At 45.8% G+C, this 144179-nt stretch overlaps 1 protein-coding gene across 1 annotated transcript; it reads right to left on the reverse strand.

The window, feature by feature from the left end:
• Window positions 1–27371: 27371 nt before the first annotated feature.
• LOC138249358 (olfactory receptor 56A4-like) lies at window positions 27372–95221 on the reverse strand. Its single transcript, XM_069203316.1, has 2 exons — window positions 95122–95221; window positions 27372–28348 (listed from the first exon to the last, which is right to left on the reverse strand). Exons 1-2 carry the CDS (start codon window positions 95219–95221, stop codon window positions 27372–27374), a joined length of 1077 nt encoding a protein of 358 aa, XP_069059417.1.
• Window positions 95222–144179: the final 48958 nt, after the last annotated feature.

The raw sequence follows: 144179 nt of genomic DNA on the forward strand, positions 1-144179 counted from the left end.
ACCCAGTTTATACACCCAGAAATGCCCTTGAAGTGAGGGAGACTTCAAAGAGTGGTTTTGAAGTGCACAAGGTCCCCTTTCAATACAGGTCTGTGAGCCAGGGTCCCAGTACGGTGTTTGGCAGTCCATTGTGTGAGGGCAGGCCACTAGCCTTTGAAATATAAGTGTCAGGCCCTCCACTCTCCCAGCCCAGAAAGACTAATTTAGTATGCAGATGAGTGCAGGTGGTGTGACTGAGTATCCTGTGTTTGCGGTTGTCTGGGTGAAATGCACAATGGAGATGTCAACCAGCCCTGCCCAGACATGGATTGGAGGCAGGCTGTAAGGCACAGATGGATTTTAAGTGCAGAGAAATGCTCACGTTCTAAAAGTGGCCTTTTCTAAAATAGTAATATAACATCCAACATCACCAATAAGCAGGATTTTCTATTACCATTCTGGCCATACTAAATATGACCTGGTTACCCCTTTCTGATCAGAATCTACCACTCAAACAGTATATGAGGGTAGCCCTAATGCTATCTTGTGAAAGGAGCAGGCCTCACAGTAGTGGAAAATGAATTTAAGAGCTTTCCACTACCAGGGCATATATAACACACATGTACATGTCCTGCCTTTTACCTACATAGCATCCTGCCATATGGGTTACATAGGAACTCCCTTAGGGGTGACTTCAATGTAGAAAAAGGGGAGTTTAAGGCTAGGCAAGTACTTTTAAATGCCAAGTAGAAGTGGCAATGAAATTGCAAACACAGGCCTTTCAATGGTAGGCCTGGGACATGGTTAAGGTGCTACCTCTGTGAGTGGCACAACCAGTGCTACAGACCACGTAGTGAAATTGAATTTACAGGCCCTGGGCACATGTAGCACACTTTACTAGGGACTTACATGTAAATCAAATATGCCAATTGGGAATTAACCAATGTTACCATGTTTAAGGGAGAGAACAAATGCACTTTAACTCTGCTTAGTAGTGGTAAAGTGCACAGAGTCCTAATACCATCAAAAACAGTGTCATAAGAGTGGAGGGAGGCAGGCAAAAACTAGGGGGCTGACCACCCTAAGGCTGTCAGGTCTAACAGTCAGTATTGCTTTGGTGTTGCTCATGATTACGGGCAGCTATGGTCACAAAGAGGGTTCATGACATCTTCATGAGCTACCATTAGAAATAATGTGTATGTATTAGAACCACTAAAGGTCATACAGAAGCCAAAAGCGGTGGCTGTTGTGACATGCACAGCTCTATCGCTGGAAAAAAATGAATTACTCCTGCAAATATATATGCTGATCAGATGGCAAAATATTGTGCATTACAACAGGAGTCAGTTGTACAGGAAAATGAAACCACAGAACTGGGAATTGATTCATTGCAAAGAATGTGAATTGTTCCTTTATGGATTCAATGCAAATTTCTTTGAGTGAGATGAGGGATTTGTAGAAAGACGCTCCATGAAATAAGAAAAGAAAGTGGGAGAATTTAGGCTACAAAAATAATTATTAGGATTTTAATGTCAATGAAGAACAAAAGTATATAATTTCTAATTCGATGTTAAGTCCTATGTGTATGTATCTGCGCAATCAAATGCATGCAGATAGAGATAGTTTGGTTAGGATTTTGAAAAAGTATTCACAGAATACAGGATTTTGAAATATTGCTGGGGATGTTTGCAGTCAATGTTTGCCGTGCCATTTATTCAATCAGGGCAAAAGAACAGCTACAGTCATGAATCATTTTGGCATTTGAGATAGCCTATTTATAAGACTCCCAGCAGATTTTATTGAGATGCTAAATCATTATGGCTTGAGGCATGTTGGGTGGAGACAGTTCCCACTGTTACACTGAGCCACTTTTTTCTAGACCACCATTGAAGGGAGGATTACCCTCCCTATGCCTTCCAGCACAATTCCCAGCAGAAGGTATGGTTCTAAGTGCTGGCAGCTGCCCCTAAAGGGACAGGTAGGGAGGCATTTTAGGAGAGAGAGAGTGGGAGATAAAGGTGTCTCCGTTTTCTCCTTTCTGGTTTGAGAGTTCTCACTGGAATACATCTTACACCTGACTATCAAGTCGTGAGTATTGTTTGCTTCTTACTAAGTTGCTGTATGCAAAATGTAAACACAAGTAGTATGATTCACAAACTCATATACATATACTTCAAACACAATTGTCAGCAACAGGGTTTACAGTGATAACTTAACAACACATCAAATTGTTCAACTTATGCATCTTTCCCAAGTCAAGGGAAATAATGTGTTTCTGCTCCTTTGGTTGCTTGGCTCCACAAACATTCTAATTGTCAGCATTCCTTTAATAAGGTTATTTGAACCTTTCGATGCAGGGGATTTTCTTTGGGGTTCATTGAGTTTGTACTTGACAAATTATACTCGATTGGTTCACAGTCTGGGTTTTTGTTCTGAAGAAAAATCATGTTAGTGCACTAACCTGTTTGTAATCATGGAAACTCAAGTTCTACTTCATCTTATTTTTAATCATTTTGTGTTCTAGGTTTGGCAAGGCTTGACCGGAAGAAGACACTGTGGAATCTCCTGATGGTCAGTGAAGCAAGGAGGGAATCTCTTGCAAGTAAGTTGACATTCAGCTGCAGTGTGATAAGGGAAGACCTTCTCAGACCTCAACAAACAAAGTCAAGCATTGGCTTCATGGCTTGGGCTTGGTTTATACCCGCTCTAGCCAAAATGTCCGAACGTCAAGTGATGAGGCTGAAGTCTTGCAATGTCTTGTGATGTCTCACAAAAGTTCAATCTTTTAGGCAAAGCTCCATCTAGGAAGTCTGACTCTCTGAGAAGATCTAGAATGACTAGAAAGGAAGGGTAATAAAGGCATCAGGAAAACATGAATAGAGGCCTTTCAGTAAGGTTATGGAAGCCAGGAGTGATAATTATTACCACATAATGGATTACCCTTTAAACATGGTTCAATACCTTTGAGTGCTGAAGGGTACAAAAACACACATGATTACACCCTCAGGGAGAGTAAATAGCCTTACAGTTGCCAAATTGTTCTTGAAATTGTTCATAGTGTGATTCAGCCTTCTACCTTCTATTGAGACTGATTGTGGCGCCCCCTTTTTCAAAAATCGATTTTGGAGATTATGTACATAGCATTCAATATCAATCAGAGATACCATTGTAGTCATGGGGCTGTGCACATGGCCTGCTTTAGGGAGTCAAATGCTTTTTTGGCATGCCTAGGTCCAAATCACATTCCTGGGCTGCTTCTTTAAAGTCGGCTTTGTCAAGGGGGTGGAAATGGCGCCATAACCCTTAGCAAGCCCCCTGTAGTACCCAGTGAGGCATAAGAAGACTCTGACCTCAGTCTGGGCTTTGGGGGGGCTCCCATGCCATGATAGTTTCTATCTTGGTTTGGAGAAGCTATACCTTACCCCTGCCCACCAGGTGTCCCAAGCATACCACAGACCCCTGCCCTATCTGGCACTTTCTGGCCTTGATAGTCGGCCTGCCTGTTGCAAAGCCTGAAGCACTTGATGGAGGTGAAAAAGGTGGTCCTTCCAATTGCTACTGAAGACTGTAATGTCATCGATGTAGGCAGCACTGAAGACATCCATTCTGGCCAGAGCCTGCTATACCAACTCTGGAAGGTGGCAGGGGCATCCTTGTGTCTGGAAGGCATCACTCTGAAGTGATAGTGGCCCTTTGGAGTGAAGAAGGCTTACTTTTTCTTTGCTCCCTCAGATATGGCAATCTGCCGGTACCCTGTTGTAAGATCAAAGGTACTGGTACAGGGCAGCCCCTAACCTATGTATCAGCTAATCAGCCTGGGGGATAGGATGAGCATCAATCTTGGTGACTGAAGTGAGATCCCTGTAATCCACACAGAACCTGAGTTCAAGTGTGGTACCTGGTGGGGCAGGGTTTGGTACCACAGGACTGGATCGCGGGCTACTGAAGGTTAGAAACCTCATCTTTAATGCTGGCCTTCACCTTATCAGATAGCCGATAAGAGGTACTTTTGACAAAGGGCCTGTCCCCTGTGTCCACATCATGGGTGTTTAGGTAGGTAGTCCCAGGAATGATGTAAAACAGAGAGAAGTACTGCTGCAGCAACTGGTGGCAATCCTTCTGCTATTCAGGAGTCAGACTGGGGTAAATGTACACACCTTCCACTGATCCCTCGTTCTTTCTCCTTGGAGGCTAAGAGGTCAGGAAGAGGTTCCCTCTCCTCTGCCTGCCTTGCATCTGTCACCAACAGCATGGTGAGTTTGGACCGCTCAAAGTGTAGTTTGAGATAGTTGTTATGGGCACTCTGTGGGGGTGACTTGAGGCCTTGAGGTCCACCAGGAAGGTGATATCACCTTTTTTCTCAACAATCTCAAATAGTCCAGTTCAGCGGGTGGTCTTGGAGGGTCCTGGGCTCAACAAGTTCCATGACCCACACCTTCTGCCCAGGTTGCAATTCCATAGGGGTAGAATTTTGGTCATATTACTACTTCATCACTTCCTGTCTGGCTTCTAAGTTTCCAGATGTTTTCTTTCACAATTTAGCCATTTGGCTTCTGAAAGCCAGTATGTTGCTAACTACATCCTGGGAAATCTTCCTGGGAGCTTGTTCCCACCCTTCTTTCACCAATCTCAGAGGTCCTCTTACCCAGTTTCCAAAAAGAAGCTTAAAAGGGATGAAGCCCACTTTCTTCTGTGGCACTCTGTAAGCAAAGAGAAGGAATGGCTAGAGGACGTCTCAGGTGAACATAAGGGCCTCAGGTAAGCTTTTGATCATGCCTTTCAGGGTCTTGTTGAACTTTTCAACAAGCCCATTGGTTTGTGGGTGGTAGGGGTTGTAGAACTTGTAAGTCACTCCATCCACATTGACTGCATGTAAGCCGAGATGAAGTTGGTGCCCCTGTCAGACACTGCTTCCTTGAGGAAAGCCACTCAAGTAAAAATCTGCATTAGGGTCTTAGTCATTGTTGGTGCAATTGCATTCCTCAGAGATATTGCCTGTGGGTATCTTGTGGCATGATCCACCAGAACCAGGATAAACCTGCAGCCAGAGTCTGTCTTGGATCAATAGGCTCACCAATGTTGATGCCCACCCTTTCAAGGGGGGTGCAAATGATAGGTAAGCTATTCACAGGAACCTTCAGCTTCTGCCCTGTCTTCCCAATAGCCTGGCAGTTCAAGGAGGTCCTACAGAAGGCATCTGAGGAAACCTTAATCTGGGGCAAGTAAAAGTGGGGAACACGCTGGCAAAAGGTCCTGTCTTGGCTCAGATGTCTTGCCAGGGGTATGTCATAAGCCAACTCCAGTAGGAAGGCCCTGCAGCTTTAGGGGAACACCAGGGCCTTTGATGTCACATGCACAGGACCCTTAGGCTCACTTCAGAGGAGGTTCTTCTCTCAGTAAATATGAGAACTTCCAGAGGTATCACATGCTGCCTGGGTTTCAGCTTGTTGCCTTGTGCCCTCCAGGGTTGGACACTCTCCCCTACAGAGCTCCTCTTTGGTGGGCTGTCCTACCTGCCATCCAGCACGTTCTAGCTGGTCACTAAGGGGAGCAATGCTCTCCTCAGTGGGCTCTGGGGTAGCCACTGCAGGTGCCCCATCCACCTCAACTGGGTGACATTCAGGTGGTGGTTTCCCATTCCCTCTACCCTTCCCTTTCTTAGCAGCTTTGCTAGGCCAATCTTCTAGGCCCCAGCCCAACTTGACTCCCATTCTGGGTGTCCATGGACCTGGTGGTAGCACATATCTACTCATGCAACCTTAACATTTCCAGGTATGCCTTATGATCCACTTGCTTCCAGGTAGTGTGCTCAAGGTCATTACCTAACAAACAGTCCACAGGCATGACAGGGCTCACTGCAACTTTCAGAAGACCTGTGATTCTTCACTTAAATGGAACAGGGGCACTAGGTAGTGATAATCCCTGCTGTCATCCACTAGAACCTGGTGGGATGCATTGGGTATCAACTTCTCTGGGGACACTAGCTGACTTGTTACCATAGTCATACTGGCACCCGTGTCCTCAGAGCCTCAGCACCTTGCCAGTTGATGGTAACCCATTGGCTATACTTTGCAGTATTTGATAGCACATGGATTTTAGGAACCATCTCACTATTACTCAGGGACACTAGGGTCACCTCACTAAATTCCCCCCTCCCACTTGTTTGGAACCCGTCCCAGCACTACACTCAACACCGCTGGGAATTTTCATCCAGTGGTAGGTTGTGCTCTTTTTGGGCATTTGGGATCATCCTTGTAGTGCACATATTCAGAACACTCATAGCACTCTTGTTAGGGAAGCTCTTCTTCTGGTGGCCATATTGGAAATTAAACCCTTTCCCCTGAGAGTTATTTCAGGAGATGTGACAGAACTCTTTCTCTTCCCCACTTCTTCTGGTGTGAATCCTGACCCAGATGTCCACGTCCTCAGAAATCTTCCTTGGAGTCAGTCAGTTTGCTATCAACCAGGTGTTGGTATAGCTCTGGAAAACAAATATCAAGGATATGATCCTTCAAAATTAAGTTGAGAGACCTGAGTGATCATGAACCTTGCTGCCCTTCACCCAGCCCTGCAGTGTCTTGCTGGCATAGTCACGGAAACCATCCATGACTGTGATGATGTTTTGTGGTTGCCTCTGAATCTCTGTGTATATTTCTCAGGGGTCAGATAAAACTACTGACCAGAATAGCTTTCATTGAATCATTGAAGGTAGTATGTCTATTCCTCTACCTCCAGTGTTACGAGTGTGTCCCTCCCCGCTGTAGGCATGTACCTCCACAAACTATCCCATCCCCCCCCCCAGGACCTTGTGCACCCTTAGAGCCACTTCATAGGCTGTAAACCATTCTTCTATATCATACCCCACCACATAACTGGACACCAAGTATGTTGATATGTGGACCCTTACTTCAACAGTGGCCCCTGTAGGCACACTGTCACCATTACTGCTGGAATCTACCTGAATTGCTCTTATGCCCACCTCTCTGAGGCACAGCTCATGAGCCATCTTCCTCTCCTTCATGGCTAGTCTCCATTCTGCTAGAGCTTGATCCTTTTCCAACTTGGCAGGGTTTTGCTCATGCTCTATGTTGGCAAGCTCCTCAGCTTTCTCTTCTCCTTCCTGTCCTTCAGCTTCTCTGGAGACAGGTTCCTGGATGAGATGCTGCTCCCTGCCCCGGTAGGACTCACTGCTCCTGACAGGACTCCAGCTTCCTTCCCCAGGCATTCCCAGGTTCTCCACTGAAACAATGAGTAATCTGGAACTTATATTATTCTTTTTAAGCCATAATTGGCACTTAACACTTGTATATTAAGAATAATTTGTGTGTGCCGCTATTTTTTCTTTCTGTCTATGTTACTGGTCTTCTGTTATGGAATTCCGGGACGCACATTATGGCAACGATGTGCATTAGTGTGTGAGCACCTAACTACTATTGTATATAGAGAACTATGGGAATGTGCATTGATTGTCCTTCTAGTGTTGCCAATTCTGTGGTTTCACCCTCCCAGACGACCACTGAGACAGGTAAGGTGATCGTCTGACATGGGATGGGGGTGGTAGGGTGTTATGTAGTGTGTGCGTGAATGGGGGTGTGACTGTGTGTGTATAAAGGGGGTGTATGAATGCAGGGGTGTGGTGTGTGGTGTGTGTCGTGGTGGTGTATTGTGTATGTTTGTCTGCATGTGTGTGTATGTGTGTGTGGTGTTTGCATGTGTGAGTGGGGGGGTGGGGGGTATGTATGGGGGGCCCATGGAGTTTGGCGGGGGAGGGAAGGGGGACCTATCAGCTTTGGGGGGTAGTAGGGGGGCGGTGTCTTTTGGGGGAGGACTGGGGGGAGGAGGAGGGGGGCAGGGGAGATCCCTATCAGTACCAGGGAAGGAATTCCTGGCACTGATATGGCCTACCGCCATGGTTTTCATGGCAATACAGCCGCCACGAAAACCATGGCGGTATGCGGGGTCATTATCCCGCAGGCAGCTACTGCCGGCTGCCGGGCTGGAGACTGATATCTCCAGCCTGGAGGTCGTTACTGCCGTGGCGGACGGTGTGGTACATTGGAGGTTTGGCATGAGCCAAACCGCCAATGTCATAATTTGGCGTTAGTTACCGCCAGCCTGTTGGCGGTGCTACCGCCAAGTTAACAACGTTTGCCAGGGTTGTAATGAGGGCCATAATTGTTACATTCTGATGTTGCTATGTAAGTCATGATGTCAATGAGTTCTGGGGTTGCTAGGGAATTGGAATGCGATCGGCAGTTGCGATGTGATCTGTTAGGGGTTTGGCTGTCAAACGTCCTGTCATAAACTTATTGTACTTCATGAGAAATTAAAGATATTCTTCAGAAAGAGGCGTCTTTGCAAACATAATAATAAATCATAATAATAATAAATCATAATAATAAAGAGTACTCCCTGCCATACATTATAAGGGTATTGCAAGTCCCAGAGGAGTTCCATAACCATATGGAGGGATAAGGCTAAAGGCTAGTACCTTAATTAAGTTTTTATAACTCTGAGGTGACTTGAATTATCCTTATTATGTGTGGCAGGGGCTACTTTATCCCATATAATAAATGGTCACACCATCAACTTTCCCACAAACCATTTAATACATAGCTGTGCAGCTCTTTCAGAAAGAGAGCATGTTTGGAAATATGAAGAATAAAAATAGAACCTCTAGTGCAAAACCAAACACATGGAAAACCTATTAGAGAATAGTTGCAAAACGATATTAGTAACAGCTCAGTATAAATCATTTAAAAAAACCTACAGTAACCCAGAATGTGTAGAAACATGCAGACAGATTCTAATGTTTCTATAATTATCTAAGGACGGTCAAAATAATCATGTTCTTTCTGCTGTATAGTGAAAGGTACAAAAATATAAGAAACAGAGCAGAAGAAAGAAAAGCAACATTTTAATTGTGCGTTGCTTTAAACAGCTGTTCCATGACCTGACCTACCTTTCACCTCAGCTATTTGCTCTGGCAACAGGCATTGTGAAGTCCGAACTCGACTGACGTATTTTATTTATAATTGGCAACTAGAGTTGTGCATTTATATAGGTATTGCAGGATCCCATGAATGATAATAATAATAGTAATGATAATAATAATAATAATAATAATAATAATAATAATAAGAAGAAGAATAAGAATAAGAATAAGAATACTAATAATAATATAAATAAATAATGCATGTAATACATAAATATTGATGAAGATGATGCTAATATCATTATCATTATTGTTGTTGTTATTATTATTATTATTACTATTATTAATAGTAGTATTATTATTATAATCATTGTTATTCTTGTTATTATTATTAATAACAGTATTACCATAATTATTCATATTACAATTGCAATATTACTACTAATAATAATAATGACAAAATAGTAATAATTTTTGTGTACTCCCCAGCATGGGAGCATACAAATGACCACACCACACACAGCACTCTATAACAGACATCTTTATTCTTCAGCATACAATCACATCCTCCATTCTGATTATGTCATAACCATTAGTAACTGCACCCTAACACCTCCTAGCAAGTAATGTAATAATAATAATAATAATAATAATAATAATAATAATAATAATAATAATAATAATACAAATAATAATAAAACCCCACCAAGATGAAGACCAACTTCCACAAATGCATGAAGGATGTTTCCGCCTGGATGAAGGACACTGCTTGAAGCTCAACACGGACAAAACAAAGGTTCTGATCTTTGTTGGACACTCAACTCTCTGGAATGACTCCTGGTCATTGAAAGATCACACCCGCAACCTCAACATCATTCTCAACAGCAAACTTTCCATGAAACGCCCAGGCAACGCTGTTTCCAAAATCTGCTTCTACGTGCTCCTTAGGAATTTTAGGTGGCTCCTCATGAGCACGAGGAAGACAGTGACGCAGGCCCACATCATGAGTCGACTGGACAACGGTAACACACTCTTTGCATGCACCACCACCAAAGTCATGCAAAGACTCTAGATGATCCAGAATGCAGTTGCCGGACTGATTCTTAAACTCCCCAAGAGAACACGCATCACCCAGCAACTGAAAGACCTCCATTGGCTTCTGATCCAGAAAAGATGCCACTTCAAACTCCTGACCCATGTCATCAAAGCCCTCCATAACCAAGGACCCTCCTACATGAACCACTGCCTCCACCAACCAGTCAGGAACCTCTGCTCGGCACACATCGCCCTCACAAAGAAACCACGCATTTGCTGCACCAGAGGATGCTCCTTCTCCCATCCCACCACTAAGTCCTGGAACACCCTCCCCCTCCACATCCGCACCACACCCTTGCTGACCCACTTCACAAAGGGACTGAAAAGCTGGCTTTTCGAATAAACACCTGCAGCAAACACCTGGATATCCACTCTGGTGACAAGCTGTGCTACACACACAACACATTGAATAATAATAATAATAATAATAATCAATAACAACAAAAATAATTCCATCTCTCAAGGGTGTTTCCCCAGATATTTTTGCTGTTTATACTTTTGCAAATGTGTACCTCTTGGATGGCCTGGCGCCTTAAACCTGGCCTCATCCACACGGCTTTATATAAACTGGGCTTTATATAAACTTTCTGACTTGCAGTGCATCCCCTGTTCCCTAAGAATGGCTTATCGTTTAATAGGCTGACACTGACACATCTCAAACTTCAATTACTAAACATTGTAAACTCACTGTAATAGTGCATAGCACATATCAGGTTTGAAATATGTTTGGTAAGTTAATTTTACTAATAAAGAGTCCCATATGACATTTATGTAACATTTCTCCCAATAGGAAAACAAGTAACCTGTGCTATGAAAAATTGTGTCAGGATTGATGTAGATACTAGGCTCATATTTACGGTGTTCAAGTAAGTTTGCCTCAAAACAATAAAATCCAAAGATGATATTCAATTATTGTTAGCGGTTTTTGAGACATGTTTTCAATCCATGTATCAGCTAATTACATATTTTGGGCTGAAAGGAAATCAAATTACTTAGTCCAAATATCAGTCACAGACCGTCTGCCTCTGAATATGCTTGAAAGAGGTTTACACAAGGACAGGAGACGGATGGGAGAAGCTGGCCTGGGCTGGCCTGGTCAGGCAGTAGGTGTGACTAGTCCTCTGTTTCCCTCTTCCCACACTTCGCTTCAGAATCAATAGATCTCTTCCCTGTGGAGTATCCTGAGGGAGTGCTACTGAATGATGTTGAATTACTCTGCAGAGGGGAAGGGTTGTTTTGTTTGTGAAGGGTCAAGGTAAAGCTGTCACAACACTAATCTCCTAGTAAGCAGTCTTACACTGATAAAAAGCCTCTGGTAGAATTTTATACCATTCCACAATCTCCCAGAACAGGAAGCACATCACACAATTTAGCAGTGTGAGTGGAGCCTTTTAGTGACATTTGTGAATGGTTGAGGGGTAACAAACTGTACCAAACAATGCACACATCATGTAAAAATCACAACAAAGCCAACATGACTATAGGACAAATAAAGATCAGCACAAAAAGAGAGGGCCTGCCTGGTGATGCTGAGAAGAAATCCTGATTTGTTCCTTTTAATAGCCTGAATGCCTTCTCCAAATAATAGCTTCAAGAAGAACTGTGGGAGACAATTTGCTCAACCGGCTCAAAAGAAATGTATTTTTAATAAAATATGTAATAAAACATGTCAGGTAGAATCACTTATCCACTTTAAAGTGTGTGCATCACTTTATGTCTTTCCATCTCGGACTCCCATTTCATCTCCACAAAGTAACAGCAGCCTGGGCATAAGGACACATTAAGACTCATGTTGTACCTGACAAACACCTTTGTCTAATGTATGACATTAACAAAGTCAATATTTTGTTTATGCCATGTGTAGTTTAAAGCTTTATAAAACTGTTTTACCAATTATAGGGACTACAGCATGTATATTATATGACCTTGACCCAAAATGACTGCTAAATGTAGTGGTGATACCAACCAGAATCAGTAACACTGAGCTGTTATTACCACCTTGTTTTACATGAGATCTCAGAATGAGGGCTGTAGGTCTTTCATCTTGACTCATCTCCAAACCCCCTTCAATGCACAGCTCTACATTGTTTCCCAGCTATAGCAGCAGGGCCAACTTTGTCTATCATCATTCTGTCATTGTTGAACTCTGCAGTTGAATTAGGTAATAATAATACATATTGAAAGAACTTAATGATAACATACATAACATTAACCATGCATACCTATGTATCAAAATATTTAAAAGCATACGTACATACACTCATGCTTACATACATTTACACACACATATAGGCATAATGATAGAATCTGGAAACACCGGTACAACTTCTAGGCCATCTCTGCATTCCAATTCCCCTCAGGACCTCCAAGTAATGACCCTGCATTTCTGCTATGACAATAAAATTATAATTCTGCACTTGGAAGCAGAGTGATAGGGCCAGGCTGTGGCTCCTGTGACACAGCCACACCTGAGTTCATGTACTCACTGAGGGTCCAGTGAAGATCTCATAGGCAGCAGCTTCCTCTAGATTCAGTATTTCCTGAGAGGTATCTGTCCTCAGGCTTTTTATTTCCTTCTGCTTACCCAGAGCAACAAAACCTTATCCAGATGGGATTACAACTCTTCTGCATCTCTGCAGAATTATCTTTCTTTATGCATGTTAATTGAGATCACATCCCCCCAGGGCAAGATCAATCTGTATAGTTTGTCCATTTTAGTTCACACACAAACATGACACGCATTGTTTTTGCACCTGGATTTCCACAGCCCTTTACAATTGTTTTAAACATCACAATTAAGGGTCAGATTCACAAAAGTAAGGTTTGACCAAAAGCTTAAGTTAGACCAAAAGTCTAACATTAATACTTTTCAGCATTCAAAAAGGTACGTTTTACTAGTAAAATTCTAATCGTAAGGTCTAAAGTTAGACTTCAGGGGCCTCACATCACATTTAACCTCATTAAAATATTTTGCTTTGATAATCAAATCATCGAACAACGAAGAGAACATTGCCCTTATGCCAAAAGATTTGCATGGACAGGAGCCACACCACTATTTTCATAATGGAACTTGCCACATGGTAAATGTATATCAAGCAACTATCAAGGCATGCCATTAAATGTTGGAGGAACTGGAAACTAAAGGAGTGATTGAGTATGAAGTATGAACTTATTAATGAAGTTATTAATATCAATATTGTCAACTATCTTCATAAGATCTGCAGGGATAGCACTGGATCACATGGAAGACTGGTTGCTTCCTTTAAGGCAGCTTGATTGAATCAACGTCTGAAGACATGTGCTGTTTAGCATCTTATCTGGCTTCACTATCATCATATGCCATAATATCACAAGGACAGTGAAGACTTCCTTGATTTTCTTAAAGCCTCTGCACAGTATCTTAGATCAGGATTACTCTATAATGCATGGATTTTTCAAGAGAACCTATTAATAATAGCTTCATTTGAAATTCACTTGAGGATTAGGCTTGATTTCCATAATTTACCGACATGGCCCTCAAATAAGGGTACACCTCAGACTTCACACTTTAAAAAACAAATGGCTGGACACAACCTTCTTCACACTTCTCATCACCTTCTTAAACTCTAGAAATTAGTAGACTGTCCTGTTTTCTGTGTTTATTTTTTGTTGATCTGGATGAAGTTCATGGAGTCTGACTCTGATGAATTCCGAGGAGTTGAAAAAAAAAGTCTGTGGAATTCTGTGGAGGGCCATGACCTGGGCGCATTCAGGAGAGGGTAGTGCACACAGGGCAGGCAGGTGCACAAGAGGCCTGAAACTGCAACTTTCACTGCCCATGGCCCTGAATTTAGGCCAACGCTGTAGGCAGCAAAAACTGCTGTTTCAGTTGTTGTTTGTGCACCAGTGTGCACAAACAACAACAACAAAAGAAAGACATGATGATTTATTTGGGCCTTCCAGGGGGTCCTCCTCTCCTCGTTGTCCGACAGCGACAAGTCTGCTGAGGCTGCCTTCCTCTGTCCTTTGCTGTAGTGAACGCTGTAACCCATATATGGGCTGCACAGTGCAAGCGTGCACCTGGTGAGCTCCGCTCCGCTGGAAGGCTAGGGGAGTTTTTGGATGAGTGCAGAGCTCCAAAAACTCCTCTAGCCCCCCAAGTGAAGCACAGCTCCCCGTACACCCTTAATTTTGTTGTACTTCAGCGTTGTTTCTTAGTGTTTTCCTAACCCTTTTAAATCAGATTTTATTCAGCTGCCTAACCTCCCCAAATGGACAAAGCTTGTGTTTTTTCACCATTTAGAAGACATAATATGATAAAGCACATTTTTAATTTAAGGGAGAAATAATGTAGGGGATGCAGTGTCTTCCCTTCAGCAGTGGGCCCAATGGACTTATGTTAGACAGATTGAAGCATAGAATGACTGTATTTCACTGTCACTCACATCTTATTAGTCTTGCTCACATCTCATCACCTCTCATACTTAGGCCCAGATTTAACAGTGCATAGCACAATTCTAACAACACGTTAGCATCATTTTTTTACGCTAATGTGGTGATAGATGGGAAAAACGCTGCACCATATTTATAAAGTGGCACAATGCATGCATTGCGCTACTTTGTAACCCTTTGCGCTACATTATGCCTGCACCAGGGGGTCCGAAAAAATGGTGCAAAGAAATCTTAGAGATTTCTTTTCAACATTATTTTCAGAACTTTTAATGCCTGCTCTGAGCAGGGGTTAAAAGGAGGCTCCCATTGGTTACAATGGACCTCTGGGTGCTGTGCAGGATTAAAAATATTTGACGCTAATCCTGCAAAGTGATGAACTAGCATCAACAATTCTGACACCAGTTCCATCACTACCACCCTGGTGCGCTGTATATTAAATATGGTGCACATGGTGGTGGTTGGGGGCGCTAAGGGGTGAAAGAAAAGTGCCGCTGCACTGTGTGCAGTGCCACTTTTCATAAATATGCACCTAAATTTGTCAGAACTCTATCTGGTTTACAGGACTATCAATTAATAAAAAAATTAAGAGTGCTGCATTCAGATATTTTAATAGACACATTCCTGGACACAGTTGGGGGTCATTCACATATTTCCTACTGAATATTGTGACTTTGTATTAGGGGTCTACCCCTGCCAACAGCATAACACCTTATGAAACATTTAACATGTTGAATTACATCAGATTAATTTGTAACCCTGCATTCTAAGGCACCTGAAACTTGATGCTATATGCATGCTCATTACTGCTTTTCTGCACTCTTTGCATGACTGTATTCAGTTGGTGTTGCTGTCATGTGAACTGTCATAGCTGCCAAGTGGCTCAATGGAGCATCTCATTTTAAGTTTAAGTTTAAGTCAGTCCTGACTTTTTAATAGACATCATATTTGAAAGTTTGCTTTTAGCATTGTGCCTATGCTCTCAAAGTCCCCAGAAGTAAAAGGCAGTTGGGAAAAAAGCCAGCGTTAGATGAAGGTATCACACATAACAATTAGACACCTTACAGCTTTGAATTGTGTTGTAATGTGGAATGTCATGAAAATGGCGAATTCTCTCTCACTTTCCTTTCTTTGAATGACACTTTGGTTTGTGGTTGTGCAGGCATGTGTTTATCAGTTTATATATGTTTATACTGGTGAAGTCAGTTTCCCTTTTGGTGAGGTATTTAACAGTTATTATAGGTTTAAACCAAAAACAGGTATAACTTGAATATGGATAAAGCATATGAAAAGGAGTGAGAACATCCTTCAGTATTTCTCTGTAAGAGGATACCCAAGCTATGTCCTATGTAGAGCCCATGTAAAGCCAGCATAGCACCTCTAAGGGGGTTCTACATGAACTCTTCTCTTCTCATCCTTACATCCAGCTGTTCTCTGTCAGTGTTATGGTCGCATGCATGTCCTCATCCTGATGTTTCATTTCACTTCCAGGGAGTCATCAGGGCTGGTTCTCCTCATGCTGCTAAAAGTGTAAGATGCAACTGATGAGTTTTAAATTGCATATTATTTGAGGTCCGTAGTAGGGTGCACCACTATATGGATCTAGCCATCTGAATCTTAATTTCAAAGTGCTTTTGCTTCTGTCCATTTTTCTGTAACAAGCATTGAATACTATTTCAGTCAGTCATCCGATGAATGTATGATGTCATTACACATCATATGACATATTTAATGATTTCATGTGGTAATTCGTGACTAGTAGCCGTTTTACATATCACATTCAAACTATTAATTGTGCTGTGTCAGAACATGTAAGAACTCAAAAACTACTGGACAATCTCAATGCCCATTCACATCCAAGGTACTGGAAAAGATTATCAACAAGCAACTCACAACACACATGGAACAGAGCCATCTACTCAACGCCTCCCAATCTGACTTCCGCAGCAATCACAGCACCCAGACTCTCCTGATTTCAGCCACCTATGACATTTGAACCCTCCTTTACCAAGGAGAAACAGCAGCTCTTATTCTCCTGGACCTCTCTGTAGCCTTTGACACCGTATCTCACCACATTCTGATCAAAGATTCCACCAAATCAGCATCCAAGTGGACATGCTCTGATGGATCAACTTCTTTATCACCAGTAGAATATGGAGGATGCGCCTCCCACCTTCAAATCTAAGGAAATCACCTGCGGTGTTCCTCAAGGATCATCCCTCAGCCTTATGCTCCTTAATGCATATATGACCGCGCTGGCCAACATCGTCAGATCCCAAGGCCTCAATATAATTTCCTATACTGACGACATCCAACTCATCCTCTTTCTCACCGCCGACTCACCACCCTCAGGACCAACATCCACAGTTGCATGACTAGTGTCGCCAACTGGATGAAAAACTACTGCTTTCAGCTGAACATGGACAAGATGGTAGTACTGATCTTCGTCAACAAGAGAAACCCATGGAATGGTTCCTGGTGGCTGTCAAACCTAGGACCCGCACGCATACCCTCCAACCATGCCAGAATCCTTGGACTCACCATCAACAACAAACTCCTAATGAAATCACAGATCAATGCACTTGCTACAGAAGAGCTTCAATTTGCTACCCCCTTGCCACAAGATGCACCGTAACACAGGCCCTCATCACCAGCTGACTGGACTACGGCAACTTGCTCTATGTAGGAATTGCCGCATACCTCCTTTAGAGACTTCAAACTATTCAGAATGCCCCAGCCAGACTCATCCTCAACCTTCCCCGATAAACCCACATCACACTTCACCTCAGGCAACTCCACTGGCTCCCTGTACAGAAGAGATGCCAATTCCAGCTGTTGACACACGTTCACAAGACTTTACACAACCAAGGACCTGCCTACATTAACCACCACCTTACCTTTCACCAACCACCAAGAAAACTATGATCCGCCTCCCTGTCTCTTGCCCACACTCCCAGCATCTACTGAAGAAGAAGTGGAGGACACACCTTCTCTCAGATTACAGAAAAGACCTAGAACAGCCTCCACATGTACTTATGGACCATCTCCTCATTTCCAGAGTTACAAAGGGCCCTTAAGACCTGGCTTCTAGATTAACCTACAGGAACCTTCAAGCGCCTGGATATCCTGTCGGATGATTAGCTGTTCTCTATAAATCCTGATTGATTGATTAAATCCTGTGTACTCTTTGTCACCTTGGCTAGCACTTCTCATCATTTATTACCTGCTCATTAATGATGATTTATGGCTCGGGCAAAATTGTGCACTATTTGCACATGCTGTAAGCTGCACTATGAGCCTCATATACAAGGCCCTTGTGCCACCGAAGCATCACTTTTAGCGACACTCCAGTGGCGCAAAGCCTTGTGCCATATTAGAGGGCAGCACTAAATCACTTTTTTGTGGCTTACCACCGCCTTGTAAATACTGCCCCTTCACATGCATCACTTAGCATAAAAGGAGTGTGTAAAGGGTGTTGCTATGGGCGTTCCACTACAACACTCAGTGCATTTTGATGCCGTTCCAGATTTAAGAGGAATCATAAACCTGAGGCAGTGCCAAAAACTAATGCCACCCCAGGGATGGCGTTAGCATGGTGCAATGAGGAGAAATACTTTTATTTCTCCTCAGTTTTGCTTTTTCTATGTGTGCTGCACTCAGGTGTCCCTTCTTCCACATAAACAATCATTAAATAATGAAAATTTGCTACTTCTAGCACTACCATATTACCATTATTTATTGTTTATATGCAGGACACCTTCTTGCACATAAGCAATCATTCCCTTCAACGCAGGCACCCTTGCACTATAGTGCAAGGGTGCCTGCATTGGCGCTAGGCAGCTAAATTTGGCTCCAGCGCTAGTGAAAACACAGGGGTGCACCGTATTTTTGTAAATACAGTGCATACCTGCGTTTCTGAAGTGATGCAGTGCAGTGCCACACTGTGCCACGTCCTCGTAAATTAGGCCTTTTTTTTCATGAGATTGGGAAATTCACTGTTGTCTTGAAATTTCTGCCAGTTTGCATTGCTTCAAACCTGTTAGGTCCACTTAGCATACAATAATTGGATTTTGGTGCAGTTAAATTCAATGCCATCTCATGCCACATTAAACTTCGGTGCAGATGTACTTTTGCCTCTAGTAGTTGATTCTCAATAATGCGTGTACTTTATTGCTCTGTTTCTCTTCCTTTTATTGAAGCAATGTGAGGTTTTTTAATTTATTTTTTAAAATGTAGGCAGCCATTGTTGCCTGTTCCATAAAATATTCAACAATATGGAATTAGAGACTGATTTGTTCTGAAGGTAGACTGTTCTCTAACTGCAATTAAGGAATATGTGTATGAACATGTAGCTTAGCCATCCTTATGATGCACGTAGAATACAGATCTGTCCACTTGTGGTGACAAGGCTTCCAGGCAGTGGTTCTATGTGAAGATGGTTTGTAGTACATACAAGCTTTATTCGGTCATTGAACCATCAAGAAGCACACATAATTACAATAATAAATACAATGAATAAAAGTAAAGATAAAACACGAAGAAGGGAAATAAAACCCTATCAGACCCCAAGTCCACGGCCTAAGCATACATAGTTCCATACTTAATAACATTATTCATTAAAATTAAAAACAAAACTAGCATGGGTGCACCATGCATAAGAGATTTGCACAATCTGTTAACAAAATTCATATACAGTCTTTTAAAAAATGGGTGCGTATCTGCCATGCAGCCACAAGGAAATTGCCAACTGCCAGCACCATAACAGAAGAAGTATCACTTTTTAGGATCCTAAAAGCAGTAGCATATTGTCGAGTGCCCAGGTTCCGGCAGATGGGTATTGTCCATTTGCGTCGAAGGAGAACATAAGCTGTGCAAAAGAGCAAAAAATGTTCAACTGTATCAGGGTCTACACCACAAGCCGGGCATGTCTTCGATACAGGTGTTGCCTTCCAACTACTTGTCAAGGACATTAGTGGCAAACACCTGTAGCGAAAACGAATGTATAAGTTTTTGGCAAGGGGATCGAGGATAATATCTAGGAAAGTCTTGTATCGAGGATACCACTTAAGGTCGAGAAATTGATTGGTCAGTCACCCATGAATTGTAATGAAAAGATGTTTGCGCCTAGCATAAGTTCAATAAACTGATTTCAAAGATACTATTTCGGCTTTCCCTAATCCCTGAGGATTCTTCCAAAAGCTCCAAAGACTCAAGATACAGAACCAATCTGACACATGCTTAGACCATGGAATAGAAGCTACATTAGGTCCATTTAAAAAAGCAGCACGTGAATTTCTATAGGTACTAAGTTTTGTTATTGTCCATATCCTTATCCAGTATAACAAGGGTTTTAAAACGAATATATCTAAAATCCGATTAAGACTAAGATCAAGGTAAATAGGAACTAAAGGAGTGTTGCGTGGGCATGGAAGTAATCCTCTGACAAAATTGTTTTTGTACACACACACAATCTATGAGCTTCACAATAACCCCACACCTCTGCACCATAGGTAGCAGCATTTTGTGCTTTATCTGTATAAATCTTCAAGGTTGGGGATACAGCTCTTGCACCGGTGCTCTTATACAACCGCAGAATAGCACCTGATCTATGTTGCAGGATAAGAGCGCTCTTACTTATTTGATTCTCCCATTTAAAATAATAAGTATTCTGTGCAACCAACCCTGTTCAAAGGGACACCATTTATAGAAATCATGCATCTCTTAGGTGGCCCAGGACTAAGCACCATTAGTTTAGTTTTGATAACATTTAGTTAAAGTCCATGATCTGTACAAAAAACTGTAAACCTTTCCATAGGAATCTGCAGCCCTTTCAGAGTTTTAAAAATGAGGAGGGAGTCATCTGCAAAGAGTAATATAGGAATTTTTTGAGCATTTAAAGTGGAGTTCTGGCAAGAAGACAGGGCTTGCACCACGCCATTTATGTTCAAGGTGAATAGCAAGGGTGCCAGAACGAAATCTTGTTGCGCCCCCACTGAATGGGGATGTGTTTAGTTAATTCCCCCCATTTGCCCCATCTCAGCTGGGCATATGTATCTTCATGGAGCCGCACTAGGAGGTGAATTAAATTCCTAGGTACATCTACTTTGTCTAAAACCTTCCATAGTTTCCGTCAGGGAATCAAATCAAAAGCAGACCAAAGGTCCACGAAAGAAACATACATACTTTGTTTGGCAAGTGTTACATATTTCCAATATAAAAGAGCCAGCCTGAAGACTTGGTCTACAGTACTTGTTTTGGGTCTAAAACCCACCTGAAGATGGGACAGCCCATGATTATCGTCTACCCACTCTAGAAGCCTATCCAAAACCTGTTTTGCAAAGGTTTTTTGTAGATTGTCTATAGGTAGCAGGGGAGCTCACTTCACCCTTTTTGTAAATAGGTATAATTTCAGCACCCTTCTAGGTAGCAGGGATAGGACCCCCTGCTGCTATAGCATTGGATAACATATTTATGTAACTACACAACATTTGTGGCTCAGATTGATATAATTCATCAGATATTTTTCAGGAGAGGGGCTTTAGAGGATTTCAGGGAAGCAATTGCAGTGCTAGTTTCTCCAAAGGAGAAAACAATGTGGTCATCAGGAAGATGGTTTGAAATGGATAGAGCAGCTTGCATGCTTGTAATTGAGCCTTCGGGGTGGAGCGATCCACATATTACAAGCATCTTTATCACAAAATGGGAAAATGCTATATACATCAACTTCAATTCAACATTTCTGCAGAAACACATCTTCACATTAACCCCGGTATTAATGGATGATAAATTGGTGGTCCTCCACAATGCACTCCTGCACTCCAACAAACATATATTAACAGAGTGCACAGTTCACTAAAATATTTTATTTTGGGTAGATAACAACAAGTAAGCAAAACAAAGCGATAATGAAATAGATCAAATTAGAAGTTGGCAATGAAACAAAGAATACACACCCTAAAGTGTGAAAACTGCAATAACGCTATTTAGTGATGCACAAGGAACAGGATCTTATTGTGGGCTATATGTGAACCAAGAAGGCATTCCACAAATTAATGGCAGATGGCAAGCTAAGTTGCTGATGTAACGTTAATTTTGCAAGGGTCTGGTGCCCATGCTCATTAACATGGATGAAGAATAAAGGTAAGTTAAGAATGTATATATTTAAATATATATTTTGCAGATTCTTTATTGCAATAAGAAGTAACAGAACCAGCAGGGCAGCACAAGGAGCTGCAACTGTCTCCCTTCAAAGTTATACATTCCACCCAGCAACCTTCCACATTCCAGCCCACATCACAATCAACCCTAAGCTGCCTACCCCACATTCTATTCTGGACACAAGCCAAACCCAACACGTCTTCCCCTTATTAACAAAGAACAAACTACTATATATAAGGAATTAATTCCTGCCATGCGCAATATAAGATTTTTCTATCCCTAAATTTTTAAAAACGTAAAATGAACATAGTTCATCAGTACCCCACATTATTTGTAACTTTGTACAATGTTTTTGTGCAACTTTTTCACAATATATTCATGTAACCACTCTGGTCTCCTCTTTTCTCTTGAAGATCTCCTGAACCATAGATCTTGACCATTCAATCCACAAGGTTTTTCCAATTAATTTGCCTTCTCCATTTTTGATGTTGCCTCTAGTCTTTTTTGTATAGCCAATCTTTCTTTGTTCCACCATTTTCCATTATCCCTGGTAATTTGATTCAAACCCAATCTCCTTCTTTAACTTCCATGCATCTTCCCTTTTTCGCTACCACATATTGATTTTATTCATTCACTCGCCTCTTTTCCACATTATTTTTTTTTCCCTATGATACCTCTAACTTATTTATCCAAGGACAAACTAATTTGTTCGCCACCTTCCTTCCCTTGAGCGAAGCGAAGGGTGACATTCCTGCAACGGCATTTGGGGTAGTCAATAATGCCCATATCAACTCCTCCAATTCTTTTTTCCATTCTAAACCATTCACTAATGATAATTGTACATTATCCTTAATCACTCAGTTGTACCTTTCCACCAGTCCATTACTCCTTGACTGGTATAGAGTAGGTACATGCTTCAATCCCCAACTGTTCATAAATCCATTAAAATCCTTCGACTTGAATTGCACTCCATTATCTGTCACTATTTCGGGTGGAGCACCTTCCCACACAAACATTACATAACTTCTTTAGTATTTACAGTCCTAAAACATTTTGGTTCAGGCCATGTGAATAATAATCCATCTGTACAATATCAAATTTGTGACTTTCGTTCAGCATATTCATGGATCCAATAATGTCCATACCTAACTCATACCATGTTTCTCTGGCACTGCTACAGCTTCCACTGGACTAGGCACTGTTACTTGGGACTTGGGACTCAAAGCACATGATATACATTCTCTCCCCAATGTTCTGTCTCTCTATCCACACCTAAATTTGCTTGTCTCACAATGCCTCCAGTCCAATTCAATTCCTCAACAATGTCCTTATACGCCTTCACCTCTTCATCCACCTTACCCTTAGGCCATCCTCTACTTAACCACCCAATCAATTCTTGCAACACTTTGTCCCATTTCACAGCTTCCTTCCATTCCTCTTCCTTTACCCAGTCTATTTCATCTAACATTGTACAGGCTACCACATTGAAATCATCACTCATTTCATCCTCTGTATCTGCATTCATCGGAAAACACGACAAACAGTCTGCAAATTTTTTTTCCACTCCAGGAATATACTCCAACCTGATTTGAAATTCTTTCAACCTTTAATACCATTTGGCAATCCTCAGAGTTGATTTAAAAGCACTCTACGTTGACAACAGATTGATCAAATGTTTATGGTTCATCTGCAAAATAAATTCTGTACCTTACAAGTACTTCCTGAAGTAATTCACTCCCCACTAGCATGCCAAAGCTTCCCGCACCATGACTGAAATTGTAGCTTCAGCTCCTCACAGTGCTTGTCAAGCAAATGCCACCACCTCATCTTTGCCACACCTGGATTGCATCAAAACAGCTCCTAATCCACACTGACTTGCATCCGCCACTACAATACTCTGATCCTGCGTGTTAAATGGTTTCAAGGGAATAGCCTTCGATACTTCACACTTTATCACATTGTTTTCATCGTCCTTCTCTTTCGTCCACTCAAACTTGGCATTATTCTTTAACAACATCTGCATCTCTCTCGTTCGTTCTGCACACCTCTGTATAAAACGTGCATATAATTCTAACATCCCAAAAAATTATCTCAGTTGATGCTTATTTTGGGGTGTCAGAAATTCCTTTATGGCCTTTACTAGACTCCCCTTTGGTTCCACTCTGTTCTCAGACAACTTATACCCTAAGTAATCCACACTTTTCACCCTGAAATTACATTTCCTTGCTTCCAATGTGACTCATTTTTCCTTCAAAATCGTCAAAACCACTGCTAAAGTGTTATCATGTTCCTTTTGATTCATTCCCCAAACCAATATAGCATCTTGGAAACATCTAACACCTTTAAACATAGATTCCATCACTCTTTGGAACACAAATGAGGCTGAGGCCAAGCCAGATGATTTGCGTTTAAATACACATGCTCCATTTGGTGTTACAAAGAATGTTAAGTGACACAAATCTTTATGCAATACTATTTGACAATAAGGCAATGATAAATCCAGTGTTGTAAACACCTTTGCTCCTTTTAACGTGGTCAACATTTCTGTCATGTTAGGTAAAGGATGCCTATCAACCCATATCCTTCCACTCAGATCTCTCAGGTCAATATATATCCTTAACATCCCATTGGAATTCCTTGATGAGACCCTTGGAGATAGCCATTCAGAACCTTCTATTGGTTCTATTATGTTTTGATCACATAACCTTTGCCGTTCCTTTATTAATTCATCTTCCATAGCAATTGGTACATGTCTGCAGGTTAAACTCCTGATTTCAATTGTATACGATGACTGAAACCTTTTATTCTCACCTAAAGTGTTGTTAAATACCTCTGGAAAATCTTCTGTGCAAATACAACTCTTTGTCGACACTGAGACCACTATATCTTTATGTAACATCATTTGTTCATGACTGTTCGGCTCTAGAACAATTTTCAGTTTTCTCTGGTCCATCCATCCCAATACATTTCTTACCATACTTACCACATACATCGCACCTCCCGTTTGGTGGCCTTTGAAACTTAAGTTTGCATCAAATTCCCCTACAACCTCAATGGGCTTGCCACCATATGCTACTGGCTTCACTTTAGAATTCCTTAGTTGGACATTCTGTATCTTGCTCCATTAATCCACATACGTCAATGGAAGCAGGGAACCAGAGTCTGACATCATTTTGTAATTGTTCCCATTGATCCCAGTTGAATACAAAGGTTTCTTAACAGAGAATTCAGTCAAGATTGCTACCTCTTCCTCCTTTAATGCGGATACATTATTCTCCTTTTCTTCAACACGAATACTACACTGTCTTCATACGAGTCACTTAGACTTTTTTTCTGTGCAACTTTCCACATTAACTAATCGTATACTTTTTGTTTTTTTTACCCAATTTCCTTCACACACCTTCATAAAATGACCTTTTTCTTGCATTTACTACACCATTTATCAACTGCTGGACACATTTGAGTGTTTCCCAAATATCTTTTAGTACCACAACAATAGCATTCAATAGGTTTCCTCTAATATTTCCTGGATGTTATTATCCTTCTTTCCTTTTACTTGGTATTATATTGTGATTGCAAACTCTGTACTTCACCTTTCACACTCATTTCCTCCTTAAATGTTGTTGTTGATTCAATACTGCTAGCAATTTCTGTAGCTTTTTCTAGTGTGAGATTCTCTATTATTAATACTTTTTCTTGAATTTTTGTATTAATGATTTTATTACTACTTGGTCACGAATTACCTCATCTTCGAATGTTTTAAAATGACAGTAGAAGCTAACATTCTAACATCACTTACAACGTTTTCTATAGTATTACCAGGCATTTGCTGTCTCTTGTAAAAATTATGTCATTCCACTATGACATTCCTTTTCTTATTGAAACATACATCTAGTGCATTCATGGATGACTCATATTCATCTATTTCATCTCCCTCATCTGCAAATGGTAAATGCTTTAACATTTTTCTACCCTCTATTTCTCTCTTGATGGCATCTAAATATGCTTCAAATCCTTCTTTCTATTGTTTCCACTTCCACTTCCACTGTGACCGCGGCGATGCTAAAAATTGGACTGGTGGTATAAGTGATTGCTGCATTTTTGTATTAAATCTTATTCTTTTATTACTATAACTTTGATGAATATGAATGCTCTAACATCCAGATTAAAATGGTGCCCCTAATGAATTCTTGTCAAATCACTGTAATTTGCACTAATGACAAATAAATTCCTGAGGCCTGTGACAAATTTTAGAGGTGTGCCTGTGGCACTGCGATGAATTTAACTGGTGTGCGAATTGCCGTAATCCGCACTGAACAAGGTTATGAAAGTGTGCGAACTTAGCAATAAATCAATGTAATTTAAACACTTTGCAGATTTTTTGCTGGTGTACAAATCACCATAGTTTGCAATGAAATATAGTATCCAGGTGTGCAAAGCACAGTTTAATAGGCTCTTTAATTTGCTCTTTCAAGAAGGTGATTCGCAGATGCGCGTAACATTGTAAATGCATAGCTTTTTGTAAATTGGTGTGCGCATCACCGAAATGCGCATTTATCACTTATTATGCTTAATATTTCTCAATATTATATGCAGCACGATTGGTGTCGCTTCTAATGAGCGTATTTACAATATGGTGCACCATGGCAGTCATTAGCACAATAGCATCAAAATATTTCATGCTATTGTGGCGCTTTACTACACTAGTGTCAAAAATGTTGACACTAGTGCAGTGAAGTACAGGGAGGCCCATTGAATGTAATGGGTGCATCATTTTAACGTCTGCTCTGAGCAGGCATTACTAATGACGGAAAAATGGTGCCGTGAAATTTTGGAAATTTCACTGCTCCATTTTTTCGGGCCTCCATGTGCTGGAACACCCTCTTGCATACATTATGCCTGATGAAGGCATAATGGGGGTCATTCTGACCCTGGCGGTAATTACCGCCATGGCGGAGGTCGGCGGTAGCACCGCCAACAGGCTGGCGGTGCACCGCTGGGCATTCTGACCGCGGCGGTTCAGCCGCGGCCAGAAACGGAAAGTCGGCGGTGTACCGCCGACTTCCCGCTGCACTTGAGAATCCTCCATGGCGGCGGAGCGCGCTCCGCCGCCATGGGGATTCTGACACCCCCTACCGCCATCCTGTTCCTGGCGGGTCTCCCGCCAGGAACAGGATGGCGGTAGGGGGTGCCACGGGGCCCCTGGGGGCCCCTGCAGTGCCCATGCCAATGGCATGGGCCCTGCAGGGGCCCCCATAAGAGGGCCCCACGAAGAATTTCAGTGTCTGCTTTCCAGACACTGAAATTCGCGATGGGTGCAACTGCACCCGTCGCACCTTCCCACTCCGCCGGCTCCATTCTGAGCCGGCGTCCTCGTGGGAAGGGTGTTTCCCGCTGGGCTGGCGGGTGGACTTTCGGTGGTCGCCCGCCAGCCCAGTGGGAAACCCAGAATGACCGCCGCGGTCTTTTGACCGCGGTACGGTCTTCTGGCGGTTCCCGCTTGGCGGGCGGCGCTTAGAATCACCCCCAATGTGGCACAAGGGGTTGCAAAGTGGCACAGTGCACGCATTGCACCACTTTGCAAATATGACGTGGCAGAAAAGCCACATTAGTGCCACTTTAGCGTAAAAAGAATGGCTGCACTAATGTGGCGAAAGGGGCTTGTAAATATGCCCCTAAAAGTTTGAGTGTAGTAAGATATGATCAGGTGTATTTTCCGTCCACGTGAACAGTGGCTGTTGCTCTTCATGTTAGATAAAGTGTTCCTTAGCCTTTCTTACATGAGCCTCTTGGTTAATTTTTCCCTTGGATCCCTTTGCCCTTTACTTAACACTTTCATGATGCTATGTTTAATCTCTTTGGTCCTCATCCCATAAATGATTGGGTTCAGAGCAGGCGGGATCAATAGATGAAGGACATTGAGTATTATAGGTACATCAGGAGCCATTTCCTTCTCCATCTTATTTGTGAAAATCCAAACCAGCAATATAGTGTAAAGAAAAGAGATCAAAATTAGGTGATGGGTACATGTGCTGAAGGCTTTTGCTCCAGCTCCTTTCGCTTGAAGGTGCAGCACCACCCAAAGAATTCTAAAATAAGAGAAGCAGATGATGCAAAAGTCACTTCCTAGCAGGCCAAAGCCAACAACCAACTGATAGACTTTGTTTATGGTGATGTCCTTGCAGGCAAGCCTGGTTATTGCAACATTGCTGCAAAAACAATTTTCAATAACTGTCCTGGAGCAGTATTGAAGTTTGACTGCAAGCACTGGGAGAGGTAGAAACAAGAGACCATTCCTGAGAAGGATGAACACAAGGGCTTTTGCTACAAATCTGCCATTGATGACTGATGGGTATCTCAAAGGGTTGCAAATGGCTGTGTAGCGATCATAGGCCATCAACAGAAATGTAGCTGATTCCATTCCGGCAAAGCTGTTTGTGATGTACATCTGAAACACGCATCCTGATAGGTTGATACTCTTCATGTTGAAACAGAGGATACCCAGAATCGTTGGGGTGCTGCTCATGCACAAAACTAGATCTAAAAGTGCCAGGAAGGCAAGGAAATAGTACATAGGTTCATGAAGGGCCTGCTCTCTCTGTATGACCGCCAGGATTGAGATGTTAGCACCAACAGCAAGAAGCAAAAGAAGAGCCAGAGGGATGGACAACCAGTGCTGCCAGCTCTGGATGCTCGGGAAGCAGATCAGCACAAAGCTTGAAATCTGAGAGGTGGTATTGTCAATAAACATACCTAGGATGTCAGTACTTCAGCATCTATAGAAATAATGTGGAATATAAGGAAGTTATTAGATTATTTCTGTTAACCACATGGAAATTCACAGAATACATGCCCTTGTTAAATCACACTGCCAACAATATCCACAAGCATTTCCTCCAGCAATGTGAGAAAGAACTGGGTGTATGGTGTAGTATTTGACCGTTCTTTAGAACCAGTCAACTAGACATGGCCTTTGTCCACAGACTGCAGCTATTCCCAGTGCCTGGGATGGTCCTCAAACAACAGTTATTGGCTCTTGTAGGCAGTGTTCTGCACCCAGCACACTTCCCCAGTATTTGCTGGGCCAAATAGATCCTGAAATAAGAGAATGGCACTTCACCACACCTTCACCCAGTCTCCCGACTCAAGATTCTTCTGGGCATGACCTTTGGCTTCGTTTGGCCATAACTTGTGGGCCACTGTTACCATGATTTATTACATTTTACTCCTTTTTTCTAAATTACGGTCAAATTTTTATTGTGTTGTGTTTCCATTTCATTACTGTTTGTGTGCTACATAAGTACTTTGCACATTGCTTTTAGGTTAAGCCTGGCTGCTTTTGTACCAAGCCACCAGAGGATTAAGCACAGGTTACTTTGGGATTTGCTTGTGTTTTATCCTGACAAGATTTGTGGTTGATGTTTGAGTAGGGTTCCAGACCCCTCAACCAGTAATCCAATTTCCTACATTATAAAAACACCTACTTTCAAAAAGAGACTGTAAGAAAATGTGTGTTCTATATGATCGGGTTGGGGACTTAACGTGCACTACACTCATATTTGTCTTATTGGGTCCAGTCAGTGTTATTTACTCAACCTTCAGCTCAACCGTTTTGTAGCTATCGCAAAGAGCAGCAAGTCTTAGCAAAGGAATAATGTGTAAAGCATTTAACAGCACCAAAGAACGAAATAGGAAAGTCACCAAACCAGAAAGGCACACAACAACAATTTGAAACAAGCATTTGCAATAAAATGGGTCTCGCATTTGCTCGAGTTATAGCTATTAGCGTTGTAAACTCCTACCCGGACTTTTCTTGCCACATAAATTGAAAACTAAAAGTAAAACAGTTTCACATAAGCAAGACGATTCACAGTGCCACAGCTGCCATGAGCATCAGCATTAATAGACACACAAAAGAAGAAAAGAAGTTCGCTCACAGTCAAACTTACCGGCAAAAGTGCAAGTAGCCATGTAACAGGGGCGATGGCCAAGGCGGTAACAAAACCTCACAAAGGAGGGACAAACATAAGCCATTTACCAATGTCATCAAAGGATTTTTTGGAAAGCAAGCCCACGAACGAGTGATAGTGATGGGCGTGATGTGGGCGTTGTTAAAGTCCAGATTTATATCAACGCGACGGAAAAGCAGCGCTTGCGCACTGCTATGCTCAACCTAAAAATAGAGCATATTCTCATGACTAACATGCACAGAAGGGTTCCAGAGCTATGCATTTATAAAACATTCAAAATCTTTAACATCAAGCCCAAACAAGCAGTGGCAAGTCAAAACTTTGCAAACTTTTGAAAAGTTTGAAACACTGAGTTTGGAGTCTTCGACCCAGTTTGGGCAACCAAATCCAACAAGCTAATGTTTAGGAGTCTCAAACGTAATCATTGGACTGTTACCTGACCACCAGAGAGTTTTTAAAGTGAGTTCCAGACTTTACATGCCAACCATCAGTGACTTCTATGGAGTGGTCCTGATGGTGAGCGATGCAGGCCTAAGGATGCTCAATGGATGCTGCAGGTGCTGTGCGGTCAACTGGGGTGAATTTTGGTTGAGTCCTCTGTCCACAGGTGAGTGTGGGTGACTCCAGTCATTGATCTCAGGGCCGCACAAAGTCCTCTATGCAGGGATCAAAGGGCTGCTGATGCAGACCTTTTGTACTTGAATCACAACAGTCCTGGTGCAAACCTTTAGGGGTGCAGGTGTCCTTTGGGTTGGACAAATCCAGTCACAACCAACACCCACAGGTCCAGCACACTCAGGTGCAACTTCTGACTATTCCCAAGTTGTCAGTTGAAGTGCTCACCATCTGGTAGTGGCAATGACAACCAAAAATGCGGTTTGGGCTTTTCCAGCTTTAATGTCCCCAGTGCCATTCTGTTGGGCCAGCCAACTGACCCTTGGAGTCTCTACTTCGGATTCAACTTTTCCCTGAGCCAGGCATGCAGAACAGGGTCCAAACTCTGCTAGCCCAATGTCAGCAGGTACAGTCGCTCCAATGTCAAAGCCTCTCTTTGTGTGCTTCCAATGAGTGCAAACTGATCTTCTTCCTGTCCTTGGTCCAAATCCAAAGCACTGAAGTATTGGGTGCCAGGGGTACCCATTATATCCCCATTAAGTGCCCTCAGGGGACAATGCGGTTATTAGCCAATGGGCTAGTAGGTGCTGTGGGACATCTGGCTATCCCAGAGTGCATCTTGCATACCACAACCAACATGGCAGAGTTCTTCCTCAAGTATGAGGACCTTGGTAGTCTACTCCTGGGGATGTGGCTATCATGGGCTGCACACCCACAGAAAACCTTTTCTCTTCCTTGACTCTGGCTCTACTCAGTCTAGGGTAAACAAAAGATTTCCTGTGCTGTAGTGTTGTCACAGTAGCCCTTCAAAGGCAGCATCACCCTTTGATGCCTGCCTTTTGGGCTAAGACCCTTTGCAGCCCATCCTGTGGGATGGGTTCACACCTACAGTGTGGCAACAGCTTTTATTCATGGCATGGAAGTCATTCAAATGTCTCCTCAGGCGGGCAGAAACCTGTCTCAGTCCCTGTACCTCTACAAAGTCACTGGACTGACTGGGTCAAAAAGTGGCATCTTTTGCAAAAGTGGCCAGTATTAAATTGAAAATAAATGTTGACTATACCATTGAGTCACATTTGATGTCCCCTTTAATTTGATACTGTACATGGCATAGTTAGGTAGCCTCTGTCAGAAGTTAGACACCATGATTAACTTTGCATTTACCTTATAAGGCTACTTAACTGTCCTTAACAAAAACCAACACTTTAAGGTTTTGCTGTATAGACACATCAATAATATGTCTATTTTAACAATATACAGCTCCCTGTCATAGGGCTACCCAGGCCTGCCTTAGAGGAGACATATATATAGTATAGTTGGGGGACTAGTGGACTTTGACAACAGTGGTAAAGGCAAAGTCGAGGTTGCAGTGCATGCACAGCCTCTTCAGTCTGCAATTTCATCTGAAAGCTGTGCTTTCTTTTTTGTCAAACACAGAGTGACACAACCAGTGCTGCAGCTCTTGTGTGGACAGCCAGCCATATCTACCTTTGGTACCTGGGTACCACATACTAGGGACTTATACGTAAGCACATGACAATTGGGGATACCGAGTGAAACATACCACTCAGGAAAAGGAAAGAACACTGACACTGAGGTCTGGACAGCAGGCCTCAGTGCACTCTCAAAATTGTAAAACAGCAGCTGATGGTCCTAAAAGGGGCAAAATGTTGAGGGAAACCTGCAAAATGCCTTTTTTCATAATGTGGCATTTTCAAAATTGTGATATAAAATCTGACTTTACCTTTAAAGACAATTTTTACTTACAATACTTTAGACACCAAACTCGAAATTCCTTCTTGCTCCAAATTAAAGGGTATCAGTAATTAAACAACAAGGTAACCCTATATCCTATAGGAAAGGTAAGTCTTGCAGTAGTAAACATAAAAATTAAGATGTTTCCACTATCAGGACTTCTAATACATAAAAGTACATGTCTGACATTTTAAATACACTTCACCCTGCACTATGAACTGTATAAGGCCTACCCTAGGGTTGATTTATATGTATTAAAAAGGAACTTTGGGCTTGGCAAAAGGTTTTTTTTGTGAGGTCAAAATGGCAGGTCAAAAGTATACACACAGGCTGCAGTGGCAGGCCAAAAACATGTTTGGCAGGCTACTTTAGTGAGTGCCACAATTAGTGCAGCATTCAATTTAAAGGCCCTAGGCCCAGGTAGTACAACCTTACTAGATATTTATGAGTAAAGTAAATAAATAAAATGTGCTAATTGGGTGTAAGACAAAGTTACTGTGTTTTAGGGAGTAAGCACACTTGCTCTAGCACTGGTTGGCAGTGGTAAAGTGCTCAGAGCCCTAAAGCCAACAGCTGTGAGATCAGCAAAAAAAATTTAAGAGGAAGGCACATCATTTGGGGGAAGACCACCCTATGGCTGACAGGTCTAATACCAGTACAACTCCAGTAATCGAGGCCCTGCATTCTTCAAAGAAATGTATTGTCCAGACGAATGCCAGAGGGGGTGTGCTTGCACAGCTAAATTAAGAGTACCTAGGACAACCTGTTGCCTTCATTAGAAGGAGGCTACTTACCAGGGAACAGATGTAGAGGGCCTGTCAACATAACCTTTTTACCAAGTTTAATCACCAAGAGCTGCTGGATGGAGTTGTAGTGAAGATGTTTACCTTTGGACTTTGCCACTTCACAGAGGGTTAGGCAGGACCAGCACGTCTAACAGTACTTCCTAAGGTCCAGGACCAGGGGGGCTCTGCTATGGGGTTGAGAATCATTCCATCAGAGGCCAAGTGTAGGTTTATAGGTATCTAGACCAGGTGTCTCCAACGAGTAGCTTGTGATCTACTAGTAGATCTCCAGCTACCTTTGAGTAACACTCCTGTGTGCAGTCCAGTCTACGACTTTCAAAGCATTGCCTAGTGTACTTATAGCACAATTAAAAAGCATGTATTCAAAACAGAAATATGTATATTTTCAGAACTCAGAAGCTGATATCTATAGATGGATTTTGAAAATGTGTTTAAAGTTATTATTTGAGTTGGAGAGATTTATTGCTCATACTTACACCTTGCTGCCAGGGGGACTGTATCAACAGTTTGTATGTACTACCATTATAATATTTAATTTCAAATTGTCAAAGCCGTTTATAGATTCCTGCTGGAAACCCTGCCTAAATGGGGTGTTCTCTTTTACATCACTAGTATTAGTACCTCAGGATGATTTTCATTGATCATAAGTAGCTCTTGTTACAGATAAGGCTGCAGACCCCTGCTCTAGGCCTCACTATATCCCTGTAGTTCACACAGGAGGCCAGCCAGCTAGCCCTTGGAGTCACTTTTGGTAGTCCTGGGTTCAGGGAGCTGGTCTAGTTCCCCTTCAGGCAGCAAGGCAGGCCTTCAATCAGCATGGCAGTCCTCTGGTGGCAGCAGGGCAATCCTTCGGGGTCCAGGCAGTCCTTCTGAAGTCTTTCACAAGAGTGTACTGAAGCAGTTTTCTAATGGTCCAATATTTAAACCTAGTGCCACCCCTTTGAAAGAAGGGATATCCTGGGTTACCTTTACATCTGATTCTGGAAAGTTCTTCACTTCCACTGTCCAGGCCCCTAGAGGTCTGGGGTGACAGAAAAATGGTGTCAGGTCTCTTTGTGTGTACTGATGGCAGGCCCTTTAAAGAGTAAGTGGGGCAGGGAACAGCTCCACCTCAACTCATTTAGACAGGATGGCCAATCCTGCCTATAACCAATCTTCTTTGTCTCACTGGCTAGCAGGAATACACACACCACAACAACAGAGACATTCATACTCCTGTGACCCAGAAAACTGGTAGAGAAATAAAAATGGTTACAGTAGAAAAAAAAAAACTTTCTAAAAGTGTCATTTTCAGAAATAAGACCCAAAATCCAATGTAAACATTAAAGAGGAGCTTAAATTATAACTAATTTGAGCCTAAATATAACATGTTTGCCTGCTCCTAATCAAAGGTCAGTAAATATAATAGGGTAACCAAATGTTTTCAAATGGGGTGCTAGCCCTTAAAGTAGTGAAAAAAGTGTTAGGAATATTTCACTACCACATGTAAATCTTAATCCATGTGTCCTGATTTTTAAAGACAATCCACTCTACCTTACAGGCCATTAGGGTTTAGTTTAAGGGTGATTAAACTAGGCTGTTTTGGAAGTATTTTGGAATCATGACTCACTTGCCCTCATGTGAATTAAAAAGGATTTACCCTGTGATTGAAAGCGTGGAGGTGAGCAAGGGATTACGAGAGGGGAATTCTCTTTTCGACTTTTTCAGGCTGCTAGCACTCTGAGACATTATATTTTCAGCATCGCACACAAACAGATTAAGACACTGTTTTAAACAGACTGCTTACTAATTGAATCACAATATGTGCCCCTTTATATTGGTGCACTGAACTGAATGAACCTATTACATCATGCAGTGTTTTGGAACGCTATCATGCTTTATTTGAGATTCACCCTGCATACTAAAGGAAAATTGAATCATGTTTTTCAGTGCACTATGGGAGATGTATGCTCTGATACTAGAACCATGTGGCTGTTTGGCTATAAGCACGCAATCACTTTATATAAATAGACTTACCTGTGAACAAGGCTCTATAGAGTCGAAACGCGTCAGGAAAAAGGAAAGGATATGAGGCGTACTGCTTGAATAATGAAAGGTTACAAAGCGTGCTGTTTGAATATTATGGAATAAAATGCTATGCAGCACTGGAACTGGGCTTCAACACTTTTGTTCTTCCGCTTGTTGATTTATGGGTTGCTCCGTACCCATATGCTGAAGCCGTCCTGTAGAGTTGGGGGCTCCCTTATCTCGGCGGCTGTTTTGGACATATATATATATATATATATCCATAGATAGATAGATAGATAGATTATCTGAAGAAACAGGTACGTTACAGTTAGGAAATAACATTTTAAAATATAGAAATATACTTAAAAAAACAAACGTTACAGGGACAAAATACTTAGGTTCTGATTTTACTCACAAAAAACATAGAAATTCTGCATTTATGGTTTGAGTTATTTTAAGTAACTATAAACGGCCCCCTAAGGTAGCTATATATCGTGCCCTTGCCATACACTGCTAATTACCTCAGATATTACAGCACTAATGACAACTTCTATGATGTCATTTATTTAAAATATAAATTAAACATTAGTAGCTAAAATATTGAAGAAAATAACTGTGTATGGAAGGAGCGTGGCCGCCAGTAGGTAGTTATAGTTAGGACCTGGTTTCCATAGGAAAAGCATATTTTGTTTACCAATAACTTTGGCACCAGTTGACAAATCTTCACAAAATTTTCAAATTAATTCAACAGTCAAGTCAGCAGCTGTCTTGAAAATTTGGAGGTGATCCATGAAGCAAGGGCTGAGAAAAAGTGAGGGGGGTCTAGAAACACGTTTTCCTCTTGCAATTTCCCTTAGGGATTTTGAACACAACTCCAGCCCCAATCATTGGATGGATTTACACCATATTTGGCATAAAGTTAACTCTTGCTCCAGAAAGTGGGTTTTTGTGATTTGGTGTAACTCCATTCAGTAGTTTCAGAGATATTAAAAGAAAAAGAAATGTAGATATCTAGGGACGTGGACTCTCTGTGGATCCAACAGTCCCTGTGCTGATATCTAATTACCTGCCAACACTTCAACCAGGAAGAGTTTGCAGCCATTTTGGGACTCCAACTCGAATTACAAAAAAAAAGCATTAAAAAAATGGAAAGGGGTCAGGGTAGAAATATCCTGACCCTCTGGCCCTTTTGCTGAGGTGCCCCAGGGATGATGACAGGGAGTAAAAAAAATGTTTTTTTTTCAATTTTGCCATGAAATCAAGGAGGATCCACAAATCAGTGGCAACATTTAAAAAAAATAGTGCGGTCTCCAGTGCTTTTTTTCTATATGCCCCAGGTGGGTCAGGTCCAGGGGGGTGTTTGGGGGCCATTAATATTAGAAAGGGGGAGGGGGCATGAGTTCTCCCCTCCCCAGGCTGATTTTGGTCCCCAAACCCCCAACCAAAATACACATCCTCCAGAACTGCAACAGTTGGAGGTGACACCTAAGTGGAGAAATGGGGAAGATATCTCCAGGATGGGCTTGGTTCGAGTGGGAGGCACCCGCAAGAGATGCCTCTGATCTTTGTATCCACAGTGGCCAGGGGTGATTGTGGAGGAGCATGCATCTAGTGCTCAAATGCCTGAGGCCCTGTGCTGAACACCCTGGACACTGACTGTCCGCCTAGGGATACCAACAGTTGCAGCTCTCACTGCCAGTGACATGACCCCCCCATCAGGGACAGAGCACCCTTGAGCCCTGCAGTCACCTGCAGCTAGCCCTATGCGAAACGATTGGGAACGGGTTGTGCTCCAGAAGGCGATGGAGGGTTTTCCAGGTCCTGCTGCTACTTTCTGCAGTGATGGGTGGCATCTACGAGGCCATGGTCTATGACGACTTCTGAAACCAGGTGAAGAAGGTGGAGACAGTGGCTGCCGAGTACCAGCAGCACCAGAAGACCCTTCCTGCACAGTTGTAAGGTTGGTACAATAGCAGTTTCTAGGCACCCGCAGTGGCATTGAGTGCAATTTTGCGGAGTACTTTTCATGAGGGTGAAGTCTTCCTTATGGGCTTCATTTTAAACATGTATATTATTTGTATATTTATCTGATATTAAATCTGAATGTTTACCAACTGTCTGCAGCCATGTAGCATGCAGGAGGGTACATGGAGGCCCCAGCTACTTGCCGATGTGGAAAGTGTTCCTTGTGTGAGCAAGTTTGAAGCTCAAATCCGAAGTTGCAATCCCAGACGTAGATGTTTGTTTAAATCATTTCTTCTCAACAAACATAGTCCATTTCTGGCCCTGCTCGGTTTACTCGTTAGAGCTGTCAGTGGCATACGGCTTCTACGCACTTTGCAAAATGGCCCAATAGTAAATATGTTTATAAGGAGTGCCTTTAATCTGACCCCAGATTGCAGTGACACAAGTGTTTAATTATTCTTTTAAACAAAGTGCAGTTTTGAATTTCTGTAGAATGTATCCAAAAGTAAATTTGACATTAACACTGGATAAGCATATCAAAACTACATTTAGAGAACACTAGGCATTACTTTAATCATTTTTGCCACTCCACGTGCCAATTAGAGTGCGCAGTTTCCTTGTTCAAGCTCGCCGGCATTAACTTGATGACTGTGAGTGAGGAAAATCATACTCCAGACCACCTCCCAGCGAGATTTCTCAACGCGGCAGTCACAGATGGTTGCTACCGCTTGCGTTGGGAAACCTTCTGTCCCTGCTGAGGAAGCTGCTGCTTGAATAGAAAATCTACACGAGCGGCAGAAGAGAAGCAGTGCCCTCTTGCGCTGCATGTGGTGCTGTTTGTGCGAATTTTACAGTATCAGACAAACACCCGGTACAAAAAATCAGAGCAAGAGGTGCGACCAAACGCACTCTCCCACTTGCTGAACTCCATGTAGCGGGCAGAGTGTTTTGGTCACTTTGCGGAGTTCCGCTATGCAGAACTCTGCAAACTCCACCCAGGCCTAATTTAAATACACATATGCTCCTGTATGTGCATACATATAGTTACATCGGTGCGGGTGAGAACAGGTACACTTAATTCAAATGTACATATGCTCAAGTACTTATGTGCATAAATACAAGTGTATAGCTGCGTGGGTGACAATGACCATGTACACTTACACGTGATTTAAATGCACATATGTCCAGGTGCCTATATGCATAGATGCAACTACATAGGTGGGGATCACAGTGTCCACGCACAGCTATATTTGCACAGGTTCAGATGTATACAAGTAAATGTACACATGCACTTAGATAAAGACCTACATGGGTAAAGGTGCGTATGCACAGGTTCATGGGAACAGTAGCTGGGTGACATAGGCACAGGTACATATGTACATAAGCACATGTAAATACTTACTGACAGAGATGGTCTTTGCCAGACTAGAGCGCTGTGGGTGAAAAGTAATGTGACACCCTAGTTGCTGCTGGTAAATAAAGCAGTGAAATTTGGGTATGACTTTTATGTAGTGAGCGATGTGAGTGAGCTTCATGGACAAACAAGGGGTCCAAGGCGGGTCCTCACCCTGAGAAAAAATTGAAAAAAGATTAGCAAATGGTGCATTTGAAAGCAGATGAATTTAGTGATACAGTATGGCTTATAAATCTGTGGGAGCGTATAGTCTTTAAATATTAAACAGATTAAAAACTGCCCAAAATCTTGCTGCATTAATATCTTCAACAGTTACTTTAATGAGCAAATTGTACAAAGCGATAACTTCAGCCCTTTTAAAGTGTTTGCTTGGGAGGCGTTTCCAATGTATCACGCAAGTAAGACGTGCTCTCATGGAGCTCCGCCTCCTTGATCCTTAGCAGAGGCAGTCCTGGCTCCCCAAAGGGCTCACTATCCCCCCCACACACCTAGGGTCATCCCCTCACACAGAGGGAAGCAGAGGGAACCAAGCAGATGGACGCGGCTGCTGTGAATTCCCTCTGTGAGAAGCAATGTGCAGCCGCCAGCAAGATGACAACTTTTACTGGGCCTTGATGGGGCCTAAGACACGTGGAGCCTTGATGCATTGTGTGGCCCCAACACTCCCTCTGCATCAACAGTGCAAAGGCTTGCTGTTGCACAGACTCGCTGCTGGGCTGGATGCCCTGGGGGTGCTTGGGCTGTCTGGGGGGCCGGGACGAGGCGACATTGAAGATGATAGCATCGGGTGAGGGGAACCTCTGGGCCCGGCGGCTGACAGCTGCAGCGGTAACCCCTACAGACAGCCAGGACTCAGTTGTCCACCTGTGAGTTCTCTGGGAGGACTGGGCAGCAGAGCCCAGGGCTGTGACCCTGTTGTGCATTACTGAAGTTGAGCACTCATCTGCCCAACAACAACGGGCGCACACCTGGAGGAGGAGGTGGCACAGGCTCTGACTGGAGGTGCGGGGGAGCCTATGCCCCCTTTTTGACTGGACCTACCTCAGGTCAGTGAAGAAGACTTGCTGGCTTGGGTGAATGAGGGGATTTCCCGGGGGCCTCGCAGCTGAGTGATGAGAGTTGGAGGGATCCTGCAGGCCACATGAACTGCTGTTAGTGGGGACGGGTTTTCTACTGCAGGGTATAAAGCACTGCCACCCATAGTCTGCCACTCTCTCGACCTCCACACAGACTTCTCCTAGAGGAACACCAATGGCCCGAATGCCTTGCCTGGAGCCCCCAGGGGATATTGCCCAGGGGTGACCAATGGCTCTCAGCTGATGCCTGGCTGGGCTGAGGCATGAACTATTAGCAGAAGATTCCTGGTGGTGGAGTGAAGCATAAACCCCATGACAAATCAGATACAAATTCACCACAAGCTACTGATTGAATGCGGGACAACCACGTTTGTGTCCTGTATTAACTGAGCTGCTGATCACAGCTGAAGGGGGTGTTGGGTGAATACCCATCCTGGAGTAGACCTGTGGTGTGGTGCCCCCAGAAAGAGGCGTGCTCCCAACTGGAGTCTGAAGTACTGGGTGCTGTGGGGTCATGGCACACTGTGGCGTCCTGTTAGACCTTGTTGGACTGGGGCCCTCCCCTCCACTGCTGCATGCTGTAGGAAAGTACAATCCATCTTGGCATGTTACCCCCAAGGGATCCTGCTAGTCAGGATCCTAGTGCTCATAGTTTGTGGCCTATATGTCAGTGCATTTTACTGTGTTGTCAGTAAGCTTGACTGTGTCACTGGAGTTCTGCTAACCAGAACTCCAGTGCTTATGCTCTCTCTGTTTTCCAAATTTGTCACTGTAGTCTAGTGACTCCATATTCCAATCCATATTGGCACACTGGACCTCTTCTTATAGGTCCCTAGTATATTGTACCTAGGTACCCAGGGCATTGGGGTTCCAGGAGATCCATATGGGCTGCAGCATTTCTTTTGTCCCCCTTAGGGAGCTCAGACAAACGCTTGCACAGGACTGCCACTGCAGCCTGCGTGAAATAGTGCACACACTATTTCACAGCCATTTTCACTGCACTTAAGTAACTTATAAGTCACCTATATGTCTATTCTTCACTTGCTGAAGGTTAGCTGCAAAGTTACTAAGTGTGAGGGAATCCTTGCACTAGCAAAGGTGCCCTCACATAGTTTAGGGCCATTTCCCTGGACTTTGTGAGTGCGGGGACGCCATCACACACGTGCACTACATATAGGTCAGTACCTATATGTAGCTTCACAATGGTAACTCCGAATATGGCCATGTAACATGTCTAAGATCATGGAATTGTCCCCCCATTCCAAATCTGGTATTGGGGAGCCGATTCCATCCATTCTGGGGGCTCCACCATGGACCCACAGTACTGCCAAAACAGCTCCTCTCTGAGGCTTGCACTGCAGCTACAGCTGCTGCCACCTCAGAGACAGGGTTCTGTCCTCCTGGGTCTGGGCAGCCCAGTCCCAGGAAGGCGGAACGAAGGATTTCCTCTGAGAGAGGGTGTTACACCCTTTCCCTTTGGAAATAGGTGTTAAGGGCTGGGGAGGAGTAGCCTCTCCCAGCCTCTGGAAATGCTTTGAAGGGCACAGATGGTGCCTTCCTTGCATAAACCAGTCTACACCGGTTCAGGGAAACCCTCAGTCCATGCTCTGACGTGAAACAGGACAAAGGAAAGGGGAGTGACCACTCCCCTGTCTATCACCACCCCAGGGGTGGTGCCCAGAGCTCATCCAGTGTGTCCCAGACCTCTGCCATCTTGAATCCAGAGGTGTGATGGCACAGTGGAGACCTCTGAGTGGCCAGTGCCAGCCGGTGACATCAGAGACCCCTCCTGATAGGTGCTTACCTTACTAGGTGGCCAATCCTCCTCTGAGGGCTATTTAGGGTCTCTCCTGTGGGCTTTTCCTCAGATAACGATTTGCAAGAATTCACCAGAGTTCCTCTGCATCTCCCTCTTCGACTTCAGCCAAGGATCGACCGCTGACCGCTCCAGGACGCCTGCAAAACTGCAACAAAGTAGCAAGAAGACTACTAGCGACATTGTAGCGCCTAATCCTGCCAGCTTTCTCGACTGTTTCCTGGTGGTGCATGCTCTGGGGGCTGTCTGCCTTCACCCTGCACTGAAAGCCAAGCAGAAATCTCCTGTGGGTCGACGGAATCTTCCCCCTGCTCCAGCAAGCACCAAACTTCAGCGTCACCGGTACTCTGGGACCTCTCCCATCCTGACGAGCATGGCCCCTGGAACACAGATGGTGGACCCAAATGCCCCAGACTGTCCAGTGGCCCAACTGTCCAAATTTGGAGGAGGTAAGTCCTTGCCTCCCCTCGCCAGACAGTAATCCTGTGTACTGCATAGCCCAGGTCCCCAGCACTCCTTTCTGCATTGCTCAACTCGCTGAGTTAACAACTGGCTTCGTGGGACCCTCTTTTGTAGTGTTGAGATGACCGCCATGCTCAGTTTTCTTGAACCTGTTTTCAAGTACTTCTGCAGGTGCTGCCTTCTTGTGCATGGCCTCTCTGTCTTGCTGAAGGCCCCCTCTGTCTCCTCTTCCAAGTGGCGACCTCCTGGTCCTTCCTGGGCCCAAGCAGCACCCTTTTTCTTTAACTGTGACCTTTGCAGCTAGCAAGGCTTGTTTGCGGTCTTTCTTGAAAGAAACAGCTCTGCATCCTCCAGCACTCCGTGGGACATCTTCAACCCTAAATTGTTGAGGTGGTCCATTTCCCTACAGGGGAATCACTTTACAGTGGAACATAGACCTGGGAATAACCACTCCAATGCAGATGGACTCTCCAGATATTTCCACTTAGACAATAAAGACTCATCTGGGCAAGGTTAGCCTTATTGTCCCTCGTTTCAGTGGGGGGGGAGTTGTGTAGGAAAGTACTATCCTTATTGGCATGTTACCCCCAATTTCTACCTGTTTGTCAGTGCGTTTTTACTGTCTCACTGGGATCCTGCTAGTTAGGAACCCAGTGCTCATAGTTTGTAGCCTATATGTCTGTGTGTTTTACTGTGTTGTCAGAATGCTTGACTGTGTCACTGGAGTTCTACTAACCAGAACTCCAGTGCTTATGCTCTCTCTGTTTTCCAAATTTCTCACTATAGTCTAGTGACTCCATATTCCAATCCATATTGGCACACTGGACCCCCCTTACAAGTCCATATTATATGGTACCTAGGTACCCAGGGCATTGGGGTTCCAGGAGATCCTTATGGGCTGCAGCATTTCTTTTGCCACCCATAAGGAGCTCATACAAACACTCCTTCAGGAATGCCACTGCAGAGTGAGTGAAACAGTGTACACACTATTTTACAGCCATTTTCACTGCACCAGGTAACTTATAAGTCACCTATATGTCTAACCTTCAGTTACTGAAGGCTAGTTGCAAAGTTACTGTGTGTGAGGGTACCCCTGCACTAGCAAAGCTGCCCCCACATTGTCCAGGATCAATTTCCCGAACTTCGTAAGTGCGGGGACACCATTCTAAGCGTGCACTACATATATGTCAATAGATATATGTAGCTTCACAATTGTAACTCCAATTATAGCCGTGTGTGGTGTCTAAGATTGAGAAATTGTACCCCCAATCCAATTCTGGTATTTGGGGTCCAATTCCATGCACCCTGGGGGCCCCACCATGGACCTCTAGTGCTGCCAAATCAGCTCTCTGATGTCTCCACTGCAGCCTCAGCTGCTGCCATCTCACATACAGGTTTCTCTCCTCCTGGGGATTGAGCAGCTCAATCCCAGGAAGACAGAACAATGCATTCCCTTTAGGAGTGGGGTATTACACCCTCTCCCAGTGGAAATAGGTGTTACAGGCATGGGAGGGGTATCCTCCCAGAGCCTCTGAAAATGCTTAGAAGGGCACAAATGGTGCCCTCCTTGCATAATCCAGTCTACACCGGTTCAGGGCTGCCCCCGCCCCCACTTCCTGCTCTAGCAAGAAAATGGACAAAGGAAAGGGGAGTGACCACTCCCCTGTCCATCACCACCTTAGGGGTAGTACCCAGAGCTCCTCCAGAGTGTCCTTTGCCTTCTTGTACTCCAAGGTAGTGGGGCACTCTGGGACCTTCTGAGTGGCCAGTGCAGTAGGTGACATCAGAGCCCTCCCCTAATAGGTGCTTACCTGTGTAGCTGACCAATACCCCTTTCAGGGCTATTTAGGGTCTCTCTCTTGGTGGTTCTTCAGATTCGTATTTCACAACTCCAGCACGAATCCTCTGCATCCTTTACTTCACCCTCTTACCAAAGAAACTGCATCTGGACCCCTAGGAACTCTACAACTGCAACAAAGAAGCAAAGACAACTTCAGCAAAATTGGATCTTCAGCTCCTGCCAGCAAATGCAACTGTGTCCCGCACTGTGTCGTGCATCCTCAGAGGACAGCCAGTCTTCAGCCTGCACCAGAAGAGCGAAGGAATCTCGCTTGGGGTGAAGGAGTCACTTTTCTGCTTCAGCAGGCACCCTTCAGCAGTGACGACCTGTGGCTTGGGTCCCCTCACTTGAAGAAGTGCTTGGATCCAGCAACACGGTCGGTAGACTGAAGTGATCCTGACTGTCCTGAAGTCCAGCTGTCCAACTTTGGTGGAGGTAAGAGCTTACCTTCCCACGCAAGACAGTACCCCTGTGCACTGTATGTTTTGCAGTTGCCAAGACTTGTTGGCATCATTCCACAAAGTTCTTCATGCACTGTGCAGCTCCGGCCCCCAGCACTCTATCCTGCTAGGCACAGCTTCTCGAGTGGTTCCCTGGCGGTGTGGGATCCCTTTGTGTAGTGCTGCTTGGGCCTCCTTTTTCACCTTCTTTGTCGCCATGCTGTGGGACTCCTTTGCATGCTGCCAGGCCTTCTGAGTGCTCTCTGAGTTGCTGAGAGCCCCCTCAGCCTCCCTCTCCTGGGTAGAGGCCACCAGGTCCCTCCTGGTCTCAGGCAGCGCCATTTTCCGCAAGCTTTGCGTGTGTCAAGGCTTGTTGGCAGAATCCAGTGATGCAAACCAGACTGCAATCATCCATCCTGCATGGGACATCATCTGCACCAACCAGGAACCTGAATCCATCTTCTTGGGTGCAGTACTGACTGTTCTTCTTCACCGGTGGTTCTTCTTTTGCACCTTCATCCTGGTTTCTCAGGGGTTCCTGTTATCCCTGGACTCTTCAGTGCTTCTTGGACTTGGTCCCCTTCTTCCGCAGGTCTTCAGGTCCAGGAATCCATTGTTGGTGTCTCTTCTGGTTCTTGCAAAATCTTCTATTACATGTACTTGTGTGTTCTAGAAAGTTACTGTGATTTACTCCTGCTTTTCTGGGCTCTGTGGTGAGATCTATTACTTACCTTTGGTGTTTTCTTAGACACCTCCCAGTGCCCCTCTACACACTGCACTTGCCTAGATGGGAAACTAACTTTCGCAATCCACTATTTTAGTATATGATTTGTGTTCCCCAGGCCCATTTCTAACTATTGTGATTTTCACTATTTGCACTGTTTTCTAACTGTTTTCACAGCGATTACTGAATTCTAGTACATATACTGTGTATATTACTTACCTCCTAAGGGAGTATATTCTCTAGGGCATTTTTTGCATTTGTGTCACCAAAATAAAGTACCTTTATTTTTGTAACACTGAGTATTTTCTTTCATGTGTGTGAGTACTGTGTGTCTAAAGTGGTATTGCATGAGCTTTGCATGTCTCCTAGTTAGGCCTTGGTTAACACATCCACACTACTCTTAGAGAGCCTGTCTTCTTTACACCGTCTACATTTCACTAATAAGGGATAACTGGACCTGGTATAAGGTGTAGGTACCTTAGGTACCCACTAGAAACCAGGCCAGCTTCCCACATTGGTGGTGCAGCAGTGGGATAAGTACTTGCAATTGCCTTATCACTCTGTCACCGGTACTTTCCACAGGAAAATGTACTCTATACCTAGAGCTATACATACATAAACCTAGTACAGGTTCTAGTCTCTTACACTCATTTCTAAGAGATTAGAGGTTAGGTAGAGTAGGTTTCCTTTTTTTTTCACATACACTACTCTAACACCCACACTACACTATGGCCCTTTTTACAACCCTGGTGGTCGGTGAAAAAGCAGCGGTAATACCGCCAACAGGCCGGCGGTAACAAAAATGGAATTATGACCGCTGCGGAAACCGCTCACACAGACAGCCACTTTAACACACCGACCGCCATGACAGTAGCAACAAGCACCACGGTAGTAACCGCCAACAGCCAGGCAGAAGATAATGTTCCACCCACTGTATTAAGACAGGCCTATCCGCCACCTTTTCTGCGGCGGTACCAACAACATCAAAAGCACAGCGGAAATACTGCACAGAAGGGAAGCGACTCACATCTGGAGAATCAGGGAGCAACCACAACACCATGGAGCCCCAGTTGCACATCTTCCCCATGCTTGTATAACTTTTTCTGCATTACCAACATCAACACCGGCGAAGATAACCACGGTGAGTACTGCTGCCTATCACACAAGGGAGGGGGGAGGAAAAGGAGAGTGACACACACATGCAACACCCCCACCCCCAACACCATACACACAACCAGATGCACTAACATTACATATACATCCCGTACCCCTCAGGAATAATGCAAGGACAAAAGGAATTGATTAAAGTGAGCCTAATAAGACAAAATAGTTTAAATACATGCTTCAAATTCAAAATGTATATACATATATACAAATGAAGGGACACTGCCCAGACCTCAATGTCCGTGGGCCACAGGGCCATATGACATAGGACAAGGCCCCACCTTACTCCTGCACCAACACGGAGAAAACACTGCAGAGGCATCAGGTCGAAAATACATAGGCACCTCAGGGGGACTGGGAATGGGGGGCACCTCAGCCGAAAGATGGTACAACGCCACTCATCCTGGAGGGGGCCACATGCCCTGTGCAATGTCCTGGGGAGTGCAAGGCCACAGTCTCTCAAGTGGGTTGTTTGCCCACTGCTTGGTCCTGGGGAGTGCAAGGCCACAGCCTCTCAAGTGGGTGGTTTGCCCACTGCTTGGTGCTGGGGAGTGCAAAGCCACAGTCTCTCAAGTGGGTGGTTTGCCCACTGCTTGGTCCTGGGGAGTGCAAAGCCACAGTCTCTCTGGTGGGTGGTTTGCCCACTGGTTGGTTCTGGGGAGTGCAAAGCCACATTCTCTCTGGTCGGTGATTTGCCCACTGGTTGGTCCTGGGGTGTGCAAAGCCACAGTCTCTCTAGTGGATGGTGTCTCCACTGGTTCTGGAGGGGGCTGGTGCCCAGTGTGCTTCATCCTGACAAGGAGGGGGTGAGTGGATGGCTTCTTCCACTGGTTCTGGAGGGGGCATTGAGCCCTGTGATGCAGCACTTGGGGAGTGCAATGTCACAGTCTCTCATTTAGGTGTCACACCCACAGGATTTGCAGGGTCCAGGATGCACTACAGTCCATGGAGGCAGGACTACACACTGCCCACCGGCGGTGATGGCTGCTCAGTGGTGGCAGTGGCAGGGCTGGTGTTGGGGCTGGCAGTGGTGGGGGGAGCCTCCAACCCTTCCCCTGCAGCCTCAGCCGCTGCCCACTGGGGCTGCTGCTGCTGGCAGTGTTGCTCGTGGTGGTGCTGGCAGTGGTGGGAAGAGGCTCCAGCCCTTCCCCTGCAGCCTCAGACGGCTGTCCACTGGGGCTGCTGCAGCTGGCAGTGGTGCTGGTTGCGGTGCTGGCAGTAGTGGAGGGAGGCTCCAGCCCTTCCCCTGCAGCCTCGGACAGCTGCCCACTGGGTCTGCTGCTGCTGGCAGTGGTGCTGGTCGCGGTGCTGGTGGCCGTGCTGGCAGTGGTGGGGGGAGGCTCCTGCCCTTCCCCTGCAGCCTCAGACGGCTGAATCTCCATGGTTGGTGGTGGGGGCTCTGTATAAGTTCCAGCACCAGGTCTCCTGTCCTTCCTGCCTGCTGGTGCAAGCCCCTTGCCCCTCCCTTTGGCAGCTGGTGTTGCCTCCGTGTCCTTCCCTTTGGCAGCTGGTGGTGCCTCATTGCCCTTCACTTTGGCAGCTGGTGGTGCTTCCTTGCCCTTCACTTTGGCAGCTGGTGGTGCCTCCTCGCCCTTCCCTTTGGCAGCTGGTGGTGCCTCCTTGCCCTTCACTTTGGCAGCTGGTGGTGCCTCCTTGCCCTTCCCTTTGGCAGCTGGTGGTGCCTCCTTGCCCTTCCTCAACACATCTGGTGCAGGAACACTTTCAATGCTGCTGCCTAGTTCCCTGGAGCCTCTCCCACCTGCAGTACCTGTCGACACTACTGTGGCCGTGGACTGGGTGGCTGAGGTGCTCCCCTGGGTTCTGACCACCCTGGCCCGATGTGAAGGACGGGGGGAATGGGTAGGGAAGAGGTCAATGGTGGAGAGGAAAAGCTTCTCAGGGACATTGGGGCGGGAGGAGGGTAAAGGTTTGGGAGTGGAGGAAGAGGGAGTGGTTGGAGGAGTTGTCTGCTCAGTTTGGTTGCAGGTGAATGGGCTGGATGCTGTTGTGAGGTGGATGGCTGTTGGGTGTCTGAGTGCTTGCCTTTGTGTACTTTGGGAGGAGGGGAGTCACAGACACAGTGGGAGAGGACACAGGGGACGTGTGCATGGATGTAGGGGTGGTGACTGCCAGTGAGGGGTGTGTAGTGATAGGCGTGCTGGTGATGGCGGTAGTGGATGAGGATGTAGTGCATGCAGGTGTCAGTGGAGACAGTACTGGGAGGGAGGTGGATGAGGAGGAGGAGGGGGACACAGTGGAGGCAGTGGATGCTGGTATGACTGCATCGGGATGGTGTTTGTGTGAGTGTCTGTGGGATGATGTGTGGTGCTTTTGTTTGCCTGAGCCACTCTTGTGTGTTGTCCTGGGTGCATGCTGGTCTGCCTGTGTGTTTGGGATAGGTTGGGTTTAGGGGGAATGGGCCTGGGTACAGAAAGCTGGAGGGGGGAGGCTAGAAACAGGGACAATGGCTGCCATCAGAGAGGAGGTCAGAGCCTGGATTGATCACTGTTGGGCCGCCATGCCAGAGTGAATGCCCTCCAGGAATGCATTTGTTTGTTGCAAATGGGCTGCCAGCCCCTGGATGGCATTCACTATGGTTGACTGCCTAACAGAGATAGATCGCATGAGGTCAATAGCCTCCTCACTCAGGGCAGGAGGGCTAACTGGGTCAGGGCCTGAGGTGCCTGGGGCGAAGGAGATGCCCACTCTCCTGGGTGAGCGGGCACGGGAAACTCGCTGAGGGGCTGCTGGGAGGACGTTGCTGGTAAGGGGGCTGGTGGCTGTACCTGTAGTTGGGGTGGCCACAGAAGTGTCCGCCACCACCAGGGAGCTTCCATCGGAGGAGGAATCACTCTCAGAACTGTCCCCTCCTGTCTCTGCTATGGTGCTTCCCTCACCCTCCATCCCACTATTGCCCTCACCGTCGGTGGATTCGGCCTCCTGGGCCATGTGGGATGCAGCTCCCTCAGTCGCCGGTGCCTCTGCTCCTCCGCCAGATGATGCTAATGCACATAAGGACAGGGTGACAAAACAAAATGGGTGGGGGGAGACAAAGGATACACTTGGTCAATGTAGGCAACAACACCACCATTGGCGTACACAACACACACAAACAGGGAACAGCCCTACGTACTAGGCAATGCACTAACATTCACAATGCTAGTCAGCAGCCCATGGACAGGGATTCCTAACGGCAATTGCAGCATACCTGATACCCACAGACTCTTGCCCAGTAGTGGATGCCTACTAGCTTGGCAGGAGGTGGTGTACATCAGACCCTGCCCAACATGGGACCTACCCTGCAATGTCCGGCCTGGCCTAGGGGCACCCACAGGCCCACATCCCCCACTCGGAGACCACCACACCATGCGCAAGTAGTATATTGTGAAACTGTACGCATCCCCTTGTGGCTGCTGTGATGCCCTCAAGCACCCATCTAGCTCCGGATAGACCACCACCAGTATGCGGGCCATCAGGGAGGTCAGGGTTCGACAGGCATCCCTTCCTCGTTGGGAGGCCATCCCCAGCTGGGCCTCCGGGTCTTCCTTGACCAGCGTCTCAGGTCCTTCCACTGTTTGCAACAGTGGGTGCTCTACCTGCCGTAGACCCCCAGGGTCCGCACGTCCTTGGCAATGGCACGCCATATACCCTTTTTCTGAAGGGCGCTGACCCGCAGAAAAATACACATAGAAAGAAAGGCCAGACCGTCCAGACTGTTACACTCATGTCCCACCATAGCCCTCACATCCCCATTAGCCTAGACATTGCCCCCAATACATGCAGCACCGTGCCCAGGACCCTTCCACCACCCCCCCACATGAGGCCCTCACGCACAGCACTCCATGCATTCATGCCCCATGCATCGTCCTCACAGTGTACTCACCTGTTAGTCTGGAGGCACATACAGCATTTGGTACTGGGGTAGGACACCATCCACCAGTCGCTCCAACTCCGCAGCGGTGAAGGCAGGGGCCCTTTCCCCAGTGACTCGAGCCATGGTCGGTTCCAGACACAGGTAACAGCAGCACTTGCAGTGTAGGTCCTCTCCTGATGAAGGTCAGGAAGCAAGTGAGTGAACTGATAGAAAATGGTGGTCACGTCCGCAGCAGTGCGTACCATCACCGCCGGCGTACATCACCATTGGCCACTGTAACCCATAGGGCCCAATGACAACCAATGAGGAGTTGCATGGCGGTACTCGACCGCCACCCACAACTGCGCACAACGTCAGCGGAATTACCTCATTTCCACATGTCCATCCACACAGGACAGGCGGATGACATTTCAAGGGGGGGGGGGCAGGCCATGGCACATAACTGCATTACACTACACATAGGCACCATTTGGGCCTATTCAACAATATATTGTTACAATCACAACATGCAATGCACTGTAGTGTTTGGAAATGTGGAATACTGACCAGCTGCTCCCTGTTTTGCCCCCTAGATTACAACCGCTGTGGATGAATACAGACTCTTGGTGGACTTGGTAACAAAGGAGGACAGGCATATTAGACAGGGCCACAATCACAGAGCTGTGTGTCCAATTGGAGCCTGACCTGATATCTGCTATCCGTCAGCCCACTGGGATCCCCCTTCTTGTGCAAGTCCTATCTGTGCTCCATTTCTTGCCAACTGACTCCTTCCAAGTGACACTGGGCTTGGCAGCAGGAATGTCGCAGCCAATGTTCTCAATAGTGCTGCCAGAGTGTTGTCTGCCCTGATTAAACACATGCGCAGCTACATCGTTTTCCCCCAGGTGGAAGATTTGGCCACAGTGAATGCTGACTTTTATGCAATGGGACATATCCCCAACATAATTGGGGCTTTTGATAGTACACAGATTGCATTTGACCCTCCCCCCCAAAGAAATGAACATGTGTTCAGAAATCGAAAGAGCTTTCACTCCATGAATGTGCAGATAGTGTGCCTGGTGGTCCAGTACATCTCCCATGTCAATGTAAAGTATCCTTGGTCTGTGCATGATGCCTTTATCCTGAGGAATAGCAGAATCCCATATGTGATGGCTCAACTCCAGAGGCACAGGGTGTGGCTAATAGGTGAGCCCTGGTTCCCACCCGGTGGATGGTGGAGTATGGGTGTGGTGTTGGCCATAAGGGTTAGTGTGTGTCTAACAGGTATCCCTCGATATTTGCAGGTGACTCTGGACCTCTCATGGCTTTTGATCCCAGTGAGGAATGCCAGGACAAGGGCAGAGAAATGTTACAATGAGGCACATGGGCGGACAAGAAGGATTAACAAGAGGACCTTTGGCCTCCTGAAGGAGTAGGTTTCATTGCCTTCATCTAACTGGTGGATCCCTGTACTACTCACCCAAGAAGGTCTGCCATATCATCGTGGCATGCTGCATGTTGCATAACCTTGCCTTGAGACGCCAGGTGCCTTTTCTGCTGGAGGATGAGGCTGGAGATGGCCGTGTGGCAGCAGTGGACCCTGTGGACAGTGAAGAAGAGGAGGCAGAGGATGAGGATGAGGACAACAGAACAGCAATCATACGACAGTACTTCCAGTGACACACAGGTAAGACACTGTAACTTTACCTTACATTGACAGTTTTGTGTTGGACATTGTACACAGCAGGCAGATTCTCCAAAATCTATGGTCACTTACTGTACACTTTGGCATCTCTATTTTCAGATATCTGTGCCACACTCTGGCTTCTGGTGTATTGACTGCAGCCAACTACAGGTCATACCTATGTATACAGTTTAATTGCAATGTGTACAGCTTGTTAAATGAATACATAGTTCAATCATTTGACAGACTCCATATTTGGATTTTTTCCAAGGGTGTTTATTTAAGTGCTAATAGGTGGAGGGGGTATTGCAATGGGCTGGGGTAATGATGGAGGAAAGTCCAGGGTAAAGTCCAGTCTATTTGTATCACAGGTGCATTGTCCAAGGGGGCATAGGAAGTGGAGCAATGGCACTTCAAGGTGGACAGGGTGACAGAGTGGGACACATGGGTGACATTCAGGAGAGTCTTATTTCCTGGCGGGGGTCTTGGCAGTGTTCTCTGGCTTATGCCTGGATCGCAGGGACCGTTTGCGGGGTGGTTCTCCTTCTGTAGGGGGAGGGGTACTGGTGGCCTGTTGGTCCTGTGGCGGGGCCTCCTGTCCACTAGCGGCAGTGGAGGTGGAGGGCTATTCATCTGTGTGGCTAGTGTCAGGGGCCCATAGGTGTGCCACTGCCTCCCTCATGGTGTTGGCCATGTCTGCCAGCACCCTTGTAATGGTGACCAGGGTGGTGTGGATGTCTTTCAGGTCCTCCCTGATCCCCAGGTATTGTCCCTCCTGCAGCCACTGGGTCTCCTGCAACTTGTCTAATATCTGGCCCATCGTCTCCTGTGAATGGTGGTATGCTACCAGGATGTTGGTGAGTGCCTCCTGAAGAGTCGGTTCCCTGGGTCTCTCCTCCCCCTGTCGCACAGCAGCCCTCCCAGCTTTCCTGTTATCCTGTGCCTCTGTCCCCTGAACCATGTGCCCACTGCCACTGACCCCAGGTCCTTGATCGTCTTGTGTTTGTGGGGTGTCCTGGGGTCCCTCTAGTGGTGAACACACTGCTGATTGACGTGTCCTGGGGACAGAGGTATGGGCCCGCTGGGTGGGTGATGTGGTGGTGTTTCTTGAGGAGGGAGGCTCTGTGGTGGAATGGGACTGTGTCTGGCTAACCGACTGTCCGGAGGTCCCTGATGGGCCAGGTTTGTCATTCAGATTCAGGTGACCAGAGCTGCTGTCATCACTGTGGGCCTCTTCTGGGGGGTTGTAGGAGGCTTGCCTGCTTTGTAGTGGGTACCTTGGGTACTTACACCTTATACCAGGTCCAGTTATCCCTTAATCCCTTATTAGTGAAGTAGTAGTGTGAGCTACAGCAGAGCAGCTTAGGCTGAACTAGGAGACATGCAAAGCTCCTGCAATACCACTTATAGTTCCACAGTACTTATGCACAAGAAAAGACAATACTCAGTGTTACCAAAAATAAAGGTATTTATTTGGGTGAGAGAGTACCAAAAGTATCTTACAGACAATTCTCCTTCTGGAGGTAAGTATTATACACAATATATACACTAGACACCAAAACTAGACAAATAAATAGTCATAGAACAATGCAAACAGTAGAAAATCCTATAGAATGCAATGGGAGAAAATAGGTTCTAGGGGCAACACAAACCATATACTAATAAAAGTGGAATGCGAATCACAAATTCCTTCCTAGACAAGTGTAGTGTGTGCAGAATCGCTGGGAGAGTAAGAACACAGTAAAGGTAAGTAAATTACTCCACCCCAGAGCTCAGAAAAGCAGGAGTAAAGTACTGCACGTTTCCTTAGGACACACTACACCTCGTGATATGGATTAAAGCAGTAACCAACCAAGTCTGCAAACAATAACTGCGGGATTCCTGGGCCTGAAGCCCTGCAAAAGAAGGGGACCAAGTCCAGAAGTCGAAAGAAGTTCCAGGAAGGACAGGAGCTCGTGCCAACCTAGAAGAGAGTGCAAAAGAAGAGTCCCTGGTTGGCGGAAGACTGCAGGAATGCACCCTAGGAAGATGCCAGCGGGTTGTGGCATGATACAAAGGATGTCGCACAACGTGAAGATGGATGCAGACGTGATTTCGTGTAGGAAGTCACCAACAAGCTGTCACGGTGTAGGTACTCCTCAGACTCGGTGTGATGCAAACAAGGTCCACCTCCTGACACCACCAAGTCACTGATAAAAAAACCACAGTGCATTGGAGTAATCAAGCGAGGGAAGGAAGGGGAAGGATCAGCAGGGACGGGATAACTGTAAAGAAAAATACACAGTGTTAATTATCACATTGTCTGTCTATTCTCATAAGGTCTCACTAAAACCAAAACGACCTGGACTGCCCATAACTCATCAGGGCAGAACTAGTCCAAAGCCTGACTATGTTCCATCAGCATCACCAATGGATGCCCCAAGCCACCTACGGCCACTAATAATCACCTAAGGGTCTCACCGCCCTTCCTCCTAAACAATACTACAGAACGTATAACGAAACGAACATGAGGAGAAAGAATAAGGTGAAGAAATTCTATTTTGTACTTCTTCATATGATTCAGTTAACCCACTAAGCCTTTCGTTAATGTCACGTATATTTGAAGAAGTACTTCGTTCATATCTCATTGAATGTTGACAAGAATTATTTGTCCCGGCTGTTTGGAATCCTGCAAACAGTAAATCTCATTCTGAATCGCCGCCACCAAAAAGCCAAAAGATTATGTCTCATAAGATCGCCGTTCCTTTATTATGGTACTTCAAAAGTAAAGTGCTCCAATTTATGACAGTCACCCCCAACCTGGCCGTAAGGAATGCAGAAATAAAGAAAGGCGATAGCCTCCGGCAAGTAGCAAGCTTGCCGCTTACCACCTTCTTAGTACTCGGAATTCGAAAGGAGGAGCAGCTCGGAACTCCTTCTACCGGTAAAAGGTCAGTTTCCAGGAGGGGGCCATGCTGAATCTCATTCCTCTTTTCGGGCCGCCGATGAATTCCCCCCTGGGGAACGCCGTCCGCTCCTACTTCGTTGAGGCTCCGACCTGCCTCATTAGCACCAATAACGCACACCCTTTCCAGGGTGCGCCGACTTTTACGCGATCACTACCGCGCTGGGCTTCATGGGAAGTGTAGTCCTTAATGACTACAATCTCCCGATCGGCCCTGTAGGCGCCGGCTAGCACCTGACAGTACGCCCACCTCCAAAGCGCCTCCTAGGGCCAGGTTTAGTGGGATGACAAGCATGAAACCGTTGCACCGCCCTAGGGGCATGAACATTGCCTTCCGGCTCCCATGAATCCTCCTCGGCCTCATACCCTTTCCACGACACCAAGTACCATAACTTACCCCTCCGTAGTTTGGAATCCAACACTTTGCGCACCTCATACTCCAGCTGTCCGTCTCTAACCACCGGAGGCACCGCCCGCCGGGTCGCGGACAGAGCTGGCTTCAAAAGGCTGCAATGAAACACCGGATGGATTCTTAAGGAAGCAGGTAAGTTGAGACGGTAAGCCACAGGGTTTATCTTGCGTACCACCTCATAAGGACCAATGTAACGAGGATGAAAGATGCTACGCATCTTAAAACGTATATACTTGGTGGAAAGCCACACTCGGTCCCCTGGCTGGTACACCGGCCCCTCACGCCGATGTACATCACCCCATTTCTTATACTGTTCCTTGGCCTTATCCAAATTAAATCGTATTTTCTTTTGCATGGATTGTAGGTTCTTAACCATAGCATGGACAGTAGGTTGATCCGTGACTTCCCGAGGTATGATTATGGGTAACATCTCCGCGTGGAACCCTGTGTTAGCACGAAAAGGAGACTCCTTTATCGAGCTATGCCAAGCATTGTTGTACGATAGTTCGGCCAGCCATAGCAATGACACCCACGATTCCTGCGCGTCTTTTGCATAGCACCTCAGATATTTCTTCAGGGTTTGGTTGAGACGCTCCGTCTGGCCATTGGTTTGTGGGTGAAAACTGGTGGATAGGGCGGATTCAATGCGCAGAACCTTGCACCACATGCGCCAAAACCTAGCAACGAACTGTGGGCCTCTGTCTGAAATAATGGTTCTTGGTAAACCATGTAACCGCACCACTTGAGACAGAATTAGATGGGCGGTCTGACTTGCTGTAGGTAGGTTTCTACAAGGGAGAAAGTGACCCATCTTGGTAAGACTATCAATTACCACCATGATAGCATTGTACCCCTGATCCATTGACAATCCTACCACAAAATCCACGCTGATGGTTTGCCATGGTTTTTCCGGAGTGGGCAAAGGCATCAGCTTGCCCTGGCTCTTCGCGTTTTCTCCCTTGGATCGAGCACATATCTCACACCGAGCTACCCATGTCGCAACGTCCTTAGCCCAACCTTTCCACCTGAAATGTCGTTGCACTATTTGCGCAGTTTTGGTGTACCCCGGATGACTAGCTGTTACCGCATCATGACACCAATTGAAGGCTTGCATTCGAAGTTCAGGTGTTGGTAAATACAAACGATTACCTTGCAACGGTATTCCGTGCTTAAGGGTACGGTCCTGACTTACTTCGGCCCACTCCTTCCACTGAGCAGCAGACTTATGCTTAGAGACCTTTTCTAGGAAGTGAGATATATGAAGGGCACAAAGCACTTTTTCCGGTTGGATGATTGCTTCATCAGGTCTTGAAGTGACGTTCCTCGCGTCCCTTTGTCTAGACAGTGAATCTGCCTTGCGATTGTCGACCCCAGGACGGAAGGTTACTACAAACTCATATTCTGAAAAGAACAGCATCCACCTCATTTGCCGCTGGGTAAGCTGTCTAGCCTCCTTCATATACTGCAGGATTCGGTGATCAGTATATACCGTGACCGGGTGTTGGGCCCCCCAGAAATGGTGTCTCCATTCCTGAAATGCCTTCTTGATGGCTAGTAGTTCTTTTTCTGCCACCGTATAATTGAGTTCCGCAGCAGATAGCTTCTTAGATAAAAACGCCACCGGATGAAGCTGTCCTGAGGTCTTGTTTCTTTGGGATAACACAGCCCCAATGGCTATATCCGAGGCATCTGCTTCGACTATAAAAGGTACTTCTGGCTGTGGATGCTGGAGTATAGGCGCTGAGCAGAAGGCCTGTTTTAAGAAGCAGAAGGCCTCCTCTGCCTCTTCTGACCAAACAAAAGACACTCCCTTTCTTAGCAACCTTGTTATAGGTGACACAATGTGGGAAAAATGACAGATGAATCTTCTATAGTAATTAGAAAACCCCAGGAAGCATTGCACGTCTCTCACACTAGTGGGCACTGGCCACTCTTGAACCGCCTGTATTTTTCTTGTCGACATGCAGAACCCTTCCGGGCTTAAATCCACCCCCAAGAACTCAACCTTCTGTACATGGAACTCGCATTTGCTCAGTTTGCAATAAAGATGGTGCTGTTGCAATGCTTGGAGTACTAGGGAAACATGTTCCATGTGCCGCTCTAAGGAGGTAGAATACACCAATATGTCATCTATATAAACGATCACAAAGTGGTCTACGTATTCTTTGAGAACATCGTTCAAAAAGTATTGGAAAGCCGCCGGGGCGTTACACAACCCGAACGGCATTACCAAGTATTCAAACAGGCCATAACGGGTCTTAAACGCCGTCTTCCATTCATCCCCTTCACGGATTCTGACCAGATGGTAAGCCCCCTTCAGATCTAACCTTGTATAGATAGTTGCCTCTTTCACCTGTTCCAATAACACAGGAATGAGGGGAAGAGGGTATCTATTCCTTATCGTGTTCTTGTTCAGCATTCTATAATCGATGCAGGTTCTCAACTCTTTATTCGCTTTAGCTATGAAAAAGAGTGGAGAAGCTGCCGGAGAACAAGATGGTCTAATGAACCCGATTTCCAGGAAACGGTCCAGATATCTTCGCAAATGTTTGGTTTCTGGGTCTGATAGAGCATATACCCTACAAGAAGGAAGGAGTGCTCCCGGAATCAAATCTATCTTGCAATCGTATATACGATGGGGTGGCAATGTCTCCGCCTGACCTTCGTCGAACAAATCCTTGAACTTGGCGTAAACAGAGGGCAATATCACCGCTTTCTCCACCACTGTGGCCAACTGTAACCCTTGAGCCAACGCTAACGCGGGGGGGTTATCATATAAGGAACCGACTTTCTCACTCCTCACGGACTGAAAACTAACCGTCTTGGCTTGCCAATCGATAACAGGATTGCTCTTTCTTAGCCAGGGCATTCCCAAAATTATTTCATACTGAGGAGCCTCTATTATATCTAGCCTGATTATTTCTCTGCGTGCCGGAGATACTCCACTGAAAACCAACCCCACATCCTCAGTTTGTTCAGTAAGGGGTCCAGACTTCAGTGGTGTACCGTCAACTGCCAACACAATTTCGGGGTTCTTTCTTGGAATTCTCAGAAGTCCCAGTTTCTTAACCACCCCTTCATCTATGAAATTTCCCGTGGCTCCTGAGTCTATCATTGCCCATACAGGATGGTTTCGATCTTGGGACACCAGCTCTACGGATAACAACAGGTGTGACGCCTTTTCTTCTGGTGGCAAGAGGGTTAAAGAAGTCAACCGGAACCCTGATAGGGGTTCTATAAAGGGCAAATCCTCTTTCTCTGATATCTTCCCTGACGTCACCGCGGCCTTTTGAGTGGGGGAGTAGGAGAACCTTTTTCTTGGTTTTTGGGGACATTCTCTCACATAATGTCCCTTCCTGCCGCAATACATGCACAACCCCTGTACCCTCCTACTCTCTTTTTCGGCCTTTGACAGAGGTGCCCTAACGGCTCCCACTTCCATAGGTTCCCCGCATAAATCAGGGGAATTAGGAACTGGTCGCCCCTCTCTTTCTGGAATGACCGGCCGCCTATCACCCGCTCTACGCTCTCCCCTTCTCTCTGCTAGTCGATGATTCAATCTCAAGGTAAGATTCACAAGTTCAGTACACGTGGAAGGCTGTGGATCTATTTGGGCTAGGATATCCTTCATGTCGTCTCTTAATCCTTGATAATAGAGAGACATTCTCTTCTCCTCTGGCCACTCTGATTCCGCTACCAGTCTATTGAAGGTGGTAAGATACGTAACTAGGTCAGACCTCCCCTGTCTCAGTTCCAGCAGTTCTCTATCAGCACTAAATGTGGTTGTTCTGTGATCAAACACCTTCTCAAAGGCCGACCGAAAGGCATTCCAATCCGATAATAATGGGTCATCGTTTCTAACTAACGGCACTGCCCAGTTGGCTGCATCTCCCGAGAGATAAGAAATAGCGAACATTATCCTGGAAAGGTTAGAGGGAAAAGACGCCGGTCTACATGAGAATTGGAGAGACAACTGCGTTAAAAAGGCCTGAACTTTCCTGGGGTCCCCTGAAAACCGTTCCGGACTGGCCAAAGGAATTGGAGGGGAGACGTTCACGGTTATCTGCGGTGTAGATGCTGAGGCATCGAAGGGATTCCTAGTAAGCCTTTCTACCTTGTCCCTTAGTGCCGCTGCCTCCACCCTAGAATCTGCCAACTCTTGCTGCACTAACACTAACGCCTGTAAGACATCATCCATAGATGCCATCTTTGCATTACACCGAGCAGGAGGAGTATTATTCGTGAGTGCGTTATTCTGTCACGGTGTAGGTACTCCTCAGACTCGGTGTGATGCAAACAAGGTCCACCTCCTGACACCACCAAGTCACTGATAAAAAAACCACAGTGCATTGGAGTAATCAAGCGAGGGAAGGAAGGGGAAGGATCAGCAGGGACGGGATAACTGTAAAGAAAAATACACAGTGTTAATTATCACATTGTCTGTCTATTCTCATAAGGTCTCACTAAAACCAAAACGACCTGGACTGCCCATAACTCATCAGGGCAGAACTAGTCCAAAGCCTGACTATGTTCCATCAGCATCACCAATGGATGCCCCAAGCCACCTACGGCCACTAATAATCACCTAAGGGTCTCACCGCCCTTCCTCCTAAACAATACTACAGAACGTATAACGAAACGAACATGAGGAGAAAGAATAAGGTGAAGAAATTCTATTTTGTACTTCTTCATATGATTCAGTTAACCCACTAAGCCTTTCGTTAATGTCACGTATATTTGAAGAAGTACTTCGTTCATATCTCATTGAATGTTGACAAGAATTATTTGTCCCGGCTGTTTGGAATCCTGCAAACAGTAAATCTCATTCTGAATCGCCGCCACCAAAAAGCCAAAAGATTATGGTGGTCATTCTGACCCTGGCGGTCTTTGACCGCCAGGGCGGAGGACCGCGGGAGCACCGCCGACAGGCCGGCGGTGCTCCAATGGGGATTCCGACCGCGGCGGTAAAGCCGCGGTCGGACCGGCACCACTGGCGGGGTCCCGCCAGTGTACCGCGGCCCCATTGAATCCTCCGCGGCGGCGCAGCTTGCTGCACCGCCGCGGGGATTCCGACCCCCCCTACCGCCATCCAGATCCCGGCGGTCGGACCGCCGAGATCCGGATGGCGGTAGGGGGGGTCGCGGGGCCCCTGGGGGCCCCTGCAGTGCCCATGCCACTGGCATGGGCATTGCAGGGGCCCCCGTAAGAGGGCCCCTACATGTATTTCACTGTCTGCTGCGCAGACAGTGAAATACGCGACGGGTGCAACTGCACCCGTCGCACAGCTTCCACTCCGCCGGCTCGATTCCGAGCCGGCTTCCTCGTGGAAGCCTCTTTCCCGCTGGGCTGGCTGGCGGTCTGAAGGCGACCGCCCGCCAGCCCAGCGGGAAAGTCAGAATTACCGCCGCGGTCTTTCGACCGCGGAACGGTAACCTGACGGCGGGACTTTGGCGGGCGGCCTCCGCCGCCCGCCAAGGTCAGAATGAGGGCCTATGTCTCATAAGATCGCCGTTCCTTTATTATGGTACTTCAAAAGTAAAGTGCTCCAATTTATGACAGTCACCCCCAACCTGGCCGTAAGGAATGCAGAAATAAAGAAAGGCGATAGCCTCCGGCAAGTAGCAAGCTTGCCGCTTACCACCTTCTTAGTACTCGGAATTCGAAAGGAGGAGCAGCTCGGAACTCCTTCTACCGGTAAAAGGTCAGTTTCCAGGAGGGGGCCATGCTGAATCTCATTCCTCTTTTCGGGCCGCCGATGAATTCCCCCCTGGGGAACGCCGTCCGCTCCTACTTCGTTGAGGCTCCGACCTGCCTCATTAGCACCAATAACGCACACCCTTTCCAGGGTGCGCCGACTTTTACGCGATCACTACCGCGCTGGGCTTCATGGGAAGTGTAGTCCTTAATGACTACAATCTCCCGATCGGCCCTGTAGGCGCCGGCAAGCACCTGACACAAGCCTTGATTACGACAAAGTTGTGTTTTGTATCAAAATGGCACTGACTGGACCCAGGAGGGACCTGGGGGCCTCAACTCTTTGTGAGGAGGAAGAGGTCGCTCTCAGCACTTTAGAGAGCCCTCAGGATTCCAGGCAGCACCCAAGGGAGTCCCCGGACGTGGGGAAAAAGGAGGTGCAAAACGCGGTTGGTGCAGCACTACAAAGAAGGGCCCCACGACGCCGGAGTTCAACTCAGCGAGTTGTGCGTCGCAGGAAAGAGTGCTGGGGACCTGGGCCAGTCTGTGCATGAATGAATTTTGCAAATAGTGCACAAAGTCCTCAGGAGTACTGGAACTCTCAGGGAAGGCAAGGTCTTATCCCCTCCAAATTGGGACAGCAGGACCTCAGGACAGTCTGTGTCGATGGGGTCTACCCTTTGTGTTTCTAGGAGCAGGCTCGTTGCTGTGAGAGGAGTCAAGGAGTGTCAGTTGTTGACCTGGAAGGTGCCTGTGTGAGCAGGGGAGTGACTCCGTCACCCCACAGGAGATTTCTTCGGTCCTTTTGGTGCACGGTGAAGACAGAGAATCCTCTGAGCATGCACACCGTGGAAACTGTTGCAGTTGCTGCCTGGAGCTGAAGTTGCAGAGGAAAAGTATCCCTTCTGGATACTTTGTTGCTATTACAGTGGTTCCTGGAGCAGGCTGCGGTTGATCCGAGGTCAGAGGATGAAGTAGTAGTTGCAGAGGATTCCTGATGGAAACTTGCAAGTAGAATCTGAAGAGAACCCACAGGAGAGATCCTAAATAGCCATGAAAGGGGGATTGGCTACCTTATCAGGTAAGGACCTATCAGGAGAGGTTTCTAATGTCACCTGCTGGCACTAGTCACTCAGAGCTCTCCAGAGGGCCCCCACACCTTGCAAAGCAAGATGGCTGAAGTCTGGGACACACTGGAGGGGCTCTGGACAGGACAGGGGAGTGGTCACTCCCCTCTCCTTTGTCCAGTTTCAAGCCACAGAAGGTGACAAGGGGATCCTGAACCGGTGTAGACTGGCTTATGCAAGGCGCGAACCTGCATACCTGGTTAGGTAGCCAATCCCCCTCTCAGGGCTATTTAGGGTCTTCCATGTTTGTTCCTCTTCAGATTCTGCTTGCAAGTTTCCATCAGGAATCCTCTGCAACCACTGCTTCATCCTCTGACCTCGGATCAACCGCAGACTGCTCCAGGAACCGCTGTAACTGCAACAAAGTATCCAGAAGGGCCAGTGTGTCCCAGACCTCTGCCATCTTGAATGCAGAGGTGTGAGGGCACAATGGAGGCCTCTGAGTGGCCGGTGCCAGCAGGTGATGTCAGAGACCCCTCCTGATAGGTGCATACCTGGTTTGGTAGCCAATCCCCCTCTAAGGGCTATTTAGGGTCTCCCTTGTTGGTTCCTCTTCAGATTCTGCTTGAAAGTTTCCATCAGGAATCCTCTGCAACCTATGCTTCATCCTCTGACCTCGGATCAACTGCAGACTGCTCCAGGAACGCTGTAACTGCAACAAAGTATCCAGAAGGGCCAGTGTGTCCCAGACCTCTGCCATCTTGAATGCAGAGGTGCGAGGGCACAATGGAGGCCTCTGAGTGGCCAGTGCAAGCAGGTGACATCAGAGACCCGTCCTGACAGGTGCTTACCTGGTTAGGTGGCTAATCCTCCTCTGAGGGCTATTTAGGGTCTCTCCTGTGGGTTTCTCTTCAGATAACAAATGCAAGAGCTCACCAGAGTTCCTCTGCATCTCTCTCTTCGACTTCTGCCAAGGATCGAACACTGACTGCTCCAGGATGCCTGCAAAACTGTAACAAAGTAGCAAGACGACTACCAGCAGCATTGTAGGGCCTAATCCTGCCGGCTTTCTCAACTGTTTCCTGATGGTGCATGCTCTGAGGGCTGTCTGCCTTCACCCTGCACTGGAAGCCAAGATGAAATCTCCAGTGGGTCGACGGAATCTTCCCCCTGCTAATGCAGGCACCATACTTCTGCTTCACCTATCCTCTGGGTCCCCTCTCATCGTGACGAGCATGGTCCCTGGAACACAGGAGCTGGATCCAAGTGACCCCGACAGTCCAGTGGTCCATCTGTCCAAATTTGGTGGAGGTAAGTCCTTGCCTCCCCAAACAGACAGTAATCCTGTGTACTGTGTGAACTGCAGCTGCTAGGGCTTCTGTGCACTTTTGCAAGGAATCCTTTGTGCATAGCACAGCCCAGGTCCCCAGCACTCTGTCCTGCATTGCTCAACTTGCTGAGTTGACTACCGGCTTCGTGGGACCCTCCTTTGTAGTGTTGAGACGACCGCCGTGTTCAGATTTCTTGAACCCCTGTTCAAGTGCTTCTGCGGGTGCTGCCTGCTTCTGCGTGGGCTCTCTGTGCTGCTGAGTACCCCCTCTGTCTCCTCCTCCAAGGGGCGACCTCCTAGTCCTTCCTGGGCCCAGGCAGCACCCATTTTCATCAAGGATTCTTTGCGGTCTTTCTGCGTGGAAACAGCTCTGCATCCTCCAGCATGCCGTGGGACATCTTCTGTGCAAAGGAGAAGTTCCTGGCGTCTTCAGTTGTTGCAGAATCTTCCGCTTCTTCCACCTGGAGGCAGCCATTTTGCACCTTCATCCGGGGTTTAGTGGGCTCCTGCCCCCCCGGACACTTTCGTGACTCTTGGACTTGGTCCCCTTCCTTTACAGGTCCTCAGGTCCAGGAATCCGTCTTTAGTACTTTGCAGTCAGTTGTTGTCTTTGCAGAATCTCCTATCACAACTTTAGTGTGTTTCTGGGGAAGTAGGGTCACTTTACTCCTACTTTTCAGGGTCTTGGGGTGGGGAATCTTGGATACTCCTAGTGTTTGTTTTCTTACACTCCCAGCGTCCCTCTACACACTACACTAGGCCTGGGGTCCCTAAGTGGTTCGCATTCTACTTTCTTAGTATATGGTTTGTGTTGCCCCTAAACCTATTGCATCCTATTGTATTCTACAGTGTTTGCACTACTTTTCTAACTGTTTACTTACCTGATTTTGGTTTGTGGGTTTATTTTGTGTATTTTACTTACCTCCCAAGGGAGTATATCCTCTGAGATATTTTTGGCACATTGTCACTAAAATAAAGTACCTTTATTTTTAGTAACTCTGAGTATTGTGTTTCTTATGATATAGTGCTATATGATATAAGTGGTATAGTAGGAGCTTTGCACGTCTCCCAGTTCAGCCTAAGCTGCCCTGCTGTAGCTACCTCTATCAGCCTAACCTGCTACAACACTACTAATCTACTAATAAGGGATAACTGGACCTGGCACAAAGTGTAAGTACCATGTGGTACCCACTATAAGCCAGGCCAGCATCCTACAGGGGTTACTAGTCCTAAAAAGGTTGTAGTGTCCCCTGATCTACCTGTAGAATGTCTGCTAGGTCATTACTTGGAGACTTCAGTTTGGGCTGAAGTAGAGTTGAGGCCATGCAGCAATGCTGGGCATCCCTGGAACCATCTTTGCCCTGACAAGAGCACAGGCCAGAAGCAAAGGGAACAGGAAGCCCTGGATCCTGGAACAATGGCCCAAGAGGTTTCCAAAAAGAAGAGTATAAAGTATAAAAAGGTACCCCCTTTTTCAGCTTTCAATGAGGATTCTACTTCTGAGGGAGAGGAATCTACTCTTTCGATGGAACCTACACCAGAGGAGCTCAAAGCTTACACAGCTGAGGGTGCCCACCAGGAGGAACTCAATATAGAACAGAAAACCTGTCCCACACTGGAAAGCTTAAGGCAGCAAGCTGCAGCACAAGAGGCAGGGGGCATCAGTGGCACCCATAAGGTGTACTGGGATAACAGCCTCCTCTACTCAGAAGCAAGGGACCCTAAACCTGGTGCCACAAGGAGACTGGTCATCCCTCTAAAGCTCAGGGAGCTCCTGTTAACTCTTGAACATGACATTCCCCTTGCACGCACTTGGAGCAAAACAAGACTTGTGACAGGCTTGTCCCTCACTTTCACTAGCCCCACATGTCTGAAGACACCATGGAGTTTTGTCACTCCTGAGTCACTTGCCAAGCCAGTGGCAAGACAGGTGCACGCCAAAGGCCCCTTTAATTCCACTACTAGTGTTTGTGGTGCCCTTTGAGAGGTTTGGGGTGGATATTGTTGGCCCCCTAAACCCTCCAACAGCACCTCTTAGGACCACCACAGCTCCTGCCTTCCTGAGAATTGTCTCAAGGGTGGGTTTTCCTAAAGAGGCGGTATCAGACAGAAGTGACAAATTCACAAATGCTTACCTTAAAGCCATATGGAGCCATATGGAAGGAGTGTTTTGTCACTTATGAATTTACCAATCCTTACCATCCTCAAACCAATGGATTAGTTCAGAGGTTTACCTAACTTCTTAAAGGTATGATAATGGGACTCTCAGAGAAACACAACACAGAAGGCTGTGGGATGTCCTCTTACCTTGCCTCCTCTTTGACTATAGAGAGGTTCCTCAAAGGGAGTGGGCTACAGCTCCTTTGAACTTTTGTTTGGACACCCTGTTGGGGGTCTCCTTGCTCTTGTGAAAGAAAGATGGGAGCAACCTCTCAAGCCACCAAAACAGGACATTGTGGACTAAGTATTCGGCCTTCGATTTAGAATGGTCGAGTACATGAAGAGGGCTTCCAAAAATCTTCAAGCCAGCCAATAATTGCAAAAGTAAAGGCATGACTAGAAGGCTGTGCTGACTGTTTACCAGCCAGGACAGAGGATGCAGGTCCTGGAACCTGTGGCGCCCAGGGCAATTCACAACAAATGAAGAAGACAACACACTATTGTGGAGACAAAGGGTGAGGTCACCTATATGGTTGACCTAGGCACTCCTATAAGCCCCCACAAGGTGATTCATGTGAACTGCCTGAAGCCCTACCATGATAGATCTGACATGACATTGCTCATGGCAATTGATGAGGGACAGAAAGAAGAGAGAGACCCTGTGACCTCTTCTCCCACAATACAGTCGATGGCTCAATAGATGGGGTTGTGCTTGCAGGCTGCCTCTCTGAGTCACAGAAAGATGATTGCAGAATCCTCCTAGGACAGTTTCTGAACTGTTCTCCCTGACCCCTGGTCAAACTACATGGTGTGAGCACACCATTGACACAGGTGACAGCTTGTCTGTTAAAAGTAAAAAATACAGGCAGTCTGATCATGTCAGAGAGTGCATCAAATTGAGGTGCAAATTATGTTAGACTTAGGAGTTACTGAGCCTTCAGACAGCCCCTGGACTATTCCGGTAGTGTTTGTCCCAAAACCCCACCCTCAAAATGGTAAAAGAGAGGTGAGGTTTTGTGTAGACTACAGAGGCCTCACTATTGTAACTAAAATGGATGCTCATCCTATCCCTAGGGCAGATGAGCTAATAGATACACTGGCTTCTTCCAAGTATCTGAGCACCTTTGACCTGAATGTTGGCTAATGGCAAATCAAGTTGTCAGAGGATGCAAAACTAAAAAAGCATTCTCCACTCCTAGTGGGCACTATCACTTTACAGTGATACCCTTGGGACTGAAGAATTCACCTGCAACATTCCATAGGCTGGTGAATAAAGTTCTTAAGGCCTGGAAAGGTTCCGGGCAGATTACCTTGAATACATAGCTGTCTTTAACTCCAGCTGGGAGGACCACCTGGTCCACCTTGGGAGTATACTAGAGGCTCTGCAAAAGGAAGGCTTCACTATCAAGGCATCAGTATGCCAGACAGGGCAGGGAAACATGGTTTACATGGGCCACCTGATAGGTGCAGGCCAGATCTAACCACTACAGGACAAAATCCAGACAATGCTGGATTGGACTGCCCCTACCACTCAAACCCAAGCCAAAGCCTTTCTAGGCCTGACAGTTTACTATAGGAAGTTCATTTAGAACTATGGGTCCATTGTAGCCCCCTTAAATGACTTCACTTCTTAAAGGATGCCCAAGAACGTTTTATGGACAGCTGGCTGCCAAAAAAGCTTTTGATGACCTCAAACAGGCCGTATGTTCTGCTCCTATACTAAGAAGCCCTGATTACTCCAAGCAATGTATTTTGCAGACAGATGCTTCTGAGGTAGGAATAGGGGCACTACTGTCTCAACTGAATGAAGAGGGCCAGGCCCAACCCGTAACTTTAATAAGCAGAAGGTTGAACCCCAGAGAAAACTGTTGGTCAGCCATGGAGAGGGAGGCCTTTACTGTGGTCTCGGCTTTGAAAAAGCTGAACCCATACTTGTTTGGCACTCACTTCCTTGTTCAAACAGACCACAAACCCCTCCTATGGTTAAAGCAGATGAAAGGTAAAAATCGCAAACTTTTGAGGTGGTGCATATCCATACAGGGAATGGATTATACAGTGGAACAAAGACCTACGAGTAACCCTTCTAATGCAGATGGACTCTCCAGATATTTCCACTTAGACACTGAAGACTCACCTGGGCAAGGTTAGTCATGTTTTTCTTCATTTGGGGGAGGGGGTTATGTAGGAAAGTACCCTCTTTTTAACATGGTTACCCCCACCTTTTGCCTGCTGTCAGTGAATGTTGACTGTTTTCACTGGGATGCTGCTAACCAGGACCCCAGTGATTGTGCTCTCTCCCTCTAAATGCAGTTGTTAGGACTTTGCACACCCCACAATTGCATACCAGTGCCCTCATATAAGTCCCTAGTATATGATACTTAGGTACCCAGGGCATTGGGGCACCAGGGGTTTCCCATGGGCTGCAGCATGTATTGTGCCACCCATGGGAACCCATGTAAATGTACATGTGCCCGCACCCTTTCACTACAGGGCACTTCTAGTCACTTCACTTCACAGTCACCCCTAACGTAGGCCCTCCTTGCTCAGAGGGCAGTGGGCAGATACCTGTGTGCGAGGGCACCCCTGCATGAGCAGAGGTGCCCCTAAGAACTCCAGCTCCATTACACTGGATTTTACCTGTGTAGTGGACACAGCTCACTAACTGTGTCCAGCTACATAATGGTAACTCAGAACCTGGGACATGTTTGGTATCAAACATGTCAGAATCATAACCCAGTACTTTTGCCATTATTGACTGTATGATTCCATGCACTCTGGGGGATCCTTAGAGGACTCCCAGCACTGCTCCTACCAGTCGTCTGGGGTTTCTAGGCAGCCTGTGCTGCTGCCACCCCTCAGAAAGGTTTCTGCCCTCCTGCTGCTTGACCAGCTCATGCAGAGGAAGGCAGAACAAAGGATGTCCTGTGAGAGAGGGAGGTAACACCCTCTCCTTTGGAAATAGATGTTACAAGATTGGGAGGCATAGACTCCCCAAGCCGCCGGTATGCTCTGAAGGGCACATTTGGTACCCTCCTTGCATAAACTGGTTTGCACCAGTCCAGGGACCCCCGGTCCATGCTCTGGCGCAAAAGTGGACAAAGGAATGGGGATGATTCCCCTGTCCTTCACCACCCTGGGGTTATTGCCCAGAGCGCCTCTAGGTGGCAACTTGATACTGCCACCTTAAATCTGAGGTGGGCAGAGGCTTGTGGGAGCATCTGAGTGGCCAGGTCCGGTAGGTGATGTCACAGCCCCCTCCTGATAGGTGTTCAACCTGCTAGGTGACCAAATCCCCCTTCCTGGGCTATTTAGGGTCTCCCTATTGGGTGGGACCCCAGATTCAACATTTAAGATTACAGCAGGACTCCTCTGCATTGGTTACTTCATCTTCTGATCACTGGGACTGCAACTGGGCCCTCCTGAAACCGATAATCTGCAACTTCAGCGACGACTCTGCTCTGCAACATTGTTTTTCCAGCTCCTTCCAGCAACTGCAACATTCCCCTGTTTGGGCATCCTTGGAGTGCAGCAAGTCATCAGCCTGCTCAAGGAGCAAGAAGGAATAGCCCTTGGAGTCAAGTTGTCACTCCACTGCATCTACAAGCACCAACCACAATTACAACCGGCCTGATGGATCTGCTCTCCTCCAGAACTACATGGATCCTGCATCACAGGTCATAGTCAAGAGTGGTCCCCTTGGTCCTTTCTACCAGCTGTCCAAATTGGGAGATGGTTTGCCCTTGCCTCTCCTTGTAGGACAGTATCCCTGTGCACGGCAACTCTTTCAGCTAGCAGGGCTTGTTTGCTCTACCCCCAAGGAATCTTCAGGCTCCTTTTAGCACCAGTCCGGCACTCATTCCTGCAAAGCACAGTCTCCTGCCTGCTGCTCCAGTGACGTGGGACTCCCATTCACGTGTGTTGAGTGGGCCTCACTGGGACTCCGATGCCTGCTGTCAGTGGGTTGTCCGTGGGGGCTGCCTCCTCTTCTTGTGACTCTCCCAGCTGCTGAGGGTCACCCCAGACTCCCCTCTTTGGGTTGAGTTCCCTGCACCTTGCTGGTCCTCTTCAGCCTTGCAGACATTCTTCTCCATCTCTTGCATTTGCCAAGGGTTATTAGTGGTTTTCCAGCATGATTAAGTGACTGCATCTCAACCACCGATGTGGGACATCACTTGCATCACTCCTGGGACTTCTCTTCATCTACTGTGCTGCCCTGATGACATATTTCATCCACCGTAGACCTGGTCCTGCATCCACAGAAGGGTGGGTAGTGACTCCTGCCACGACTGGACACTCCATCACAAACTGGACTTAACCCCGTCAATTGCAGACCCTCTTCTGTCAGGATCCACCTTTGGGTTCTTCCAGTCTTGGTTGAGTCTTCCATAATCCTTTTCCAAAGTCCTCCTGTTGGATTTGGGGAAAACCAGGTATTTACCTCTGCTTTCCTGGTCGCTGGGGGTCACTCTGGTACTAACCTCTTGGGGATCCTAGTTCCTCCAGCTCCCTTCCACTGATTCCACTTCCTTGGGTGTGGGACTACCTTTCTAATTCCACTTTTTTGGTATATGGTTTGGCCCTCTCCTAGGGCCCTCACTATTTGCTATTGCTTTTACCATTGCTTATTGCTTTCTATGCTATTTACTGATTGCTAATGTGTATATAAGAGTGGGTTTACTTACTTCCAGTTAGGGGACTGCCTATTCAATATCCTAGTATGTGTGTTACCCTAATAAAGTACCTTTATTTTTGGAACACTGTGTGGTTATTTCATGTGTATAAGTGCTGTGTGACGATGGTGATATTGTATGAGCTTTGCATGTCTCCTATATACGTCTTGGCTGCTCATCCACAGCTACCTCTAGAGAGCCCTGGCTTCTTAGACACTGCCTACACCTCACTAATAGGGGATACTGGGACCTGGTATAAGGTCTCACCACACACCAGGCCAGCTTCCTACACAAATAACTACCATGGAGGAATAGATGGTATTTTTGAATGGCTCACAGCTTTTCAGTATGCTGCGAGACCTGCAAGGTGCCATTTTCCTCCCTCCCCCTCCAGAAGGAGGTGCGCATGCTTGCCATGAAGGGCAGGCCTGTGATGCTTCTGGCAGACTCAATACATCTACAGTTTAGTGCTCAGCCCTCTATTGTACAGGTGGACGAGCAGAGCCCACTGCCAAATTCTTTCAGTTTACAGGGAGTGGTGGGAGTAAATTCTCCTCCTGCGCTTGTTTTTTTAGTTCACTGCAAAGTTTGTGAAAATTCACAAATTTTGCCATGAATTAAAAATAATGCTTTTTTACCCTTGCAGGGCACCTAGGGGAACCCCACATCAAGGCTACGGTGTTAGGGTAAATGTACTCCCTGTTCTTTTTTTCCATTTGTTTTTAAGACTAACTGAAACCGAGTTCCAAAATGGCCACCAACACTTCCTTGTTGAAGTGTTGGCAGCTAATCAGATCTCTGCATGAGATAAGCAGTATTCACACACCTAGATATACAAATTTGGATATCCTTTAATTCCTCTAAAACGTCTGAACACATTTACATCAAATAACAAGTATGATCTCTGGACAAAAAGCGAGAGTTCTGCCAAATTTGGTGTAATTCCATCCAGCGGTTCAGACTGCTGGAGTGTCTAAAGACTCTAGGGGAATTAGCACAGGAAATGCACTTTAAGTGACTTCCCCCATTTTTGACTCAAGCACTTCTATTTACCCAGTGCTTCATTTGTATAATAAATATCAGTCCTAATGTCAAAGGTATTTCATGGGGGGCCACTATAGCTGGACCCTTGCCCACACCATATCTTCAATAAAGCCAGCAATGTCATCGCCCCCCACCTCCGCGCCATCATCAACAGCTCCTTTGAGACAGCCACCTTCCCGGAGACCTGGAAACACGCTGATGTCAACGCCCTGTTTAAGAAACCCAAGGCAGACCCAGATGACCCCAAGATTTACCGGCCCATCTCCCTCCTCCCCTTCCCAGCAAAGGGCATCAAGAAAATCATGAACAGACAACTATCCCGCTTCCTGGAAGACAACAGGGTGCTCGACACCTCCCAATCTTGATTCCGCAAGAACCACAACCACATCGCTGCTACGGATGACATCAGGACCATGTTCGACGAAGGCGAAACCGCAGCGCTCATCTTCCTGGACCTCTACGCAGCCTTCGACACCGTTTGTCACCACAACCTTCGCACACGCCTCCACAATGCCGGGATCCGCGGCAAGGCTCTCGTCTGGATCTCTTCATTCCTCTCTGGCAGAACCCAGAGAGTCCGCCTTCTGCCTTTTCTGTCCGAAGCCTCCAATACCATCTGTGGTGTCCCCCAAGGATCCTCCCTCAGCCCAACGCTCTTCAACGTCTACATGGCCCCACTCACCAACATCACACAAACCCACCACATCAACATAGTATCCTATGCATGCGACACCCAGCTGATCCTCTCCCTCACGAATGACCCTACAACTGCAAAAAATAACCTCCTCAATGGACTTCACGCCATTGCCAACTTGATGGAATCAAGCTGCCTCAAGTTAAACACTGACAAAACAGAGATCCTCGTCTTCGGCACCGACCTCTCAGCTTGGAATGACTCCTGGTGGACTACCTCCCTTGGAACCGCACCCACACCCACCACTCAAGCACGCAACCTAGGATTCATCCTGGACTAAGCACTCAGCATGACTCAGAAGGTCAACGCAATCTCCTCTTCCTGCTACAACACCCTTTGCATGCTCCGCAAGATTTTCAAATGGATTCCCGTCGAAACCAGAAAAACAGTCACTCACGCTCTTGTCAGTAGCCGATTAGACTACGGAAACGCACTCTACGTGGGAACTACGGCCAAACTCCAACCGAAAATGCAACAAATCCAAAACCTATCCGCCTGCCTCATTCTCGACGTCCCACGCCCCGACCACATCTCAGCCCACCTCAGAGACCTACACTCGCTACCCGTAACGAAGAGGATCACCTTCAAACTCCTCACCCACGCACACAAAGCCCTCCACAATACTGGTCCGGCCTACCTCAACGACAGACTCACCTTCCACACTCCCACCCGCCATCTCCGCTCCACCAGCCTCGCCCTCGCCTCCGTCCCCGCATCCGCCGCACCACTGCCGGAGGAAGATCCTTCTCTCACCTCGCCGCCAAGACCTGGAACTCCCTACAGCTCCACCTATGCCAGACCCAGGACCTCCTGACATTCAGGAAACCCCTCAAAACTATTTGATCAGTAGCCCCCCCTCCAGCGCCTTGAGACCCTGACGGGTGAGTAGCGCAATTTATAAATCCCTTGATTGATTGACCACTTCCATCCACAGACAGCGATGCTATTGATACGTACTAACCATCGCTCTCCAATGAGTGTGACAAATTCAATGATTCCATCTTACCCAAACAGAATTCTAGGGGGCATAGTTATGAACACCTTGCTCAGCAAGAGCTCCAATTTTTGTGACGCTCCGATGGCGCAGACTACAAACTCATATCTATGAGGCTGCGCAAAGCCACTTTGATTGGCTTTGAATAGCCTCATAGATATCGAGTAAGGCAAGGCAGCTCACATTACTGTGTAGCCTTACTCTGCGCTCAGGAGGTGTTCCATGGAGTAGGGAAGTACCATCTTGCCTGGCATGTTACCCACATTTTTACATGTATGTCAGTTTGTTTTTGCCTGTCTCACTGGAAATCTGCTAGCCAGGACCCCAGTGCTCATAGTTTGTGGCCTCAATGTGTATACCTGTGTAGTGCCTAACTGTGTCACTGAGGCTCTGCTAACCACAACCTCAGTGCTTATGCTCTCTCTGGCTTTAAAATTGTCATTATAGGCTAGTGACCATTTTTATCAATTCTAATTGGCACACTGGAACACCCGTATAATTTCCTAGAATATGGTACCTAGGTACCCAGGGTATTGGGGTTCCAGGAGATCCCTATGGGCTCCAGCATTTCTTTTGCCACCCATAGGGAGCTCAGACAAATCTTACACAGGACTGCCACTGCAGCCTGAGTGAAATAACGCACACGTTATTTCACAGCCATTTTATACTGCACTTAAGTAACTTATAAGTCACCTATATGTCTAGCCTTCACTTGCTGAAGGTTAGGTCCAAAGTTACGAAGTGTGAGGGCACCCTTGCACTAGTTCAGGGCCATTTCCTTGGACTTTGTGAGTGCAGGGACACCATTACACGCGTGCACTACATATGGATCAATATCTATATGTAGCTTCACAATGGTAAATCTGAATATGGCCATGTAACATGTCTAAGATCATGGAATTGTCCCTTGATGCCAAATCTGGTTTTGGGGTGCCAATCCCATGCATCCCCGGGACTCCACTATGGACCCTGGGTACTGCCAAACCAGCTCTCTGGGGTTTTCTCTGCAGCTACCGCTGCTGCCAACCCACAGACAGGGTTCTGCCCTCCTGGGTTCTGGGCAGCCCAGTCCCAGGAAGGCAGAACAAAGAATTTCCTCTGAGAGAGGGTGTTACACCCCCTCCTTTTGGAAATAGGTGTTAAGGGCTGGGGAGGAGTAGCTTCCACCAGCCTCTGGAAATGCTTTGAAGGGCACAGATAGTGCCCTCCTTGCATAAGCCAGTCTGCACTGGTTCAGGGAACCCCAGTCCCTGATCTGGCATGAAACTGGACAAAAGAAAGGGGAGTGACCCCTCCCCTGTCCATCACCACCCCAGGGGTGGTGCCCAGAGCTCCTCCAGTGTGTTCCAGACCTCTGCCATCTTGAATCCAGAGATGTGAGGGTACAATGGAGGCCTCTGAGTGGACAGTGCCAGCAGGTGACGCCAGAGACCCCTCCTGATAGGTGCTTACCTGACTAGTTGGCCAATCCTCCTCTGAGGGCTATTTAGGGTCTCTCCTGTGGGCTTTTCCTCAGATAACGACTTGCAAGAATTCACCAGAGTTCCTCTGCACCTCTCTCTTCGACTTCTGCCAAGGATCGACCGCTGACTGCTCCAGGACGCCTGCAAAACTGCAACAAAGTAGCAAGAAGACTACCAGCAACATTGTAGCACCTAATTCTGCCGTCTTTCTTGACTGTTTCCTGGTGGTGCATGCTTTGGGGGCTACCTGCCTTCATCCTGCACTGGAAGCCATGAAGAAATCTCCCGTGGGTTGACAGAATCTTCCCCCTGCTCCAGCAGGCACCAAACTTCTGCATCACAAGTAATCTGGGACCCCTCTCATCCTGACGAGCGGGGCCCCTGGAGCACAGGTGGTGGACCTAAGTGACCCAGACTGTCCAGTGGTCCAACTGTCCAAATTTGGAGGAGGTAAATCCTTGCCTCCACTCTCCAGACAGTAATCCTGTGCACCATGTGAACTGCAGCTGCTAGGGCTTCTGTGTACTTTTGCAAGGAATCCTTTGTTCACAGCCTAGCACAGGTCCCCAGCACTCTGTCCTGCATTGCTCAACTTGCTGAGTTGACCTTTGGCTTTGTGGGACCCTCTTTTATAGTGTTGAGATGATCGCCATGCTCAGTCTCCTTGAACCTGTGTTCAAGGACTTCTGTGGGTGCTGCCTTCTTGTGCATGGGCTGTCTGTGTTGCTGGGGGCCCCCTCTGTCTCCTCTCCCAAGTGGCGACATCCTGGTCCTTCCTAGGTCCAGGCAGGACCCTTTTTCTTCAACTGCGACCTTTGCAGCTAGCAAGGCTTGTTTTGGGTCTTTGTCCAAAGAAACACCTCTGCATCCTCCAGCACTCCGTGAGACATCTTCTGCACAAAGGAGAAGTTCCTGGCACCTTTTGTTGTTGCAGAATGTTCAGCTTCTTCCATCCAGAGGCAGCCAGTTTGCACCTTCATCCGGAGTTTAGTGAGCTCCAGCCCCCCTAGACACTTTCACTACTCTTGGACTTGGTCCCCTTCCTTTGCAGGTCCTCAGGTCCAGGAATCCATCTACAGTGCTTTGCAGTCTGTTGTGGTCTTTGCGGAATACTCTATCATGAGTTTAGTGTGTTGGGAAGTAGTAGCACTTTACTCCTACTTTTCAGGGTCTTGGGGTGGGGTATCTTGGACACCCTTAGTGTTTTCTTACACTCCCAGCGACCCGCTACACACCACACTAGCCTAGGGGTCCATTTGTGGTTCGCATACCACTTCCTTAGTATATGGTTTGTGTTGCCCCCAGGCCTATTGCATCCTATTGTATTCTACAATGTTTGCACTACTTTCTGACTGTTTAACTTACCTGATTTTGGTTTGTGTGTATATTGTGTGTATTTTACTTACCTCCTATGGGAGTATATCCTCTGAGATATTTTTGGCTCATTGTCACTAAAGTAAAGTACCTTTATTTTTAGTAACCCTGAGTATTGTGATATAGTACCTATATTATATAAGTGGTACAGTAGGAGCTTTGCATGTCTCCTAGTTTAGCCTAAGCCGCTCTGCTATAGCTACTTCTATCAGCCTAAGATGCTAGAAAGCTACTAATCTACTAATAAAGGATAACTGGACCTGGCACACGGTGTAAGTACCATCAGGTACCCACTATAAGCCAGGCCAGCCTCCTACACATGGACATTGCAGTGGGTGTTCCCATGAAACACCCATGGAGGTTGGTGCTTCCACAGATTTCCAAAACCATGCAAACCTGTGGATGTGCTAAAACTTTACGTCTCCCCAGGTGAGGTGTAACTAGTAGAAAAATTATTTATTTTTCCTTGTTTTTCCTCTTTCCATGTGTGCTAGCACGCATAGAAAGAGGAACCCGACTCTCAGGATTGTTTTCATGCAGGAAGGTGCCCCTTCCAGCACAAAATCAAACATGCCGACACATAGGCACCCTTGCACCATGGTGCAAGGGTGTCCACATTTGCGCTAAGCTGCCAAAATGGTGCCAGTGCAGGGGGAAAGGACAGGAATGCACCATATTGCATAAACACAGTGCATTCCGGCCCTTTCACTATGGTATAGGGCTGCACTGCAAGGTGACTTGCTGTTCTGTCCTATAGCAAATTCCTGTAAATGGGGGCCTAGGTCACCCAGACTCTGACCGTGACCTGGATGACTTTGTATTTATATTTTGTATGTATATTCAGTTGTTATACACTGTTGCTGGTGTTCTCTGTTTCAAAATAAGCAGAGATTTCTAACAACATTGTCCCTTCATTCGTCTCAGATTTCATTATTCTCAGATGCCATTTGTCTTAGATTTTATCACCCGGTTTCATAATTAGAGTATCATGCACTTTATATAACTATACATGATGGGGAACTTTTGCCAGTAGATCATGTAACACAACTAGGCAAGACTACTTGCTGTGCTACACTGTGTGAAAGGGAAACTGCAGAGATGCACCAAATCTACTTAGGTAAGGTGTATTTCTTCTGTCTTCTACTGCTGAGCACTTGGGACAACTTAGTGCCATTGTAGGGCCACCTCCCAGCACAAAATCAATCCTTTGAGGCAATTTCCTCTTTCTATGTGTGCTGCAGAATGCCTCAGTCATAGAGGTGCAACATTCTGGCGCAATCACAGGTTTGCTGACTGTAGTAAATTTGGGATTATGTCAAAACCGTGGGTGGAATCGTCGGAACATACACACTTCCACCAGAGAGCGCCTCCCTGCTGCAAGGAAACGCAAAGCAGCAATATGCGCTGCCTTGCATTGTTTTGGATTTACTAAACCATGAAGAGCCACGCAAGGTGGCTTTGCATGGCTCATTAAATACCATTTAAGGACTTGAGTTGCTTTGCGATGACTTGGGTCACACATATAGTATATATACCTTTTAGTTCTTTATTCCTATCACCAAAATTAATACTACCTCCTAGTAAAAATGTTTCCCTAGTAAGCATGCTTTGCTATCGCAATTCCTTCAAAAAGTTTAACATATCTCTTTGTAAACAGAAATCTTTTTCTTTCCCTAGAACATTTTAGGGACACATGTTGGGATACAGATGTAACTTCCTGATTTCTGTTATGGGACTTGTCAGCATCCTTGCATTCATCTTTGAGGATCTTAGGGCCAGATGTATGAAAGCTTTTTGCATTCGCAAACGGTGCGAATGCCCGTTTGCGACTGCAAAAAGCCATTTCAGAATGTATTAAAGGCATTCTGAAAGCAATTTTAAGGAATCGCTGAAATAGCGATTATTTAAAATTGTGACCCTGTTTAGAGAGTTGCAAATTGCGACTCTATATAAGAAATCGTAAATAAGGATTCCTTATTTGCGATTTCTAAAGCACATGTAAGAAGCAATTCCTAAATGCGAATTGGGCATTTAGGAATCGTTATTTACCACCAGGTTGAGCCTGGTGGTAACCATGTGCAAATTTTAAAAATGCATTTAAAATGCATTTTTAAAATTTACATGTAAAGCACACATGCCCTTTTGGCATGTGTGCACCTTACATGTGTAAAAAAGATATTTTGGGGTGCAGCAGAGGGGGCCTTAGGCCCCCAGGACCCTGGGGATTTGCATTTCCGAAATTGCGATTTCCAGTTAAGAAATCGCAATTTTGGAAATGCAAAAAATGTGCAGATATGGGCCTACAGGCCCATAGGTGCGAATGGGCCCGGTATCGCAATTTGTGATTCGATAATAGCATTTGCGATTTTTAAGAAATCGCTATTACCTAATCGCAAATGTGATACATTGCATTTTGCGAATCAGAAATAGCGATTTCTTAAAAATCGCTATTTCCGACTCGCAAAAGGCCTTCTTGGTACATCTGGCCCTTAGCTTCCTCTTAAGTCCACTCACATCCCAGTTTAACCCCGCACTCCTTCCTCTAGAACAACTTCCTACCCATCGTACTCGAAAGGCTGTCCAATAGGGCCCAAAACTGAAATATGTGCGAGCAACAATGCAATTTTAACAATATTTTCCTTAGCTGTGATTTTGTAAAGCACTCTTGCAGTCCACTGGTTTAACATCCATTCCCGATTCACAAAACAAGGTTGGTTGATTCTGTTGCATCTGAGGTACTGGGTTTTTCAGAACCGGTACTGATCCGGTAACCAAGCGGTGCCAGGGTACACCCAAAGACCTCGGGTACTTTCCTGATTCAGACTACAGAAACTCAGAGTCTTCTAGGTGAAGTCAAAGATCGAATTTATTGGCTGCAACCAATTGACAAGTGTCCTAGAAGTACAACAGCACGATTTGTATGTTCTCAGGAGACTGTGTTTTAATGCAAAGTCAGGTTTCCTTATATACAGTTTTTTAAGCTTCAGGCAAACATTCTTGACATTTTGGTTGGTCATTCACATGTTTTCACTACAAAGGAAAAAACAGTGTCATGATGAAACCTCATATTTCTTGTCATCCAACCCATAATAAATTACCCGGCAAGGCCTAGTATTTTACATCAGATAAGTGTGGACCCCTAATAAAAACGGGCACCTCCACCTCGTAAAGTAAGAAGAAGAAAAGAGCAGGTGCAGGTGTGAGCAAGTTAGGCAGGGTGTGTGAGCGATAATAAGGGTTTTATGGCCTGGTGTGCCTTGATGCTATCTGATTCGGCCACTGGGAGAGGGACTGACCAAACAGGTTTGGCCTGAGGCAATGGTTCCAGCTTGCCCAGGTCAGAGAAAAGTCAATCAAGGTGTACGTGTCCTTGGAATCAAATCTGACTGTATTATAAGCCTATGTGAGGGCAACTTTTAAAAATGGCTGCTGTGTATAAAATGGGAGCCACGAGTGCAGGACGAAAATGGCGATTTTGAGGTGAAAACGCTGCTGGAATTGAGCGAAAATGCTCATGCTTAGTGTACTAGTCATTATCGGTCTTTTGATACTAAAATCGTACTGCTGTGGCAAAGTAAATTACATGGGTCCAGAATTTTTAGAACCACAAACCCTCCTTTTGCCCTTACATAGGCAATAAACCTATTCTCATGCTAATCTGAGTCCAGGTCTAGGTTTATAAGGCCATGGAGATGTTGCTGGAGCAAAATTCTAGTACTTGGTAACTCTCTCTGGACAGGTCTCTTCGAACATGAAGTTGCACAAAAAGGCCACATATGGCAGGACAAAATAAGGAATACCTCTATCTGCAGTAGGTGGCATAAGATGACACACCCAACAATTAGTGATGTTCACTACTAACTAGTGTTGATGCAGAAGCTGTACAAAAGAATTGCTTACGAATTCTGATCTTCTAACCTGCTCATGTTCAGGAAAAGGGTGAAAAGAGTGCAAAGAAACAATAGTAGGAAAAGACATAGGTTGGGAAGTGGGTTCAGAAGTCAATTGAGTAGAGAAAAACAATCCTACCCATAAATGACAACGTCATGTTTAAAAGACACTAGAAAACACGTTATTAAGAACATATAAACAACGGGAGAAAGTAGTGACCACTATGAAATAATAATTTTTCACAACCCTAACCAAAAAGCAAATCCTAAAATTATCTAGTAACATTTTTAGGGCTCCTCTGCATTTCAGTAATTTTTGTATGTTCAGGTGGAATAGTGGTGACTCTCATCAATGCTCTAAGGTGAAAAGGGGGTACTCTTTCCACAGAAAATGGACTTTATTCTGCTTTTACTAAACAGAATAGTACTTTAAAACAATGCCAGCAAAACAATCAGTCTCCTAACACCTAGTCTATACAATCACACGGAAACCTCTTGTGAAACCAACTATGCCCAGAGTCCGTTCAAAAAGCCTCTCTGGCAGGCTTCTATTGTCCATCAAATTCTCTTTTGTTGTTTTCTTTCGCATGGGCCTCTCAATTCAGGCCTCTTCGTGAGAAAAGTACTGCTTAGTTGGAGTGCCCTCCTGGCAAACACCCACAGCTCACTCGAAAGTCTCAATGTCTTAAAGCAATGCACCAGTGTCTCTCCTCTGTGGCAGATACTACAAACAATGTGCTCTTCATTGATCAAGGGCACAAATCATCTCGTGCAGACCCAAGCACCATTAATTGGGAAATAGCTCAAGCTCAGCAGCACTTTCAGACTCCAACACTCATTATTTAGTGTCAGAGGACGCTCAAGCTGCCATTTCATGGGCACCAAAATATAGTGCCTTTTTCCAAACTTGAAATCTCCGGTGCACTGCCCTTCTTCCGTTGGAGCAAAGAAAAGGGGGTGTGTGGCCAAAACTCAGGCCAAGGGGCTCAAGGGATTGCACACTGTCAGAGGTTACCAGCACATGACAGGTAGAGAAATGAAACCTCAAAACAGCTCTGCCATCAACAACAGGAATCCTTCTCTTTAGCTCTTTTACACTGAAACTTTGGTTTTGTGATGTCCAACGCCGTCTGATGGAGCAAGTACGATACCATGCGCTGGCGATCGCTGTCCAGCTTTGCTACTTTCTGGGTGCTGAGACTGTAGGGCCAAGACGTCCGTCTTTCATCTGTAGCTGTCACTGATGGGAATTAGGCTTAAATCAATGTCCTGCAGGTTATTATGACTTGATACCCGCAGAATCTAGTGACGTAGGAAATGTGCCACAGTTGTTAGTTTCCTTCAATTTAGTAAAAAAAAAACAGTTCATGGTTTTTAACAAGGGGACTGCAAGCAGGTGGTCTGCAATCTTCAAAGGAGTCGCCATACACCATGGGCATAAAATACAAAGACAAAGGCAGAAGGGCAAAACAGGGTCTCTAGCATCTTTAATTGGGTTCTCTCCATTATTCTCTGCCATCTATAGCTACATGAGAATTCTACCTGAATGGATTTCCTCACACAGTGGCATTGTCTAATGGGGTAAACACATATTTGCCTCAATGATTAAGTCTAGGTGTTCCTCCTTACCTTAGAACATCTCAATAGAGAAATCACATGATACCGATTATCAGGGACATGTAGAAACCTTCCTTTAAAAACTGTGCATCAGGTGCACTATGCAATACACAAGCTAATAGTCAAATGTGCAAACAAAAAGACAAGAACTAGAGGGTCCTGATATTTGCATGATTAGGACACATCTGATCCCACCAAAAATTAAAGTAGCAGGAACAGAAGGGAACCGAAAACCAAATGAAAATAGACATTGAAAATTGGTCATGTTCAAAAAGGTAAACATAAGATATCTCCTATTGAGATGGAAAACTTGTCTTACTATAATATTGAGTCAGTTAACCAGTCTATCGCTACCCTGACAGTCAGGCTGGAAAACATTGAAGCAGGCCTAAGGCAAATTCTTGAAAACCAGTCTGGTCATACCAAAGGGAATTATACATAACATGGGGGTCCCTGGTATATCACTGCAGTCTGGAAATGTGAACCTGAACAATACATCAATAATAATAAAAGGGCTGACTGGTGAAAGGAATTCGAAAAAGAGAAATGGGACTAGGACATAGCTAAAATCTCAATAACTAAGCATGATGCGACATTGGTCAGGGGAAGTAACAAAAGAAAAAATCTATAGGAAGAACAAAAAAAAATTATTTGGGTGATAGTCAGGCATGTGACACAACACCGAGAGTACGGGTGATACACAAAGGCCAAAGTTATACAAATTTTAACTCTACCGTTGGCGACTACAACATATACGGTACTCCTAGCTAATGTTTCAGTTCCTTCTTCAGGAAAAAATGAAAACCTGGTTTTCTTTTAAGGAACGAAAGCCATATGCTACTTAGGAAACACAACATCATTAACTAATGTAATATAGAAATTAGGCCACCTTGAGTCACAGATCTATAATTTCATCCTTAGGTCCAATCAAGGATACATAAATGTAGGGCTGCCTGTTCCTTTAAGGGAAGGGGCAGTAACGTGACTAACTGCAGCTGACACACTTTGATCCTGTATATCTCTTTTTATTTTCCTTCAATACCATTATAGCCAAATAGACATTCACTGGTGAAGTGTTGTCTTTTATGTTCACAGCATGAAATATCATTATCTGTGGAATTTAGTAACCAGAACAAGTTCAACCAACTGTTGCGTAGCGATGGGCATCGTCATGACCATCCCCTCACAACACAGGGGAGCTTTTAATAGTATCAAAAGCAGCAACAAACATGCAAAAAACAAATAAAAAATAATAAAAACGCACAAAACGTCAAGCCATCAGATATACTTGCTGTGTATCAAGCACAAAAAGCATAGACAAAACAATAGCATGTGTGAATAAGCGGTGGCACACAATACCATGTCATGTACTTTATGCACTGTAAACCTGCAGCCCAAAACCCAATATTTGGGCCTGTTTAATTTGTCAGGTTTAAAATCCTTACCCTCCTTTTGACAGTAGATCACCAGGCAATGGAAATCTGCTGTCAAATATAACTTTACTGTTTCTCGTCTAACATACAGGACCAGCAAGAACAATTCATGATAGGACCAAATACATGAAAATAAATTTCCATTACTTAACTGTTACCCTCTTGTCAGTTACTTCGCAACATCAAGCCACCTTAGTTTTACCTTTCTAAAAGTACAAATTGTTACACTGACACTCCATATTAATTTGGCACCTACAATTTCCACTGTAAAAAAAAATCATCTCTATTTCCAGATTATTAAACTACATTTACTGTGAATAATTCACAAACCTTAATAACACACATACCAGTTGTTAGAATAAATGCTTGTTGCAATCCCATGCAATGGTACATATTTCATCAACCTCGAATGAATGAACGTCTCAGTAGGCCCAGCTGAAGTTAGAACCTTCAACCTTGATATTAAAACAAGCCTTTGTACTGGCACATTGACTCATTGAATCATAAGAAGGCACAACCTGCAAATATATATCAAACCTAAATGTATGCATTTACTGAAGCCTGAGACACTTTAAAAAGTACTCTGAATGAAAGAAAATGCAGTTTAAACAGTGCTTTTGCCCAAAATCGACTTTGATATTTTAGGCATTAAAAAATCTATATCCTACAATTTTCTTGCATAATATGCATTACCAGAATGTCTATTACACAATCCATGAGTCAGCCATTGAAAATATTAACTTATACTTTATAGAAATGAGCTTGTTTGCTCCTGCGCCAAGGGAAAATTGCACATACAAATGTCATTTTAGTGGTGCAACATAACTTGAATTAAATTTTAATGTTAGGAGGTCATAGTATAGGTATTAAGCTTTATAAATATTAAAAAACGATTTTGAAAGGCACTTATTTTTTAAATAATTTTTCCATAATTAATAATTTTCTTTAAAAAAAAATAAAAACCCAATTATTCTTTTTTTTGTGATAATTCCACATATAAAAGCAAGCTGCATCCCTTGCCTATTATTTGGGATACATTAACTCACAAGCCTAAGCGCATAAGCCTAACTTGAAATGCGTCACATTTTTGCGCCACTTTCATTTAAAAGGAAGGTTATGCAAAATTCCACCCATGTTTAACTGGGAAAGTGCTGGCTGAATTGAAAATAGATAATTTCGTTTTTTTTTTGGGGGGGGGCCCTATTTATATCTATTGAATGTGTTTTCTAATTTATTAAGCATTTAACGGCAGTTTTGTATATGTGCACAATTGCTCATTCTATAAATTAAAGAGCAACATATAGCTATGTTAGCACATCACATGGTTCATTTCTGGATTTTTTCTAAGTTTCTACTTAATATTAATTAACCAACATTTTACTTAACAAACTGTAAACATCAAGAAGACCCACAAACACACATTGAGCTCATTTCAGATATAAACAGAGAACATTCAGTACACATAATACCGCGCGCTTTAGCCATTTTTCATAAATAGCGCCGTCTCAATTTACTTACAGAACCGTTTGCAGATCCTAGTTGTAAGTCATATTTACAAGAAAAAAAAAAGAAAACTTTTCTCAATTATTTCCAAGAATAGCGGACCCATACTTTATTAAAAGTGATGGGGCCCACTCCGTGCTTCACATATAGTTCATAGGTTGGAGTTCCAATCGGAGGAACCGGACATGAGTCCTCCAACCGGGAGTCCCTTTTACAACCAAGACAAAACAAATTTCCAAGTCTGCTAAGACCAGGCATCTTCGCTCACTAGTCTAGCTTCAAACTTCAAAGGATTATCGTTTACGATAGTCTCGTGAATACACGAGTCCTTCGGCTTTGGTACTTGCAAGTTCCAAATCAAAGTGATCCCAAAGGGATACCAAACCAAATGTCCAACTAAGGACCAAACCAAGTGTCCAACTAAGGACCAAACCAAGTGTCCAACTAAGGACTGGGAGACGCTCCACTTATACTTAACTGAAAATATCAATGACGTCACCAGAAGACTCGTCTTATCGTTTCGCTCTACCAAAAATCAAGGGTCCAAATCAGGGCGATAGCCAGGGCAGCAGTCCTTCATAGCCGTCGGGAAGCGGGGAACCTCGCAACAAAGACTTTCGGACCACGTCGACATGCAGGGGTCGATGAAGTGGCGGCCTTCCTCCAGAATTTTCACACGAAGCTCCCCACGGACCTCAGGCTTGGACCGGTACCGCTGGTATCGCCCCTCGTTTGGGCGCCAACTGAGGTACTGGGTTTTTCAGAACCGGTACTGATCCGGTAACCCAGCGGTGCCAGGGTACACCCTAAGACCTCGGGTACTTTCCTGATTCAGACTACAGAAACTCAGAGTCTTCTAGGTGAAGTCAAAGATCGAATTTATTGGCTGCAACCAATTGACAAGTGTCCTAGAAGTACAACAGCACGATTTGTATGTTCTCAGGAGACTGTGTTTCAATGCAAAGTCAGGTTTCCTTATATACAGTTTTTTAAGCTTCAGGCAAACATTCTTGACATTTTGGTTGGTCATTCACATGTTTTCACTACAAAGGAAAAAACAGTGTCATGATGAAACCTCATATTTCATGTCATCCAACCCATAATAAATTACCCGGCAAGGCCTAGTATTTTACATCAGATAAGTGTGGACCCCTAATAAAAACGGGCACCTCCCCCTCGTAAAGTAAGAAGAAGAAAAGAGCAGGTGCAGGTGTGAGCAAGTTAGGCAGGGTGTGTGAGCGATAATAAGGGTTTTATGGCCTGGTGTGCCTTGATGCTATCTGATTCGGCCACTGGGAGAGGGACTGACCAAACAGGTTTGGCCTGAGGCAATGGTTCCAGCTTGCCCAGGTCAGAGAAAAGTCAATCAAGGTGTACGTGTCCTTGGAATCAAATCTGACTGTATTATAAGCCTATGTGAGGGCAACTTTTAAAAATGGCTGCTGTGTATAAAATGGGAGCCACGAGTGCAGGACGAAAATGGCGATTTCGAGGTGAAAACGCTGCTGGAATTGAGCGAAAATGCTCATGCTTAGTGTACTAGTCATTATCGGTCTTTTGATACTAAAATCGTACTGCTGTGGAAAAGTAAATTACATGGGTCCAGAATTTTTAGAACCACACATCTGTTTGGTGGTAAACAAGGCAGTGTGACATTCATACATATTTTACCCCCGTGTTGTGGATGTAGATTAGAGGGGCTGACAAAGTGTGCCCAGAAAGGCTTTGCAGATTTGTCATGTTGCATTTTATTGCGGAAGGGGTGACCGGTGGTGTTTGAGCTGCTGCATTATTTCATTGTGTTTTATTTTTGTGTTGTGCTGCAGGTGTTGTGTTGCGTTTTGTTTTCACAAATTTGTTGCACCCTGTGTACTTGTTGTGTTGTTATTCTACTTTGTGTTATATTATTGTGCAATTGCGTTATTACTTTAGAGTTGTCAACAAATGCAGTTATATTTCCAGTCAAAAGAGCACTTTCCTTCATAGTCCCATTGACAGCAAACCAGTTACCACTTCCTAAGGGGCAAAAGTTGGTCAAGTTCTTCGAATATTTCAGACAATAGTCAGCTTAAAACGGGGGCAGACTTGCTTCAAACTAGCACTGGTAATGCTCCCCATAGCCCTCATGTATTAACACATTTCTCCATGGCCACACAAAGGGAAGACCCCTTGGTACATCAAGCCCTTTAAGGGATAAGACCCCTTACCGGCACCTAACAACACCATGGTAGTGCGTATTTATGAAACAGTGCGCCATGGCGTTCTTTAAGCGTACAGCGTCAGAATTTTTTATGCTATTGTGGCGCTTTGCTACATTAGCGTCAAATATTTTGACGCTAGTGCAACAAAGTGCAAGGAGGCCCGTAGGTTACAATGGGAGCATCATTTTAATACCTGCGTTCAGCAGGCATTAAAAATGACACCAAAAATGGTGCAGTAAAATCTCGGAAATTTCACTGCGTCATTTTTGCGAGCCTTCTAGTGCCTGATCGCCCCACTTGCATACATTAAACCTAGCACAAGGCATTATAGGCACAATGGGTTACAAAGTAGCACAATGCATGCATGGCACCACTTTGTAAATATGGCGCGGCAAGAATTTCTCCTTAACGCCACATTAGCATAAAAAAGACACTAATGTGCCACAAAGAGACGCTAGGGGCTTTTAAATATGCCCCTAGGGCTCAACAATTGTCTGAGTAAAATATGCTTTAAAATACAAATATTGCTTCAGTGCTGCCAAAGAATATTTGAGAAACCAAAACGTTTTGCTGTTTTCTTGGGGAAAGACCCGGAACACAGGCCTTTCTCTCTGCCTTAACCACGCCTGTGCTGAACAACGCACATGCATGGTTAAGGCACAGAAAAAGGAAAATCCATCGGGAGAGGACGCGGTCAGGTAAGTGGGGCTGGGGCAGGGTTGGGGGTAGTTTTTAGGGGTGGGGTGGGGGTGAAGGGGTTGGGTTGGTTAAGTTATTTAATTTTTTCTACGGGGAAGGGGCGGGTGGGTCAGTACTATCATTTTTAGGGTGGGGGGGTCAGGGTTATTTCGTTTTTAGGGGTGGAGTGGGGGGTCGGGTAATTTTGTATTTGGGGGCAGGGGGGTTGGGATTTTAGGCGTGGGGTCGGGGAAATTTTGTATTTAGGTTGGGTGGGGGGGTCAGGTTTTTAGGGGCGGGGTTTGGTGTAATTTTGTATTTGGGGGGTTGGGGTAATTAAGTTTTTACGGTGGGTGTTTAGGGGTGGGGGTCAGGGTAATTTGTGTTTAGGGTGGGTTGGGGGGTCGGGTTATTAGGGGCGGGGGTTTGGGGTAATTTTGTATTTAGGGCGGAGGTGGGTTTTTAGTGGTGTGGGTTGGGGTAATTTGTATTTAGGGTGGTTGGGGGGTCAGGTTTTTAGGGGCGTGGGGAGGGTTGGGGTAATTTTGTATTCAGTACAGGTGTGGGGGTCGGGATTTTAGAGGCGTGGGTGGGGGTAATTTTGGATTCAGGGCAGGCGGGGTTGGGTTTTTGGGGGGTTGGGGTAATTTTGCATTTAGGGCAGGTAGGGAGCGGGTTATTAGGTGTGGGGGTCGGGGTAATAGTGTATTTAGGGCATGGTGGGTTTTTAGGGGTGGAGGGTTGGGGTACTTTGTATTTATTTGGGTTTTTAGGGATGGGGTGGGGGTTGGGGTAATGTTGTATTCAGGGCAGGCTGGGGGTCGGATTTTTAGGGGTGTGGGTGAGGGTGGGGGGTCGGGGTCATTTTGTTGTTAGGGGTTGGGTAGTTTTATTTTTGGGGTGGGGATCAGTTTTAGGGCTCAGGGTGGGTGAGGGGTATTGGGGTAGTTTTATGAAAGGTCGGGGTTGGGGTACTTCTGTTTTTAGGGGTGGGGGGTCGGGGTAATTTTGTTTTTAGGGGTTGGGTTGTTTTATTTTTGGGAGCTGGGGGTTGGTTTTAGGGCTCAGGGTGGGATGGGGGTATCAGGGAGGATTTAAAGGGTGGGGGAGTTCTGTTTTTTAGGGTGCGGTGTGGCATGCGACAAACATGTATGTCGTTTCCACACACCTTGTAGGAGGCTGGCCTGGCTTGTAGTGGATACCTTGGGTACTTAAACCTTATACCAGGTCCAGTTATCCCCTATTAGTGAAATGCAGTAGTGTTCTAGCAGCTTAGGCTGATAGAGGTAGCAGTAGCAGAGCAGCTTAGGCTGAATTAGGAGACATGCAAAGCTCCTGCAACACCACTATAGTTACACAGTACTTATACACAATGAAAGACAATACTCAGTGTTACCAAAAATAAAGGTACTTTAGGTTTTTTTAGTGACACAAGGCCAAAAATATCATAGAGGCAATACTCCTTCTGGAGGTAAGCATTATACACAATATATACACTAGACACCAAAATCAGGTAAGTAAATAGTCATAGGATAGTGCAAGCAATAGAAAATAGCATAGAATGCAATAGGAAGAAATAGGCCTAGGGGCAACACAAACCATATACTAAGAAAGTGGAATGCGAATCACAAATTCCCCCCTAGGCAAGTGTAGTGTGTAGAGGATCACTGGGAGTGTAAGAAAACACAAAAGGTAAGTAAAATACCCCACCCCAGAGCCCAGGAAAGTAGGAGTAAAGTACTGCAAGTCTCCTTAGGACATACTACAAGTCGTGATTAGAGTTATTGCAAGAACCAAGCAAGACTGCAAGCAACAAATGCTGGACTCCTGGACCTGAAGACCTGTGAAGAGAGGAGACAAAGTCCAGATGTCACAGAAGATTCCAGGAAGGACAGGAGCCCCTGCCAACCTAGAATATGGTGCAAAAGAAGATTCTCTGGTTGGAAGTCTGCAGAGCACCAAAGAAGATGGCCGCGGGTTCCTGCATGATGCAAAGGATGTCCCAGTTGGAGATGTTGGATGCAGGCGAGTTGCAGCACTGGATTCGTCCAACCAGCCTTGGTTCAAGCAATGTTGCGGATTGCATCAAAATGGTGCTGCCTGGACCCAGTAGGGACCTGGGGGCCTCAACTCGGACTGAGGAGGCAGAGGGGGCTCCCAACACTGTAGGGAACCCACAGATGACCAGGCAGCACCCTCTGAGGTCCCAGGACACCGGCACAAAGAAGGTGCAAATTGCGGTTGCTGCAGCACTACAAAAGAAGGTCAAAGGCCGCTGGAGAACAACTCAGCAAGTTGAGCGTCGCAGGATAGAGTGCTAGGGACCTGGGCCAGGCTGTGAACAAAGGATTCTTGCAAATAGTGCACAGAGACCTCAGGAGGTGAAGATGACGCGGTGCAGAGGGGTAGTGTTGCAAACGGGGAAGGCAAGCTCTTACCGCAGCTGGACCTTAAGACAGTCTGTGTCGAAGGGGTCCACCACCTGTGTTTCAGGGAGCACACTCGTCGTCAGGAGAGGAGTCCCAGAGAACCGGTTGTTGTCTTAGAAGGTGCCTGCTGTAGCAGGGAAGTGACTCAGAAGGTGCCTGCTGGAGCAGGGAAGTGACTCCGTCACTCCACAGGAGATTTCTTCAGTCCTTCTGGTGCAGGGTGAAGAAAGGGAGTCCCCAGAGCAGGCACACCGTGGAAACTATTGCAGTTGCTGGCTGGAGCTGAAGTTGCAGAGTCGCAGTAGCCTTTCTGGACACTTTGTTGCAGTTACAGCAGTTCCTGGAGCAGTCTGTGGTTGATCTGAGGTCAGAGGATGAAGCAGGAGTTGCAGAGGATTCCTGATGGAAACTTGCAAGCCAAAATCAGAAGAGGAACCCACAGGAGAGACCCTAAATATCCCTGAGAGAGGGATTGGCTACCTAACCAGGTATGCACCTATCAGGAGGGGTCTCCGATGTCACCTGCTGGCACTGGCCACTCAGAGATCTCCAATATGTCCCCAATCCTTGGAAAACAAGATGGCTAATGCCAGGGACACACTGGAGGAGCTCTTGGAACCACCCCTTGGGTGGTGATGGACAGGGGAGTGGTCACTCCCCTTTCCTTTGTCCAGTTTTTTGCCAGAGCAGGGACTCGGGGTCCCTGAACTGGTGTAGACTGGCTTATGCAAGGAGGGCACCAACTGTACCCTTCAAAGCATTTCCAGAGGATCTGGGAGGCTACCCCACCCAAACCTGTAATACCTGTTTCCAAAGGGAGAGGGTGTGACACCCTCCTCCCAAAGGAAATGCTTTGTTCTGCCTTCCTGGGACTGAGCTGCCCAGGCCCCAGGAGGGCAGAACCCTGTCTGTGAGGTGGCAGCAGCTGTAGCTGCATTGCAAGCCTCAGAGAGCTGGTTTGGCAGTACTGGGGTCCATGGTGGAGCCCCCAGGATGCATGGGATTGGGCCCTTAATACCAGATTTGGAATTGATATTAGACACCTTACATGGCCATGATATTAGACACCTTACATGGCCATATTCTGAGTTACCATTGTGAAGCTACATATAGGTATTGACCTATATGTAGTGCACATGTGTAATGATGTCCCCGCACTCACGAAGTCCGGGAATTTGGCCCTGGACAGCATGGAGGCAACTTTGCTAGTGCAAGGGTGCCCTCACACTTAGTAACTTTGCACATAGCCTTCAGTATATGAAGGTTAGACATATAGGTGACTTATAAGTTACTTAAGTGCAGTGAAAATGGCTGTGAAATAGTGTGTGCACTATTTCACGCAGGCTGCAGTGGCATTCCTGTGAAAGGGTTTGTCTGAGCTCCTCATGGGTGGCAAAAGAAATGCTGCAGCCCATAAGGATCTCCTGGAACCCCAATGCCCTGGGTACCTTGGTACCATGTACTAGGGACTTATAAGGGGGGGGGTCCAGAGTGCCAATTGGAATTGGTAAATGAAGTCACTAAACCATAGTGACCAATTTGGAAGCAGAGAGAGCATAAGCACTGAAGTTCTGGTTAGCAGAACGTCAGTGACACAGTTAAGCACTACTGATAACACACACATTAGGCCACAAACTATGAGAATTAGGGTCCTGACCAGCAGGATCCCAGTGAGACAGGCAAAACATACTGACATACAGGTAGAAATTGGGGGTAACATGCCAAGAAAGATGGTACTCTCCTGTTGTGGAGCCATTTTAGTTATATCTCTATGCACGTTAGTTTAACACACTAGGCCGCTGTGCACTTTCACCTAGATATATTTTATTCAGCTTTGCATTATTATTCTTACAATAACCAGTTTTACAGTCTTGTATTATTTTCATTTATCTAACTGTTTTGCTTAGTCCAGCACTGTGTTCTCAAACACGACATTCTTGATCACTTTGTGCTTCAGTCAAGGCTACAGTTTGGTACGTGGTAGAAGTTTAGTCTCCAACATTCGTAGAAAATACACATCCTTATGTAGGGACATTTTCTCAAAACATTAGCTGTTTTGTTATAAAAACACTTCCTAGTCCCATTACAAGTCAAGAGGGAGATTCCAGCCAGGGAACCACGACTGTATGCTTAATGCTTCGCTGCTGATGCTAACGCAGACTACAGGCCTTTGCTCAGGTATGAGGGTCGATTTCCTCCCAGGGGAAAATGAAAGGCAGAGTTAGAGCTTAACATGCTGTGCTCAGATTATGACCTAGATAGGAAATAGTCCACAAATAATAGTGACAATATGATAGCGTAATTCTTGTGCTTCACTCTTCTAGTCACCATTTTAATATTGTCATGTTGTGTCGTTCTGGGTATTGCAGCTCACGCTTTGCTATCTAAAATGCAATTGTTTTCTTAAACCAGTTTTAAAAATGTATACTGCTTTTATCGTCATTTATATATGAGACTGAATTGTGAATGAGAGAACCGGATGCAACCTGAGTGACCACGACTTCCCTGGGAAGTATAACATGTCATGCGCTCGGCTGCCCAATCATCTCTATCCCGTGATGGAGACGAGGCACTGCTAGTTAACCGGAGCAAAACCTGGATTTGGAGAGGCGGTTGTCACCGGCAGTGGGTCAGACTCAGTCTCCCACACCGTGGATGATCTTGCTGCTCAAAATCCAGTAGTCTCATTAGAATAATGAGAGCCTACGCAACACTCCTACACGCCTTTACTAGACATGCCTTTACAAAAAAAAATCATAGAGGCATGCGTGGTAAAGGCATGCGTGGAAACAACACGGTCGTTGTTCCGACCGCGTTGTTCAGGCATGCGTGGTTGCCTCATGCGTGGTTCCATCATACAACCGTTTTCTTGTCTCCTAAATGTGAAATATGGTAGTGTCAAGAGGTGGTAAATGCGTTTTCGGAAGGGGCAGTAGGCTCAAATAAATAGATGTATTTGGGAAAAAGCTGAAAAAAGGTCCCTTCAATTAGTCACATTTTTCAAAGAAGGTTTATAAGCCTATTCTTACTAACTAGTATAATCATTTACCAGACCTTTCAAAGCATAATTTATTGAAATTTTAAGAAAAAATGGTTGGCGTTTTTGTAACATTTGTTGCTTTAAAAAAACAAACAGCTGAATCTGACAACGTGTATCTCAGCATCCTGTTGCAGTGGCCTAGGCATGAGCTTGGCTCTTCTCGCTGCACTCCGAAGATCTGGTATCCAAACGTCTCACTTCTTCATTGGAGGATGGAATTGAAGACCTATGCCTTCAAGCTAGAACTAAGAACAGTGGTTCCTGCAGGATTACTATATGTTACTTTTGATTAGGGGCCACATGAGTCGTTCTGAACATCTGCCAGACGGTAACTGCACTTATAATCCAATAACATATTGAAAGGCTCAACAAAAATCATGTATATATGATTAGGAATGACAAATAAGAGTTGAAATAACACATGAATAGGTGATGGCGCAGTGCTCAAGTGATAATCATGACCAGAACTGGTGGAGAAACAAAAGGACATATGTATGGATTTTGTTGTACAGGGCAACGCAGCCTGTGCGTCACAGAGAAAGAGCAGGAGTGCTCCGTATTTATCCAGTAATGCACATTCCCGTTCTTTTCCCTCGTGGTGGAGAAATTTGGCAGCCTAGCTCCAGAGTAGACACACTTGAACCATGGTGCAAGCATTCCTGTGTTGTAGGAAGGGTTGATTTTGTGCCGGAAGGGCACTAGAGAGTTTATTTCCTATTTCTGTGTGTGCTGCAGAGTAAAAAGCAAGAAGAAATAAAGATATTTTCCTTGTTACGCTTCTCTTTGGGAGGTGTATCTTTTTAGCACATTCCTAGGTTTACCCGGTTTGGTAATTCTGGAAATGCATTAAAATCATAGGAGCTGTGTGGGATCATCCACAGAACACCCATGGAATACCTACTTTGTGCAGAGTATTGCAACACAGCGATATGCACTGTGTTGCATTATTCCAGATTTTTGAAGCCAAGTGGCTTTGTATGGCTTCAAAATTCTGCTTTAAGTTTGTGTGGTGCAAGCATGTCGCAAAGCTCTTATAAATGTCATGTATTACAATAAAATCTTCATGCATTAGTTGCAGATAGTAGCTAAACGTTTCTCAACTTACTTTTTTTTTTAGCTTGCAGACCAACTTTGTTTGGTAAATTGATGTTTCAACACCAGTAGGGTTCTTAAGGTGTCATCATCGGATGGAAACAAAATAGACAACACTCAGAAAATTGAGGAAGCTCGAGTCAGTAATGGAGCTTATTTATTCATCTGACAGTAATAATTCAATTGAAAGGAAAATAATGGGCGTCTCATGAGAAAAATGGCCCCTTCAATGCCATTTTCAATGGCTGCAGCATGTTATCAAATCAAGCTATCATTCTGAGACCACCTCTGAACAGAGTCTCTTATCAACACTTATCCAGAAATCAAAGGATAGAAATCCTTCTAGAAATATCCATCTAATGATGTCCTTATGTACCAAAGTCAGCTACTTTCCTTACACATTCCTCTTCATTACAGAGCTCTATTGCTTTGTATTTATGTACAAAAGTTAACTTACACTATATGAATAGCTGTATGTTGTATTTACATCTTGCTGCATGCTTACATGTACCAAGATTCCTACTCACTCATCCTTCATTCTATGATTTTTTCTCCCCCTGCCCAGTCCTACTGTTTTGTTGACAATAAAGGCCTGATTCACAAAGGTAAAGTTTTATGTGCGGAGGCTCCTCACTCATAAAGATACTACTTGTAAGGCCCTTTGTGAGTAGCAATCATAAACTTCCTATCTTTTTACATGCAGAGATTCCTCACTCATAAAGATACAACTCATGACTTGCTTTGTGAGTAGCAAACAATCGTAAACTTCCTATCTTTTAAGTGCAGAGACTCCTCACTCGTAACTTCCTTTGCAAGTAGAAAACAATCGTAAACTTCTGGCATTTTTATGTGCAGACTCCTCACTCGTAAAGATACTACTTGTAACTCCCATAAACAATCGTAAAGTTACACAAAAGTTTAAGTATACCTTTGTGAATCCGGTCCTAAGTGTTCTCTTTACTGTAAAGCCTATATTCCAATGCACCTGAGCCTGCATCCAGGTACTTACCCAGACTCCACCAAGACAAATGGATCACTCTCCCCCTGAAGCAGGGACCTGTTCCGTGTAATCCATAAACCTTTTCCATGTTCCAGCTTTATACATTCTTTTGTGCTCCTGTAGGAAAAGAGCATCATCTAAATATGATTTCTTATCATTGTCTCTAATCGAACACCATGCTTTAAATGCAATTGGCATTTCCCCTCAGGACCACATCCTCCCATTGTCCCTCATGACTCTCTTGAACAGTTTACAATTGGAAACGTGCTAGAAAATACCTCAAACACATCCGTTTACTTATTTACTTACACTGTGTGTGCGGATGACCATTGCCCTCTGAGACTCAAAAAACCTGCTACAGAAATTTCACACTGGTCTAATGAACATCAGAAAAATAAATTCCCATCATTTTTGCGATTTTAATATGGATGTTGATTCTAAATTTGTCTCAACATCTGAACTACAAATATGTAGTTGTGGACAACTCACTAGTTCTTTAAATGCGTTAAATGGCGTGTAACATACACACGTAAAGTGTAGCATAATTTAATTTGAATATATTGTTACATTTATCCACAATCATCTTTACCGCTGGTCAATTTAACAGTTCTGCCACCAATGAATTAACGTTTTCTAAATAAAACCGTTTGCCATCACCATTCATACGCCTCAACTAATCAGATATTACCATAGAAGGATGTATATGGGCCACACAGGCATACAAAATCCATGTAGAGACACTTTCAGAAAATAATTGTTTAGCAAGATACAGGATTAACGAACAAAAAAAATGACCTTAATTTCAGCACCATGCAATAATACCACAAAAAAAGTAGCTAAAATATGCCAATCATAAAAGACCCAGAAGCTCTATTAAAAAGCAACAAATAATCAAACTTAGGGCCTCATAACAAGTTTGGGGGTCCTACAACCACCATGACAGTGATGAGGGTCCAAATACTGTCAGGATGGTGGTCGGACCGCGTATTACGAGTCATGTTAGCCAATGGAGCAAACACTGCCGCAGTTCCACCTGCACCACCAAGCAGCACAGACCACCACAGTCACGAGGCAGCACAAACAGGCCGGAGGAGACAGTGTTTCCACCGGACACATTATGAGGTTGCAAATGGCCAATATGTCCATGGCGGGCCAACCACCATGTCTCAGAATGCAGAAACGGACAGTGTAAATGGAGTCACTGACCTCTAGGCAGCTTTACACAACCAGAGCCATCATGGAACTCATCACACACATCCTGCCGCTGCGGCTGGTCATCAAAGGAGACCCAAATCACAGCCGTCATGGACACCACTGTCCACAAGTACACACAGCTACCTGTGAAATTCATGTTGATAACAGTAACAGATTGTAGCGCCGTCAGCTACATCATGGGGTGGGGGGCTACGGGCACCAAATACACTTGGCATTGTGTCCTGCATCAGAACCAGAGACCATGATCGACACATCCACACTCACAATACACCCCCTTTAGGTAGCTCACTCACACTGCATGGCAACACAACACAAAAGCACATGGTCACACATCTCAGGCACAACGACAATGAAGGCTGCTCAACATACTCTGACACATCACCAACAACATACAAACATCACACATACAAATACAACTCACACACTCAAATTCCACGCAAGCCAGGGACTGTCGTCACATACAACACACATATGTATCAATGTGGCATCAAACACAAACAACACCACCATCAAACAACCCTGCAACAGACACACACATCACAGCACAATGGAAGGACAATGGCATACACAATACAAAGAGAGACAAATAGACAAATGGCAATATCCACCCAATACCTACACAATAGGGTTGGGGCTCAAGGAACACCCAGGGCAGGAGGCTGCACTGGGACACATATCACTTTGCATACACCCCTAAAACAACATGTGCACAGGAAAGTGCCATACATGTGTGTCAGGGACAAAGAGTACTAGACCCAAGTGACATTCCCATCTACAAAATCTGTAAGTGCAACTCAACAAAGCACAGACAACTTCAACTGCATAGGACACACAGCGAAATAGACAAATGCACAGGCAACTACAACCAAAGCTAGCACAACTGAACACACTCCATGTCTGCAATAACAAAACTCAAACTGACACACATCAGATCAATGCATACATGCACACAATGGACAACACAAGATGAAATACTCACTGTAACAAACACCAGACATTGCCATTACATCACTGTTGCATTTACATACATATGTCCATACACTCAACATATATACTTCTCTTGGGGGACAACAGCATTGCCCACAAAGTCACATATTGCAAACAACAGCTAATAGAGCAGCAAGCAGGTTTCAAACACACACAACTGTAGCCACACAACACAAGTCACTTAGGAACAACATTAAGGTAGAAAAGGGATTGCAGGACATATGTATACCCCAAAAAACAAAAAAACAAAAATTTGGGTTTATTAACCATGAACAGTGAAAATCCAAAGATCATTGACCAGTCCATATTCATAGTGCAAAAATAGCACAGTGCTGTGCCAAACTTGACTCCCAACTGCCATGGAACCTCCAAAGGAAGGGGCATCAATGGGGCAAGCAGGCACCTCAGGGATTTTCTAAGGGGGCTGGGAGGGTCGGGTTTGGGAAGGAGGGGTTGGGTTTGTGAGGGTTGGTCTTCTTTGGAGAGGTGGGCATTTTCTTGGGAGGGGTGGGCTTCTTTTTGGTGGTGGGAGAGGTATGGGTGCTTGCGGGGGGCAGGAGAGGCCTTGGAGGTAGAAGGGACAAGCTAGGAGCTGGGTGGGGGTCTCTTGGGTTTGGAACGGGGTGGAAGAAACAGGGCAAAGGTCAATTACAAAAAAAGGTTCAAGGCGGTTTGCAGTAGGCTGTTATCGGTGTTGATGTCATGAGTGTGTGCTTATGGGAGGTATGCATGTGTGTGGTGGGTGTCCGTTGGGTGAGTGAGTGAGGGTATTTATGTGTTTTGGGCTTGTGGGGTGGGGGTACTGGGGGTACCGTGGTCAGTGGATGTCTGTTGAGGTGGTGACTGCAGGTATTGTGGATGTGGTGGATGTATGTATGTCTGTTGGTGTGGTGCTTGTGGTAGATGTCTGCTGGGTTGGTGTCTGCAGGTAGCATGGGTGTGGTGGCTGTGTCAGAGACTGTTGTGGTGGTGTCTCTAGGTATGCTTCAAATAAAATCAGGGTATATATACTCACCCGTAAGGGCCTCAGTGCTTGATGTCTTGTTTGTGATGCTGGGGTGATGGGGATGTCCTGGGAAGTTGTGAGTGTTGCTGTGTCTGTGGGTGGATGTTGTTAGTGTGCGTACCGGTGTGTTTTGTGCTGCTTGTGTTTGAGTGGACTCCTTTTGTCTCTGGAGGTAGATGTCTGCCGATCTGTTTGTGTGCTTTGGGTAGGTAGGGGAAGGGGAGATTTGGACTGGGAAGAGTGAGTTGGAGGGGGGACGGAGGGTGAGGGGAGACTGGCTGCCGTCAGTATGGAGGCAGGGGCCTGAAAAGATCCCTGTAGGCCTGCTATTGCACCATGAATGGGTTTGTTTGCTGCAGTTGGGTCACCAGTGGTCAGATGTTTCCCCACTTGGCTCGGCCTCATCTCTTCCACTTGCTGGTGTAGGTGTTGCAAAGACAAACAGAAATAAGGTAATCACATGTCCAAGAACACACTTGAACAACAGCTCTAGTTAGCAAACATTACCATGGTGTCAAGTAGGCCCCAGCAAAAAAACTATACCTAAGTGGCCCATATATGTACCGTTCCATAGGCATGCATACTATCTTAAATGTTAACAGATTACCACGGGAAAATCAGGAGCTATGAAAACCACAATTGCATGCCTGAAGTTGTGAAATCACTGTAACTATTGAAGTAGTGGGAGACATCTTCATCCACAAGGTTTTTCTCATGGAACAGACTTTAGTTACCTGTTGTCACACAATAATAGGCTATTGTCAAATGTATTCCCACATTTCCCACACAAAGGCATGCACAGATCCATGTGTCACATACATAAGAACCTAACAGAAAGAAATGATGCTCCCAAATTCCGCAATGTTGATGACAAAAGTACAATAGCCTGGAGAAGGTGACAGGAAATAATCATGTCACACCTTGAGCAGCTACACTATGCACACTTCAACAAGTTACATCTATCCCAATAGAGTCAACGGGGTATCATTGAAGTTGCTTAGATAGTCCACACATGAAAATGGAATTGAAAACTGTAGACATCATGTGCAAAATTTTAGGGAGAGATCCCACTAAAAACACAACACAATGAATCAGCAAGCCACATGGTGATCACCACTGTTGTCCAGCACCCCTTACAATGACATGCTTTGAGTTCTTCAGTAGCAGCCATTCGTTCTTGGCATGTTGGTGAGACACAGAAGATGCAAGGACTTATAGAAGGGCCTCAACAGGTTGCCCAGTGGGAAGCCACATCACTATCCCCATTTTGCTCATGCCAACCCTGATGACTGCCTGTGGATGAATGCCAGTACCTAAACACATGTGACTGAAATATAGTTGCAAGTTGCTTCATAATGCATGCCAGCAGTCAGGACACAAACCTTAATCGTGACACATGTGCAGTGCACTCATCAACATGATGCCACATCAAGGGAATAGATACTCACATTGTGGCTCTTAACTCTAGACCTACCTGTCATGTACCTCATTGCTACTGCAGTTGTACATGCCAAATTACATGCTAAGACACTTGAGTGTATGTGTCAGTAATTAGACAATGGTGAAACAATACTGTACGTGGCACATGATATGTAGTCCCATTGTAAATGCCTTATTTCACATACAGGTTGCCATGTATAAATATATGTGTGGGAATAAAGTATTCATCCCATTAATATTGTATGACCATGCATGAAACTGCAGCTCACATATGTATACTGAAGGGAAAGGAACACATGCTGAAATGTAGGAACATGAATTTTGGCAACACTGATGGCACATAATTCATAAAAATGGACAGTCCACGGTTACCAATTAAAGTAGTGGTCCATAGCTAAAAACAAACTAAAATGTAAGCCCAATCACATGTATGTTGGACACCTTCACTTTACAGACTGTGGAAAGGCACCATAACCCATCGGAAACTGATGAAAAGAAGCTTCTGGGTGGAAGATGCCAACATACACATTTATACAGAAAGATGGCAGAGGACAGTGATCCATCACCTACTTAACTTTGGCCGGGAACACTGAGAAGGAGTGGTCTTTTGCATAGAAAATACACACACTACAACAGCAAACAGTAAATGAATGATAAATGTACATAACCATTGGTGGTCATGTCAAAGCTAGTGGTTTGAGATTTCCACCCAGTGCAATCCTAGGTCCCTGGCACAATAGGCCAAGGCACCTCAGTATAAAACACATGATGTGTCAACAAAAAGAATCTCTCATCTAATTTGTGGCACATGGCCCAACCCTAAATGTCAGGGGGAGCTGTCAGACTCTCACCCATTAACTTGGCAATGTGACAGGCAGAAATAATCTGTGTTGAGCTGCATGGATGCAAAATACATATCAAGAGATGATGTACACCTGTACCATCACAAATGATAGTCACATACATGTAAAAAACATCAAGCTTGGTCTTCCCCATTTTATCTTTACTCCCCAAATGTGGAATATATAAGCCAGTAAGTACAGGGCCATGACTACAGAGATACATTTGCCAATCTGAAGGACAACTCAGCACCCTGCTAAGGCCCTACCATGACTAGGCAGGTTTACTGACATATTTAGGGACATGCTCTAGCAACCTGGGAGAGATGTGAGCCACCATGAGGCACTTCACAACTTGGTGGTAAATGAACCTCCACATACACACTCTGTGAGAATGACTTACTTTTGGCATACATTTCCTATACGCCACTGGAAGAGTACGAAGTCATACAACACACATTGGTTACAATGGAGGGGCTAGCATTGTTGGTACAGAAAGTGTCTAGCCAGTCCCTTTGTGGAGCATGCAGTGACAAATTCAGAGTCATGCCACTTTAGGGGGTGGGGTTATATGCTATGTACCTGTATCACAGAACACTCTTTTAGACATATGTGTCCCTCCTATGGAAATGGCATCAGACAAACAAAGGCATGTATTGTCCAGTTTTCACTATGTGGCCAAGTTACTGAGCCACATATTCTGACCTCCCATGAATCAACACACTCTCTGCACTGTGGGCATGTCAGTCATGCAATGAGCCTGCACAGTACTTATATGACCTGTGGGAAGGTGACAACATGGCTAAGGGAGTAAGGGATCTGTCAGGAGTCAGAGAGACACATTGACAATGATGGTAAGGGCACATCTGCCACAGGGCAATAGCCCACTCGTGTTAACATTACACATCTCATCAAAGGAATAAGGCAGTCTGGGCACCATATCAAAACATAGCCTCATACTGGTCACAAGATAAGATCTGCTGTGGTAAGGGAAGTGGACACTGCCACAGTTGTATACGCCTCATTGACTATACCCCAACCCACACTGTAACACATACTGGGAGATACATGTGAAAGTCCTGGTATCTGCAGGCCGAGCAGACTAAACCTACATGACATTACTTTCCCATCACTTCCATGCATTACAGTACATCATGTAGCCAATAGCATTTTTGCATGTGGTGTGTGTGAAACATGAAGGGCAGATATAGTGATACCATACCTTCCAAACAAAAAGGCTTGCACGGGCAGATGTATGAAGCAACCCTGTGGCAACATACACATAGCTCACACTCCACACAATTAACACATACAATATGCATATTCAGTTCATGCTGACATGCACATATAGGGGGTCATTCTGACCCTGGCGGCCGGTGGCCGCCAGGGCCACCGACCACGGGAGCACCGCCAACAGGCTGGCGGTGCTCCCACGAGCATTCTGACCGTGGCGGTTCAGCCGCGGTCAGAAGCGGAAAGTCGGCGGTCTCCCGCCGACTTTCCGCTGCTCGGGGGAATCCTCCATGGCGGCGGAGCGCGCTCCGCCGCCATGGGGATTCAGACACCCCCTACCGCCATCCTGTTCATGGCGGGAAACCCGCCATGAACAGGATGGCGGTAGGGGGTGCCGCGGGGCCCCTGGGGGCCCCTGCAGTGCCCATGCCAATGGCATGGGCACTGCAGGGGCCCCCGTAAGAGGGCCCCGCAAAGTATTTCAGTGTCTGCCTTGCAGACACTGAAATACGCGACGGGTGCAACTGCACCCGTCGCACCCCTGCAACTACGCCGGCTCAATTCTGAGCCGGCGTCCTCGTTGCAGGGGCATTTCCTCTAGGCCGGCGGGCGCTCTTTTGGAGAGCGCCCGCCGGCCCAGAGGAAATGTCTGAATGTCCGCCGCGGTCTTCTGACCGCGGTGCGGTCATTTGCCGGCTCCCGCCACCCGCCGGGCTCAGAATAAGCCCCATAATGTCTCACATATACAACAATCTTGATGAAATAAATGTAAGTGGATGGCTGTGCTGTAACCTTACCTAGTCATGTGCACCCAACCCAAGTTGGTTCAGGGTACACAGTACACAGAAGCTACAGAATGTGACTGAACTTCACATAAGACACTGGCCACCAATACCTGTATATTTACTCCCCCATTAATGCCACACAGACTGCAACAATAGGTGTAGGAGGCTGGCCTGGCTTATAGTGGGTACCTTGTGGTACTTACACCTGGTGCCAGGTCCAGTTATCACTTATTAGTAGATTAGAGGTGTTCTACCAGCTTAGGGTGATAGAGGTAGCTATAGCAGAGCAGCTTAGGCTGAACTAGGAGGCATGCAAAGCTCTTACCATATCACTTATATCATATAGCACTATATCATAAGAAAACACAATATTCAGAATTACTAAAAATAAAGGTACTTTATTTTAGTGACAATATTCCAAAAGTATCTCAGAGAATATACTCCCTTAGGAGGTAAGTAATGTACACAAAATATACACACACAAACCAAATCAGGTAAGTAAACAGTTAGAAAAGTAGTGCAAACACTGTAGAACACAGTAGAATGCATTAGTGAAAAATAAGCCTAGGGGCAACGCAAACCATATACTCCAAAAGTGGAATGCGAACCACAAATGGACCCCAGGCCTAGTGTAGTGTGTAGAGGGTCGCTGGGAGTGTAGGAAAACACTAAGGGTGTCCAAGATACCCCACCCCAAAACCCTGAAAATTAGGAGTAAAATTACTCTACTACCCCAGAAAGACAGTAAAGTCGAGATAGGGGATTCTGCAAGGACAACAACTGACTGCAAAGCACTGAAGATGGATTCCTGGACCTGAGGACCTCTAAAGGAAGGGGACTAAGTCCAAGAGTCACGCAAGTGTCCATGGGGGGCAGAAGCCCACTAAACCCCGGATGAAGGTGCAAAAGGGCTGCCTCTGGGTGGAAGAAGATGAAGATTCTGCAATGACAGAAGGTGCCAGATGTCGCACGGAGTGATGGAGGATTCAGAGTTGTTTCCGCGCAGAAAGACCACAAACAAGCCTTGCTAGCTGCAAGAATCACAGTTGAGGATTTTGGGTGCTGCCAGGGCCCAGGAAGGACCAGGAGGCCGCCCCTTGGAGGAGGAGACAGAGGGGGCCTTCAGCAACACAGAGATTCCATGCAGAAGCAGGCAGCACATGCATAAGCACGTGAACAGGCATTCAGAAGATCTGAGGACGACGGTCAACTCAGCACAACAAAATGGAGTCCCACGAAGTCGGAGTCCAACTCAGCAAGTTGGGCAATGCAGGACAGAGTGCTGGGGACATGGGCTAGGCTGTGCACAAAGGAAGTCTTGCAGAAGTGCACAGAAGCCCGAGCAGCTGCAGTTTACGCAGTACACAGGATTACTGTCTGGCGTGGGGAGGCAAGAACTTACCTCCACCAAATTTGGACAGAAGGGCCACTGTACTGTTGGAGACACTTGGACCCAGCTCCTTTGTTCCAGGGACCATGCTCGTCAGGATGAGAGGGGACCCAGAGGACCGGTGTTGCAGAAGTTTGGTGCCTGCGTTGGCAGGGGGAAGATTCAGTCGACCCACAGGAGATTTCTTCTTGGCTTCCAGTGCAGGGTGAAGGCAGCCCTCAGAGCATACTCCACCAGGAATCAGTCGAAAAAGCCAGCAGGATGAGGCGCTACAATGTTGCTGGTAGTCTTCTTGCTACTTTGTTGCTGTTTTGCAGGCGTCCTGGAGCAGTCAGCGGTCGATCCTTGGCATAAGTCAAAGAGGGAAGTGCAGAGGAACTCTGGTGAGCTCTTACATTCGTTATCTGGTGAGATGCCCACAGGAGAGAACCTAAATAGCCCTCAGAGGAGGATTGGCTACAGAGAAAGGTAAGCACCTATCAGGAGGGGTCTCTGACATCACCTGCTGGCACTGGCCACTCAGAGCTGTCCATTGAGCCCTCACACCTCTGCATCCAAGATGGCAGAGGTCTGTGACACACTGGAGGAGCTCTGGGCACCTCCCCTGGGAGGTGCTGGTCAGGGGAGTGGTCACTCCCCTTTCCTTTGTCCAAATTCGCACCAGAGCAGGGCTGGGGGGGGATCCCTTAACCGGTGTAGACTGGATTATGCAAGGAGGGCACCATCTGTGCCCTTCAAAGCATTTCCAGAGGCCAGGGGAGGCTACTCCTCCCAGGCCCTTCACACCTATTTCCAAAGGGAGAGGGTGTAACACCCTCTCTCAAAGGAAATCCTTTGGTCTGCCTTCCTGAGACTGGGCTGCCCAGGCCCCAGGGGGGCAGAAACCTGTCTGAGGGTTGGCAGCAGCGGTAGCTGCAGATGAAACCCCGGAGAGTTAGTTTGGCAGTACCCGGGCTCTCTGCTGGAGACCCGGGGATGCATGGAATTGTCACCCCAATACTAGAATGGTATTGGGGTGACAATTCCATGATCCTAGACGTGTTACATGGCCATGTTCGGAGTTACCATTGTGACGCTACATATAGGTATTGACTTATATGTAGTGCACGCGTGTAATGGTGTTCCCGCACTCACAAAGTCCGGGGAAATTCCCCTGAACAATGTGGGGCCACCTTGGCTAGTGCCAGGGTGCCCTCACACTAAGTAACTTTGCACCTAACCTTCACTAAGTGAGGGTTAGACATAATAGGTGACTTATAAGTTACTTAAGTGCAGTGTAAAATGGCTGTGAAATAATGTGGACGTTATTTCACTCAGGCTGCAGTGGCAGTCCTGTGTAAGAATTGCCTGAGCTCCCTATGTATGGCAAAAGAAATGCTGCAGCCCATAGGGATCTCCTGGAAACCCAATACCCTGGGTACCTAGGTACCATATACTAGGGAATTATAAGGGTGTTCCAGTGTGCCAATCAGAATTGGTAAAATTAGTCACTAGCCTGCAGTGACCATTTTTAAAAGCAGAGAGAGCAAAAACACTGAGGTTCTGGTTAGCAGAGCCTCAGTGATACAGTTAGGGGCCACACAAGGAACACATATAGGCCACAAACTTATGAGCACTGGGGTCCTGGCTAGCAGGATCCCAGTGACACATATCAAACATACTGACAACATAGGGTGTTTCACTATGAGCACTGGGCCCTGGCTAGCAGGATCCCAGTGAGACCGTAAAAACACTCTGACATATACTCACAAACAGGCCAAAAGTGGGGGTAACAAGGCTAGAAAGAGGCTACCTTCCTACAATAGGCACATAAGTATACATTCTGGAACACATGGGCACATTCTAGGCTGCGAGGAGGGAAAGGATGGTTAAGTACAGGGAAAACTGTGCACATGAGGCACTTATCTGCTTCTATGGTACACTATGGAGCTGTTCATACAGGGGTAAGACCTCCGTAACCAGCCCCTCCAGCTCCTCTTGTGTGAAGGCTGGGGCCCTATCACCTGCTAGACATGGCATGATTGCTCCCAGACGTAGTACACAGTAGCTTAGTAGTGGAGGTCTTGCTGGCAGCAGTGTCAGGAGTCACATGAGGGATTTTCCTTAACATGGAGGTCACGTCTGCCATGTACGCAGTCGTCACCGCTGGTGGACACAGCCATTGGCCAAAGACCACTACTGGCAACAATGCTCGCCTATGACTGTGCCCGCTGTGGGTGATACCACCTACCGCCATGATGACTTCTGCCGGCGGTTGTGGGTGGCTCCAAATGTCAAGTGGAGTAGATCAGGCAGCCACCATTTTGGAAGCCATTAAGGTGAAAAATTGAGTCATGAACCCCTCATATAATGGTGTTTTGGGCACTAAACCCAGCTCATGTTGTGTGGTAATCTAGATCATAATAATCCAACACCATTTTAGTATGTTTCTGGGCACATATTGAAATTTACATTTGGGCACAGTCACTCTCCAGTTCGAAGGACTTATTTGTGCTCTGGACATCCTGTCACATTCCAAGTGGCATCTGTGGTGCACAATGTCGCTTTCGTTCCTGACACATGACTTGTATATATGAGTGGTAAACCAACAGGTTAACATGTGACCCTTGTGTTTTGAGCAGTTGTGATGTGTATTACTTGCCTTGTTCAGCCAATCAAAATTGTCATGTCACATGTAATCCTTGACATGCATCCTGTATGTTGCTGCGGTCAAAATGACTAATGTCTGTACTCATTTCTTTTCATGTATAGATACCCAGGGAGAGGGAGGATGCATCAACCACCTATCTACCGTCCACTGCCAGACCTTCAGACCATGGAAGAATGCCACATCATCCTGCTGTACCATCTGAATCTGCAAACAATAGTGGACTTATGGCATCAGTTGGAGCCAGATCTGATGTCTGCTATTACTTATCCAACCTGCATACCACCCATTGTTCAAGTCATGTCAGTGTTGCACTTCCTAGCTGCAGGGCCCTTCCAACATACAGTGACCCAAGCTGGTGGAATGTCCCAACCTATGCTCAGTCTGGTGTTGAAGGATGTCCTCTAAGCAATGTTGAAACCCACGTGAGGATTTAGCCCATGTGAAGACTGACTTTTATGGTTTTTCACGCATCTCAAATGTGGTGGGGGCAATTGATGACACACATGTTGGCCTGGTCCCACCACATGCCAATGAACAAGTATACCGCAACAGAAGGAACTTCCATTCCATCAATGTCTCTACATCTCACAGGTCTGCGCCCATTATCCGGGTTCAGTCCATGATGCCTTCATTATGCAGAACAGTACAATTCCCCAGCTCATGTCATAACTGTACCCAGAGAGGGCCTGGCTGGTTGGTAAGTCACCTCTGTCATGTTTGTGTGTGTGCAATGTCTGGTGTAACAAATCTGATAAGAGGGACTCATAGTTGCACATATGCCCCATTCCTTAACAGGACACTCCACACATCCAAACCGTCCTTGACTGTTGACACCACTAAGGAATCCAACCACGCCAGGGGAAGTCCACTTCAATGAGTAAGAATAAGGCTGGTAGTAGAGTGGACTTTTGGGCTCCTGAAAAGACAGATTTATGTGTCTTTCCCGCACTGGTAGAGCCTTCCTCTACTTACCTGATAAAGTGTGTCAGATCATTGTGACTTGCTGCATGTTCCACAATATTGCCATGTGGAGGAATATCCATACATCCCAGAGGAGGGGAGCCTGCAGTGCCACCTGGTGAGCCTCCTGAACGGCCAAGTGAAATGCCAAGTGAGAATAACAGTGGTGAAGAGAAAGGAGTTGATTTGAGGGAATATCTCATCAATAACTACTTTTCTTGAGTGTAAGTATGTCATGTGATGTAATGACTGTGATCGTACGAAGAACTGTGGTTGTCAGAATGTTTGGAGTAGAGTGATTTTTCAAGACAATCAGGGGCTAATGGTATCTAACATTTATCTAAAGTGTGTTTGAAAAGTTAGCCCTTGACATATCCCCATTGTGATGTAGTTTCTTTGTCTGTGTCAGTCTCATTGCAATGTAACCTCATTTCCAGATTCCTGCTATGTGATTTGTGTTGTAGTCATGTTATCAATTCTATACACCCTGTTTTGTCTTTGTACAGGTACTGTCACCCTGACATCCTCCTCATGTGGGCATTTCAGAGTTGTTGCATTGGCAGGTATATGATGCCGTGAAGAGGACATTCACTGTTGCAGGTAATGTAGGTAACAGATTTGGGGTGTATGAGACCTGTTCCAAGGCAGCCTGGCCATTGTTTGGGTGGGCGTTTTGAAGTACACAATGTACTTGATATTTTGTGCTGTATTGGGTCAATGGCATCATGTGTGTGAATATGTGGGCCTGAAATATGTTGTCATCAATTGCAAGCCAAGCATTCACCCTTCCCATGGGCTAAACACTGTTCTTGTATGAGCTGTATGTAGCTGTAGATGTGTTTCATCATTGCAGGCCACAGTGCCTATGCCACAACACTGACATAGGTTTGTGCAATACTACCAAGTGCATGGTCATTGTAGTATGATGGACCTGTGATCAGGGACTGTTGTACTGCCCTCTGTCTGTATCTTGGTTTATGTGATGTTGGATTACTTTGGTGTGGTATGCGACAAGGCACAAGCTGATGACATTATCCACTTCTCTGTTTGCCTATTCTATAGGACAATGGCTGACAAGTTCCTTCCTTCTATGGTCTTGAGGTCTTTATCTTGGTATATTTACCTTGACTAACACGATATGAGTAAGCCATTCGTGGCTATGGCAGTCCAGACATATGGACAGCCTATGTACCGTACAGTGAGATAAAATGTTTGGTGTGACCAGACACATGTAGCAATGTGTTTGTGTGTGTTGGTAGTAATCCTAAGCAGAACAGGGTTCCTGTGACACATCCCTCTTTGCACTGGTATCTTGTGTCTTCCTCATTTGCTTCACATGGTCTTACATCTCTACATAGCAATAATTGTAACAGAAGCAGGCAGACACAAACTTTGCGATGGGTGATATTTATTTTGCATAAGTGTATAGGATGAAAATAAGGGACATGATGGTACAGAAAAGTGAGGGGTTCAGTCATGGTTGATGAAATCATTGGATGAGATGCCACAGCATTAGTCCAAAGTCCATTGTACTCCTATAGGAAATGAGAGGTTGTTGAAGGATAATCAACAGAGTTATCATGTGGCGCCCAAAGGAGTTCATTTAGGAAGAGGTTACTTGCGGGCAGTGGTAGGTGTCTTGCTATCTGCACCTCCTGTATTCTTAGCTGGATGTCCCTGTTTGCTTGGGGTGGGAGCTGTTGCTACAGAGGCAGGGGTGTGTGTTGCGTATTCTTCCCCAGACTAGGTCTCTTTTCCACTGGCTGGCACTGATAATGAAGAGTCAGGTGTTGCTTGGCCAAAGGAAGGGCTATGGTGTTGTTCACGATCCCTGATCAGGGTACTGCTGAACTCTCTAAACACTCCTGTTAGGGAGGCCAAGATAGTATTGTTGGCGTCCCACTTTTGAAGAATTTCCTCATGCATGTCCCGCTGCAACTGCTTGATCTCCCAGAGTTCGGAAACTATCTGGCCCATCACGCCTTGGGATTCTTGATAGACCCCCAAGACTTGGCAGATGGTGTCCTGGTGAGGATCATTCCGAGTGGCCACAGCCTGTTGGCCCACAGCATTCCTCCCTCACATCCTACCCCCACAGACCAGTGCCCTTGCCACAGGGTGGCTCCTACTACTGGTTCCAGGACCATCACTGTCCAGGTGTGACTCAAGATCCTGGACTGGGAGGCACAAGATGGTTGCCACTGTGCTTGGTACACAGGTTGTGATGCAAATGGTTGTATGTGAGGTTGATACAACCGGGCTGGGAGGTCTTCATGTGGGTATAGTGTGAATCACTGTTTGAGTCTGACCAGCTTGTCCAGATGGTCCAGAACCATCCTCCATGTCCAGATGTACAGGAGTGTAGTCGTCACTGAGGGCTTCATCAATGGGGGTAGTGGCAGTCTCTTCAGCAGCCTTTGTGTGCCCAGTGGCAGTTTGATCTGCTGTTGTGAAAGGTACAATGTTACTGGTTGTATTATGACATGTACCTCCAGATGTTTACAGTGACATTTAGCAAAGGCCTTGTAGTTAGCTGTTTTGCAGGTTATCCTATTGTGACAGGTACCCATGGTATTAGTTGTCTTGACCTGACATTTGTGAAACATACCAAGTGCAATGACCACAAGCAGCTGCTGAATTTGGGAATTATTGTCACTTGGGAGGATGGGCAGAGAATGCCATATTGCCACACGTGCAGGTAAAACAGTGAATGGCCAGGATGTGGCTTTGAGCTTTTAGAGGCCTGGCTGATTGTTATGCAGGCATACCCAGGGGTCTGTGTATAAGTGATTGGAGACATCATGTGGTCTGCACATTGTGAATGTGTCTGCTGCCAATACTATTCAGGTGATGCATCTTATTGATCATTTATATTGTACACGCGGTAAGGTGTCCTTCCTCTCCTCAATAGTTTAATCTTGGCTTAGCAGTTTGAGATGGAGCTAGGTGGCCAGCCACATCTCTGAGTTGATCATAACTTGTATCTTGGGCCCTCCCAGGTGAATACGTTTCATTTGAGAGTGATCAGGCAAGTGTATTTGGACGAGTGACCACTGCTCAGCTATTTGGGGTCACTTGAACAGAGCCTCCCGTGAGTTGCAGTCAGGTCACTCCCTCTACTTCCCACCACTAGCCAAATATCCTCCCTGGTGAGTAAACTTCCTTTTGTCGTTCACTTACAGATGCATTGGGACAAGTGGACACTGGGCTGGTGATTGTCGTTAGCCATACAGGGCCCAGTGGGTTGTCATTCAGATCACTCTGTCTAGTTCCCAACAATAGACAAATGTTATCCCCCCAGGTGAGTGGACTTCATTTGGGAATTGACATCCAGTGGTGTCTTGAAGAATAGAGCACTGTGCATATGTGTGTATTTAAAAATGAAGTACACTTGGCCAATACTCCCCCCCTCCAGTGAGCACACTTCATTTGAGATTTGACTGACAGATGTGTATGGACAAGTGTACACTGTTCTTTTTTTTATTTTAAATACATACACAGGACCTCCTGGCCTTAGCAGTCCTGTCACTCCCTGTACTACACACACTTGACTAATGTTATCCTCCCAGGTGAGTACACTTCAATTGGGACTGAAAAAACAGGTATATTTGGACAATTGTCCACTAGGCTGGTGTTTGGAATTTCATATACTGGCTCTCCTCGCATTCCAGTCATGTCAATCCCTGTACTACACACACCATACAAATGTTTTCCTCCCAGGTGTGTACACTTCAATGGTGAATTTACAAACAGAAGTGTTTGGAGAAGAGAGCACTGTGCTGGTGTGAGGAGTCATTGTGACAGTGCCTACTCGGAGTTGTATTCCTGTCAGTCCCTATACTACACCCACTATACACAAATAGTATCCTCCCAGGTGGATCTACTACAATTGTGAGATGCCAGACAGGGGTCTTGGGACAGAGCCTCCTGGCCTTGGAAGTCATGTCACTCCCTCTACTTCATGCACTTGCTAAATGTCATCCCTCCAGGTGGGTACACGTCATGTGTGATTTCCCACCTTTTCTGATGTCCTCCCTTGTGTGCGGGGTGGTACCTACAGCATTGACTCTGTTGACTATCCTCTCCCACATTTCCATTTTCCTACAGAGAGGAGTGTGCTGGACTTGTGCTTCAAACAATTTAGTCTCTATTCTTATAATTTCATCCACCATGACTCTTAACTCATCATCACATGGATTTTTCATAGGTGATATGGTGGTAATCCCCCCGCAAAACAATTGAGACCGGTAACAGATGACAGTGTCTTACTAAACAGGGGAAGTGCAAAAGTATGTAACTTGGAAAAGTGTGTGCAGGGTGTGGTATGTATTGTGTGAGGAATGTAGAAGTGCCTATTCTAAGTTTTTCTTTTTTTAAATGCACTCTGGCTTCTGTGTGTTGCAGTGTAGCTACAAAGGATTATGGTCTGGTAAGGGGTGTGTTTTATAGTGTCCTTTGCAGGTTTGTCGAGTGTGGCAATGTGTGTCAGTTCTGTTGTTTTCACCCAAACCATTGTGGTTCCGACCGCCATTGTCTAACCGCCATGGATCTCCGCCACTGCAACTTTAGACTTGTAATACGGTCAGCAGTTGGTCGCTGGGCTGTCGGTGCTGGAGTTCGAACAGCCTATTTCAAGCCCTCCATGCCACTTCCAGTCTGCCTTTTTTGGTTGGTGGTTGGCGGTCCTGCCTATGTAACTCGAAATGGGGCAGTCTGAAAGACCTCCAAATGGTGGTCTTTTTGGGACCAATTTCTATGTGTGCTGATTTCTGCAGTACACATAGACAAATTAATACGCAGCAAAGAATTGTTTTTGTGCTGGAAGGAATGCCATCTTGCACAAAACAATCCTGCCAGTAGCACAGGTAACCTTACACCATGGTGAAGGCTGACTGCATTGACACTAGGCAGCACACATCCAATTGCGCAGGGAGGGTTCAGAAATGCACCATTTCTTAGTAGATTTGGTGCCTTTCTGATCGCTCCATTTCACATAACACAGCACAGCAGGTTCCCCTTCCTTTTCTGAAACATTAGTAAATCTGATTCTTAGTTTCTTCCTCAAACAGAACATACCATGCAAGAATATATTGTCAAGAAGACTAAGAGGGTCTTGTACTTGACCTCTTTCTTAACAATGTCAGGCAATTCCTCATGGAAAACAACTTCAAAATTGCTGGCCAAGCCTTTGTATACTTGTACCAAGATGGTGGTAACACCCCCCCCCATCAGCAGTCTTCCAGACACCCCTCTGCCCCCACCCCTAAAAAAGCATCTCACAAAGAATACCACTTTTCATCAAGGGCTCATGAAATTAAGCAATAGTACCCCTTCGCGGATAGAGCTTCACTTTCTCATTTTACTATCGTATACCATCTTCAAAACCAGTTACATCATTTGCAGAGCCATCATGAATGACATCCTTGCCTGACTAATAAAGTCAACAGCTCCAGCGGCTCTCGACACACCCGCAGCCAGGGCACTGATAGAGCGGGGACAAAGACATTTGGGAAAAATCTTTTGCATCTGGACATCCAGAATCTGAAACAACATCCGGTTATCTACCAGGGCCACACCAACCCTTCAATAATTCAGGAAACATCCGATGGCACACCTCTTCCCATCTCCATGCCACAGAAATTTCTTGTTACCACTCTGAATGCTGCAGCCCCACCTAGCCTTCACATAGTAAAGATTAATTCCTAATACTGTGTGTCTTTGGCCCTGACATCTTACTATTGCAGCTTGAGTGGGATGTGGGTGCCTCTTACTATAGTAGCTTGAGTGGGTGCCACTGAGCAGTGTGTGTGGCATAAAACTTTTAAAAAAAAAAAATTATTTGTTGCTTCTTTGATTTTGATCAGAGACCATGATTTCCAACCAGAAGCTTGTAGAAACCACTGCATGAGCACTGCATGATTTTGGAGTGTTTAAGTGTGTCAAAACATGCATTAAGAGTGTACAAAACAAAAGATGGGAGGGCAGGGACGAGGGAGAGAGGGAGGGATGGGAGCAGCATAGAGAAAAGGATGGATGGACAGCAATATATATGGTTGTTTAGAGTGATGCACAGAGAGAAGGATGAATTTATACAGAGCAAGACAAAGAAAGAGATGAGGGGAAAGATGGATGAAAGGATAGAGAGAAGGTTGGATTAAGAAAAAATTATTCAGTCTTCTGAAGGGAAAAACAGATGGGTGGATTATAAGAGAAAGGAGAATGAAGTATGAATAGAGAGAAAGATGGAAGAAAAGGATAAGAAATGGATGGGAGAAATGACGGCTAAAGGGAGAATGGATGAAGAAAAGGATGGGCAGATAATCAAAGTATGGCTTGATAGAGGTCTGGATTAATGTATGTGAGGGTTGATGATGAGAAGGAAGGATGGATAAAGAGAAGAAACGGAGGGTTCATGTGCAAATTTATTTGGATTGAAGGTATTTTCAGAATTCCCCTGGAGCGGTGTAGGAAAGTACCATCTTGCCTGGCATGTTACCCCCATTTTTCACTGCATATATGTTGTTTTAGTTGTATGTGTCACTGGGATCCTGTCAGCCAGGGCCCCAGTGCTCATAAGTGTGCCTGAATGTGTTACCTGTGTAGTGACTAACTGTCTCACTGAGGCTCTGCTAATCAGAACCTCAGTGGTTATGCTCTCTCATTTCTTTCAAATTGTCACTAACAGGCTAGTGACCAATTTTACCAATTTACATTGGCTTACTGGAACACACTTATAATTCCCTAGTATATGGTACTTAGGTACCCAGGGTATTGGGGTTCCAGGAGATCCCTATGGGCTGCAGCATTTCTTTTGCCACCCATAGGGAGCTCTGACAATTCTTACACAGGCCTGCCACTGCAGCCTGAGTGAAATAACGTCCACGTTATTTCACAGCCATTTTACACTGCACTTAAGTAACTTATAAGTCACCTATATGTCTAACCTTTACCTGGTAAAGGTTAGGTGCAAAGTTACTTAGTGTGAGGGCACCCTGGCACTAGCCAAGGTGCCCCCACATTGTTCAGGGCCAATTCCCCGGACTTTGTGAGTGCGGGGACACCATTACACGCGTGCACTACATATAGGTCACTACCTATATGTAGCTTCACAATGGTAACTCCGAATATGGCCATGTAACATGTCTATGATCATGGAATTGCCCCCTCTATGCCATCCTGGCATAGTTGGCACAATCCCATGACCCCAGTGGTCTGTAGCACAGACCCTGGTACTGCCAAACTGCCTTTCTCGGGGTTTCACTGCAGCTGCTGCTGCTGCCAACCCCTCAGACAGGCTTCTGCCCTCCTGGGGTCCAGCCAGGCCTAGCCCAGGATGGCGGAACAAAGGACTTCCTCTGAGAGAGGGTGTTACACTCTCTCCCTTTGAAAAATGGTGTGAAGGCAGGGGAGGAGTAGCCTCCCCCAGCCTCTGGAAATGCTTTCATGGGCACACATGGTGCCCATTTCTGCATAAGCCAGTCTACACCGGTTCAGGGACCCCTTAGCCCTGCTCTGGCGTGAAACTGGACAAAGGAAAGGGGAGTGACCACTCCCCTGACCTGTACCTCCCCTGGCAGGTGCCCAGAGCTCCTCCAGTGTGCTCCAGACCTCTGCCATCTTGGAAACAGAGGTGCTGCTGGCACACTGGACTGCTCTGAGTGGCCAGTGCCATCAGGTGACGTCAGAGACTCCTTCTGATAGGCTCCTTCAGGTTTTGCTAGCCTATCCTCTCTCCTAGGTAGCCAAACCCTCTTTTCTGGCTATTTAGGGTCTCTGTCTCTTGGGATTCCTTAGATAACGAATGCAAGAGCTCATCCGAGTTCCTCTGCATCTCTCTCTTCACCTTCTGCCAAGGAATCGACTGCTGACCGCGCTGGAAGCCTGCAAAACTGCAACAAAGTAGCAAAGACGACTACTGCAACTCTGTAACGCTGATCCAGCCGCCTTCTCGACTGCTTTCCTGGTGGTGCATGCTGTGGGGGTAGTCTGCCTCCGCTCTGCACTAGAAGCTCTGAAGAAATCTCCCGTGGGTCGACGGAATCGTCCCCCTGTAACCGCAGGCACCAAAGAACTGCATCACCGGTACCCTGGGTCTCCTCTCAGCACGACGAGCGAGGTCCCTTGAATCCAGCAACTCTGTCCAAGTGACTCCCACAGTCCAGTGACTCTTCAGTCCAAGTTTGGTGGAGGTAAGTCCTTGTCTCCCCACGCCAGACTGCATTGCTGGGAACCGCAACTTTTGCAGCTACTCCGGCCTCCGTGCACTTCCGGTGGAAATCCTTTGTGCACAGTCCAGCCTGGGTCCACGGCACTCTAACCTGCATTGCACGACCTCCTAAGTTGTCCTACGGCGATGTGGGACTCCTTTGTGCGACTTCGGGTGAGCACCGTTTCATGCATCTTTGTAGGGCCTGTTTCTGGCACTTCTCTGGGTGCTGCCTGCTGCTGAGAGGGCTCCTTGTCTTGCTCGACGCCCCCTCTGTCCTCAGACGCAATTGGCGACATCCTGGTCCCTCCTGGGCCACAGCAGCATCCAAAAACCATAACCGAACAATTTGCAGCTAGCAAGGCTTGTTGGTGGTCTTTCTACAGGAAAACACTTCTGCACGACTCTCCACGGCGTGGGGGATCCATCCTCCAAAGGGGAAGTCTCTAGCCCTTGTCGTTCCTGCAGAACCTTCAGCTTCTACTGTCCAGTAGCAGCTTCTTTGCACCCACAGCTGGCATTTCCTGGGCATCTGCCCATCTCCGACTTGCTTGTGACTTTTGGACTTGGTCCCCTTGTTCCACAGGTACCTTCGACTGGAAATCCATTGTTGTTGCATTGCTGGTTTGTGTCTTTCCTGCAGAATTCCCCTATCACGACTTCTATGTCCTTTGGGGAACTTTAGTGCACTTTGCACTCACTTTTCAGGGTCTTGGGGTGGGCTATTTTTCTAACCCTTACTATTTTCTAATAGTCCCAGCGACCCTCTACAAGGTCACATAGGTTTGGGGTCCATTCGTGGTTCGCATTCCACTTTTGGAGTATATGGTTTGTGTTGCCCCTATCCCAATGTGTCTCCATTGCATCCTATTGTAACTATACATTGTTTGAATTGTTTTCTAAGACTATACTGCATATTTTTGGTATTGTGTACATATATCTTGTGTATATTTGCTATCCTCATACTGAGGGTACATTCTGAGATACTTTGGCATATTGTCATAAAAATAAAGTACCTTTATTTTTAGTATATCTGTGTATTGTGTTTTCTTATGATATTGTGCATATGACACTTGTGGTACTGTAGGAGCTTCACTCGTCTCCTAGTTCAGCCTAAGCTGCTCTGCTAAGCTACCATTATCTATCAGCCTATGCTGCTAGACACCCTATACACTAATAAGGGATAACTGGGCCTGGTGCAAGGGGCAAGTACCCCTTGGTACTCACTACAAGCCAGTCCAGCCTCCTACATTGGTTGTGCAGCGGTGGGATAAGTGCTTTGAGACTACTTACCACTCTTGTCATTGTACTTTTCATGAGAGAAAAATATACAAAACAAGTTCAGTGTATGTACACCTAACCAAAAAGTTTTGCATTTCTTTTCTCACTTCTTTTCTAAAGTGCTGAAAAGTACTTCTAACTTTCTAAAAAGTTCTTAAAAGTTTAAAAAGTTTTTTTCCTGTTCTTTAAAAAGTTCTAAAAACTTTTTCTCACTTTTTCTGTCACTTAAACACTTTCTAAACATGTCTGGCACAGGCCAAAATGTTGATCTGTCCAAACTTGCATATGACCACCTTAGCTGGAAAGGAGCAAGGAGTCTCTGTGTAGAAAGAGGTTTGAGTGTAGGGAAGAATCCTTCCTTGGAATTATTGCTTAACATGCTTAGAGAACAAGATAAGGCCAAAAGGGCCACATCTGTTGAAAAAGTAGCAAATGGTTTCCAATCTGATCCAGGGACTCCCCTAGGAAAAGATTCAGGAAAGAAACTTCCTAGCCTGCCCATTACTAGACAGTCTAGCATAGTTGGTACTGATGTAGAGTCACACCATACAGATAGTTGTCTCACATCATAGCAAGAGCATTCATTCTCACCACAGTAGAAGTGATGTTTCTGTTAACCAAGCTGTTAGGGTGCCTTCTGTAAGGGACAGGTCTCCTTCTGTCTATTCTCATCATACTTCTGTTTCAAGACATGTCTCTCCCACCCACCCTGATGACAGATTGTTAGAAAGGGAGCTCAATAGATTGAGAGTGGAACAAACCAGACTGAAGCTCAAGAAGCAACAGCTGGATTTGGATAGACAGACCTTAGAAGTAGAGAAGGAGAGACAGAAACTGGGTTTAGAAACCCATGGTGGCAGCAGCAGTATTCCCCATAGTCATCCTGCAAAAGAGCATGATTCCAGGAATCTGCACAAGATAGTTCCCCCTTATAAGGAGGGGGATGACATTAACAAGTGGTTTGCTGCACTTGAGAGGGCCTGTGCTGTACAGGATGTCCCTCAAAGGCAGTGGGCTGCTATCCTATGGCTATCATTTAGTGGAAAAGGTAGGGATAGGCTCCTTACTGTGAAAGAAAGTGAAGCCAATGATTACAAAGTTCTTGAGAATGCACTCCTGGATGGTTATGGCTTAACCACTGAACAATACAGGATAAAGTTCAGAGAGACCAAAAAGGAGTCTTCACAAGACTGGGTTGATTTCATTGACCATTCAGGGAAGGCCTTGGAGGGGTGGTTACATGGCAGTAAAGTTACTGATTATGACAGCCTGTATAACTTGATCCTGAGAGAGCATATTCTTAATAATTGTGTGTCTGATTTGTTGCACCAGTACTTGGTGGACTCTGATCTGACCTCTCCCCAAGAATTGGGAAAGAAGGCAGAAAAATGGGTCAGAACAAGGGTGAACAGAAAAGTTCATACAGGTGGTGACAAAGATGGCAACAAGAAGAAGGATGGTAAGTCTTCTGACAAGGGTGGGGACAAATCTAAAAATGAGTCTTCATCAGGCCCACAAAAACACTCTGGTGGGTGTGGTGGGCCCAAATCCTCTTCTAATCAAAACAAAGAAAAGAAACCATGGTGCTATTTATGTAAAATAAAAGGCCATTGGACAACAGATCCCAGTTGTCCAAAGAAAGGCACCAAACCTCCTACCACTACAACCCCTACTGCTACACCTAGTGTCCCTACTAATAGCAGTGGTGGTGGGAGAAAACCTACTAATAGCCAATCCAAGGGAGTAGCTGGGCTCACTTTTGGTAACTTAGTTGGGGTTGGTCTGATTAGGGAGACCACAGAGGCTGTGTTAGTCTCTGAGGGGGCTATTGATTTAGCCACCTTGGTTGCTTGTCCCCTTAACATGGATAAGTACAAACAACTACCCCTAATAAATGGTGTTGAGGTTCAGGCCTACAGGGACACAGGTGCCAGTGTCACAATGGTGATAGAGAAACTGGTCCACCCTGAACACCACCTACTTGGTCACCAGTACCAAGTAACCGATGATCACAACAACACACTTAGCCACCCCATGGCTGTTGTAAATCTCAACTGGGGGGGGGGTTACTGGTCCAAAGAAAGTTGTGGTAGCCTCAGATTTACCTGTAGACTGTCTACTAGGAAATGATTTGGAGACATCAGCTTGGTCAGATGTGGAGTTGGAGGCCCATGCAGCAATGCTGGGCATCCCAGGGCATATTTTTGCGTTAACAAGGGCTCAGGCCAAAAAGCAAAAAGGACAGGGTGACTTGGATCCTGGAACAATGTACCAAGTGCTCCCTAAACTAGGGCTAGTAGAAGTAAAGCACTTCCTACTATCCCTCCCTCTACAGTGGATTCTAATTCTGAGGAAGAAGAATTTCCACCCTGTGCAGAACCTACACCAGAGGAGCTGGAAGCAGACACTGCTGAGCTTTTGGGTGAAGGGGGGCCTGCCAGGGAGGAGCTGAGTGTGGCACAGCAGACCTGTCCCACACTAGAGGTCTAAGACAGCAAGCTGTCAAACAAGCTAATGCGGATGTCAGTGACTCTCACAGAGAGTACTGGGAGGACAATCTCTTGTACACTGAAGCAAGGGATCCTAAACCTGGAACTGCCAGGAGGTTAGTGATTCCTCAGGAGTACAGAAAGTTCCTCCTAACTCTAGCCCACAACATTCCCCTAGCTGGGCATCTGGGACAAATGAAAACTTGGGACAGGCGTGTTCCCTTGTTTCAGTGGCCTAGGATGTCTGAGGACACAAAAGAATTTTGTAAGTCCTGTGAAACCTGTCAAGCCAGTGGCAAGACAGGTGGCACCCCAAAGGCACCCCTTATTCCACTGCCTGTGGTTGGGGTTCCCTTTGAAAGGGTAGGGGTTAACATAGTTGGCCCCCTTGACCCTCCTACTGCTTCAGGCAATAGGTTTATCTTGGTGGTAGTGGACCATGCCACAAGATATCCTGAAGCAATTCCTTTAAGGACCACTACAGCACCTGCAGTGGCAAAGGCCCTCCTGGGAATATTTTCCAGGGTGGGCTTCCCAAAGGAAGTAGTATCAGACAGGGGAAGCAATTTCATGTCTGCTTACTTAAAGGCCATGTGGAAGGAGTGTGGTGTGACTTACAAGTTCACTACACCCTATCATCCATAAACAAATGGACTGGTGGAGAGATTTAACAAAACTCTCAAAGGCATGATTATGGGTCTCCCTGAAAAACTCCGCAGGAGATGGGATATCCTGTTACCATGCCTCCTTTTTTGCCTACAGGGAGGTACCCCAGAAAGGAGTGGGCTTCAGCCCCTTTGAACTCCTCTTTGGACACCCTGTTAGGGGTCCACTAACACTTGTCAAGGAGGGTTGGGAACAACCTTTAAAAGCTCCAAAGCAAGATATTGTGGATTATGTACTTGGCCTCAGATCAAGGATGGCTGAGTATATGAAAAAGGCCAGTAAAAACCTTCAGGCCAGCCAAGAGCTCCAGAAGCAATGGCATGACCAGAAGGCTGTTTTGGTTCAGTACCAACCAGGGCAGAAAGTGTGGGTCTTGGAGCCTGTGGCCCCAAGAGCACTCCAAGATAAATGGAGTGGACCCCACACAATTGTTGAGAAAAAGGGTGAAGTCACCTACTTAGTTGACTTAAGCACTGCCAGGAGTCCCCTTAGGGTGCTCCATGTCAATCGCCTGAAACCCTACTATGACAGGGCTGATCTCACCCTGCTCATGGCAACTGATGAGGGACAGGAAGAAGACAGTGATCCTCTACCTGATCTCTTCTCTTCCACAGAACAAGATGCTCTAGTGGAAGGTGTAGTTTTGGCTGATTGGCTTACTGCTGAGCAAAAAGACCATTGCATAAATCTCCTGGGTCAGTTTTCTGAACTCTTCTCTACTGTGCCAGGTACCACTTCTTGGTGTGAGCACACTATAGATACTGGAGACAGCTTGCCTGTCAAAAGTAAGATCTATAGGCAGCCTGACCATGTCAGGGACTGCATAAAGCAAGAGGTGCAGAAAATGTTAGAACTGGGAGTGGTTGAGCACTCTGAAAGTCCATGGGCTTCTCCTGTGGTACTTGTACCAAAACCTCATTCCAAAGATGGAAAGAAAGAAATGCGGTTTTGCGTTGACTACAGAGGTCTCAACCAGGTAACCAAAACTGATGCTCACCCACCTGGTCCACCTATGGAAAGTTTTAGAGGCCCTGCAAAAGGCAGGCCTCACTATCAAGGCTTCAAAGTGCCAGATAGGGCAGGGAAAGGTGCTTTATCTGGGATACCTTGTTGGTGAGGAACAGATTGCACCACTTCAGGGGATAATCCAAACTATTATAGATTGGGTTCCCCCTACTACTCAGACTCAGGTGAGAGCCTTCCTAGGCCTCACTGGGTATTACAGGAGGTTCATTAAGAACTATGGCTCCATTGCAGCCCCTCTTAATGACCTCACATCCAAGAAAATGCCTAAAAAGGTATTATGGACAGCAAACTGTCAGAAAGCTTTTGAGGAGCTGAAGCAGGCCATGTGCTCTGCACCTGTCCTGAAAAGCCCTTTTTACTCTAAAAAAATCTATGTCCAAACTGATGCATCTGAATTAGGAGTAAGGGCAGTCCTATCACAACTTAATTCTGAGGGTCAGGATCAACCTGTTGCTTTTATTAGTAGAAGGTTGACCCCTAGAGAAAAGCGTTGGTCTGCCATTGAGAGGGAGGCCTTTGCTGTGTTCTGGGCACTGAAGAAGTTGAGGCCATACCTGTTTGGCATTCACTTCATTGTTCAGACAGACCACAAACCTCTACTTTCGCTAAAACAAATGAAAGGTGAAAATCCTAAATTGTTGAGGTGGTCCATATCCCTACAGGGAATGGACTATACAGTGGAACATAGACCTGGGAGTAGCCACTCCAGTGCAGATGGACTCTCCAGATATTTCCACTTAGACAATGAAGACTCATCAGGTCATGGCTAGTCTTATTGTCCTTCGTTTGGGGGGGATGTGTAGGAAAGTACCATCTTGCCAGGCATGTTACCCCCATTTTTCACTGTATATATGTTGTTTTAGTTGTATGTGTCACTGGGACCCTGTCAGCCAGGGCCCCAGTGCTCATAAGTGTGCCTGAATGTGTTACCTGTGTAGTGACTAACTGTCTCACTGAGGCGCTGCTAATCAGAACCTCAGTGGTTATGCTCTCTCATTTCTTTCAAATTGTCACTAACAGGCTAGTGACCAATTTTACCAATTTACATTGGCTTACTGGAACATCCTTATAATTCCCTAGTATATGGTACTGAGGTACCCAGGGTATTGGGGTTCCAGGAGATCCCTATGGGCTGCAGCATTTCTTTTGCCACCCATAGGGAGCTCTGACAATTCTTACACAGGCCTGCCACTGCAGCCTGAGTGAAATAACGTCCACGTTATTTCACAGCCATTTTACACTGCACTTAAGTAACTTATAAGTCACCTATATGTCTAACCTTTACCTGGTAAAGGTTAGGTGCAAAGTTACTTAGTGTGAGGGCACCCTGGCACTAGCCAAGGTGCCCCCACATTGTTCAGGGCCAATTCCCCGGACTTTGTGAGTGCGGGGACACCATTACACGCGTGCACTACATATAGGTCACTACCTATATGTAGCTTCACAATGGTAACTCCGAATATGGCCATGTAACATGTCTATGATCATGGAATTGCCCCCTCTATGCCATCCTGGCATAGTTGGCACAATCCCATGACCCCAGTGGTCTGTAGCACAGACCCTGGTACTGCCAAACTGCCTTTCCCGGGGTTTCACTGCAGCTGCTGCTGCTGCCAACCCCTCAGACAGGCTTCTGCCCTCCTGGGGTCCAGCCAGGCCTGGCCCAGGATGGCAGAACAAAGGACTTCCTCTGAGAGAGGGTGTTACACCCTCTCCCTTTGGAAAATGGTGTGAAGGCAGGGGAGGAGTGCCCATTTCTGCATAAGCCAGTCTACACCGGTTCAGGGACCCCTTAGCCCTGCTCTGGCGCGAAACTGGACAAAGGAAAGGGGAGTGACCACTCCCCTGACCTGTACCTCCCCTGGGAGGTGCCCAGAGCTCCTCCAGTGTGCTCCAGACCTCTGCCATCTTGGAAACAGAAGTGCTGCTGGCACACTGGACTGCTCTGAGTGGCCAGTGCCATCAGGTGACGTCAGAGACTCCTTCTGATAGGCTCCTTCAGGTGTTGCTAGCCTATCCTCTCTCCTAGGTAGCCAAACCCTCTTTTCTGGCTATTTAGGGTCTCTGTCTCTTGGGATTCCTTAGATAACGAATGCAAGAGCTCATCCGAGTTCCTCTGCATCTCTCTCTTCACCTTCTGCCAAGGAATCGACTGCTGACCGTGCTGGAAGCCTGCAAAACTGCAACAAAGTAGCAAAGACGACTACTGCAACTCTGTAACGCTGATCCAGCCGCCTTCTCGACTGCTTTCCTGGTGGTGCATGCTGTGGGGGTAGTCTGCCTCCTCTCTGCACTAGAAGCTCCGAAGAAATCTCCTGTGGGTCTACAGAATCGTCCCCCTGTAACCGCAGGCACCAAAGAACTGCATCACCGGTACCCTGGGTCTCCTCTCAGCACAACGAGCGAGGTCCCTTGAATCCAGCAACTCTGTCCAAGTGACTCCCACAGTCCAGTGACTCTTCAGTCCAAGTTTGGTGGAGGTAAGTCCATGCCTCCCCACGCCAGACTGCATTGCTGGGAACCGTGACTTTTGCAGCTACTCCGGCCTCCGTGCACTTCCAGCGGAAATCCTTTGGGCACAGTCCAGCCTGGTTCCACGGCACTCTAACCTGCATTGCATGACCTCCTAAGTTGTCCTCCGGCGACGTGGGACTCCTTTGTGCTACTTCGGGTGAGCACCATTTCACGCATCCTCGTAGTGCCTGTTTCTGGCACTTCTCTGGGTGCTGCCTGCTGCTGAGAGGGCTCCTTGTCTTGCTCAACACCCCCTCTGTCTCCAGACGCAATTGGCGACATCCTGGTCCCTCCTGGGCCACAGCAGCATCCAAAAACCCTAACTGTACGATTTGCAGCTAGCAAGGCTTGTTGGCGGTCTTTCTTCAGGAAAACACTTCGGCACAACTCTCCATGGCGTGGGGGATCGATCCTCCAAAGGGGAAGTCTCTAGCCCTTGTCGTTCCTGCAGAACCTTCAGCTTCTACTGTCCAGTAGCAGCTTCTTTGCACCCACAGCTGGCATTTCCTGGGCATCTGCCCATCTCCGACTTGCTTGTGACTTTTGGACTTGGTCCCCTTGTTCCACAGGTACCCTCGACTGGAAATCCATCGTTGTTGCATTGCTGGTTTGTGTCTTTCCTGCAGAATTCCCCTATCACGACTTCTATGTCCTTTGGGGAACTTTAGTGCACTTTGCACTCTCTTTTCAGGGTCTTGGGGTGGGCTATTTTTCTAACCCTTACTATTTTCTAATAGTCCCAGCGACCCTCTACAAGGTCACATAGGTTTGGGGTCCATTCGTGGTTCGCATTCCACTTTTGGAGTATATGGTTTGTGTTGCCCCTATCCCTATGTGTCTCCATTGCATCCTATTGTAACTATACATTGTTTGCACTGTTTTCTAAGACTATACTGCATATTTTTGATATTGTGTACATATATCTTGTGTATATTTGCTATCCTCATACTGAGGGTACATTCTGAGATACTTTGGCATATTGTCATAAAAATAAAGTACCTTTATTTTTAGTATATCTGTGTATTGTGTTTTCTTATGATATTGTGCATATGACACTTGTGGTACTGTAGGAGCTTCACTCGTCTCCTAGTTCAGCCTAAGCTGCTCTGCTAAGCTACCATTATCTATCAGCCTATGCTGCTAGACACCCTATACACTAATAAGGGATAACTGGGCCTGGTGCAAGGGGCAAGTACCCCTTGGTACTCAGTACAAGCCAGTCCAGCCTCCTACATTGGTTGTGCAGCGGTGGGATAAGTGCTTTGAGACTACTTACCACTCTTGTCATTGTACTTTTCATGAGAGAAAAATATACAAAACAAGTTCAGTGTATGTACACCTAACCAAAAAGTTTTGCATTTCTTTTCTAACTTCTTTTCTAAAGTGCTGAAAAGTACTTCTAACTTTCTAAAAAGTTCTTAAAAGTTTTAAAAGTTTTTTTCCTGTTCTTTAAAAAGTTCTAAAAACTTTTTCTCACTTTTTCTGTCACTTAAACACTTTCTAAAAATGTCTGGCACAGGCCAAAATGTTGATCTGTCCAAACTTGAATATGACCACCTTAGCTGGAAAGGAGCAAGGAGTCTCTGTGTAGAAAGAGGTTTGAGTGTAGGGAAGAATCCTTCCTTGGAATTATTGCTTAACATGCTTAGAGAACAAGATAAGGCCAAAAGGGCCACATCTGTTGAAAAAGTAGCAAATGGTTCCCAATCTGATCCAGGGACTCCCCTAGGAAAAGATTCAGGAAAGAAACTTCATAGCCTGCCTATTACTAGACAGTCTAGCATAGTTGGTACTGATGTAGAGTCACGCCATACAGATAGTGTTGTCTCACATCATAGCAAGAGCATTCATTCTCACCACAGTAGAAGTGATGTTTCTGTTAACCAAGCTGTTAGGGTGCCTTCTGTAAGGGACAGGTCTCCTTCTGTCCATTCTCATCATACTTCTGTTTCAAGACATGTCCCTCCCACCCACCCTGATGACAAATTGTTAGAAAGGGAGCTCAATAGATTGAGAGTGGAACAAACTGGACTGAAGCTCAAGAAGCAACAGCTGGATTTGGATAGACAGACCTTAGAAGTAGAGAAGGAGAGACAGAAACTGGGTTTAGAAACCCATGGTGGCAGCAGCAGTATTCCCCATAGTCATCCTGCAAAAGAGCATGATTCCAGGAATCTGCACAAGATAGTTCCCCCTTATAAGGAGGGGGATGACATTAACAAGTGGTTTGCTGCACTTGAGAGGGCCTGTGCTGTACAGGATGTCCCTCAAAGGCAGTGGGCTGCTATCCTATGGCTATCATTTAGTGGAAAAGGTAGGGATAGGCTCCTTACTGTGAAAGAAAGTGAAGCCAATGATTACAAAGTTCTTGAGAATGCACTCCTGGATGGTTATGGCTTAACCACTGAACAATACAGGATAAAGTTCAGAGAGACCAAAAAGGAGTCTTCACAAGACTGGGTTGATTTCATTGACCATTCAGGGAAGGCCTTGGAGGGGTGGTTACATGGCAGTAAAGTTACTGATTATGACAGCCTGTATAACTTGATCCTGAGAGAGCATATTCTTAATAATTGTGTGTCTGATTTGTTGCACCAGTACTTGGTGGACTCTGATCTGACCTCTCCCCAAGAATTGGGAAAGAAGGCAGAAAAATGGGTCAGAACAAGGGTGAACATAAAAGTTCATACAGGTGGTGACAAAGATGGCAACAAGAAGAAGGATGGTAAGTCTTCTGACAAGGGTGGGGACAAATCTAAAAATGAGTCTTCATCAGGCCCACAAAAACACTCTGGTGGGGGTGGTGGGCCCAAATCCTCTTCTAATCAAAACAAAGAAAAGAAACCATGGTGCTATTTATGTAAAATAAAAGGCCATTGGACAACAGATCCCAGTTGTCCAAAGAAAGGCACCAAACCTCCTACCACTACAACCCCTACTGCTACACCTAGTGTCCCTACTAATAGCAGTGGTGGTGGGAGCAAACCTACTAATAGCCAATCCAAGGGAGTAGCTGGGCTCACTTTTGGTAACTTAGTTGGGGTTGGTCTGATTAGGGAGACCACAGAGGCTGTGTTAGTCTCTGAGGGGGCTATTGATTTAGCCAGCTTGGTTGCTTGTCCCCTTAACATGGATAAGTACAAACAACTACCCCTAATAAATGGTGTTGAGGTTCAGGCCTACAGGGACACAGGTGCCAGTGTCACAATGGTGATAGAGAAACTGGTCCACCCTGAACAACACCTACTTGGTCACCAGTACCAAGTAACCGATGCTCACAACAACACACTTAGCCACCCCATGGCTGTTGTAAATCTCAACTGGGGGGGGGTTACTGGTCCAAAGAAAGTTGTGGTAGCCTCAGATTTACCTGTAGACTGTCTACTAGGAAATGATTTGGAGACATCAGCTTGGTCGGATGTGGAGTTGGAGGCCCATGCAGCAATGCTGGGCATCCCAGGGCATATTTTTGCGTTAACAAGGGCTCAGGCCAAAAAGCAAAAAGGACAGGGTGACTTGGATCCTGGAACAATGGACCAAGTGCTCCCTAAAGCTAGGGCTAGTAGAAGTAAAGCACTTCCTACTATCCCTCCCTCTACAGTGGATTCTAATGCTGAGGAAGAAGAATTTCCACCCTGTGCAGAACCTACACCAGAGGAGCTGGAAGCAGACACTGCTGAGCTTTTGGGTGAAGGGGGGCCTGCCAGGGAGGAGCTGAGTGTGGCACAGCAGACCTGTCCCACACTAGAGGGTCTAAGACAGCAAGCTGTCAAACAAGCTAATGGGGATGTCAGTGACTCTCACAGAGTGTACTGGGAGGACAACCTCTTGTACACTGAAGCAAGGGATCCTAAACCTGGAACTGCCAGGAGGTTAGTGATTCCTCAGGAGTACAGAAAGTTCCTCCTAACTCTAGCCCACAACATTCCCCTAGCAGGGCATCTGGGACAAATGAAAACTTGGGACAGGCGTGTTCCCTTGTTTCAGTGGCCTAGGATGTCTGAGGACACAAAATAATTTTGTAAGTCCTGTGAAACCTGTCAAGCCAGTGGCAAGACAGGTGGCATCCCAAAGGCACCCCTTATTCCACTGCCTGTGGTTGGGGTTCCCTTTGAAAGGGTAGGGGTTGACATAGTTGGCCCCCTTAGCCCTCCTACTGCTTCAGGCAATAGGTTTATCTTGGTGGTAGTGGACCATTCCACAAGATATCCTGAAGCAATTCCTTTAAGGACCACTACAGCACCTGCAGTGGCAAAGGCCCTCCTGGGAATATTTTCCAGGGTGGGCTTCCCAAAGGAAGTAGTATCAGACAGGGGAAGCAATTTCATGTCTGCTTACTTAAAGGCCATGTGGAAGGAGTGTGGTGTGACTTACAAGTTCACTACACCCTATCATCCACAAACAAATGGACTGGTGGAGAGATTTAACAAAACTCTCAAAGGCATGATTATGGGTCTCCCTGAAAAACTCCGCAGGAGATGGGATATCCTGTTACCATGCCTCCTTTTTTGCCTACAGGGAGGTACCCCAGAAAGGAGTGGGCTTCAGCCCCTTTGAACTCCTCTTTGGACACCCTGTTAGGGGTCCACTAACACTTGTCAAGGAGGGTTGGGAACAACCTTTAAAAGCTCCAAAGCAAGATATTGTGGATTATGTACTTGGCCTCAGATCAAGGATGGCTGAGTATATGAAAAAGGCCAGTAAAAACCTTCAGGCCAGTCAAGAGCTCCAGAAGCAATGGCATGACCAGAAGGCTGTTTTGGTTCAGTACCAACCAGGGCAGAAAGTGTGGGTCTTGGAGCCTGTGGCCCCAAGAGCACTCCAAGATAAATGGAGTGGACCCCACACAATTGTTGAGAAAAAGGGTGAAGTCACCTACTTAGTTGACTTAAGCACTGCCAGGAGTCCCCTTAGGGTGCTCCATGTCAATCGCCTGAAACCCTACTATGACAGGGCTGATCTCACCCTGCTCATGGCAACTGATGAGGGACAGGAAGAAGACAGTGATCCTCTACCTGATCTCTTCTCTTCCACAGAACAAGATGCTCTAGTGGAAGGTGTAGTTTTGGCTGATTGTCTTACTGCTGAGCAGAAAGACCATTGCATAAATCTCCTGGGTCAGTTTTCTGAACTCTTCTCTACTGTGCCAGGTACCACTTCTTGGTGTGAGCACACTATAGATACTGGAGACAGCTTGCCTGTCAAAAGTAAGATCTATAGGCAGCCTGACCATGTCAGGGACTGCATAAAGCAAGAGGTGCAGAAAATGTTAGAACTGGGAGTGGTTGAGCACTCTGAAAGTCCATGGGCTTCTCCTGTGGTACTTGTACCAAAACCTCATTCCAAAGATGGAAAGAAAGAAATGCGGTTTTGTGTTGACTACAGAGGTCTCAACCAGGTAACCAAAACTGATGCTCACCCTATACCCAGGGCAGATGAGCTCATAGATACACTGGCATCTGCCAAGTATCTAAGCACTTTTGATTTGACTGCAGGGTATTGGCAGATCAAATTATCAGAAGATGCTAAACCTAAAACTGCATTTTCAACCATTGGAGGCCATTACCAATTCACAGTAATGCCGTTTGGATTGAAAAATGCACCTGCCACTTTTCAGAGGTTGGTGAACACAGTCCTGCAGGGGCTGGAAGCTTTTAGTGCAGCATATCTGGACGATATAGCTGTCTTTAGCTCCAGTTGGGATGATCACCTGGTCCACCTATGGAAAGTTTTAGAGGCCCTGCAAAAGGCAGGCCTCACTATCAAGGCTTCAAAGTGCCAGATAGGGCAGGGAAAGGTGGTTTATCTGGGACACCTTGTTGGTGGGGAACAGATTGCACCACTTCAGGGGAAAATCCAAACTATTATAGATTGGGTTCCCCCTACTACTCAGACTCAGGTGAGAGCCTTCCTAGGCCTCACTGGGTATTACAGGAGGTTCATTAAGAACTATGGCTCCATTGCAGCCCCTCTTAATGACCTCACATCCAAGAAAATGCCTAAAAAGGTATTATGGACAGCAAACTGTCAGAAAGCTTTTGAGGAGCTGAAGCAGGCCATGTGCTCTGCACCTGTCCTGAAAAGCCCTTTTTACTCTAAACAATTCTATGTCCAAACTGATGCATCTGAATTAGGAGTAGGGGCAGTCCTATCACAACTTAATTCTGAGGGCCAGGATCAACCTGTTGCTTTTATTAGTAGAAGGTTGACCCCTAGAGAAAAGCGTTGGTCTGCCATTGAGAGGGAGGCCTTTGCTGTGGTCTGGGCACTGAAGAAGTTGAGGCCATACCTGTTTGGCACTCACTTCATTGTTCAGACAGACCACAAACCTCTACTTTGGCTAAAAGAAATGAAAGGTGAAAATCCTAAATTGTTGAGGTGGTCCATATCCCTAAAGGGAATGGACTATACAGTGGAACATAGACCTGGGAGTAGCCACACCAATGCAGATGGACTCTCCAGATATTTCCACTTAGACAATGAAGACTCATCAGGTCATGGCTAGTCTTATTGTTCTTCGTTTGGAGGGGGGTTGTTTAGGAAAGAACCATCTTGCCTGGCATGTTACCCCCATTTTTCACTGTACATATTTTGTTTTAGTTGTATGTGTCACTGGGACCCTGTCAGCCACGGCCCCCGTGCTCATAAGTGTGCCTGAATGTGTTACCTGTGTAGTGACTAACTGTCTCACTGAGGCTCCGCTAATCAGAACCTCAGTGGGTATGCTCTCTCATTTCTTTCAAATTGTCACTAACAGGCTAGTGACCAATTTTCCCAATTTACATTGGCTTACTGGAACACCTTTATAATTCCCTAGTATATGGTACTGAGGTGCCCAGGGTATTGGGGTTCCAGGAGATCCCTATGGGCTGCAGCATTTCTTTTGCCACCCATAGGGAGCTCTGACAATTCTTACACAGGCCTGCCACTGCAGCCTGAGTGAAATAACGTCCAGGTTATTTCACAGCCATTTTACACTGCACTTAAGTAACTTATAAGTCACCTATATGTCTAACCTTTACCCGGTAAAGGTTAGGTGCAAAGTTACTTAGTGTGAGGGCACCCTGGCACTAGCCAAGGTGCCCCCACATTGTTCAGGGCCAATTCCCCGGACTTTGTGAGTGCGGGGACACCATTACACGCGTGCACTACATATAGGTCACTACCTATATGTAGCTTCACAATGGTAACTCCGAATATGGCCATGTAACATGTCTATGATCATGGAATTGCCCCCTCTATGCCATCCTGGCATAGTTGGCACAATCCCATGACCCCAGTGGTCTGTAGCACAGACCCTGGTACTGCCAAACTGCCTTTCCCGGGGTTTCACTGCAGCTGCTGCTGCTGCCAACCCCTCAGACAGGCTTCTGCCCTCCTGGGGTCCAGCCAGGCCTGGCCCAGGATGGCAGAACAAAGGACTTCCTCTGAGAGAGGGTGTTACACCCTCTCCCTTTGGAAAATGGTGTGAAGGCAGGGGAGGAGTAGCCTCCCCCAGCCTCTGGAAATGCTTTCAAGGGCACACATGGTGTCCATTTCTGCATAAGCCAGTCTACACCGGTTCAGGGACCCCTTAGCCCTGCTCTGGCGCGAAACTGGACAAAGGAAAGGGGAGTGACCACTCCCCTGACCTGTACCTCCCCTGGGAGGTGCCCAGAGCTCCTCCAGTGTGCTCCAGACCTCTGCCATCTTGGAAACAGAGGTGCTGCTGGCACACTGGACTGCTCTGAGTGGCCAGTGCCATCAGGTGACGTCAGAGACTCCTTCTGATAGGCTCCTTCAGGTGTTGCTAGCCTATCCTCTCTCCTAGGTAGCCAAACCCTCTTTTCTGGCTATTTAGGGTCTCTGTCTCTTGGGATTCCTTAGATAACGAATGCAAGAGCTCATCCAAGTTCCTCTGCATCTCTCTCTTCACCTTCTGCCAAGGAATCGACTGCTGACCGCGCTGGAAGCCTGCAAAACTGCAACAAAGTAGTAAAGACGACTACTGCAACTCTGTAACGCTGATCCAGCCGCCTTCTCGACTGCTTTCCTGGTGGTGCATGCTGTGGGGGTAGTCTGCCTCCTCTCTGCACTAGAAGCTCCGAAGAAATCTCCCGTGGGTCAACGGAATCGTCCCCCTGTAACCGCAGGCACCAAAGAACTGCATCACCGGTACACTGGGTCTCCTCTCAGCATGACGAGCGAGGTCCCTTGAATCCAGCAACTCTGTCCAAGTGACTCCCAGAGTCCAGTGACTCTTCAGTCCAAGTTTGGTGGATGTAAGTCCTTGCCTCCCCACGCCAGACTGCATTGCTGGGAACCGTGACTTTTGCAGCTACTCCGGCCTCCGTGCACTTCCGGCGGAAATCCTTTGTGCACAGTCCAGCCTGGGTCCACGGCACTCTAACCTGCATTGCACGACCTCCTAAGTTGTCCTCCGGCGACGTGGGACTCCTTTGTGCAACTTCGGGTGAGCACCGTTTCACGCATCCTCGTTGTGCCTGTTTCTGGCACTTCTCCGGGTGCTGTCTGCTGCTGAGAGGGCTCCTTGTCTTGCTCGACGCTCCCTCTGTCCCCAGACGCAATTGGTGACATCCTGGTCCCTCCGGGGCGACAGCAGCATCCAAAAACCCTAACCGCATGATTTGCAGCTAGCAAGGCTTGTTGGCAGTCTTTCTTCAGGAAAACACTTCTGCACGACTCTCCACGGCGTGGGGGATCGATCCTCCAAAGAGGAAGTCTCTAGCCCTTGTCGTTCCTGCAGAACCTTCAGCTTATACTGTCCAGTAGCAGCTTCTTTGCACCCACAGCTGGCATTTCCTGGGCATCTGCCCATCTCCGACTTGCTTGTGACTTTTGGACTTGGTCCCCTTGTTCCACATGTACCCTCGACTGGAAATCCATCGTTGTTGCATTGCTGGTTTGTGTCTTTCCTGCAGAATTCCCCTATCACGACTTCTATGTCCTTTGGGGAACTTTAGTGCACTTTGCACTCACTTTTCAGGGTCTTGGGGTGGGCTATTTTTCTAACCCTTACTATTTTCTAATAGTCCCAGCGACCCTCTACAAGGTCACATAGGTTTGGGGTCCATTCGTGGTTCGCATTCCACTTTTGGAGTATATGGTTTGTGTTGCCCCTATCCCTATGTGTCTCCATTGCATCCTATTGTAACTATACATTGTTTGCACTGTTTTCTAAGACTATACTGCATATTTTTGGTATTGTGCACATATATCTTGTGTATATTTGCTATCCTCATACTGAGGGTACACTCTGAGATACTTTGGCATATTGTCATAAAAATAAAGTACCTTTATTTTTAGTATATCTGTGTATTGTGTTTTCTTATGATACTGTGCATATGACACTTGTGGTACTGTAGGAGCTTCACTCGTCTCCTAGTTCAGCCTAAGCTGCTCTGCTAAGCTACCATTATCTATCAGCCTATGCTGCTAGACACCCTATACACTAATAAGAGATAACTGGGCCTGGTGCAAGGTGCAAGTACCCCTTGGTACTCACTACAAGCCAGTCCAGCCTCCTACAAGCGGTAGCCAAAAGAGTGCCGGGCTTACCACTCAGGATATTGTCCTAAGTAGAGGTGATTTATTTTTCTGGTTACTCCCTTGTCTTTGGCCTGGTTCAGTGCACTGTCATCCTTGGCTTTGGTTGTGGTATATGAATACCTACCCAAGTGCACACATGCATATCTAGTGGTGTGACAGAAATGGCACTCTCAAATTGGCCTAAAAGTAGTGACTCGCACTCATTCAACTGGCTCTGTTTGAGGTGCTCCAAGATTGCAAAGCCCAACAATGTGCTCATCTATGAAATCCAATGTATTTGTTTAGGTTATAAGGGAGAGCCTAAGAGAAGAGATTTCTTTGGTTTCAACATGGGTTTAAGTCATATTGAACTCTAGGTAGAGTTGTGAACTATCCTATTTTATTTTACAGTTTTTAAAAAATCATATAGGACCTTCTGGTTAGGGTTATCCAGGAGGGAATTTGGCAGTCTCCTGCTGAGGGCATAGTTTACAAATAAATGTAACAATAAAATGTGTTTGATAAGAAACCATTAGAAGATGTTGCTAAGGCACAAACTTTTTTCTAAGTGTACACTGATTGGCTGTATTTTTAGAGGGTTCATTTCTCTAATTTTAAATTTGAGGAGACATATTGCCCTTATATAAGTTCCTGGTTAATATTTCTGCATTCATACTCAAATTGTTTCAGCAGAAGCCTAATGAGGGTGTGTAGAATACACCATGCTGAAGGTTTATGAACTCCATCAGAGAATAATCTGTAGGATTCACTTACCATTAATCTGCATCACAGATAAGTGCTCCTTATTACTTCCTCCCTCAGATATTGTTCTGAATATGTGCACCACATAGATTTTAGGTCTCTGATCATGCCTGAAATGAAAAGCGAACAATATTAGTGAGTTGTTGGGTTTGTAGGAGGATAAGGTGGGATGTTACCTAAATTGAATATATTTTTTACTAAATGGTAATTATTTTTATTATTGGTATTTTTTGTTATAAATTATATTTTAGTAACAGATTGTTGGATTTAAAAGGGTATGGAGTGAAAGTGAATTAAATAATAAATAATTAAAAAATATGGTTAATTAGTTTTTAATTCTCAATTAATATTTAATTGATTGTTAGTTATGGAAACATTTTAATAGCCATTTATTTAGGTTATATTTTAGGTTGGTGGGAAGGTAAGTAAAGCTAAATATATTTTATGCAATATTAATTAATGTTGTTACTTAAATGTGATTTGATTATTATATATGTAAAATGCTTAATTGATATATGTTTATTATTCATGTATTTTATAGCATGTATTTATTTGCTGATTAGGGATGGAAGAAAATTAGTATAAATGTTTTTTTATATTAATTGATCTTTACATGTAATTAATTAATTAATTATTTATGTGTTTTTTATATTTATTCATTTTAAATGCTATCTATATATATTTGTTTGTGGAATTATATATTTTTTAAATTTTTGTATGCATTACATTAAATTGAATAACTAATTTATCTTTTCATAATTGTATTTTTTGGTAGTTAGGGAAGTTGATATGTTTATATATAATTGCATTTTCTTCTATTTGTCATTTTTTATTTATACATTATTCTCTTTATTTTTGTTTAAAAATGTATATATTTATTTCTGTACACTGTACTTTAATCATGTTTCATGGGAAATTGTCACAATTCATAGACAATTAATAGGACTCCCTTGGGAAGACATCATCCCCCATAACTGAATATGACAGTAGTGAAGAAGCCTGTTCTCTATAGAGACACCATTGTCATATGGGCCAGGTAACCAGTGGTCTCAGCGAGCAGCTGTAACAGAGTCAAACAGTATGCCGTCGTGGTCATCTGGCTGGAACCTCCCTCTAACGTGCATGGGACAGGGAAATGTTTTTAAAATAAAACAACTGATGTTCTGAGAAAGTGTCCCACTGTTAAAATACTTGTGTTTCTGTAAAAGTTAGAGATGCAGTGTACCACTTGTGCCGACAATCCTATCTCGCTGCAGCCTTGAGGAAAGTACAAAGTGAAAGAATTTCATGCTAAGAAATGTAATGCTTAACTAAGCAAAAGGACAACATGATAAAGAAAATAAAACATCACAGCGAATGTGGTAGATTCTAAAAGAATAAAATGAAATAAAATAAAACAGTGCAAGTCTAAAGGGCGCACACAGCAGGCCTAGCTGCTAAAATAACATGCTCAGAGACACCACTTAAATGGCTCTACAACAGTTTATCATATTTGATTAAATTTATCATTATTTTATTAAATTTGTTTTGGAGGTTTTATTATTTTACTATTTTATATACTGGTGAAGTATTTAAGATATTTTGCTGGTGATCATTTGTATTTTAATGGAACTTTTCTCTGCTAGCCTTCTCATGGCAGTGAAACAGCCATGAAAAGGCTGTAAGAGAACCAGGTTGTAATCAGCAGGGCAGCGCTGAGGTCAGTGCCGCCCTGGCTGATTGCATCCCTTACCTGCTGTCAGCCCATAGGGATCTCCGATCCCGGCAGAGACGGCAGTAGGTTTGCAGGGCTGCCCGCCAACCTCATGATGTGGTGGTTGGACCACCACAACTGTGGTGGTCCGACTGCCTCAGCGAGTGTGGTGGTCCAAGGACCACCACACTCGTAAACAGGCTCATAGTGTCATACAGTGGCAAACCATGGAATAAAGTGCTGTTCAGATGAGTGTACAGGCATAGAATGAAGTAGAAAATTGTTAAAGTGGCATACACTGTAGTAGGGTTTTGTAGAGTTGCATAGACTGGAGTACAGTGTCTTAGAGTGGGGAGGTGTAGGGTGGAGTATTATACAATGACGTAGTGTCGGGTAAAGTGTTGCTGAGTGGAACAGTGAGCAGTGGAGTAGAGTGGAGTGGTGTAGCACAGAGTGGGGAAAAGTGTCACAGAGTGGCGTGGCATGTTGTAGAGTATAGTGGCATGGAGTGCAGTACAGTGAAGTGGAATAGCGTAGAGTCAAGAGTAACGTGTCATAAACTGGCGTGCTGTATCATACAGTAGAGTGGAGTGATGTGTTGTACAGTGTTAGAAAGTGTTGTAGAGTAGAGTGAAGTGGCATACAGTGGTGTACAATGTTATAGAGTACAGCTGTGTACAGTAGAGTAGACTGTCAGAGTATAGTAGAGTGGAATGGCATAGAGTGTCATGGAGTTGAATGGCATACAGTTCAGTAGAGTGCAGTAGAGTGAAGTACTGTGCCAAAGAGTAAAGGAGAGTAAAGTGGGGTAGAGTGGCACACAGAGAATTGTATAGAGTATTATAAAGTGGAGTACAGTATCTTAGAATGGCATAAAGTGTTTTACAGTATTGTACAGTGGCAGCGTGTAGTATAGTGTTGTACAGTGGAGCGTAGGGGCATAAAGTGAAGTAGAGTGTTGTAGAATGGCAAAGAGTGTAGTAGAGTCCTGTAGAGTGGAGATGCATAGAGTGGACTACAGCGTTGTAGAGTAGAGCAGCATAGAGTTGAGTGTCATACAGTGATGAAGCATGATGTAAACTGTTGTACAGTGGAGGACAATGTTGTGCCATACACTGGAGTGGCATAGGATGCAGTGGCATAGAGTGGAGTGCCATAGATTTGACAGGAGTAGAGTGCATTGGCATAACATGTAGTGAAACAGTGGAGAGGTGTACAATGGAATAGCATAGAGTGGAGTGGCATATAGTGGAATAGCTTAGAGTGGAGTACACTGGAGTGGAGTAGAGTAGAGAGGACTGGTGTACAGTGGAGAGGTATACAATGATGTTGCATAGACTGGAGTAGCGTAGAGTCGAGTGGCTCAGAGTGAAATAGCATAGAGTAGAATAGCATTGAGTAGAGTGGTGAACAGTGCAGTGGTGTGGAGTGCACAGTTGCACACTGGCTTGTGATACAATGGAATAACGTATGGTGTCAAGGTATATAATGGAGTGGGAACAAGTGATGTGCCATAGAGTGGAACAGTGTTGGCATGGAGTGGTGTAGAATGGAATGGCATGGACTGGATGGAGTGGTGTAGAATGGAGTAGAGTATAATAGAGTAGCATAGAGTGGTGTGGCAGACAGAGGAGTGGCACAGAGATGAGCGTGGTAGAGATCAGTGCCATAGAGTGGATTGGTTTAGGACACTATATCAATGGCAGTAAAAGGCAGTCAAATTGTTTTGACCACACTTTTGCTGTGTTGTAGATTAGGGCCTTAGATGCAGGTAAGCTGTTTGTTGTATTGCTGTTTCCTACCTATTTCAACTTTATAGAAGTGGTAATAAATAGGGAAATCCATTTTTATTTCTATATATGTGTAAGAAATTGTATGTAGTACTGTGCTAATGCCCACACACTACTGCTCTAGTTTGAGTAACTATTTAAAAAAATATAAAAATACATTTGTGAAAAAATACTCTGTAGTACATTATATTTGTCTAGTATAACGTACTGCAGTGTGATTTTATTTCTTTTACAAATTAATTTTACATTTTTTTGTAACTAGCACAGTATTCTTTTTAAAAAAAAAGTAAATATGTAAAAAATTTAAAATACACTGGGGTACACTATGGGGCTCATTATGAACCCTGGTGGTTCGGACCGCCATGCCGGTGGCGGGGGTAGAGACCGCCACCGGCATGGCGGTCTGAACCGCCATATTATGGACACAGTGAGGGACACCTATAGCAGCCCTCCCCCACTGCCAGGCTGCCGCCAACAGGCAGCCTGACGGTGGAGGGAATCATTTTCCGACAGGGCAGCGCTGCCCCTCGGATAATGATCCCTTCTGCCACCAGCCTTTCCCTGGTGGGTTCCCCGCCACAGAAACACTGGCGAAAGGGGTGATCCGGGGCCACCGGGGGGGCCCCTGCACTGCCCATGCACATGGCATGGGGAGTGCAGGGGCCCCCGTGCAGTGCCACATCGCGCAGCTTACTGCCCGATTTACGGGCAGAGATCTACGCAATGGGTGCAGCTGCACCGCCGCACACCAACATTGGCGGTGGCTCCATTTGGAGCCACTGTCAATGTTATGGCCCTTTTCCCCGCTGGGCCGGCGGGCGGAAAAACTGTTTCCGCCCGCCGGCCCAGCGGGGAAAACATTATACGGCCGGCGGGGGAGTAGACGCGCTGGCAGTCTTCTATTGACCGCCAGCGCGCATCTCGGCGGTTTTAACTGCTGAGATTGTAATGAGGGCCTATATTTGTTATATATAGTGTGTTTCACTGTATTTTTAAATGTTTTAGATATTTTTTTTTACATTTTTAAACACTACAGTACATCATAGGTGGTCCTGTGGTAATCATATCATTTCCTTAAATAAATCAAAACATATAAAAAACTATTTCCACCTATTAATAAAGTGGTAATAGGTAGGAAAAATATAAATCTACTATTTACCTTTATCTACAGGCTTAACCCAAAACACAGCCAAAGTGTGAATAAAACAGCATGTAAAGGCAGTCATTAGCTAATCATATAGTGCCTTGTCACTGGCAAACACTGCATAATTAGCCCAGTATACCAAAGCCTGAGATAGCACTAAGGATTGGTGCCTTATAAGTCTCAAATGGCTAAACGTCTTTTCATGAAATATAAATAAGGATCCTTTCCACTCCATAATATATATTCCTGCTGAATTTCATGAAAATCCATTCAGCTGTTTTTGCACAGTGTAGGAAAGTCCTCCTTTTTGCCCTGGTCACCCCCAAACTTTTTGGACAGATACTGGTGGTTACTGACTCTTGGCTGTGCCCTGGGTACTGCTTACCAGTCCCAGGGCCAGTGCTCTGTGCAAAGTGGATATGCAAATTAGGCTAATTATACCTGGCAATATTAACCTACCTATACGTCCCTAGTATATGGTAGGTCACGTAGGTTTATGGACCCCAGCAAAGGTAATGCACCAATAGGTGAGCTGCTGAGGTGCCCAGTATCATTTTAAAGGCAGGCCTGCCTTGCTGGCTGCTTTTAAATTAAAGTTACATGCAAATTCAACTTTGGATTTAAAAGTACTTCCAAAGTCTTAAACTACCTTATTTTTACATATAAGTCACCCCTAAGGTGTGCCCCATGTGCCCCTAGGGCTGGGTGCCATGCAACTATAAGCAGGGACCTTCTAAAAATAGTTTTATAAGCCCTGGTGAGGTAAAACAGCCAATTTTTTTTTCCCCTCATTGTAGTGAATGGCCTCCATAGGCTAGAATGGGGAGACTTTATTTTTAATTTATATAGTCCCCTTAAGTAACAGATACCTTAAGTTTGGTATCATATTAATTGTTATAATAAATCCCACAACTTACAATTGTTGGATTTAATATATCTTGTTCAGGTAAAGAGTTTTAAACTTTACCTGAAAAGTTGCCAACTTCAGCCCTGCCGTGTTTTGCTGCTTTGCTCTGATTGGCCAGCCTCAGGCAGCCTGGCCAGGCTGCCTTGATGAGGTGTGAAGTGGCCTGGCTCAACACAAAGAGATGTGCCTGGGAGACGAGATATTCCCTCAGCACATTGGGAAGCAGGAAGGTGGAGGGATGCCACACTGGTCCCATGGGGACCCCTTCCCTTTTGCGAATGGGTTACCACCAGTGTGACACTGGTGGTAACTGCGAATTGCTTTGCGACCACATTCACAGTCACAAAGCAATTTAGCATAGCGATGCAAGTCGCAAATAGGAAGGGGACACCGGTCATAATCCCCAGGGCAGCGGATTATGAGTCCCCAACCGCTAGCCTGTCCACGGCATGGAGAGGCTGGCGGTAAGGGGGACTCAGGGTGCCCCTGGGGGCCCCTGCACTGCCCATGCACTTTGCATGGGCAGTGCAGGGGCCCCTGGGCACAGCCCCATCACGCATTTCACTGCCCGAATTTCGGGCAGTGAAATGTGCCACAGGTGCTGCTGCACCCGCTGCACATCAACATTGCCACCAGCTCTATTAACAGCCAGCTGCAATGTTGATGTGACTTTTCCGCTGGGCCAGCGGAAAAGTCATAATAGGGAGCGAGATATACTGCCAGCACTAGCGGTATACTGGCGCCTGCTTTGGGATCCCTTTTATTCTTTACTCCAACTTAATGAATCACCCGAAACTGTGACATCAGAGAGCAACCTACCTTCTGATGAAAGATTGCATTCAAATCTTGTAGGAGAGAGATGGGTTCCAGAAGCCAATTTCCCTTGTCTCCCAAGAGGACAAAAGTATCACTTTCTAAATCAGAAGAGCCCTCGGAGTAGAGGGGAAGTGAAGAGGAGAAGGACACAATTGAAAAAGGTTTGGTCTATATTGGACTTCCAGTTGGCCTCAAAGGTGTACACAACTTCCTAATGTGTAAGTGATGTAAAGGGAAATATAAGGTTACATTTTAATTCTTCCTTGTTATGACCAACCAACTTTAATTAATTGAAGATTTTTGGACATTTATATATGCTTACCCAGAATTCCTTCAATCCCCTCTGGCACACAACGCACCAAACTGTACTAGATTTGGGTATTAGAGAGAGAACCCTAAAGGGAAAAAGGGAAAGTCAGTTCTAATGTGTATGAATGTATTATACACATGTTCAGTACACATTCCATTTTACCAATTCTTCCCTTGCAAAGTCACAATACCTTGTATGGTCTTCTCACATCTGGAATACATAGACCAAAACTTCAGAAAAGTGGTGCTTCACATTTTGAAGCGCCACTTTTCTTGAGCTTCCCTGCGCCCCCCTAATGCCACCATGAGTGCACCATTATTAAGATACAGTGCACCATGGTAGTATTAGGAACAATAACGTCAACATTTTTTATGCTATTGTGGCGTTTTGCTCCACTAGCAGCAAAAATTCAGCAAAGGGCAAGGAGGTCCATTCATTCCAATGGGTGCGTCCTTTTAACGACTGCTTTCAGCAGGCATTAAAAATGATGCCAAAAATGGCGTAATGAAACCTTGTAGATTTCATTGTCCCATTTTTACAGGCCTCCTTGTGCCTGAATGCCCTTTTTGCATACATTATGCATGGCACATGCATAATATGACTCGAAGGGCCGCAAAGTGGTGCAGTGCATGCATTGCTCCACTTTGTAGATATGGCGTGGGCTTTTAGGCAATCTAGCACCACATTAGCATCCGAAAAATAACACTAATGTGGCTTTAGATGGTGCAAGGCCCTCCTTAAATTTGGGCCATAATTAATACAGAATCAAAACAGAATTATTACAATATAAGTCCATTTTTTAAAAAGTGATTTTTACCCGACCCATGTCTGTTTATATTTGGTTCTCATGGTACCTTTAAACTGCTGTTTTTGTTTTACCCATGACTGTAGGAATGTAGCTCCTACTTTTTCACAAAGACTGCATTAAGCTTCACCCCCTATTACAAGGTATAAAAAATAAGGCTAAGTACACCTCAGTGGCTAATCAGAGTGTGTTTAGGAGACTGCTTATTCTGCTGCTCTGTGGTTTAAACTGTGCTTGGAAAGTGTATGCAGCACTGATTTGTGGCTTGAAAAAGTGGTTAGCACGTAAAGCAGTATTTCAGTGGTTTCAAAATTGTCCATTACCAGAAAAGTAGAATCTTGTAGCTAGGAAATGTGGATTGTGCCTGTCTGTATCCTAGAAGATTCTGAATAGAGAAGCACCCCCCTGCCTCCTGCAACAGCAGCCTAGGCTAGTATTTCTTATGGGTTAAGGGTTTGCGATTTGAATTGCGATTGGCTGTTCTGGCTAGGGTTCTGATTGGCTACTAGGTCTAGGGTTCCCACTGGACTAAGGGTTTAGGGTTACAGCTCTGATTGACAGTCAGGGCTAGGGTTCTGTTTGGTTAGTAGGGCTAGGGTTCCTATTGGACTTAGGATTTAGGGCTTTGATTTTAAATTGCTGTTAGGGCTATGGTTGTGATTGGTTAAAAGGGCCAGGTCTCACGTTGGCTCTAGGGTTTAGGGTTAGGGTTCTGATTGCATAGGGTTAGGGCCAGGGTTCCATTGGCCAATAGGGATATTTAAGCCTAGGTGTCAGGATGTCTCAGTCTGGGCATCGAGGCTAAGGACAGAGAGGACAAGGGCAGTTGCCTGTTTTGGCCTGGTCAGGTCATGTCGGGCCTAGGGCTAGAAATGCTGCCCAATTTCTTCTTTACCAGCTACCACCTTAAGTGCTCCTCAACATCCAGTCAACCAACATCCAAACACAATATCATCAAAGGCATTTTGATCATTCACCACACACAAACCTCATATAGATTTCAATGTTTAACAACCACTGCGCAACCCCAAAAACCACATCTATGCACAATTCCACCACAACACTATGGCACTTCTATCCTATACCACCAGCACATCCACACATCAGCAACATAACACAAAGCCACATTATACATAACGTTAATGCATCCAGACACATACTCACTGTTCATACAAAACCGAGTTCTATACTCGACTTGCTCCAAACAGACCCCTTTTTATCATGACAAAATCTATACTCCCCCTTCCATCACACCGTCCACCAACACACACAAAAAAATAGCATTTCCCATTTCAATTCCCATAGGGATTTTAAAAATGACTACAGCCCGAACTTCTGGATGGAATTACAAGAAATTTGGTCGAAAGGTAACTTTTGGTCCTGAAAGAAGCCTTTTTTGTTATTTGCTGTAAATCCGTTCGATAGTTTTTGAAATATTAAAAGAAAACCAAATTTGTATATCTGGAGGTACAAAGGCTTTACAAATTCTCCCAATCTCGTGCAGAGATCTGATTGGCTGCCAGCACTTCAACCAGGAAGAGTTGGCAGCCATGTTGAGACTCAGCTTCAGCCGTGTCTCAAAAAAAAAGGAAAAACAAGAAAAAGGGAGCAGGGTACGCTTATCCTACCCCCATAGCTTTAGTCAAGGGGTTTTCCAGTGACCCCCACAAGGCTTAAAATTAATTTCTTTTTCACAGCTAAATTGGGTATCAAATAAGTGAATTTCACAGTGGTTTACAGAAAAAAAGCACTTGCTTTTTATTTTGCCCACGGGTGTCAAAAATATAGGACCGAGCACACAGGGCCCCCCTCCTAGGGCTTATCAAAGCCTCAAGGACCTCCACTTCCCTGAGGCACTGCTTTTGATATGTGAGGGTAAAGTTGTAAAATTAATGTAGGGTGGCTTGCACGTCCTGCTGCAACCCTGGGGACGACACCTCCCTGGGGCAATTGTATTTTAATAGAAACAAGGGGGCCCACACGCCTCCTGCAGCCCCAATGACTGCCACCTCTGCAGGGCAAATGTTTTTTTTAAACAATGGGAGGGAGTGCGGCTCCCCCTGCTGTCCCAGGGACCACCACTTCCCTGGGGCTTCAATACCTTAATGTTGGGGGTCTGTCACAGACCCCTGACCCCGGGGTCTGCTACTTCTCTGGAGCTGAAATAAAATAATGAAGAAGGTGCAGGAAAGTACCATCCTTCTTGGCATGTTAACCCCAATTTCTACCTATTTGTCAGTGTGTTTTTGCTGTCTCACTGGGATCCTACTAGTCAGGACTCCAGTGCTCATAGTTTGTGGCCTATATGTAGGTATGTATTACTGTGTTGTCAGTATGCTTTACTGTGTTGCTGGAGTCCTGCTAACCAGAACTCCAGTGCTTATGCTCTCCAAATTTGTCACTATAGTCTAGTGACTCCATATTCCAATCCAGATTGGCACTCTGGACTCCTCTTATAAGTCCCTAGTATATGGTACCTAGGCACCCAGGGCATTGGGGTTCCAGGAGATTCTTATGGACTTCAGCATTTCTTTTGCCACCCATAAGGAGCTCATTCAAACACTCCTTCAGGACTGCCATTGCAGCCTGAGTGAAATAGTGCAAACACCATTTCACAGCCACTTTCACTGCACCAGGTAACTTATAAGTCCCCTACATGTCTAACCTTCAGTTACTGAAGTCTAGGTGCAATGTTACTGTGTGTGAGGGCAACCTTGCACTAGCAAAGGTGCCCCCACATTGTCCAGGACCAATTTCCCAGACTTTGTGAGTGCAGAGACACCATTATAAGCGTGCACTACATATATGTCAATACATATATGTAGCTTCACAATGAAAACTCTAAATATGGCAATGTGAAGTATCAAAGTTTGAGAAATTGTACCCCCAATCCACTTCTGGTATTGGGGGACAAGTTCACATGCACCCTGCGGGCTCCACCATGGACCCTTAGTACTGCCAAGCCAGCTCTCTGAGGTTTCCACTGCAGCCCCTGCTGCTGCCAACTTACAGGCAGGTTTTTGCTCTCCTGGGGATTGAGCAGCTCAATCCCAGGAAGGCAGAACAATGCATTTCCTTTAGGAGAGGGGTGTTACACCCTCTCCCATTGGAAATAGGTGTTACAGGCATGGGAGGGGTATCCTCCCAGAGGCACTGGAAATGCTTTGAAGGGCACAAACGGTGCCCTTCTTGCATAATCCAGCCTACATCGGTTTAGGGACCCCCAGTCCCTGCTTTGGCGTGAAATTGGACAAATGAAAGGGAAGTGACCACTCCCAGTGAGTGCATGAGTCTGAGTGGGTCTGTGAGTGGGTGTGTGTGTCTAAGTGGGTCTGTGAGTGAGTGCATGAGTTTCAGAGTGGGTTTGTGAGTGGGTGTGTGAGTGTCTGATTAGGTCTGTGAGTGGGTTTGTTAGTCTCTGAGTGGGTCTGTGAGTGGGTGTGTGAGTCCCTGATTGGGTCTGTGAGTGTGTGTATTGGTCTTTGAGTGGGTCTGTGAGTGGGTGTGTGAGTGTCTGAATGCGTGTGTGAGAGGGTGCAAAAGTGTCTGAGTGGGTGCATGCTGTCTGAGAGAGTGTCTGAGCGCATCTGTAAGTGGGTGTGTGAGTGTCTGTGTGGGTGTGCCAATAGTTCTTTCAGTGACTCTGCCTTTTATCCAACAAGAGTCCTTAGCTTTGCATGAAATATCTATCCAAGTGGAGTTCTTTCTGCCTCCTTGGGTAAATGGCAAGTTTGTATTCTACACCACAGCTGCGTAATGGAGCACAAGGAAATGTCAAGAGTGATTGTGTGTGCGTTTAGCAATATGATTGCTCCTTGTACA

The sequence above is a fragment of the Pleurodeles waltl genome, chromosome 8, assembly GCF_031143425.1.
Source record: "Pleurodeles waltl isolate 20211129_DDA chromosome 8, aPleWal1.hap1.20221129, whole genome shotgun sequence".
In the NCBI taxonomy this organism is placed as follows: domain Eukaryota; kingdom Metazoa; phylum Chordata; class Amphibia; order Caudata; family Salamandridae; genus Pleurodeles; species Pleurodeles waltl.

What these genes read in the sequence shown, in the direction of transcription:
- LOC138249358 (XM_069203316.1), bottom strand. Translation starts at nt 95,221, where the DNA reads ATGACGGCTGTGATTTGGGTCTCCTTTGATGACCAGCCGCAGCGGCAG. An exon ending in TTGTGTAAAGCTGCCTAGAG is followed by an intron (nt 28,349 to 95,121) that starts GTCAGTGACTCC and finishes CTGACATCCTAG; the next exon opens with GTATGTTTATTGACAATACC.